The following is a 120,653-nucleotide window of genomic DNA, read 5'->3' as shown; positions in this document are numbered from 1 at the left end:
TTGGCAATAAGTAACAAAACAATTACTCTTGGATTCAGCTATGGCTCTTCTGGGAATTCATTCTGCAGATACAATTGCATAGGTATGCGATGACTTACCTATGATGTTATTCATTTCAGGTTTTTGTTTTTTGGCAATAGCAAAAAAATTGAAAACGACTGTCAGATTATGCTACAATGAAACACCATGTGGCAAATGGAGTAGTTCTCCATATATTTAGAAAGATCTCAAAAATATACTGAGAAATAAGAAGTGTGGAACTGTGTACCTGTTATGCTACATTTAGATAGGTGATAGGATTAGGGTTACTAGGAATACATCATTTTATTTTGCATAAAGAACTAAGGGGAGGGGCAGAGAACCAAGGGCAATAAAAAAGAAGGTAATAGAAGTAACAATCTAGGGAGGGTTACTTTAGAATCCATTAAATTTTCCCTAAAGACATTTTTTAAATATAGGAGGTGACTTCCTTTGTTTGGTGTAATTGATAGCGCCTGGGGTAAAGCTGGAGGGGAAGAAATAGAAAGGCTAAGAGTTAAATAGGCCCCAAGGGCTGTTTGCTGGGCTCAAGGATATTTAGAAGTACAGAATGTTTTTCTCACTTTTGTTTTCTTTTGTGGTGCTAGGGATCAAACTAGGGCTGTTAGCCACTGAGCTATATGCCCAGCCCAACCTTTTTTTTTTTTTTTTCCTGACACCTTCTTCCTGAAAAGACTTCATTGTATTTTATCACAGGAAAAAAAAAATGTTCTATGAAACACAATAATCACTCTTTCCTTATGAGGAAATTTTGGATCCAAATTGGTAGAAAAGACATCAAATAGAAGCTGTTCACCTACCCTCAAAGACATTAGTATCTATTTGTGCTGTACAGTCTCTGGCTTTTGTTTTTGTGGGGGTTGTTTGTTTTTGGTTCACTATAATTGTTCTGCCTTATATTTCACGTGAATCTGGGTTATTCCCAAACTTCATATCATCTGACAGTACTGTTAACTTGTAAATTAAAATTAAATTCAAGAAAAATCAATGAACATTTTGTAAGTATTTTTTCTACGAAAAGATATTGCTTTCAATCTTCAGACCAAAAAATATTTTAAAATGTGTTTTTGTGGGGCTGGGGATGTGCCTAAAGCGGTTGCGCGCTCGCCTGGCATGCCTGCGGCCCGGGTTCGATCCTCAGCACCACATACAAAGATGTTGTGTCCGCGGATAACTAAAACATAAATATTAAAAAAAAAAAAAGTGTTTTTGTGTCTATTACAGAATTGAAAAACAAGACCAATATGACTGGAAATAGCTGAGGCTGGCTTTGAACTCGTGATTCTCCTGTCTCAGCCTCCGAAGCCACTGGGATTAAAGGCGTGCACACATGCTTATGTATTTCTTATATTCACTTGTATTAGAAGTTTTGGGATTTTTTTGGTAGGGTACTGGGGATTGAACCTAAGAGCACTTAACCACTGAGTGACATCCCCAAGCCCTTTATACTTTTTGAGACAGGGTCTTGCCAAGTTGCTTGGGGTCTCACTAAGTTGCTGAAGCAGACCTTGAAATTGCAATGCTTCTGCCTCAGCTGCCAGTCACTTGGATTACAGATGTGCACCATTGCACCAGACAGAAAAGTTGTCTGTGCTTAGTGTGAAACATGCTGGGCCTAAAAATTATATTATAAATAGGCAAGTCATTGTTGTGCTGAATTTGTCATATATCTGGACAAAAGCTTGAGATAGGATGCTAAATTGATACTAATTTGTCTTACCCAACTGTAGTAGATAATGCAAGGAAGCCAACAATGGCTTCTGGAAATTCACCTGTGTCCTCTTGTCTCTTGGAAGCAATCACAATTACAGGTGCTGCCTATCCCACAGTACACATGCTTCTCTCATAGAAGCAAACAGGGAAAAGAAGACATCCTCTAATGGCCCTATAAAAAATTACCATCTTCAAAAAGCAAATATCCTTGGAAGAAAGGAAGTTAAAACATTTGGTCAAAATTTTGTGGATTGGGGCTGGGGATGTGGCTCAAGCGGTAGCGCGCTCGCCTGGTATGCGTGAAGCCCGGGTTCGATCCTCAGCACCACATACAAAGATGTTGTGTCCGCCAAGAACTAAAAAATAAGTATTAGAAAAAAATATATATTGTGGATTTCAATTGAAAATTGAAATATATTGTGGCACTACCACTATCACCAGCTCTTTTTGATGGTAGCTCCTTAAATTGCCCCGACTGGCTTGCCAGCTACCTCAGGCCCTGGAGTTACTGGGATTACAGGTGTGTGTCACCACACCAACTGATAAATATTCTATTACCTGCGCTTTACCTGGCCACTGATTCAGAATTGGCTAGTATAATAAAGTAATTGAATTTTTAAATACATAATTTATTGGAAAGTGCAAAGAATGGACAGCACAGCTTGAGTGTGATACTAGAAACGTTTCATCTTCATCCCATTCTTGGCAGTTCCTAAAACCTTTCCTGATAAAGGTTAAGTGATGTTAATTTACAGTAAGTCCCCTTTAACTATAACATGTTTATGCTAATTAGTGGCTTGGAGGGTTGGTTGCCAAATGAACCAAATGATTAATTACAGGGTTCAGCCTCACCTCCCCACCTCTGGGAAGGGATGGGGTCAGTTAATCACCCCATGGCTAATGATTCAATCACTAATTGGTAATAAAACCTCCATAAAACCCCTACCATATTCAGAGACTGGGGTTTGGGGTAAACATCCCTGTGCCAGGAAGGTGACACATCCCAAAGCACCAGGATGATCCCTTCTGGACTTCACTCCCTGAATCTCATCATTTGTATCCTTTCTAAGTCACCAAGTTTCTAGCCACACAACCCCACCCCAACACTCGGTGAACCTTTGTAGGTGAATAATCAAACCAAGATTAATGAACCGGAGAGGAACACTTGCAATTAGCACCCGAAGGGAGCAGGTAGTCTTGCAGGACTGAACCCCTCATTTACAAGGTCTATACTACCTTCATGTAGCATCAGAGTTGCATTTAAACCCAAAAATTAGAAAAATTTCCTGGCATGAGAAATCCACGTCAAAGTATTCCCTTTTTGAACACATCTTTTTTGCACAGCCTACACCATCTACTGTCACTCTTGGTGTTGTCTTCTCTCGTTATGCCTGTTCCTATGCTAAAAATTTAAGGGAAAACACCCCAAGACACAGTATGGTCCAAGGGAACAAATGTTTATAATTTTTTTCAATGACACCCAATTCTAAAAAGGATTTCTACTTTTTGCCTAGGTTCCAGCACAACATGCTTCCCTTACTTAAGCAGTTTGAACCTGGCATCTTAAACTCAATTTAAATGTTATGTCACTATTGCAAAGGTCACATAAAATCAGCTTGTCCAGAACAGCACATGACTACAATCCCATTAACTATGGAGGCTGAGGCAGACTCCCACAACTTGGACCTTCTCAAAATTGGGGGACAGATTGGGGGGGAAGGCATGTCACTCAGTAATGTGCCCTTGGGTTCAATCTATAGCACCAAAAAGGTGGGGGGAATTCCAAAATGACTTGGCCTCTTAAATGCACAAATAATGCCAACTGTGCTTCCAACAGATTTCACACCTTAGTGAGGCACTCCATTTCACCACTTCCTGGCTTAGTTTCCTGCCCTGAAACTCAATAGTATCTACACATTTCATAAAATTTATATCAACTTCTCAAACCTTAATGAATGTATTCACATGAATTGGGAATACTGTTAAAATTCAGAGGCTTTGAGGGAGACTTGAGGTTCCTTCTACTTTTCCTCAAACTCAACAAGAGGCCTATATGAACCCAATATGTTGTCAATTTATGGACTTGATGAGCAAGACTGATTTTAAAGATACCCCCCCTTTCCATTTAAGACTTGTTAAGGAATTAATACATAATAAAGACAAGACAATAAAAATAAGTAATTTATTAACAAATATACAAAAACACAAACACAGTTCAATCACTGTGTTTGTCTTACAAATTTCTGTATAACCAACTGATATTATACAATATTTACAGGTATTTACAAAGACTCCCACCTGTATGTAAACTCTGGTCCATTTGTGCTTTCATATCTTAAAGAGAAACACAAAACGTTAATGTTTTTAACTAGGAAGTATATGTATCTTTCATATTGATTTTTAATTAACAAATACCACTATTAATTTACTCAAAGGGTGGAGTAATGCTAAAAACAAACTTGGAATAAAGTGCAACTTAGGCAACCTTAGTCATTAGTTTTCTTCTTTTAGACAGGTACCCATAGTCCATACGGACTTTTTTTCTTATCTATTTTTGGTGATCCTGAAGAGGTCTCTTCAGCAGCAGTTTTAGCTATCTTCTGTACTGGCTTTGCTATAGAATTCTGTAAGACAATAAATTAAGTCAGTTTCTACCGACATTTTGTGGGTGTGGTGCTGGGGATCAAATCCAGAGCTTTATGCATGCAAGGTAAGTACCAACTGATCTATATATCCCCAGTCCAGCTTCCACATTTTTCACATTAAATAATTCTATTAGACAGTATTAACCAAATACATATCTTTATAAACTGTAAAGCCAAGAAACTATGGGGGTTGGGGAGACAGGACTACACAAGCATCAGTTTTTTTGAGATTTGCTTTTAAATTTTAAAGCCTTTAAAAAAATAAAATCAGGCTGGGGTTGTGGCTCAGTGGTAGAGTGCTTGCCCAGCATGTGAGGCACTGGGTTAGATTCTCAGCATCACATATAAGTTAATAAAGGTTCATCAACTTAATATTTTAAAAAATAAAATTATTTCAAAAATTAAGAGAAATATTCAAAAAGAAAAATACTGAAACCAAGTACATGTTAAGATATTGGTAGGTACCCATATAATGCTCACTTGTAAAGTGGTATAGATTCTGTTCACAAAGAGGCTTAAGCTTAGCAGGGCTTAAGTCAAAGATTAAAAGAAAAGATAAATGTCTACATATTTCAAATAATATCTTAAACCGAATTTTTGGATAGCTAATGCATTAATATACTTACATTAGAGCTAAAAGCTATGTTTTTCGGCTGGGAAGATTTTTCACTGGGATTTTTAGTTCCATCTTCTGTTAACCTTTCCGACAGCTAGACAGGTAAGAGAAAGACATTTCAAAAAAACCCATCCTTGGTTTTTTAAATAACTGTATAAAAAGCCTAGTTGTATATATTACAAATTTTGTTGTAGACACACAAATCAAGTTGAATCTAACACCATATAGTTAACAGCCTAAACAAGATAAAACTTTGCACTTAGCAAACTCGAATATTCAGCAGTAGATTAAAAGGCACATTTTGCCAACAATATTTTCTTTCCCTGCCACAAATCCAAGTAACTTTTAAATGTAAAGACGTACCAGAAACAACTAGTTTCAAGGAACTAATAAGACATTTGCCAGTTGGGTACCTAATCAATACATTACTCAACTAAGACCTTGTCTACTAACACTGAACAAAACCACACCTGGATCCCAATGATAGATTTATTTTATCAATTTCTACCTTATATCATTTATCAATTTTAAACTTTAGATTTTCACATTTAACTTAGAAGTACAGTGTAATTTGCCAACACACTTCCTGCATATTTCTGGAGAATTATAATAAACTTATCTGCAAGTGAAGCAGGACTCCTCTTCTGCAATCTCTCAAAACATCTGGAATATATTGCATATATTATGAACGGGACATCTATATCACAGATGCCCCACCATTATAAAGTGTACCTTTGCTTAACTTAAAAACTGTCTTTAATACCTTATGCAAATGGAACCTGTCCCAAATTCTAGCATGCACATGGAACTACCAGCACAAAACTAAGCTTTTAGTGTGTGAACATAAACTTTAGTTAAACCTCTGATGTTTTAGCCCATGTATCAATTACCAACAGATTTTCTTCATCATTGTCTGGAGACCACATTCATGATTTCTATAAGACAGAAATAAAGCAGATAAACTATACTGTATGTTGAGCACAGATATGCGGGAACATAATCCTGCAAATGAAAGCTACAGGAGAAAAATAAAGACACTCGTCTATAAAGACTGAGTAGGGAAAACTTGATACAGAAATCTCCGAAGTACCAGTAACAATATATTCAGAATAAAATTCATTATCTCCCAATTTCATGAGTGTTGATACTGTCTAGCATCATGGATCTATTTTGTAATTGGCAAATTTTACATAGCTAGACTTCCCAAGAAGTGTAGCCCAGAATAAATAAATAAAATGGCTTTTCAGATCTTTCTGGCAGTAAGTAGCTTTAGGAAGAAAGATCTTCTGGTACTTAGAATACTTACCTCAGACTTTACACCGTTACTTGGTACATCTGCTCCATGGCTTGTTTCTTTAGCTGAGAGAACAGTTCTCAGACTAGCTGGCAGGTCAAAGTTGGTTGTTCCTAAAGCTTTTGCTGCATTGGCTTTTGCTATTTCTAACAGCTCCATTCGATCTATTTTAAATAAATAAATAAATAACAAGACATTTGTTAATCCTGTAGCAGTCTCCCCCAAAAAACTAAGACCCACAAAACAAGCTTGTTTTCCTTGAGAAGCAAAATTCTTTACCTCATTTGGTATCAAAAGCATTCCTGAATTACCCAACAATTCATTTTTCCAGATCAAAAGCCATAATTTGTATTTTATTTCTGAACATTAGCAGTCTTTTACTATTTACCAATAATTGATGTTACAATGTCACAACAGTTCCAACTTAAGTATTTCTACCTAATTTTGTAGTTCTATCTAGGATACCAAGTCACTCATTAGGACACGCTCAATACTATTTTGTTCATCAATACAATTAACCATTAACAGCTACATTTTTATTCCCAACAGCTAATTTGGAACCTTAAGGTCAACAACTAAGTAGTTAACATTTAAAAAACCGTATAGACGCCAGGCCCACACTTGTAACATTGAAGAAATTCCAGTGGCTGGGGAGGCTGAGGTAGGATCCCGAGGTCAAAGCCAGCCTCAGCAACAGCAAGGCGCTAAACAACTCAGTGGGACCCAAAATAGGGCTGGGGGTGTGGCTCAGGGGTCCAGTGCCCCTGAACTCAATTCCTAGTACCAAAAGAAAAAGAACTATACTAAGATCAACCAACCACAAGGCAAAGGGTTTCCTCGCTTTGAACCATTAACGTCACAGTTCAAAGAAAAAAATTTAGTCAATTTAAATGCTAGATACCATTATAGTATAACTTCAACTACTAACCAGCTACAGTTTTCCCTCTAACAAAGAATTTAAACGACACATCGTTGGCTCCCTAGGGGCTGGGGACATTGCTCAGTTGATAGAGTGCTTGCCCATGGCCCTGGGGCCAATCTCCAACACCACCACCACACAAAAACACTTTTTGGCTGCCTCGCCTACTCAGTCTCCACCCATGCAAAAAAGAGGAAGTTCGCTGCGCTCTGAACCCAAATGCCCCACCTTTTTCAGTTAAACGAAACGGGGTCCTGCTGCGCGACCGGGTCCGGGATCTCTCCCGCCACCTGCTGTGCTCCTCGGGGTAAACGGTGCGGCCGAAGCCATAGTAGCGCCGCCCCCGCGTGAAGGAGTAGTACGACCTTCTGTAATACGACCTTCCCCGGGAACGCGACCTGCTCCGCGACCGGTAGGGCGAAGGCGAGCGGTGAGACCTCCGCGGCGGCCCGTAGCGCCTCTCCCGGTACCGGCGGCCGCGGGAGCGCGAGCGGCTCCGCGAGTAGGACCGGGAGTAGCGCCGGTACTTGCGCTGGTGGCGCCTCCGGGAGCGAGAGCGCGACCTGCTGCGCCTGCGGGGCCGGCTGCGGCTCCTGGAGGACGCGGGGCTGGAGCGGCGCGTGTCGGACCGGGAGCTCCCGGACGAGGAGCGGCTCCGCGACGGCGACGACAGGCGGCTGGAGCGGCCCGACCGCGAGGTCGCGGGGGAGTCCTTCTGCGGCGAGCCGGGCCACATGTCGTTCACGTAGTTGGACATGGCGCCTGCGGCCAGGGTTCCTTCAGTGCAGCGCGCGCCTCCGCAAGCTCACGGCCTCTGCGACACAGCGGGCGGAAAAACCAAAGGTCAGGTCCTCGGCGGCGAACACACTGCCCCAAAGGTACCCGGCCTTCCCGCCCCCGCCCGGCCGCCAGACCCGTCTGGTCCCCGCGCACCCGCGCCCAGAAGCGCAGCCTCCGCCCTGTCGGCAGGAAACTCACCGCTGGCCGTCAACACCTAGCAGGACGGAGAGAAAGGCCCAACGGACGCCTCCCTCTCCAAGCTCAGGACGCTGAGGGTGGTTTTCGTAAGTCTTTTGAAATTCCTAAGACTGCAACCTTCGCCTCCGACGTCCGGACGCCAACTGATCCGAGAAGTTCGCAGACGCAGCGAAAGTACTAGAAGCTGGCGCCCAGAGCATGCGCAAAAACGTTGCGCGATGGGCGTGGCTCTCCTGCGGCCCAACCGACACTCGGCCGCCTCGCTCCGCCCACCGCCTCGGGCTCTTGCCACCTGGATGCGCATGCGCGGGCGCCTACATCCGGGCATCCTGATGCGGCTTTGTTTTTTTCACTATGAGAGAACTCGGAGCCGGGAGCCGGGAGCCGGGAGCGGGGAGCCAGAAGCCGGGAGGGGGAGGGGGAGTGGTGCGGCGGCTGGCGGGACTCGGTCGCAGTGTAGGGAATCCGCCCATCTAAAAACGTGCCCGTTACCTGTGACGTGCCAACTAATGGCCCCTAAAGATACCCCGCTGTAATTTCCGGGAACCCGTGAATATGCCATCTGAACACGGCGAAAGGAATTTTGGAGACGGGAACCGGGTTGTGGATCGGGCGGTGAGACGACCCCGAAGCCCACGGCTAGGCCGTCTGGTCGCCTGTCGGCTCTCCCCGGACGTCACGGAGAAGTCTCCCTCCGGCTCGGGCCGGTGACCGGAGTCAAGCTGGAGACCGGCCTGGCGGCCTCAGCGCTGCCCTCCACGGCGAGGCGGCCTGGGACCTGTCCCAAGGGCGGCGCCCGGTGAACCGGCGACGGCCCTTTTATTTCCAGGGACTTACAAATAGGTGCACCCCAGCGTTTTGTGGGAATAGAGCACAACGGTTAGCTTGAAAAGCGAGGGTTGATTGCTTTTCCCGTACGGAGGCTTGACCCAGGAGCGCTCCAGCACCGGGTTACCCCCAAGACTTGTTCGTCTTTTTTTTTTTTTTTTTTTAATTTCGAGACAGGGTCTCACCAAGTCGCCCAGGTTGGCCTCCCATTTCAATCTCAGTTTACCGAGTAGCTGGGATTGCAGGCGTGCACCACCGCGCCCAGCATTAATTGATTTCTTTTAATTAAATGAACTAACCACTTAAGTAAGGAGCGTCCAGACATCTGTATTCCTTTGCAAGTGCATTGTTTAAGAACCACTTGTTTTGAAGGAACATATGAATGCTCTCAACTCTTGATCATCTTCACTCCACGTCCCCAAACAGGCACCCGAGTGGACGGGTAAACACCTGAACACCCACGGACGTCATCTGCCTTGCTTTTAGTGTGCAGAGTGTGATCCACATCTTTGAGGATTATCTAGATAAAAACAATTATTAAAAATTGTTTCTTTTTCTAAAATCCTTTCTCAAGTAAGATACAGTGCTTACTGTAACTTTCAGCAAACGTTCTCCTGAAGCCTTGTGAGTGAACAGAAAAATGACATAAATTTCACTATTCTAACTGTAGAAGGACTCAGTGCCTTTATTTATTTTTATGTGGTGTTGAGGATTGTGCCCAGTGCCTCACACGTGCTAATGAAGCCAGAATTAGACAGGCAGGGGTATAGATAGGTAAATGGAGTCAGCTCTGATATAGGAGGCCAATTACAGGGAGTCCGGAAGTTGGAGACTGTCCCTTGAGGGACTGGAATGCCCCCAATCAAGATAATCCGCTCCCTGTAACCTGTTGCTAAGGTAACCTGTCCCAGGAATTGCCCCTCCCTACAGGGAGCTATAAAGTTAATATGTGTCCAGGGCTGCTCCACCCACCCCTTCCCCCTTCAGCCCACCTGGCTCCCACCTTTTGGCCAACCTACCCAGGGAGCATTCCTGGGCCTAGTTACATACACAGGAAGGAGAAAGATAAGGGGAAGAGGCCAGAGAACAAAGGAAACCTAGGACAAACACCTCGATTCTGGGGATACCAGGATACCAGCTATGTCTATTGATACCACCAGTAATCGGTGACGAGTCCTGCTTCCTCACATGTTGAAGTTTGAACATTAGAGACGGGGCAAGCATATGAAGAAGGGTTTATGTAAAAAGGGGTAACAGACTTTATATGTCCTAGCCTTCCTTTGCTCTTCTGCGCTCCTTATCTTTCTCCTTCCAGCAAACATGACTAGAACCCAGGAATGCCCAGTGGGACTGCCAAAAGGTGGGAACCAGGTGGGCTGAAGGGGGAAGAGCAGAATGGTGCAGCCTGGGACACATTAATTAACAACTTGATAGCTCCTTGGGGGAGGGGGGCAATTCCAAGGACAGGTTACCTTCATCACAGGTTGGAGCTGGGGCAGGTTCTTGGTAAGGGTGGAGAAAGGGCTCTGAAGGAATTAACACTTCAATTCCTCAGGACTCAGTCTCCTACTTCCGGGGACTCACTCAGATTGGCTTGACTCATCTGACCTGACTCGATTTATCTATGTATATTGACTGCTGTTAGGTGCAGGACAGGCTGAACTAAGTTGTCTGCAGGGCAGGCTGAACAAACGTTAGCTGCAGGACAACCCATGCACTCAAACCCCCCTCTGTCTGGTCCTTTATCACCTGTTTGCATCAAGTCTGAACACTCCACCCCACCCGTCTAGGGCAATGGAAACCCACATCTAGCCCCTGCCCCGTCTGCCTGAAGGCAGAAGATGACCCTACTGTATGATCCAATCACTGTACACCAACAAGGCAGCTTGCAGACCCAGAGACCCCATTAGATTTGGGCTATAAAAACTCCCTCCTGCCGGGCCCCCCTCTCTTGCTCTCTCTCTGTCTCCTCCTCTTGCTTTAGTTCTCCCTTGCTCTCTCTTTCTTCTCTCTCTTTCTTCTCTCTCTTTCTTCTCTCTCTCTCTCTCTCTCTCTCTCTCTCTCTCTCTCTCTCCTCTTTTGCACTGCTCCAATAAAGTTCTCTTGGTCCCTCTGTTACCAATGTTGACCCGTGACGAGTCCTTGCTTCTCCAATGTTGAAGAATAACACCAGAGAAGCACGCCGAGGCAAGGGCAGAGTAGAAATTAGAAGTTTATTAAAGGACAACAGAAAAGACTTCTCCCGGGGGAAGAAGGGGACCCAAGAGGTGGAATCCGTGGAAGGGCTGTTGTCTCCCCTTTTTATAGTTCTTTCAGTGATGGAATGTAGGTTGGAAGGCCCAATGGGTGGGACACAGGTGGGCCAAAGAAGTAATCTGGGCAGGAAGGACTTCATTAACACTTCTTTGGGATGGGCTATCTTCAAATCTGCTGGGGCTGTTCATTAACCTTTCTTTGGGATGGATTTTGGGCCTAGGGCTTTTCTCCGGACTTCATTAACATTCCATGAGTTATCCTGCATTTCCCGGAATTCATTTTCAGCATGGCCTCCATTTTAAATTTCACTGGATATTAGACCCGATTTGCCTAACTGCACTGACTAGCTAATTTTAAATCTGGCTTCACCTCCAAGTGTTGTGGTCACTTTCCTTTCAACTGCCAGTCTAGTTCTGACTTCACTATGTTAACTCTTTTTAAAATAAACCCTGCTTTAGGGGCTGGGGCTGTGGCTCAGTGGTAGAGCACCCACCTCGCATGTGTGAGGCACTGGATTCAATCCTCAACACCACATAAAAATAAATAAAGATATTGTGTTCAACTACAACTAGAACAAATATTAAAAAAAAAAAAAAACTGCTTTATATGCTTGCCTCTGCATACTTCTCTAATGTTGGGACTTCAACGTGTGAGGGAGCAGGACTCATCACTGATAACCTGTGGTATCACTAGGCAAGCACTTTACCACCAAGTTACAACCATAGCCTCTAAATTTCACTTTTTTGTTTGTTTGTTTGTTTGTCGGGCACAATACCTTTATTTTATTTTTATGTGGTGCTGAGGATCGAACCCAGAATTTCACTTTTTTGTTTGTTTGTTAGTTCTTTATTTTTCTTTAATATTTATTTTTTAGTTTTACGTTGACACAGTATCTTTATTTTATATTTATATGGTGCTGAGGATCCAACCCAGTGCCTTATGCATATTAGGCGAGCTACCACTGAGCCACAAGCCTAGCCCCCTTTATTTCATTTTTATGTGGTGCTGAGGATGGAACCCAGAGCCCAGCACATGCTAGGCGCTCTACCGCTGAGCCAAAACCCCAGCCCTTTTTTTTTTTTTTTAATATTTATTTTTTTAAGGGGGTGGAAATATAACTCAGTTGGTAGAGTGCTTGCCTTGCATGCACAAGGCCCTGAGTTCAATCCTCAACCCGCGCCCACACACACACACACACACACACACACACACACACATTTATTTATTTATATATTTGTTAGTTATAGGTGGACACAATATCTTTATGTGGTGCTGAGGATCGAACCCAGCACCACATCCCCAGCCCCCTAAATTTCGCTTTTGATAAGTAAAAACAATGTGTTGGGGAAAGGAAGAGAAACTATACTGCAGTCTTGAACATTTGGCTTTGAATCAGGAAGTGGTGATAGGAATCTTTGAATAGTACATAATAATAAATGTGTGACTAAAAATGATGACCAGAAGCCAAACACGGAGGCACAGGCCTATAATTCCAGCTGCTTGGGAGGCTGAGGCAGGAGGATGACAAGTTCAAAGCCAGCCTCAGCAAGGGTGCTAAGCACCTCAGTGAGACCCTGTCTCTAAATAAAATACAAAATAGGGCTGGGGATATGGCTCTGTGGTCAAGTGCCCCTAAGATCATATGGGTACCAAAAAATAAATAAATAAATAATGACCATAAGAATCCTGGATGTTAATAGGCTATTGGAAGCACAATGTGAGATGTTACTTTGTCCTGGTGCCAAATGCAGGTGTATTTACCTCTTGTCAGCTACCTTTATTTTTGTCAATATAATTTCTGAACAACTATCTACTTACCTGATGGAAAAATTCAACTTCAGTTATCATTAGTACATCTAACTCTGAATGTGTGTGCCAATTTAGGCAGAAATTATATATTTAATTAGGAAAGCTTCTCATCTAAAAATAGGACATTTTTGTTTCATTTGGTTGTTTTTGGAGTGCTGGGGATGGAACCCAGAGCCTCACACATGCTAGGCAAGGGCTCTACCACTGAGCTGCACCCCCCTAGCCACCATTTTAGGGGGTTTTTTTTGTTTGTTTTTTATGTCCTTTACTATGATAGACAAGACTAATGGCACCTCAAAGATACAATTATTAATTTCTGGTAGAAGTAAATTCTGCCAACACCTGATTGAGTTGGGGCTTCTCCCTTTGAGCAGCCCTGCTGAACCACTACTTTGGCCCAATGAGACTAATCACCTACAGAACTGCAAGATAATAAATTTGGGTTGTTTTAAGCCACTGAGATCATGGTTGTTTGTTACCACAGCAATAGGAAACCAATACATTCAGTGAAATTTTGCATTTTTCATATATATATATATCTTGCCTATGTCTTCTTGGTATATTCTGACATATATGATGTACTGTGAATAGAATCCTTTCATTATATGTTGGCATTGTTTAAAGTGTTTCAACAAGTAAATAATACCTAGAATTAAATGAATCATATCTAATTTACTTAAATCCAAAATGAAGGGTTTCCCTCCCCCTGATATGTAAATTTCATCCTTTTACGTTTATTAGAGCAACTGTAATGTTGAAACATAAAGGTAGGCCCCTTATGTTCAATGCAATGTTGGCCTTATCGCTTCCATCAGTGCCTGTTATTTTTTATTGATTGATTGATTGATTGATTGATACTGGGGATTGAACTCAGGGGCACTCGACCATGGAACCACATCCCCAGCCCTATTTTGTATTTTACTAGAGACAGGGTCTCACTGAGTTGCTTAGTGCCTCACCATTGCTAAGGCTGGCTTTGAACCTGCGATTCTCCTCTCTCAGCCTCCCAAGCTGCTGGGATTACAGGTGTGTGCCACCCCACCTGGCTGGTGTCTATTATTATTATATTTTGTGTTTTTCACTTTTCCATTTTATTTTGCCTGAAAAAGAATCTCTTCTTTCTTCCCATTGTTCATTTAGAAGCTCTGCAACCCGTTGTCATGTCATTATATCAAGCCACTAATGGTTATCTTTCAATCTCTACCAAACATACTTAAGCTTGTTTTTCCTCCCCTCCTTTTGTTGTAGGGACAGATGAGGCAAGGCACTGAAGATCGCAGGAAACAGTTTTATTTGGCTGCAGCCAGGTTCAGAGGGCACAACTTTTGCTGTAATCAATTAATCCCTGAATCCCAAGTTCAGGTAGATTTAGAGTTTTATCCCCTGCATGTAAGGGGAGGGTCTACAGAAGTTCACATAAAAGCAGCTTTTTCTTTCACTGTTTTGCACAAGTTAACCCTTCAAGGACAACACATGAGAAGGGGAGAGCTGCTTCTCCCCTTTCTTTCCTTCCCCTGCCAGCTGTTACCATGGGCCCAGTTGGTAACTTCTCTTATCTTAGAAATGTAGACATCTCTGTGAAGCCCAGCCCAAGGCCAGAGGCCTTGTTTGCACATTTCTAAAAACTACTCTACTGAATATGTTTGTGAAAAACTAGTAAGGGGGTGTCCAGCACCTGGAGTGCTGGTATCTTCTCGGCCAGTAGTCAAGTAATAACAGGGCAATACGAAAATAAGTTTATCAACATTGAACTCTTTTGCAAAGACTCTTTTGCTGACAGTCCCAAAATCAGCCATGGTGAAGATTCCTGGAGAAGCCTAGTTAAGACTTTTTTGTGGAGAAAGGGGGTGCCACTACACTTTTACAAATATTTATAGACTGTTTATTGTATTGGATACTGTTGGATAGGTGAAGAAAATTTTATAGTCATCCCTTACCTAACCAAAATTAAGTTTTTTAAACTAAAAGTTTAATGAAAACAAAGTTTTGACAAGAAATTTTGTTTTGTTTTGTCTAGGGATTGAACCCAGAGGCATCTAATCACTAAGCCACATCCCCAGCCCTTTTTATTTTTTATTTTGACATGAGCTCATATTTTACAGCTTACTTTACTGTAATATAAGACAGTTATTCTAGAGAAGTTAGCATATACATCAAGTCCTTCCCTCACTATCAATATTTTAAGAAGAAAGAATCTTCTTCATAACCAAAGAATATAGCAGTTAAAATAAAAGAAAAGAATGAGTTTTTTATTGGCATAAGGCTTTCTGTAGAGTGGTTTTGAAATTCTAATAATCGTGTAGTGCCGAAGTCTGGCTGGGCACAAAATCACCGAGCCACCATACACCTTGTAGATTCAAACAGCAACTCTTTATTCTCGAACTGTCACCGGTACTCTACATGCACGTTCTGGGGAAATCCACACCTCTACCGGGCTCTGCATCCCAAATACTCTCTGAATCCCACGAGAACTCAACGGGAACTCCTATTTTTTATTTTGAGACAGGATCTCACTAAATTGCTTGGGGCCTCATTAAGTTACTGAGGCTGTCTTTGAACTTATGATCCTCCTGCCTCAGCCTCCCAAGCTGTTGGGATTACAAGTGTGCACCATCACACCCTGCCATCATTTTTTTTTTTTTCGGTTACCAGGGATTGAACTCAGGGCCACTCAACCACTGAGCCACATCCCCAGCCCTATTGTGTATTTTATTTAGAGACAGGGGGCTGGGGATGTGGCTCAAGTGGTAGCGCGCTCGCCTGGCATGCGTGCGGCCCAGGTTCGATCCTCAGCACCACATACAAACAAAGATGTTGTGTCCGCCGAGAACTAAAAAATAAAAAATAAAAAAAAATAAAAAAATTCTCTCTCTCGCTCTCTCCCTCTCTCTTTAAAAAAAAAAAAAAATTAAAATTTAGAGACAGGGTCTTATTGCGTTGCTTAGCACCCCACTTGCTGAGGCTGGCTTTGAACTCATGATCCTCCTGCCTCCGCCTCCCAAACTGCTGGGATTACAGGCATGCGCCACCGCCACTGTGTCCACCAATCCAAATATTTTTAATTGGTGCATTATAGTTGTATATAATTGTTGAGAGTCACAGCCTAAGCTGCCCCAGCAAACTTCCAGCTGATTGGCTCCTCTGTGGTGATGCTCATTGGGCTGTTTCCCCCGCCCTTTCGGACCACGGAGCTGCTCATTGGGGGACTCTTTTGGCTCCGCCCACACAACCCAGCCAATCGGCCTCAAGAGTGCTAGGAGTGGGGGTTGAGAGGCTCACCAGAAGCCAGTGGTGGCAGTTGGGCTCTGAGGGAATTCCTGAAGAGCTAGTGAGGTGCAGCGTGTGTTCTAAAAAAGTTCCTTTCTGTTTGACAAGTGGCTCATGAATTGTGCCCAGCCAGACTGCGGCATATAATGATAGGATTTGTTACATATTCATACATGGACACAACATAACAATATAATTTAGTCTCCATAGTTTTGAAGTGTCAGAAATTAGGCTTTTATTCCTAATTTTTTGATTTAAGGACTTGCACATGGCTCCAGTATTTTCACTTAAAAAAACTTGTCTCAGAAATATCCAAAGATGTCAGAGCAGTAGCAGAACTTCCTGGGGCTCCTGATCCACAAGGTCAGGGTCAACCTGAAGCAGCTGGTTGCGGTGAAGACCCAGCACTACCCCAAGAAGTGAACTCCAACAGTGGTGGGGGTAAGCACAGTTCCCTCAGAGAGACAGGGTTAGAGCAGCTTCCACCTATGGAGCACCCCAAAATGGTGAGAGCTGCCAAGCAGAAATGAGCCTTATTACCTTCCAAAATAGTTGTCACAGCAGTGCATGAGAACACCTTCATAATCCCCAGACAGGCCATTCCCTCATTTTAGGTCATCATACTTTCCTGTGCTTATTTTTAGCACTTATTACAATTGTAACTAAATACTTATCTATTCATTTTTTTTTAAAAAAAGAGAGAGTGGAGAGAGAGAGAGAGAGAATTTTTTAATTTTTTGGCAGGCACAACATCTTTGTTTGTATGTGGTGCTGAGGACCGAACCCGGGCCGCACACATGCCAGGCGAGCGCGCTACCGCTTGAGCCACATCCCCAGCCCCGATATCTATTCATTTTTTAAGTGTGTTGTTCCCACCAGAATATAAATTGCACAAGGACAGGAACTTATTCTTTACTCTAGCATTCTGGGCAGCGAATTGCATATGGTAGGAACTCTGAGTTTACTGAATGATGATATAGAATCTCCAACAGGTTTTGAAAGACATAGGGAAAGGAAGGGAATATTTTAGAACGAGGTCTTAGCAAACTTGGAAATAGAAATGCCTATTTCAGAATTTTGGGACAGAAAAGAAACCAGCTTGACTAGAGGAAAAGAGTTGGGAGTGGGGGTTGTAAGATAAAGGGGCAGATGGTGCCATGGGGGTGAGCATCTGCTTGTCAGACCAGCAGGGCCCTGTTTATCAGAAGCACTGAGTCTATCTTCCCAGTTCCCTGGACCTGCAGAGGTACCACACACTCTACCTGCCTGGGTGGGAGGAAAGGGAACATCTGGGGAAATAATGCTCAAAAGGCTTTTAACTCTCTTTTTAACTTTTTGAGGAAATATCCAGCTGTTTTACATTGCTGCCAGCAATGCATGAATGTTTCAGTTCCTGCACATCTTCACCAACACTTTATTCTTTTTAAATTATATTCATCTTAGAGTATGTGAATTTAGAGGAGTTTCATTGTAAAGAGAAGACAATAGTTGGACTGTTGGCCAGAGAATGTAGTCAGATCAAGATTTTATAGGCAGGAATATATGTGGCATGTTTATACACTGATGAAAATAGTTTGGTAGAAAGGAGAACGTTGATGATACAGGAGAGGCTGGACGGCTGGGGAGCCTCGCTCCTGAGTAGGAGAGAGGAAGCTTTCTCTGAACAAGTGGAGGGCATGGCCTTAAGAGAACACAGGCCGTTTACTGAGTTTAACAGGTGGAGGGGCAGTGCACAGACACACAGGTGAAGCTGGTGTGATAGCTTGGTGGTGAGTGCTTAGGTGGAGGGGCAGTGCACAGACACACAGGTGAGGCTGGTGTGATAGCTTGGTGGTGAGTGCTTAGGTGGAGGGCAGTGTACAGACACACAGGTGAGGCTGGTGTGATAGCTTGGTGGTGAGTGCTTACAGAAGTCCTCTTGTAATATTCCCCCCAGGTGAAATAAGTAGTTGAGATTGAGAAGGGTAGGAGATATTGAAAGTCTGAAGAGAGAGGGTCTAAGGAGGGTAGGAGATACTGAAGATCTAAAGAGGTCTAAATATGCCGCAGGCCGGTTGCAGCAGAATAACGGGGGTGACGAATAACTTGTGTACGTTGATGCAGCAGGAATGGAAGCCGTTTATTGTAGGATCTGAGTGATATTTATACATTTTACACAGCTTATCTAATTAGCATAAAATAGATACAGCAGTCAACCAATTAGGAATCTCCATACTTAATGGCTCGCTTTTGTTACTTCCCAAACCACTCCCTCTGGCATTTTGCCAGGCGCCATGCAGACTTGTTTACAGACTCTAACAATTCTCTGTCAATATACCAGGTGCCATCCTGACTTGTTTACAGACCTTAGCATAAATATAGTAATTTGGGATGAACTTGACCATAGTAGGACGACTGGGTATCACATAGACTCAACTGAAGTTAGCAACCATGAAGTTTTTTTTGTTTTTTTTCTTGAGTTCTTTTTGGATGGAACACAGGACTGACATATTGAACCTCCAGGCTACACCTCCAGCTCCAGTTTAAAATGAGACCAGTCTATATTTTTTCCTCTAGCATGTGATTTTATCATATTAGAGATTTTTGGTATTTGACTGAAGAAATGAGTTAATAATGAGTTTATATTGCACAGAGAGGTTTTTTTCCCCCTCTCTGCTACTCATATTAGTTAAAAATGCTTTAATCTTAATTACTTCTGCTAAATTTCTTTTGCTCTTAGATATTGTTAAAATGAAGAACCTAACAATGGGGGTGGGGTGGTGGCTCAGTGGTAGAGTGAGTGCCTAGTATGTGTGAGGGCCTGGGTTCAATTCAGCACCACATGAAAAAAATATAAAATAAAGGTACTGTGTTTATCTACAACTAAAAAATAAAAATAAAAATAAAAAAACTAAGAACAAGTTGAACATTTAATGTCACTTCTTCTGATCAACATAATTAGAATAAACAAGGATTGTATTTTAATGCCTTTCTCTTGAGGATTATGTTGTTGAATATATAAAGGAAAATGGAAAACGATCAAAAACATTTCAATCTGTCCAGTTATTGCTATTTTCAGAGAAGCGGGAAGCCAAAAGTAAATGGTAGTTTCCTTAAAGATCTGGCATTCATTTTCTTAACAGTTTCTTTCTAGAATTCTGAATATGCTTGATTATCCATTAATTTATTCATTTCTCAGTATTTCCTCTTTTATCAGTTATAGGAAAAACAAAACTTCATACCCTACCATGAAGTATGTCATAGGCATTTGGATGCTACACTGTTTTTAGAAAAGGCAGATATACTTTTTTTTTTTATTTTTTAAGATGTCTTTTTTTTTAATAGTTACTTTTTGGTTTAGGTCGACGCAATTTCCTTATTCTATTTTTAATGTGGTGCTGAGGATCGAACCCAGTGCATCAAGCATGCTAGGCAAGTGCTCCACCTCTGAGCCACAATCCCAGCCCCCATATATATTTTTATTTAAACCAGTTCTTTCAGAGAATTTGATCCTATGTAGCATCACATAAAATTAGTACTAGTAGCTGGTGGTGCACACCTGTAATCCCAGCTACTCAGAGGCTGAGACCTAAACCAAAAAGTAAATAGCCTTCTGAGCTACTGGGTTTACAGGCATGCACCATCACGCCTGGCTACCAGAAAAATTTTAGATTTAAAAATCTTATATTTTGAAAATAATAATGTATTGGTTGAATTTATCTGACAAATTTCATAACATTCTGTCCTTACCAGTGTTAATTTGGTGGGAGGCCACTGGGGTCTGAACTCAGGGACACTTTACTACTGAACCACGTCCCAGCCCTTCAAAATTTTTTTTTAGTTTGAGACAGGGTCTTGCTAAGTTGCCTAGGCTAGCCTCAAACTTATGATTCTTCTGTCTCGGCAGTCTGGCTGGGCACAAAATCACGAGCCACTCACAGCCTTGTAGATTCAAACAGCAATTCTTTATTCCCGAACTCTCACCGGCACTCCACAAGCACGTACTGGGAAAATCCACCTCTCCACCGGGCTCTGCATCCCAAATACTCTCTGAATCCCAAGAGAACTCAATGGGAACTCAAGGAGCAGGCGCCTGAGGCAGCAGGATACGCCCTATTCCCAGAGGATCCACCTTAAACCTGGAACCGCCCTATTCCCAGCAGGAGCAACACCCTAAGCCTGGTACCGCCTTAAACCCTGATACGCACTTGTCCTTGAGCAGGGTCACCTTTCTCAAACATTCATGCAATGTCACTGCAAATGACCTGGGTCCAAGGCAAGCCCATTTCCACAATGGAGAGTCCTCCCTCTAAGCAACATTGGGTAGGCTGACAAGGAAATTGCCATGCGTCATTCCTACTTGGCTATGGCTCTCAGCACCTTATGACCTCATTTTAATTATTGCTTACTCTTTCTTTCTTTTTTTCTTTTCTTTTCTTTTTTTTTTTTGCAGCTTTGAGGATTGAACCCAGGAGAGTTTTATCACTGAGCTATATCACCAGTCCATTTCTTATTTTTAATTTTGAGACAAGACCTTGCTAAATTGCTAAGGCTGGCTTTGAACTTGGGATCCACTTGCCTCAGTCTCCTGAGTCACTGGGATTATATGGATGTGCCACCATGCCTGGCTGTTTGTTAAATTTTGAGACAAGTTCTTGCTATGTTGCCTACTAGCCTCAAACTTGCAATCTTCCTGCCTCTGTCTCAAGAGCCACTGGGATTACAGGCATGTGCCACAGTGCTGGGCTCAGTTACTGCTTATTAAAGGCCCTGTTTCCCAGTACAATTATATTGAGAACTAGAGCTTCAACATATACATTTGGAGGGGACAGTTTTCAGTCCATAACAGTAGTCATTAACAAACAGCATGCAAATGAAGATAATTTTAATTTGTGATTATTGTCCCAATGTATAAACCTCAGTGTTCCATTGCCTCTGCTGTCATAAAGAATTTGCTTTGAGAAAATTTGGATCCTTATTTCCTTCACTGACAATTCCATTTCAATTAATTATAATAGATACATTTATTCAGCACTCAATGTATTCTAGGAATTATTCTAGATTCTGGGTATATACCCATGAATGTACTAAAGCTCCTTTTCTTAACTAACTCATAGTCTGTTTAGACTGTTAGAAAATCAGAAAATTGTTGCCTTCAAAGATATGTAGGAGCCAGGCATGGTAGTGCATGCCTGTTATCCCAGCAACTCAAGAAGGAAGTTGAAGCAGGAGGATTGCAAGTTTGAGGCCAGCAATTCAGTAAGACCCTGTCTCAAAATCAAAAAATAAAAAGTGCTGGAGAGGGGTCTGGAGTTGTGGTCAGTAGTAGAATACTTGCCTCACATGTGTGAGGCACTGGGTTCAATCCTCAGAATTGCTTATAAATAAATGAATCAAATAAAGGTCCATTAACTGTAAGGTCAGGCACTGGTGACCAAAAGGAGGAAGATTAAAAGCTGTTGACCAAGGCTTTATTGAGATTCCCTTGGGGGCAAGACCCTCCAGTCCAACAGAGTGGGTCTGGGGAGTTGCACCCAGGCTCAGCCAGATTAGAATTGGTGGGGGGGGGCTTAGGGCAGGAATGGAGGGCTTGGGACAGGAAAGGGAGGTTTTTAGAGTCCCTTGTCCTCCTGGGGTTGTCTGGGGATCTTGCTGAGTTCCGTGTCCTTCCAGGATTGGTCAGGAGACCCCGCTTATTGACAGGTGGTTATGCAGCACCTGATTGGTTGTTCTTTCCTGCATGCAGGTGGCCTGGTGCTTTGTTCCCTTAGCCACCTCCAACATCAACAGCTAAATATACCCAACTAAATTTACCCCAGGGTAAATGATGTCACTGAGAGACCGGATAGCAGCTGGTAAGGATTGAAAAGGGGGTCAAAAGCCCCAAAACTTAGTATAAATATATATATTTGTAAAAAGGTCTGGAGATGTTGTCTGTGGTAAAACACCTCTGGGTTCAAAAGAAAAAAGACGTGTAAGAGTTCAGGAATGATAGACTGTAAACCACTGTACCTAATAACCCAACTTGCTTATAAAAAAGAAAAATCCCATTCATTGGTTCACCTGTTTAACCAGTATTTATTGAGTGATAACTTTGAGGCTAAGACACAGTGGTAAGGAAATAGGCTGAAGTTCCTGCTCTCATGAAAGAGACAAAGAAATAAATAAATAAACAGACACAGAACGTAATGCCAGATAGTGGCAAATACCGGGAATTAGAACCAAGGTAAGGAGCAAGAGGACGACTTATACAGGAGGCTGCCTTGCACGATGGCATCAGGAGCTTGTCCCCAGAGGCAGCCCCTGGGCAGACTTGAATGAAGTGAAGGAGCAAGCCACATGCAGGTGTGGAGGGGAAAGTTCCAGGTGGAGAGGAGGAGCACAGGGCCTTGAGCAGGAGTGTGGTACCTTCAAGGTCAGCAAAGAAACCCTGTGACTGACAGAGCCCAGTGAAGCAGCAGGGGGGACAGATCCGCTCCCCTCAGGGCCAGCCCTCAGGAGCCAGGGCAACAAGGCTCTCATAGGATTTTATTTTACAAAAGCAGAAGCCACTGAAGCATTGTGAGGCCAGCCTTGGGCCTGAGCCTAGCAACTCCATTTTAAAACTCCAGTTTGAAACCTGCAGTCTCACCAGGCTCACCTAAGGGAACCTTCCAGAATGTTCCTCAGGCACAAACAAGTCCCTTCCCCCCACCCTGACAAACCCAGAGTGAAGCCTCTGCCAGGCTGTCCTCCCCCCAGATAAGGGGGAAAAGGCAAAAAGATCAGGGTGGGGCCACCAGACCACATGTTTTAACCCCAGGGTAAATGCTGTCACTGAGAGACCGGGTGGCAGTGTAATGCCAGATTCGTGGGACCCCAATAGACCTCCAGGATCACGCAAGAGTCTTTATTGCAAGCTCCAGCCTGGACTCACAACCGTTTCCAAAGCAGCGGTCCCAGGGAGTGAGTCCTGGTCCTTTGTTCAGTGGGATTTTATAGGGTTTTTTGCATCACAACATCACACAGCAAATAATTTCACACCGCGGGAAAATCAAACAACAACTCTTAACTTTGATTAGCACATTCATTGGTGGGAACAAGTTGGGTAGGGGTGATTGGTTAGTACAAGAGGGGGATTCCTTTGAACTGATTGGTTTAAGCCATGAGGGGTGTACGTGCTAAACTACATGGTTTCCCAACATGTTATCAACCACCATAAACTACTGGGGGGGGGGTCATCTGGCATCCCAGGTATTTTCCCTGTCTCATGCTGATTGATGGTTGCTAGGGGGTTGCTATGGGTCCTCACCTAGCCTGAGTCAGGGACACCTGGCGCAGCAGATCTCTCCTGTTATTTGTAGATAAACAACTCAGCTGGGTGGGTATGTGCCTAGGAGTGCTCTGTGGGTCTTTCCAAGGACAAGGGTCACGCCCCCTTCCTTGGACGGGCTTTGCTCTGAGGTAGAGGCTGGTTTCTCAAAAATGGAGTCACATCAGTTTCTCAGCAGCTGATAATGATTGAAAGGGGCGTCAAAAGCCCCAAAGGTTACTGTAAATATTAAAGCAAATGAACAGACACTCAGCCAGCCGACACTGATGCCCTCACGCTGAGAGCCTGGTGAGGACCTGGGCTGACATCCCAGCTCTTCTCATCGTTTGCTGATCCTCTGCATCTTCCTCACTGCTCTCAAACTCTCCAGCCACATCTGGACCCTGGCGAGAGCCACAAATCCCCCCTACAACCGACCCTCTCCTCAACCAGCCATCAGCTCCACCCCAGGAGAAGCCTGCCTTGGTTCCTGACCTGAACACGGGGTCTGAGTGAGTGTGCTTCTGTGGACTTGGAGCCTAAGGCTTGAGACTTTTGATCTGACACTTGAGCTTAGTGCGCAGAGGGAATGTCTGTCAAGAGCCTGTCATGATCAAGTGTGTTTGCACTGGGATGTGGCTCAAGTGGTAACGCGCTCGCCTGGCATGCTCGGGGTGCTGGGTTTGATCCTCAGCACCACATAAAATAAAAAAATAAAGATGTTGTGTCCACCAAAAACTGAAAAATAAATATTAAAAAATATTTTTTTAAAAAAAGTGTGTTTGCAGTGCTTTAAGTTAAATCTAGAATTGTTTGCTGTGAATGGATTATCCTATTGCAGTGCCTAGCATTAAGGATTGTCGTTTCCTTGATTAAGAACCTAGACAGTGAAATTGTATTGAGTGATTTGAGTGAATAAAGCATTGATTGGAAGGGGCAGAAGCACATGGACATTCTTTACTTCTCCCCCTGAACTGCATCTTTTGCCCATCGCGCAAGCATTCGCAGAAAAGAAATAGGATCTGTTTTGTATTTTTCAAGTCTCTGTGTGGCTGCTGTGTGGAGAAACAGGGGAGGGAGATGAAGTCAGAAACAACTGCAAAGGTTGAGTAGGAAACAATACCAAAGGCCCGGGAGAGAGAGAGAGAGAGAGAGAGTGTGTGTGTGTGTGTGTGTGTGTGTGTGTGTGTATAGGCAGGCCCAACAGTGTAATGATGAACCCAGCCTAATTCCATCTCAAGATTGGGAGCCATCTCATCTCAAAATCATGAAAAGTTAATTTCTGTTTTACTATAAATTACTGTGATTTCTAAACTTGTTTGAAATTCCTGCCCTTGTCTTGAGCTCATCCATGCCTGGCTCCCCTGACCAGATAACAACCCTCTCTGAAACCTCAGTGGTACCTCATAAATTTTGATGTTGGGATCTGAATTTACTCCCTACCTTGAAATATCATGCCATCAAGATCATTAACCTGCTACCTGCCTTTGTATTATGCTTGTCAAAATCCCATCAGCTGTAAGTTCTCAAGACACCCCCCTTTGCAACTTTTTGTGCTATAAAATCTTGTTCCTGGAAAGCTGGGGGGCTGGTCTCTAGCCCGTGTTAGGGGAGACAGCCGCTGATCAGCTCTCTTTGTGTACACAAATACAAGCTTGCTTTAATTTGATTTAAAATTGGAGTTGGTGGTCTTTTCTTTGTGTCAGGGTTCAACAGTAATCCTAATTGATTAGAAATTTTAATCATAAAATGTTACACACAAACAATAACCCATGCCTACAATTTTCCTGCTTGTACTCCTCTAATATGTCATGTCATCCAAAACAAGGAAAGCGTAAGAAACTGTTGCAGCCACGAGGAGACTAAGGAGATATGATGACAAAATGAAAAGTGGGGTTCTGAATGGGCCTCTGAAATGGGAAAAGGACAGTAGGTAAAAACCAAGAATCTTCAATATTAGTCCATCAATTGTGACAAATATTCCACATTAATGAAATATAATAAGGGAAAACTGAGAGGTGACATTAATATTTGTATTGTTTAATTTTTCCATAAGTTCATTTAAAAAGGTAAATCCGCCAAACAATGTGACTGATATCCATGTATAAATGGAGATGGTTACACAAAATATGAATAGACTTAACGCCACAGAACTATGTACATTAAAATGGTTAATTTTAGAATTACATTATATTTTGTAATTTTTTTTAAAGGTTCCCTTTTGCTTCAAACTTTTTTCTGTCCACAAGGTTTAGAATTGGGTGACTTGGGGCTGGGAATAGAGCTCAGTGGTGCAGTAATTGCCAAACATGCACAAGGCCCTAAATTCAATCCCTAGGATGGGCAGTGGGGGGGCACTAGGATTGGGTGACTTGTTGAAGTCAGGCAATCCAGTGGCAGAGCTGATATTTGGATGCAGGTTTGGCTGCCTCCAAAGTCCAAATTCTTTTTTCTGTATATATTTTTTAGTTGTTGATGGACCTTTATCTCATTTATTTATATCCAGTGCTGAGAATCAAACCCAGGGTCTCATAAGTGCTAGGCAAGCATATGGCTACCATTGAGCCACAACCCCAGCCCGCCAAAGTCCAAGTTCTTAACCACTCTGCTTTATTGTTATGAAATTCCTTAAGAGAGTCTTCCTGTCACTAATTGAATCCTCCTTCAACACATCCTAGCAACTAATGCCCAGGTGATCTCCAGGTCCCTCAGAACATCTCACTCCCCTGTGCAGGGGATGTGAAGGGAGATCCATTGCCTACCCATTCACATTAGGCATTTAGAAAGCCCTTTGTGGTCCAGGTGCCATGGGGCACACCAGTAGCTCAGGAGGCTGAAGCAGGAGGATCGCAAGTTCAAATCAGCCTCAGCAACTTAATGAGGCCCTAAACAACTTAGTAGACCCTTTCTCAAAATTAAAAAAAAAAAAGGCTTGGGGATGTGGCTTTGTAGTTAAGCGCCCCTGGGTTCAATCCCTGAGCCCCAAACACCCCCAAACGAAAACCCTTTATGAACTGATTGCAATTGACCTTTTAGATCAAATGAATCCCTTTTTTTTTTCTTTGACAAGTCAACACGCACCCAGTACTGGATCTTTTCCTAACACAACTGGTTCTCTCTCGAAAGTCTTTCCTTGGGTTTGTCTGTTCAGGCCCAGCTCAAACTGAAAGGTCTGCTTTATCCCATGAGCCAAAAGTAATTACTCAGAGCTTCTCTTCACGAAAGATAATTGGTCCTGAGGGGAACAGAGACCAAAATGTCATAGTTAAGAAGCTTAAAAGGCCTGATTGTAGGAAGACAAGCTATAGGATTAAGCCCAAACAAACCTACCATAATACCACGTGTAGAGCACTTATACACGTTTGTTATTCTTAATACCAAAACATGAAAGGTGTCTATTTAAAAAGCATACTGGCTATAATTATTTATCTTTCAGCTACATAAATGTGATTATTTAAACAAAAGAACCAGTTAAAAGAGAAAATAATAATTAACAGGAATAAGCAATGTCTAAGAAATACAGAGCAATTTTATATATTTCTATACTGATACAGCAATTAACTTTTAAAATTCATATTGAATATTTACTTCTGTATATTCTTTTTAAAAATATATTTAGTTGTAGTTGGACACAATATCTTTATTTTATTTATTCTTTTTTTTTTTTATGTAATACTGAGGATTGAACCCAGCACCTCGCATGTGCTAGGCAAGTGCTCTACCACTGAGCTGCATCCCCAGTCTTCTCAATATTCTTAAAATGCAAAAAGTAAGCTTTTGAAACTACAGTAGCCTGTTTGTCTCATGATTTCATGGGATTGTGTGTGTGTGTGTGTGTTACTAAGAAAGGAACCCAGGCTCCACACATTCTAGACAAGTGCTCCACCATTGAGCTACATCCCCAGCCCTTTTTATTCTTTTATTCTGAGACACAGTCTCACTAAGATATCCAGGTTGCCTCGGATTTATAATCCTCCTGCCTCCACATCCTGATTAGCTGGTGTCACCCACCTGTGCCACAACACCCAGTTTAATAGGATATTTTTAAACTAATTTTTTTCTTTGAGATGAGGTCTCACTATGTTGCCAGGGTGGCCCCAAATTCCTGGGCTCAGGCAATCCTCTTACCTCAGTCTCCCAAGCAGCTGGGACTACCACTGGGCACCAGATGCCTGGATGTGTAAAGTTTTACTCTTCTGCCTTCCTTTTCCAGCAGTACTTCTCTGAACCACCTGCAACCTGGAGGACACCATTCTTTTCTGCAGTGGTAAAACTGAACACAGTCAGATGTGAATTTCTCCTGGACTTGTAGCTTGCTCTTATCAAGTCCACATTACACAGACTCCTGGTGTCAGTCCAATGTGATGACATCATTCAGAATATTCTCTCAACAAAAACACTGGGCTTGGAATACTTAGGGTTTTGCTTACTGGCAACAGCAGATCTTCAGACTTGTAGGAATTTATTTTTAGCTCTCCAAAATATGTCCATCTATCTTTTATCTACAGACTTGTCTGGGTAGACCACCTGTTTGTCAGTCAGCTCTCTGCATCCTCTACATCATAAAGGCTATGCGTGTCTAAAATGCTCATTATTTCTAAACATTCTGAAGTACACTGAATGTTATTAAGTTAAACCTCTCCTCGGGGAAAATGATTTTAAATCACAGAGGTAATTTTTTGTTTGGAGGGTTTGGAGATTGAATCCAGAGACACTTTACCACTGAGCCACATCCCCAGCCTTTTTCTTTTTCTTTTTTTAAAATTTTTTTTAATATTTATTTTTTTAGTTCTCGGCGGACACAACATCTTTGTTTGTATGTGGTGCTGAGGATCGAACCCGGGCCGCACGCACACCAGCCAAGCGCACTACTGCTTGAGCCACATCCCCAGCCCGCCTTTTTCTTTTTCTTTCTTTCTTTCTTTTCTTTTTTTTTTGAGATAGATTCTTACCAAGTTGCTTAGGGCCTCCTTGCTAAGTTGCTGAGTGAGGCTGGCCTTGAATTTGCAATCCTTCCTCCTCAGCCTCCAGAGCTGCTGGGATTACAGGCATGTACTACATGCCCAGCCAAGCACCAGAGCAATCTGAACTTGAAAATTCGAAAGTGGATTTCAAAAAGGTTATTGTTCTTATAAAGCAATTGAGAAAGTCCGGTTAACTTGGTTGCCCTTTTTTTGGTGATGTTGTTTTGAATTCTAAAGCAACCTTCTTTCAAAAAAACAATGAGTCATTTTTTCACTGTTAGGAGTTTGTGTTGCAACTTATTCATAATATTAAATATTCAGGTGCAGTCAACCTGTCCTTTCTAGGCTCCTTATGGCTTCTTCAAAGGTCTGAATAGTTCTGGACAAAAAGCATATAAATTTCTGTTGTAGTGAAAGGGTAAAGTTTTTATTTTATTTTATTTAAACATAAGACACACAATTTACCTTTATTTATTTATTTTTTAAGTGAGAGTGAGAGAGAGAGAGAGAATTTTTAATATTTACTTTTTAGTTTTCGGCGGACACAACATCTTTGTCTGTATGTGGTGCTGAGGATCGAACCCGGGCCGCATGCATGCCAGGCGAGCGCGCTACCGCTTGAGCCACATCCCCAAGGGTAAAGTTTTTAAACTACAAAGCCTAAGTTAAAATGTAAAGGATAAGATTAAGATTTGTTTCAAGTTCTGTGAAGTTCTTAAAGTTCTGTTAAGTTGCAATTTCCTGAAGTGAAATTAAGTTCTGTTTTCCTGGAACCTGCAATTCATGTAGAAGCTAAAAACAACCCCCTCCCAGAAATCGTGCAGTCCAGCACGGACACACTTCAGGGCCCAGACCAATCAGTTTGAATGTGTACCCCGCTGTAGGAATGACCAATCACCCCCGCCCGACCTGTTCCCGCCAATGAATGTGCTAATCATGTCTCAGAGTTGTTGTTCAATTTTCCCGCGCCTCATGATGATTTGTTCTGATGTATGCAAAGCCCCTGCTCTCCTCAAAAAGTGTACTTAAGCACTGCTTAATCTCGGCTCTGGGCTCTGGGCTGCTCTCCCTACTTGAGTGAGCACAGAGCCCTAGCGTGCTGGATTGGATCCTCAATAAACCCCTTTTGCTATTGCATGAGTTGGTCATTTGGTGGTCTCTTCCTCTGACATTCGCCGGACCCTTACAGTAGTTTAACACTTTTCTTCATTCTCATCCTCAATTTCCAAATTAAAGATGGACATTCTCAGGATTTCTATTTATATATTTATTTATTTGTGATGCTAGAGATTGAACCCAGGGCCTTGTGCATGTAAAGCAAGCATTCTACCAACTGAGCTGTATCCTCAGCCTGACATTCTCCTTTTCTTGCATTTTGAGAATGGGATTTTTACAGCAGACCAACATTGTAACATCATTTCTGTGACTGGCAACAATGACAGCCACGGTACAGATCTAAATAGTCTTTCTCCTTCTGTTGCTACAAAGTAAAAAAATCTCATTAAGTGCTTTTGCATCTTTTGAGGAAACTGAGAAGTAATGAAAAACTTTTATTAAGAAGGCCTCAATATCATGGAAAAGTAAATCACACCCCTTTTTAGCAGTCTTGTGTACAAGCTGAATAGGACATTAAGCATGTAAGATCTTTTCATTTTCTTTGGTAAGAAGCTTACAGACAGAATGGAATTTGCCAAAATTTACATGTGTACTCTATGCTGAATACATAGATAGGCAAAATCTAGTCCACAAAATCTAGTATGTGGACAAGATGTCAGTAATTTTTTATGTTTTCTGTGGTTTCATCAAAATCTTCACAGATACCAAGAAGACCATTTGAAACCCAGTTTTTCAAATCAAAGTACCAAAAAGCTAGGGGGAACAGGTTTTTTTTTTTTTTTTTTTTTTGTGTGTGTGTGTGTGTGTGTATGTGTGGTGCTGGGGATTGAATCCAGTGCTTTGTGCATGTAAGGCAAGCACTCTACCAACTGAGCTAGATCCCCAGCCCTCGAACAGTTTTTTATTGCCATGATTCACCATTTGATGTATTGTAAAGAGCATGATCACAGATAAGATCTGACCAAATCAGCTCTGCACTGCATGGTGCTAACCCACCTGTTATCAAAATTTCCCCTTTTGTTTGCCCACAGGACATTTAATTTGCAACTTCTGAATCAGGAAATGCAACTCAAGTCTCATAAAGCAATCAAGGGGATGATATGATGATGAGTATTTATGTAGTATGCTCAAGCTAATTCAGTGGCTACTGTTTTCAACTGAACATTGGTGTCTTTGGGGTACACCCTTTGCACTGATTCAAAAGAACTTTCATGTCTCATCCTGGACTTGGGAGATTCAGTCTCCATATGTGCTTCTATATCCCCTTCTCCATCATGCCCTAACCCACATTTCTGGGGGGGAGGAGAGGTATTGGGGATTGAACTCAGAGTCACTCACCACTGAGCTACATCCCCAATACTTTTTATTTTTGAGACAGGGTCTCACTAAGTTGCCCAGACTAGTAACCTCCAAATTCTCCTGCCTCAGCCTCCTGAATTGCTGGGATACAGATAAGCATCACCACGCCCAGCTCCTCCCCAATTTCTTTTCTGTACCTCCTGCATAATCATGCTCTCTACAGCATATCAAGTGATGTGGTGAATCATGGCAATAAAAAACTGTTTGCCTTAGCTCTTTGGTACTTTGATTTGAAAAACAAAAAACAAAAACAAAACAACAACAACAACAACAAAAAAAAAACCAGAGTTTCAAATGGTCTTCTTGACCTGTTTGAATAATTTACCTCCTTAAGCCAATTATATGTGTCTTTCACCTGTCATTAAAATAAAGTAGCTGTTTACCTTCTGGTAGTGTCTGGGTCATGCTGGCCCTGGGGGTATACTCAGGGTACTATCACAAAGTTAAAATTAGATGATCAAAAGCACAACAGTTACCTGGAGGGATAGCACGGATTAGAACTTAAGCTGCACATGCTTCAGAATTTAAGTTGCTCTGAGGTAATCCATCAATGGAGGACCCATTACCATAAACCTAGGTATCGAATGCCAATTCAGCCTCCAGCAAAAGACAGACCACTGCCATATTCATTTACGGCTAAAAAAAGTATTTTTTACCATTTCAAGCTATTTTTTGGGCTACCATGTGGTTTTATATCACCCCTCCCAACTTTCCATGCTCTGCTGAAATCCACGACTTTTTGCATCCAAGAATGGTTTCCTGAAATGTGGAACTTTCAAGAACAATCCCAGGGGCTGGGGATGTGGCTCAAGCGGTAGCACGCTCACCTGACATGCGTGCTTCCGGGGTTCGATTCTCAGCACCACATACAAACAAAGATGTTGTATCCGACAAAAAAATAAATATAAAATAAATAAATAAAATATAAAAAGGATTGGGGATGTGGCTGTGTTAAAAAAAAAAAAAAAAAAAAAAAAAGAACAATCCCAGACAATTCAGAGTGGCTGCTCACTAAAAAAATTATCGCTTACTCTCCCATTTTTGTGGGTGACAGTCTGCTTGCTATTTTCAGGTTTGCTATCCCGACTTTAGCAAATTATATTTCATTAATCTTTATATTTATCTGAGATAAATCAAATAAAAATGGTGAATCACGTGTTTCTGGCAATAGTCCCTAAAGGCATTCAATAGAATGCTTTTTTTTTTTTTTTTTGGTGCTGGGGATTGAACCCAGGGCCTTGTGAATGCAAGGCAAGCACTACCAACTGAACTATATCCCCAGCTAGAATGCATCTTGGCATCACTACTTGGTACACCTGCTCCACAGCTTATTTCTTTAGCTCTGAGACTCCTTGGCAAGTCAAGGTTGGTTGTTTCTAAAGTTTTCCCTGCACTGTTTTCTGCTATTTCCAACAGCTCCATTCAGTCTCCAAAAGACAAACATAGACTCATTAATTCCATACATGTCCCCCAAAAGCTAAGAATGACAAAGCATCATTTTGTTATAACAGCAATATAAAATGCTTACTCATGTTTATAAATCACATGATAATGATGTAAAAGTAAAAAAAAAAAATAGAGACAGAATAAAAGAGAAAGGTAAGTCAATGCCTTTCCTCCTACAGTCACCAGGTAGCTTTAGTCAAGGTTTGAAAATGCTTCTAAGAGCAGGGCATGGTGGTACACACCTGTCATTGCAGCAACTCAGAGAAGGCTGAGGAGTATCACAAGTTCCAGGCTAGCCTCAGCAAATTAGCAAGACTCTAAGAAATTTAGGGGGAACCTGTCTCCAAATAGAATATAAAAAGGGCTAGGAATGTAGCTCAGTGGTAAAGCACCCCTGGGTTCAATCCTCAGTATCTTCTTAAAAAAAAAAAAATGCTATAAATCGTTAGGCAGGTAGCTCAGTGGTAGAGCACTTACGTGCTATGTACAAAGCTGTGGCCTGGATCCCCAGCACTGAAAAATAAATTAATAAATAAATAAACAGAAATGCAGTTAAGAGCTGGTAAACTAATGTTAGTCATTAATAGACATTAAAAAAGTTTCATTAAGTACCGCCTGCAGGGTCTGAGGGATAGCTCAGTAGTACAGCTCATGTTTAGCTGAGTTGGGTCCTCAGCACCACCATTAAAAAAAGAAAAAAGAAAGAAAGAAAGAAAAGAAAAGAAACAATATAACAATTTTAGCCTAACCACACACTGGGTCCCCGCCCCCCTACTCTGTTTCTCCTTTTCTTTGCCTTTTGTACCGGGGATGGAACCCAGAGGTTCTTAACCACTGAGTCACATCCCTAGTCCTTTATATGTTTTATTTCAGGGTCTGACTAAGTTGCTTAGGGTCCCGGAAAATTGCTGAGGCTGGCTTTGAACTTGCGATCCTCCTGCTTCAGCCTCCAAAGCCACCGCGATTACGTGTATGTGCCACCGCACAACCGCTGTGTGCCTCTTTTAATGACAAGAGTTGTTTTCCTGGATCTCTCCCTCGCTCTAGCGGGTTCCTCTCGGTATACCCTTAGGCCAAGGTCGCGCCGCGTAGGCTCTTTAATATTGTACGACCTTCTCCAGGAGCAGGACCTGCTCCGGGATCGGTGCCGCGGAGACGGGTGATCCCTCCGGGGCAGCAGCGGCGCCTCTCGGTACGGGCGCTGAGGGGTCACGTCGGGCTCTGCGGGTGAAACCTCCAGCAGCACCTAACTCCACCGGGGGCGCCTTCTCCATCAGTCGAGACCCTGACCCGCTTCTGTCCCCCGGCCGCCTCCCACTCCTGGATGCCGACTGGGACCCGGACTGAGAGCTTCTGCAAGAGGGGCTCCCGTGCCCGTCATTCACGTGGCTAAGACATCTGTGCTCCCGGCTTATCTTTCTTTCTTTGAAAACGGTTGCTTCCCGAAAATCCAGGATATCTCCTAAATAAATAGTGGTTCTCAACCTTTCCCCCCGGAGGGCGTATTGGGCAAAGCCTGGAGACACCTTTGGTTGTGACAACCGCTTGCAAACATTGGGTGGACGGCAGGTGAGCACAAGACAGCACAAACAGAATTATCCGACCCCAAACGTGAGTAGGATCGAGGCTGAGAAATCTTTCCCTGAAACAAATCGCCAAGGTCAAGTCCTGAAAGAGGGTCGCGGAGGCCGGGCTGGAGCTCAAGGAACCCACGGACAAGCCAAAGTGACAAGCGCCGCCTCCAGACTTGAGCCCGCCCCTCGCCGGGAGGTGGAGCTGCGGCGCTCCAAAAAAAGCAGACAGTGCTTTAAAGATCTGAACACGTAAGGCTGCGAGTCCGCAAGCCACCACGTTTTGCACCAGGAGACCCGAGTGTTCACCTGCCGTGCACACCTGAGTTAGCTGCGGGACCAGCCTCATCACTAGAAAATGCGCCGCGTCACTCAAGACGGACACTAAGGTCTAATGGACGCCTCCCTTTCTAGAGCTTAGGACACAGATTGACTTCTCACACTCAGCCTCGAAAGGCTTGCTCGGCTCTAGCAAGTCCCGCATTCAGCACCGAACGTGAACGTGGTACAGCCGACCACGTCTGGGCATGCGCAGACGCGTCGGCGCGGTGGGCGTGGCTCCCCTCGGGCCGCCCTGTCTCCTCTCGGCGTCCCGCCCTCCGCCCCGTCTCCGCTTGCGCATCGGGCCGGGGCGGAGCTGCTACATCCGGGCGTCTGGCGGCCTGTGGCTGTTTTGTTTTCTTGGTCGAAAGTCGGGGAAAGCGAGGCTGCCCGGCGCGACGCGACCCGGGGCTCCGGACCTACTGCACCCGCGGGGCTGGACGTAAGTGCCCAGGGGCAGTGAGGGCGCGGCCGCCGGCTGCCCAGGCCTTACAGCCTTGACTGACGCGGTCGGGTCGGGTTCCCCGCTCTGCGGGAGGCTTCGGGGTCGGGCTGTGCCCGGCTGGACCCTCCCTGGCCACTTCCTGCCGTCCTGCGCCCCGTCCTGCGCCCTGAGCCCTGCGTCCAGCGGCCAGACCCCCGGGCTCGGGGGAGCGGGGCGGTCAAGAGGGCACGGCGGGCCTACTCCTGGGTCCTGGGACCCCCCACCCCCACTTCAAGGCTGGAAGAGACCCCGAGAGGGAGTGTAGTCCGGCTGGGTTGCATGGCCAGGGGCGGCCGCGCCTCAGCCGGGATCCGCGTCACCTCCCCCCGGCGCGTCCACCCCCAGAGCTCCAGTCCCTCGGCCGCGCGGAGCGTGGGCTGCGGCGGGCTGCGGCGGTGCCTGCAGCGGATGCGGGGCGGGGCCGCTGGGCGAACCGAAAACCAAACTGGGTTCCTGTTCCTCCCAGGGAAGGAGAAAAGGGTGGATTTTCAGAATGGAACTCATCCCACAGGCGTAGTAGCCTTGGTTATCATCATCGGTTTTCCTAAGGAAGCTAAAAATTGAAGTGGTTGCACTTTTTAGGACATCCTGGGTTTTGGCCATCCGTAACTGCTGGCTGCAGAGCAGCTTAGTGCACGGGTTCTGATTTGCGGCAGGAGTTTGGGTGTTTCTGGAACGTTAGCAAGTTACATGTGATTCAGGCTCGGCGTGGAGGAGTGTTGTATGTAATTTGTTAAAGACAGTTTAGTTCTGCTGTAATGATTTAAATAGAAGTAGATTATTTATTTATGGTCTGAATTAATATTAACCTCAGTTACTTGCTTTTGAGGGAGGGGGTTCTGTTAGAACCAGAACTAGAGGTATTAAAATAAGATTTTTTTTTTTAATAGAAATGACACCAAAAGGTTTGGAAAAGGAAAAAAAAATGAGGTGAAATAAAGTGATGTGGGTAGAGGTAAAATGCAGTGGGGTGTTTTCTTTCTATTCTTTTTATATCTGGATATGAAGAAACATACTTTTTATGATAAAAATGTGTAAATTTCCACGTAAAATTTTTAAAAATTAGGCTCTATGTTCTTAATTCAGCCAGAGTTATTACTTTCCCACTGTCCCCAGGACTGTAAATATAAAAAACAAATAACTTAGTTTGGGATTAAAGCAATACAAAAGAATTCTTGTGAGTTAACCATAATTATTCTGTTATTTAACATTATTTAAATGATCATTTAGGGCTGGGGATATAGCTCAGTTGGTAGAGTGCTTGCCTTGCATGCACATGGCCCTGGGTTCAATCCCCAGCACCACACACACACACACACACACACACACACACACACCAAAAAAAAAAAAAAAAAAAATATATATATATATATATATATATATATATATATATATATATATATAAATGGTCATTTAATGTACTAAATAGGATGCGACAGCTTTCAGGAGTTAAATTCTTAATTTTTTCAATATTTGGATACCCATCTTTGTTCATATTACTTAAATGTACCAAAACTGTCTTTTTATTGTTGTTGTTTTGCAGTATTAGAGTAAACCGAGGGTCACTCTACCACAGAGCCATGTCCCAGCCCCTCTTAAGTTGTCCAGGCTGATCTTGAACTTGTGATCCTTCTGCTTCAGCCTCTCTAGTCCCTGGGACCAGATTTTGTTTTTCAAAGTTATGTGACAGTTCATCAGAAGCTAAATTGAATATTCTGAAGCAATATGTGGAGCCGAAATACTTGTATTAGTTTCTCTTTTGGGGGGCGGGTATATTGAGGATTGAACCCAGGGATGCTTTAGCACTGAGCTACATCCCCGTCCATTTTATTTTTTATTTTGAGACGGGATCTTTCTAAGTTGCTGAGGGTCTCACTAGGTTGCAGAGGTTGGCCTTCAACTGCCTCAGCCACTTGCCCAGCTAACTGTATTAAGTTATTCTTGGGCTAGTAACTATTTTCCACGAACACAAATCAGGTTCGAAGAGTAAATGAAAATGCTTTATTTAGTTGTGTTTTGTTTTCTTTTTAAGTGATCTGAAAAAATGTCTGGATTTCTAGAAGGTATGAGATGCTCAGAATGCATTGATTGGGGGGAAAAACGAAATACTATTGCCTCTGTTGCTGCCGGTGTTCTGGTAAGTGTCACTGATAATTTTGTCTATTATTGTGGTGTGTTTTGCTTATGTTTTGAATTCTTCATGATGTTTCAAAATATGGACTTTTTTTTTTAATTGTTGATGGACCTTTATTTTATTTATTTTTATGTGGTGCTGAGAATCGAACTCAGTGCCTCACGCATGCTAGGCAAGTGCACTACCACTGAGCCACAACCCCAACCCCTGGACTCTTTTTAAAATATATTTTTTTATATAGATGGACCCTTATTTTTTTCATTTATTTATATGTGATGCTGAGAATCGAACCCATTGCCTCACACGTTAGGTAAGCACTCTATCACTGAGCCACAACCCCAGCCCCTCAAAATATGTACTTTTTAAAAAACCTCTGACCAGGGGCTGGGGATGTGGCTCAAGAGGCAGTGGGCTTGCCTGGCATGCGTGCGGCCCGGGTTCGATCCTCAGCACCACATACAAAGATGTTGTGTCTGCTGAAAACTAAAAAAAAATAAATATTAAAAATTCTGTCTACTAACAATAAAAAAAAATCAAAAAAAATTATCTCTCTTACTCAAAAAAAAAAAACTCTGACCTATGAATTTATTTTAATAAATTTTGATGTTTTGTTTATGGGGAGGGTTTGTTAATGGTTTGAAATTTGATTCAGTAGTTTGGTTGGGTTATTTTAACTGCATGGTAAAAATGACATGATAAAACATTTTTTATGGGCTGGGGATATAGCTCAGTTGGTAGAGTGCTTGGCTTGCATGCACAAGGCCCTGGGTTTGATCCCCAGCACCAAAAAAAAAAAAAAAAGAAAAAAAAAGAAAAAAAATTTTTTTATTCAATAGAAAAGTATTATGCCTCATCTTAGTGAGTACTATAAGGTACAAGGCAGTATTGAAGAAACAATCTGGTTAAAACCAGTCAAAAGATATGATTGCATTTTTCCATAATCCAAAGTTGACTTTCTTCTCAATCTCATAAGAAAAATAAGAGTACATTCATAAAATATATTGCTTAGAAATAATTTGCAGAATAAAATTCTTATTTACATGCATTTTCCTCTAAGGTATGATATTTGTATGCTGGGGGGTTTTTTTTTGGTTTGTTTGTTTTTTGGTACTTGGGATTGAACTCAGGGGCACCCAAACACTGAGCCACATCCCTAGCCCCCTTTTTTAATATTTTATTTAGAGACAAGGCCTTGCCAAGTTGGGGGGGGGGGCTAGCTTTGAATTTATGATTCTTCTACCTCAGCCTCCCCAGTCACTGGAATTCTAGGCATGTGCCATCATGCTCAACCTACATCCTTTTTTTAATTTTAATTTTTGAGACAGGGTCCCACTAAATTGCACAGGTTGGCCTAAACTCACGATTCTCCTGCCTCAGCCTTCTGAGTTGCTGAGATTACAGGCAAATACCACCATACTGACTTTTTTTTTTTTTTTTTTTTTTAGAGAGAGAATGAAGGAGGGCCCAGTCATGAACCTCATCAACTTCATTTTTTCCTTTTTTTTAGAGAGAGAATTTTAATTTTTTTAGTTTTTGGCGGATACAACATCTTTGTTTGTATGTGGCGCTGAGGTTCGAACCCGGGCTGCACGCGTGCCAGGCAAGCACGCTACCGCTTGAGCCACATCCCTAGCCCCCATACTGACTTCTTATAAATGTCTTTTAAAGCTTTATTATTATTTTCCCATGAAGAAAATATTTTGAAGCCAGGCAGAGCAGTGCATGCCAGTAATCCCAGCTACTCAGGAGGCTGGATTACATGCCAGTAATCCCAGCTACTCAAGTTCCAGATCAGCCTGAGCAACTTAGCAAACCCTATCTCAAATTAAAAAAATTAAAATGGCTGGGTATGTAGCTCAGTGGTAGAGCATGCCTGGTTTTAGTCCCCATACCACAAAAAAGAAAAAGAAATTTGAATACATGAACTGAGGGTTAAAAAAATAGTGAGCCATATTCATGCTAGCCAATAAAAATGTCATTAATATTTTATGGATCTATTTATAACCTAATAAGAGTAACTTGATTAGCCTGAAATTGCTATTTTAAATAATTGCCAGAAGATGGCAATTTCTAGAGCTAACTGGGTCAGGGATGGGAACAGGGGTAGAACAGGTGGTTACTTTCAAAACGTTCAATCTTCTTGTCAGAATTTGGTTACTTTTATTATAAATTTCTGCTCAGATGATAAAAATATCTGTGTAGTTTTGTTTTATTATATACCTGCCCTTGATAATATCCAGAACCAAATTTCAGTTAGATAAATTATGATCTGGTATTCAGATTGTATTAAACTCATATCTGAAACCATCTAAGACTGCACTATAATTCATCAAGAGGAGAAGCAGTACTGCAGAGCTGTTATTCCACGACACTCAGAGGACAGCTAACTCTACATACAACAATTGTTCCCCGTTTTTAGTGTAAATACTTTTTTCTTCATTTTTAATCATGTCTTCCTACAGGCCTGTAATATATCAGTAACAGGGCAATTCTTGTGTCACTTGGAATCTGATCTAGTTTTTTATTTTTATTTTTATTTTTTTAGTTGTAGTTGGCCACAATACCTTTATTTTATTTATTTATTTTTATGTGATGCTGAGGATGGAACCCAGGGCTCTACCACTTATCCACAATCCCAGCCCCTGATCTAGTTCTCATTTTTTCCAAAACATATTGTAACTCGTTTGTAGTTCACAAAGTTAGATTGAATACTTTATTAACAATATAAAGTAATAATTGGAAGACTTTAGGGCATGTAATGCTTAACCAGCTATTAAGCTATGTGCAAATTATATGCAAGAAACAGAACATTTAAGAAATTTTTGAAACTCATTAGAAGGGATCTCTTCACTTAAATACCTTGTCTTCATTCCAGCCAGTCAGATAGTGCTGATATATATATGTAGTGTATGTGATAGGGTCTCTCATTGGTATCATCTGTTTTTGTTTCAGTTTTTTACAGGCTGGTGGATCATCATAGATGCAGCTGTTATTTATCCCACTATGGAAGAGTTCAACCACTCATACCATGCTTGTGGTGTGATAGCGACCATTGCCTTCCTCATGTAAGTGCCATTGTTATTGACAGCACCTGCATAGGTCACCACAAGGTCAAATTGTTTTATGTATAATTGCAAGATTTACAATTTTAAAATGTTATCAAGTTAACATGTTGGGCATGATTTCAAAATCAAATAGTAGAGAAGGATGTAAAGAAAAGTGACAATCTTCTTTTCCAGTCTTCCTTCTGTTCTCCTCTCCCATGTCTGTCTCCCCCTTTTCTCGGCTAGACTTTTATTTCTGCACTGCTAAAATTTAAAACCTCACATTTAAATCAAAAAATATATACTGCTGGGTGCGGTGGCTCATGCCTGTAATCGCAGTAACTAGGGAGGCTTAGACAGGAGGATCATGAGTTCAAAGCCAGCCTCAGCAAAAGCAAGGCACTAAGCAACTCAGCAAAACCCTGTGTCTAAATAAAATACGAAATAGGGCTGGGGATGTGGCTCAGTGGTCGAGTGCCCCTGAGTTCAATCCCTGTACCAAAAAAAAAAAAAAAAAATCCAAGTACTTCATCTAAGGGATTATTCATTCTTTCATCAAATATTTATTACTCTTTTGTATTGCAGGTTCCTGTTCTAGGTGCAGAAGATACACTCCTCTTGGAGGCTATTATCTTGTTAGTGATTAAAATAGGAAAAAATTCCGGCCCTTATGGAATTATACTCTAATGAGTGGGCAGTCAGCAGCTAAGGAGAAGTTAAATTCACAGCATGTTACATGATGCTGAGTGCAAGGAAGAAACGCAGAGAAGGAGCTGGGAGCTCTGAACTGGAGGGGTAAACATTTTACATAGGATCCAGGAAGCTCTCACAAGAAGGTGGTTTTAGTAAAGACTGGAAAGAAATGAAGGAGCTGACCATGGGGACAGACACAGAGGATCATCCAGGCAGATGATCAGCAGGTGCTCTACAAAGGCTCTATGGCAGGGAGACACATGTGACTGGAGAGTGTGATCCAGGGAGAGGGTGATGGGCAAGGTGGCAGAGCTTCTCTGTCATGTGGTATAGAGTAAAGCAATGTGAGGACTTTGCATCATTGTGAGTGTGATGGAAGCTGTTGGAGAGTTTTGAAAAGAATGATGTGACCTACTTAACAGGATCATTTCCTCCTCAAAGACAGTTGACAAGGCCAGATACAGTGGTGCACACCTGTAATTCCAGCCACATGGGAGGCCGAGAAAGAGAGGCACAAGTTGAAGGCCAGCCTCAGCAACTTAATGAGACCCCGTCTCAAAAAATAAAAAAGGACTGGCGATATGGCTGAGCACATCCCTGGGTTCAATCTCCAGGACCAAAAAGAAAAAAACAGTTAACACAATTCACTGCAAAGCTAGTGTGTTATGATAGCAGTTTGAATACTCTAACTCCTCACTTCTCAACAGATTTTCAAATGTGTTTTGACAGTATTCTTGCACTCTACTAGCTTCTCAAATCCCTGCTGTACGTTAATTTGTTTCATACTTGGGTGATGCCTTTCTTTTTTTTTTTTAGTTGTTGATGGACTTTATTTAGATATAGTGCTGAGAATTGAGCCCAGCACCTCACACGTGCCAGCCAAGCACTCTGCCACCGAGCCCCAGCCCTTCTTTCTTACTTAGTACTGTTTTCCTGGCATTTCTGGTTGTCTTGTTGACAAAAAGAATTACGTTTGCTGGAGGGCCCCTTTCATTCTGCTAAAAGCCATTCTGATCTTGATGGTTGCTTACTGTGTGGACTGAAATATCATGTTCAGCTTTATGTTTTTTTGTTTTTGTTTTTTTTTTTTTTAAAGAGAGAGTGACAGAGACAGAGAGAATTTTTTAATATTTATTTTTTAGTTTTCGGTGCACACAACATCTTTGTTTGTATGTGGTGCTGAGGCTCGAACCCGGGCCGCACGCATGCCAGGCGAGTGTGCTACTGCTTGAGCCACATCCCCAGCCCCAGCTTTATGTTTTTCCTGGAGTTTCTAGATGCTTTTTCTCTCTTTTCTTGCATATTCTGTCATCATTCCAAAGTCTCTGTGATGTTTGTTATTGTATCGTTATCCACTTTGGTCTAGAGCTCTCCATTACAAAAGACCCAGTCGTTTTCTGGGTAAATGATTATTTTATAAGCCACCTATAGAGCTGCACAGTGGAACTTCCCCTCCCTGTTGCCTCAGGATGGGTCCCACTGTTTTCCCTAGTTTTCAGTCTTCACCTTTCTTCATCTTTCTTACTCATTTTGCTGGACCCCATGCTCAAACAACTCTAAGAAATAATATGAGAAGGTAAGCTTTGTTTGTCTGAAAATGTTTCCATCTCCCCTCATGCTGTATTCATAGGTTGGTTAGATGTAGAATTCCAGGGTCATTTTACCTCAGAACCTGGAGTCCCTGCCCTGGGTCATTGATGGGCATCTGATCTCATCCTTCCTGTGCTTGCTGAGAAGACTCAGAGGACTCACGTGTTAACCTTGCTCCAGGAGATTGTCTTGGATTCTGTCTTTGAGAATGAAACTGTCACCTCTCTGGCACTCCTCTTGGAGGCTACTATCTTGTTAGCTTCTCCTGTGTCTCTTTTTGCTCCTCATTCTAGGAAATCACCTCAGTATCATCATCTCACCTGAGCCATATTTTCATTTTTTTTTTTTTTTTAATTTCTAAGAGTTTTCTTATTTGAAGTGCCTTTATGCTTCTTCTGTATTAGCCCTCAAGGTTGACTGTTTATCTGACATGCTGCAGGCCTCTGCTGCAGTGTCTGGTGGCTCTTGTTATCTACTACTTGGACTTTTTTTTTTTTTTTAGATCTTATAATAGGCGTTTAATACATATAGAGTCTTTCCCATTTTTTTAATATGTATTTTTTTTAGTTATAGTTCCACACAATACCTTTATTTCACTTATTTATTTTTATGTGGTGCTGAGGATTGAACCCATGGTCCTGCATGTGCAAGGCGAGCGCTCCACCGCTGAGCCACAATCCCAGCTCTCCCATTTTAAAATATATATCACTAAGCATGATAACAAGCACATTAAAACATTCAAAATATGGGCTGGGGATGTGGCTCAAGCGGTAGCACGCTCACCATGCATGCGTGAGGCCCGGGTTCGATCCTTAGCACCACATACAAAGATGTTGTGTCCGCCGAAATACTAAAAAATATATATTAAAATTCTCTTTCTGTCTCTCTTTCAAAAAAAAAAACATTCAAAATACTTTTACATGTAGTTTAAGAATTTTTAGATTCATATTCAGTCTGTACCACATTTTTATGAGAAAGGAGTTATGATTCCCCTTTAGCAGATAAGAAAACTGCCTTTCAGTTTTAAACTATTTGCCCAATAGTTACTTGATCCTGAGCCTATTTGATCACTTCAGCCCACTGAAATCAGGCTTTCTTTTTTCTTTTCTTTTTTTTTTTTTTAAAGAGAGAGAGAGAGAGAATTTTTTAATATTTATTTTTTAGTTTTCGGCGGACACAACATCTTTGTTTGTATGTGGTGCTGAGGATCGAACCCGGGCCGCACGCATGCCAGGCGGGCACGCTACTGCTTGAACCACATCCCCAACCCCTTTCTTTTTTTTTTTTTAATTGATCAATTTATTTTACAGTAGAATACATTTTGACATGTAGTACACAAATGGTGCACAACTTCTCATTCCTCTGGCTGTACATGGTTTGGAGTCACTCCAGTAATCGCACATGTATATAGGATATTAATATCCTGCTCTTCCTTCCGTCCTTCCCATTCACACAGCCCACCCCTCCCCCTACTCCCCTCCACACGAACCAAAGTTCCTTCCTTCTTCTCTATCCCCCTGCCCCACTATGGATCAGCATCTGTTTTATCAGAGAAAACATTTGGTTTTTGGTTTCTTGGGATTGGCTTATTTCACTTAGCATAATATTTTCTAGTTCCATCCATTTACCTGCAAATGCCATAATTTCCTTATTATTTTAGGCTGAGTAATATTCCACTGTGTATATACACACCACATTTTCTTTATCCATTCATCTGTTAAAGGGCACCTAGGTTGGTTCCATAGTTTAGCTATTGTGAATTGAGCTGCTATAAACATTGATGTGGCTTCAATGTTTATACTATGTTGATTTTAAGTCCTTTGGGTATAAACCGAGGAGTGGGATAGCTGGGTCAAATGGTGGTTTCATTTCCAGTTTTCTGAGGAATCTCCATACTGCTTTCCATAGTGGTTGCACCAATTTGCAGTCCCACCAGCAATGTATGATTGTGCCTTTTTCCCTACATCCTCGACAACACTTATTATTCTTGTATTCTTGATAATTGCCATTCTGACTGGAGTGAGATGAAATGTTAGAGTAGTTTTGATTTGCATTTCTCTAATTGTGAGAGAGGATGAAAATTTTTTCATATGTTTCTTGATTGATTGTATATCATCTTCTGAGAAGTGTCTGTTCAGATCCTTGGCCCATTTATTGGTTGGGTTATTTGGGTTTTTTTGGTGTTAAGTTTTTTATACAGATTAGTGCTCTGTCAGAGGTGCATGTAATGAAGATTTTTTCCCATTCTGTAGGCTCTCTCATTGCATTATTGATTGTTTCCTTTGCTGAGAAGAAGCTTTTTAGTTTGAATCCATCTGGTTTATTGATTCTTGGTTTTACTTCTTGCACTTTAGGAGTCTTGTTCAGGAAGTCAGGTCCTAAGCCAACATGATGAAGATTTGGGCCTACTCTTGTTTTTTTTTTTTTTTTTTTAATATTTTTTAGTTTTTGATGTACCTTTATTTTATTTATCTTTATATGTGGTGCTGAGGATTGAACCCAGTGCCTCAAACATGCTAGGCAAGTGCTCTGCCACTGAGCTACAACCCCAGCCCCGTACTTTTTCTTCTATCACAGGGTCTCTGGTCTAGTGTCTAAGTCTTTGATCCACTTTGAATTGATTTTTGTGCTGGGTGACAGATAGAGGTTCAATTTCATTCTGCTACATATGAATTTTCAGTTTTCCCAGCACCATTTGTTGAATAGGCTGTCTTTTCTCCAGTGTGTGTTTTTGGCGCCTTTGAAATAACCATATTTATGTGGATTTGTCTCTGAGTCTTCAATTCTGGACCATTGGTCTACATGTCTGTTTTGGTACCAATACCATGCCTTTTTTGTTACTATTGCTCTGTAATATGGTTTAAAGTCTGGTGTTGTGATGCCTCCTGCTTCATTCTTTTTGTAAAGGACTGCCTAGCTATTCTGGGTCTCTTATTTTTCCAAATGAATTTCATGATCGCTTTTTCTAGGTCTGTGAAGACTGTCATTGGGATTACTACTTGAATTTTCAATTATCCTGCTTCTGAGGGATACAGATTATAAGTGCAGGCTCCTCTTAATCTGTGTTGATTTATATTCCACAAATGTAAAGAAAACTTTATCTGCTGAGAACTACCTCATATTCTTTTTGTTTTTCTGGTATTGTATTTTTTTCTCCCTATACTTTCATTTTTAATAGGCTTTTGGGAGGGAGATGAAAAGGAGAGTCATTTTTCTGACCTTTTTAACCTGAATCTTTGTGGGGTTTTTTGTTGTTTGTTTTTGTTTTGGTGGGGGGAGGTAACCAGGGAATGAAACCAGAGGCACTTAACCACTGAGTTTTGTTATTGTTGTTGTTTGTTTGAGGTCAGGGTCTCGCTGAGTTTCTTAGGGCCTTGCAAAGTTGTGGAGGCTGGCTTTGAACTTGTGATCCTTATGCCTTAACCTCCTGAGCCTCTGCGATCACAGACATGTGCCACTGAGCCCCGCAAGTGGTGTTTTTTATCTTCCTCTATTATATTAAAAGATAGCATCAAATATATTCAGTGAGGAACCCGAAGTGCGCAGATCATATTACATCTTTGCTTATGTATGGACCTGTATAAGCACCACCCAGATCAAGACTGAAACGTTTTCTTGTTTCTTTAATTTTAATATTTATTTTTTAGTTTTCGGCAGACACAACATCTTTGTTTGTATGTGGTGCTGAGGATCGAACCCAGGCCGCACGCATGCCAGGCGAGTGTGCTACTGCTTGAGCCACATCCCCAGCCCCGAGACTGAAACATTTTCGTCACCGTGGAATGTTGTCTTGCTTTTTTGCCAGTCAGTACTCCACCACCACAGCATACACCCCTGTCCTGACCCCTGTCGCTGTCGAGGTTTCTGCATGGTTACCTTGAGTTTTGGAGTTATCTCTTCTAGGCTTTCACCTAATCCAATTGAAACTTCCCACGTTAATTTCAAGTTCTTCCCTACACTTCTGTAAGGGTAACGTGGCTCTGTTGGGGCCACACTTGGCAGCAGAACAGTTAACCATGCACAGGGAAAGGGTCTGACCTCAGGAGTCACCTGCTAAGCAAAGGACTGGAGTCTTTTTCTTTGAAGTTCAGCTGGTAAGCAGCTGTTTCTAGTTCCTTCCATTTTGGTGCAATTTATTTTATTGTAGCGATTTTGCTGTTAAAGTCCCTTGAGAGAGCTGGCACATTTATGTTTCAACCTTGTTCCCAACTAAAAAGTTTTATTTTTGTTATGTCGTTCGTTCATTTTGTCCTCGGATCTTTAAAAAAATCATTTTGTTCCTCTGTGGAGCGTTAGCAGCCCTGACTGGGGAACGTGCTGAGGAGGTGAGTAGACTGTGCCACGCAGTGTCCCTGCTGTGTTTCTGGCACTTAGCCAGCTGACTCAGGTTTTCATTAGATTTCGCCATCTGTTTGGCTTCAGTGTACGTCTTTTCAAGGTAGTGTCCAACCATGACCCAGCTGGCCTTTAAGCCAGAATTCTTAATTGTAATTCAAGTGCATAGGAGTCAAAGAGCAGCTACTTTTTTGTTAATTACTTGTTGATTGATTGATTGATTAATTTTGAAGTACTGAGGATTATACCCAGGGGCATTCTATCACTGAGCTACATCCCTAGCCCTTTTTATTTATTTTTTATTTGTAAGATAGTGTCTCATTAAATTGCCCAGGTTAGCCTTGAACTTTCAGTCCTCCTGCCTCAGCCTCCCAAGTAGCTGGGATTACTGGCGTGTGTTATATTCCACAAATGTAAAGAAAACTTCATCTGCTGAGAACTACCTCATACCTGGCTTTTTCTCTTACTTAAAAAGTTCTAGAGGCTGGGGTTATGGCTCAGGGGTAGAGTGCTCACCTAGCATGCATGAGACACTGGGTTCGATCCTCAGCACCACATAAATATAAAATAAAGATATCCTGTCCACCTGTAACTAAAAAGTAAATATTTTTTAAAAAAAGCTCTAGTGTGGCTTTTAAAATGTTAGTAAATGTTTTATGTATTACTCTTTTTAATTAAAAATGAAGAATATACCAGAAGCAGAAGAGAAGCAGAAGTTACCTATAATTCCACCAAATTATAACATTTTGCTATTTGTTCCACCTTTTTTTATACATGTATTTTTATTTACTTATTTTTTATTTTTTTATAGTTAGACAGAATGCCTTATATTTTGTTTGTATGTGGTACTAAGGATCAAATCCAGTGCTTCACACATGCTAGGCAAGCTCTCTGCCAACCCCAGCCCTATACATATATTTTTAAAGTAGTAGTCAACTTATTTCTCCTTTCCTATACTCTTTTTTTTTTTTTTTTTTTTTGGGTACTAGGGATTGAACTTGGGTGCTCAACCACTGACCCACATCTCTAACCCTATTTTGTAATTTAGAGACATGGTTTTACTGAGTTACTTAGTGCCTGGCTATTGCTGAGACTAACTTTGAACTTGAGATCCTCCTGTCTTAGCCTCCAGAGTTGCTGGGATTACAGGTGTATGCCACTGCGCCCAGTTCCCTTTTCTATACTCTTAAACTGAATGATTGATTGATTGGTACTGGGGATTGAACCCAGGGCTCCTTACCACTGAGCCACAACCCATTTGTTTTTATTTTTTTGTTTTGAGACAGAGTCTCACTAAGTTGCTTGGGGCCTTGCTAAGTTGCAGAGGCTGGCTTTGAACTTGTGATCCTGTCGCCCAGGCTACCAAATTGCTGTGATTACATGCATGTGCCACTGTGCTCAGCTTTTCCTCCATTCTTCCTGACAAAGTTTAGTTCAGATACCATTAGGTGGGGTCAGGGATGACAGACATCCTCAGCAGAGGGCCAGGTGCATGCCAGGGCTAAGGCAGGGTGGTAAATGTCTGCACAGGTGGACAGCCACCTCTGGCTCTTAGGTCTACACAGGATGAGTGTCAGGGCTGTAGGGAGGGCCATGAGAAGACAGCCCTAGAGAGATATGGGAGTCTTTCGTAGGGTGACAAGGCTGTCCATAATGGGGGTGAAGAACAGTCCGAGGACAGCTGTACCCCCAAAGCAAAGAGTGCACCTAACACCCAGAACTTAGATTATAAATACCATTCTGTACTGAAAGGGTTCCAGCTCTTTTTTTTTTGTTGTTGTTTTGTTTTGTTTGTTGTTGTTTCTTTCTTTTTAGTTGTAGATGGACACAATACCTTTTTATTTTATTTATTTGTTTTTATGTGGTGCTGAGGATCAGACCCAGTGCCTCACACATGCCGGACGTGGGTGCTACCCCTGAGCCCCAGGCCCAGCCCAGCTCCAGCTCTTTAAGCACATGACTGCTGCTAGAGTGCGGGCACACAACACGCGAGGAGAGTGGACCCTCCCATGCCCAAGAGCCGAGAAACGCTCACCGATGGGTGGGATGTGTCAAGAGAACCTCAAGGACATTTCGACATTCAAGGCACCCTTAGGAGCCACATGAGGGACAGATAAATAGTGGTAGGAATGTACTTTAACCCTTCAAATAAAATAGGAATCTGTGGCTCTATAATGATATGAATAAATACAAAAATAAAAAGAAAATTTGTTTATAGCAGGACACATGTAATACTTCCCCCCAGAATAAAGTCAGCGTCTTCATCAATAGGACAAAATCAAAGCCCTGTGCCACCCTCTGGATGCATTGTCAAGAACTCTGTTGCTTGTGAGTTCTTTCTGCCGCAGATGCATCTCCAAGATTAGTCGTGAGACATTAAGCTAACTCTAATGAGGGAGAGTCTACAAAATAACCGTCTTGAGCTCTTCAAAAGCATCAAGGTTATAAAAGTCATAAAAGGCTGAGGTTGAAATGTTCCACTGTGAGAACAAAATGTGTCCCGTGATTCTGGACAAGATCCTTTTGCTAGTGAGGACGTAAGTGGGGAAGCTTAAATAGGATCTGTAGACTAGATGACTAAGGGATCATGGTTTTGATTGTTATGGTTCTAAGAATAGTCGTATTTGTAGAAATATGTAGGAATTTCTGGCGTTATGAGGTATTGAGTTGAAAAATGTCAAATGCTGCAGGAAAAAAAATTATATTGTTCTGTAAATTCAAGAATAAATATGTCCCAATGCCAGACAAAAAGGTAGAAATCGTTCACTCCAAATGTACCTAGTAGTGGAGAGAGGGGCAAGGTATGTGACAGAGAGCCATGAAGTTTATTCATGTGGCTCAGCAAGGAAAAACAAGAACTAAAAATCACCAACCTGAACATTTGCATTTTTAATATGAAGATTATTTTAAAATAAATTTTATGTATAAAAGTTAGTATTGAGTTCATAAAAAATAATTGTAAATATTTTGAATCATTCTAAAACTTTGATTTGTATGAATAAGTTAAGACCTCATGTTATTGTGTAAAACAATTAGGAGATAAATGTACTTTTCAACACTTTTATTGAGCATCTACTTTATGCCAAGCCTTGGTCTGGCACTGAGAATAAAAATGGAAAGCAGGATAGACATGGCTCTGCCCTCATGAATCTTACATTTTAGTTACACACACACACCAAGTGGGTATACATAAGATGAATGCAATATTTTTTACTTGTTTTAAGTAGTTATATATGACAGTAGAATGCATTTATGCACTTTGATATATCATACATAGATGGCATATAATTTTATTTTTCTGAGTGTATATGTTGCAGAGTTATATTGATCGTGTAGTCACATATATACATACAGTATTAATGTCTGTTTCATTCTACTATCTTCCCTATCCCCACATCCCCTCCCCTCCCCTCCCCTCACTTCCTTCTACCTAATCTAAGGTAACGCTATTCTTCCCTAGTGCCTACCTGCTTATTGTGAATTACCATCCGCATGTTAGAGAAACATTTAGCCTTTGGTTTTGTGGGATTGGCTTATTTTGCTTAGCATGATATTCACCAACTCGAACCATTTATTGGCAAATGCCATAATTTTACTCTTCTTTAAAGCTGAGTAATATTTCATTGAAAAAATTATATATATATATATGTTCTTTATCCCTTCATTTATTGAGGGACATCTAGTTTGGTTCCATAGTCTAGCTATTGTGAATTGAGCTGCTATAAACATTGATGTGGTGATGTCACTATACTATGCTGAATTTAAGTCCTTTGTGTATAAACCAAAGAGTGAGATAGCTGGGTCAAATGGTGGTTCCATTCCCACTTTTCTGAGGAATCTCCATACTGCTTTCCATAGTAGTTGCACCAATTTGCAGTCCCACTAGCAATGTATGAGTGTACCTTTTTCTCCACATCCTCGCCAACATTTATTGTTGCTTGTATTCTTTTTTTTTAATATTTAATTTTTAGTTGTAGTTGAACATAATACCTTTATTTTATTTATTTTTACATGGTGCTGAGGATCGAACCCAGGGCCTTGCACATGCTAGATGAGCACTCTACCGCTGAGCCATGACCCCAGCCCCGTTGCCTGTATTTTTTTTTTTTTTTTTTAAGAGAGAAAGAAAGAGAGAGAGAGAAAGAGGGAGAGAGAATTTTTTTAATGTTTATTTTCCAGTTCTCGGCGGACACAACATCTTTGTTTCTTTGTTTGTATGTGGTGCTGAGGATCGAACCCGGGCCGCACGCACACCACACGAGCGCGCTACCGCTTGAGCCACATCCCCAGCCCCCGTTGCCTGTATTCTTGATGATTGCCATTCTGACAGGAGTGAGATGAAATCTTAGAGTAGTTTTTTTTTTTTTTTTTTTAAGAGAGAGAATTGTTAATATATATTTTTTAGTTATTGGCAGACACAACATCTTTGTTTGTATGTGGTGCTGAGGATCGAACCCGGGCCGCACGCATGCCAGGCGAGCGCGCTACCGCTTGAGCCACATCCCAGCCCCTTAGAGTAGTTTTGATTTGCATTTCTGTAATTGCCAGAGATGTTGAACACTTTTTCATATATTTGTTGATCAATTGTATTTCTTCTTCTGTGAAGTATTTATTCACAGAAGTTGGCCCATTTATTGATTGGGGTATTTATTTGTGTGTGTGTGTGTGTTTTGAGTTCTTTATATATCCTAGAGATTAATGCTGTGTATGAGGTGCATGAGGTAAAGATTTTCTCCCAATCTGTAGGCTCTCTCTTCATGTTATTGTTTCCTTTGCTGAGAAGAAACTTTTTAATTTGAATCCATTCCGTTTATTGATTCTTGACTTTACTTCCAGTGACCCACTTTGAGTTGATTTTTGTGCAGGGTGAGAGATAAAGGTTTAATTTCATTTTGCTACAAATGGATTTCCAGTTTTGAATAGGCTATCGTTTCTCCAGTGACTGTTTTTGGCACCCTTGTCTAGTATGAGATAACTGTATTTATGTGGGTTTGTCTCTGGGTCCTCTATTCTGTGCCATTGGTCTACAAGTCTGTTTTGGTGCCAGTACCATGCGGTTTTGTGAATATACCTCTCTAGTATAGTTTAAGGTCTGGTATTGGGATGCCTCCTGCTTCACTTTTCTTGCCAAGGATTGCTTTAACTATTCTGGGTCTCTTATTTTGCCAAATAAATTTCATGATTGCTTTTTCTATTTCTATGAAGAATGTCATTGGGATTTTAATAGGAATTGCATTAAATCTGTATAACACTTTTGGGTAATATGGCCATTTTGACAATATTTATTCTGCCTATCCAGAAGCATGGGAGATCTTTCCATCTTCTGAGGTTTTTCTTCAATTTTTTTCTTAGTTCTATAGTTTTCATTGTAGAGGTCTTTCACCTCTTTTGTTAGATTGATTCCCAGGTTGGTTGATTTGTTTTTGAGGCTATTGTAAATGAAGTACTTTTCTTAATTTCTATTTCAGTGGATTCATCGCTGATATATAGGAATGTGTTTGATTTATTGTTTTTTTATTTTATATCCTGCTACTTTGCTGAATTAATTTATTCTAGAAATTTTCTGGTGGATTTTTTTTGGGATCTTCTAGATATAGAATCATGTCATCAGTAATTAGTCATAGCTTGAGTTCTTCTTTACCTATTTGTATCCCTTTAATTTTTTTCTTTTGTCTAATCTGGCTAGAGTTTCAAGGATGATGTATGTCTAATATTTTGTAACTTCAACTTGATATATTGTGAACTTATACCCACGACATTTAAATTTTTCCAAAGCATCAATGTAGAGTGATACTTTATGAAACAGTAAAAGACGTTTTATGTTAGAATATGTATCAGGGATTGAAGAAAACAAGATTCTACCACCTGAATCTCTTTGATAATGGCATCAAAGCAAAAAGTTACTGTTTTATTTGAACTACAATTATGCTCCAAACGTTGAGCACTAATACAAAACTATTACAAAAAAATTAAGTAAATTTTGGATTGATAAGGGCCCATTTCCTTTCTACCACTGCCACACACAGTTCACTGTTGAGTGTGCCTGATGTGTACAAATGAAACCAGGAGAACTCTGCTGAACATTCTTTTACCTATTCTAATCTTAGCAAAAAATTTTGAGAATCTCATACTCAGAATCACTTGAAGATCAGAATCCAGGTTTCTGGGCTCCCCGCCTGAAGGTCCTGCTTTAGTAGGTTGGGGTGAAGTCAGAGAATTTTCAAGCAATTTGACAGGTAGTGCTGACCGTGCCGTCTGGGGCCACAGCCACAGCTTGGCAAGTGGCTGGCTGAGATGACTCAAGTAAAGTCACGTGAACGTGTTACCCAGGACTCATGAGGCCTGATGTTGAATTTGGGAGACTTTAGCTTATTTTATCTAATAATTTGACATCATAGGCAGTTTCTCCTCAGGGTCTGAGGTCCTGACTTCTTGGTTTTATTTATTCACACAGGATTAATGCAGTATCGAATGGACAAGTCCGTGGTGATAGCTACAGTGAAGGTTGTCTTGGTCAAACAGGTAAGTAAGTGCAACCAGCGTTTTACTATCTACGTTTTCATCCTCAAAATGAGAACTGCATCAAAGGGCTGAGGGAGGATGGTGTATAGAGCAGAAAGTTGAAGTCACCTTTGGTCAGAATTGGCTGACAGCGCAGAACACTGCCCAGGTTAAGTGAATGGCCCCCAGCAGTAGCAGGTAGCCATTGGTATCCGCTGGATCCGGTAGGGAATAGTTCATGGGAACACATGCAAAATAGAATATGTGGTATTTTAAACTATACCATATAAATTCTTTTTTTCTCTTTTTTTGCCAACCATATTTGGTTGAATTGGCATTTTGAAATAGAATCATAGAAATATTTTTTAAATTGTGATAAAATCCTATAAAATTCTCCATCTTAACCACTCTCACATGTACCATCCTGTATTATTAAGAATGTGTCAGGCTGGGTGCCGTGGCATAGGCAGTCACCACGGCTTGGGAGGCTGTGACGGGAGAATCATGAGTTCAAAGCCAGCCTCAGCAACTGCAAGGCGCTAAATAGCTTCAGTGAGACCCCGTCTCTAAATAAAATATTGAGAAGGGCCGGGGATGTGGCTCAGTGGTTGAGTGCCCCCGAGTTCAATCCTCGGAACCTAAAATAAAATAAAATAAAAGTACGTTTGTGTTATCATTTGAAAGTGCTCTTGGAGAACTTCAGACTTTGGAGCACAGTTTCTAGAAATATATAGAGAATGAGCCTCTGAATATAGTGAGAAACGTGAAATGTTTTGTAGGAAGATTAAGTAAAATGTTTTTTAGCAGAGGAAATTGGGAAAAGTAAATATAGAATATATCCACTTGGAATACACAGACCAATAGATTTTTATTAGACACACACATTCTGTAACCAAGAAAGAAAAAGGCCGACATCTCCACCAGTGAGGTTCCTAACACATCTTCTCCCACTGTTCCTGTTGTAGACATTAATGCACTTCCTGTTTGTTTTTGTTTTGTTTTTGGAAGTTAACTGAGCCGGCTGTGCCCTGTGCCAGGCAGCTCTGGTAACAGTCCCTCTTTACAGGTGCTCGCATTTGGCTGTTCCTGGGTTTCATGCTGGCCTTCGGCTCTCTGATCACATCTATGTGGATTCTCTTTGGAGGTTATGTTGCTAAAGGTAAGAAAGATGTCGGCTGCATTTTACTTTAACGGAACACTGAAATTTTGCATTGAAGTTGGTTATTTTATTTTATTTTATTTTTAAAGAGAGAGGGAGAGAGGGAGAGAGAGAGAGAGAATTTTTAATATTTATTTTTTAGTTCTCGGCGGACACAACATCTTTGTTTGTTTGTGGTGCTGAGGATCGAACCCGGGCCGCACGCATGTCAGGCGAGCGCGCTACCACTTGAGCCACATCCCCAGCCCCAAAGTTGGTTATTTTAGAATGAAGCTTTTTTTCATGTAGATGGGCCAGCTCCTAGCAATGCATTTATACCTGAGCACACCCCTCCTTCCTGTTAGTGTGTGGTTCTGTTTGTTTTATATGTTTGTTGTCTTCCTTTCTTCTGTATCTTTTCTTCCAGTCCAGAGTCTGGTAGGAATGGCAAATAGCTCAGAACTTTTCTGGCCTCCCAAAGTCTCAGAAGCAGAATGTGTATGTTCTCTAGCTATTAAGCAAGTTTTGACTTTCAGAATAGTGTCTGTGCAAACTCTAACCCCAAGACTTGAAATGTATTCAGTTACGTCTCCCTGGTAATATGATGATGTCTTTTCCTTTTATTTTATTTTATTTATTTATTTATTTTTTATTTGTTTTTATTAGTTATACATGAGAGTAGAATGTGTTTTGACATATTATACATATATGGAATACAACTTCCCATTCTGTTTATACATGATGTGGAATTACATGATCATTCACAAATGCATATAGGAATGTTCAATTCATTCTACTATCTCTTCTTTTTTTTTTTTTTTTTTTTTTTGGTCTTTCTGGTTTTATTTTATTTTATTTTTTTTAATTAACTTCAATTTTATTTTTTTATTGGTTATTCAAGACATTACAAAGATTGCAGAATCACATCGGTTACACATCCATATTTTTACATAATACCATAATAGTAACTGTTGTATTTTGCTACCTTTCCTATCTTCTACTATCCCCCCTCCCCTCCCCTCCCATCTTCTCTCTCTACCCCATCTACTATAATTCATTTCTCTCCTTATTTTTTCCCCATTCCCCTCACAAACTCTTATATGTAATTTTGTATAACAATGAGGGTCTCCTTCCATTTCCAAGCAATTTCCCTTTTCTCTCCCTTTCCCTCCCACTTCATGACTCTGCTTAATGTTAATCTTTTCCTCTTACTCTTCCTCCCTGCTCTGTTCTTAGTTGCTCTCATTATATCAAAGAAGACATTTGGCATTTGTTTTTTAGGGATTGGCTAGCTTCACTTAGCATAATCTGCTCTAGTGCCATCCATTTCCCTGCAAATTCCATGATTTTGTCATTTCTTAGTGCTGCGTAGTACTCCATTGTGTATAAATGCCACATTTTTTTTATCCATTCATCTATTGAGGGGCATCGGGGTTGGTTCCACAGTCTAGCTATTGTGAATTGTGCTGCTATGAACATCGATGTGGCAGTATCCCTGTAGTACGCTCTTTTGAGGTCTTCAGGGAATAGTCCGAGAAGGGCAATAGCTGGGTCAAATGGTGGTTCCATTCCCAGCTTTCCCAGGAATCTCCATACTGCTTTCCATATTGGCCTCACCATTTTGCAGTCCCACCAGCAATGTATAAGAGTACCCTTTTCCCCACATCCTCGCCAGCACTTGTTATTGTTCGACTTCATAATGGCTGCCAATCTTACTGGAGTGAGGTGGTATCTTAGGGTGGTTTTGATTTGCATTTCTCTGACTGCTAGAGATGGTGAGCATTTTTTCATGTACTTGTTGATTGATTGTATGTCCTCCTCTGAGAAGTGTCTGTTCAGGTCTTTGGCCCATTTGTTGATTGGGTTATTTGTTTTCTTATTGTTTAATTTTTGGGTTCTTTGTATACTCTGGATATTAGGGCTCTATCTGAAGTGTGAGGAGTAAAAATTTGTTCCCATGATGTAGGCTCCCTATTTACCTCTCTTATTGTTTCTCTTGCTGAGAAAAAACTTTTTAGTTTAAGTAAGTCCCATTTGTTGATTCTTGTTTTTAACTCTTGTGCTATGGGTGTCCTATTAAGGAATTTGGAGCCCGACCCCACAATATGTAGATCGGAGCCAACCTTTTCATCTATCAGACGCATAGTCTCTGATTTGATATCAAGGTCCTTGATCCATTTTGAGTTAACTTTTGTGCATGGCGAGAGGAGGGGATTCAGTTTCATTTTATTGCATATGGATTTCCAGTTTTCCCAGCACCACTTGTTGAAGATGCTATCCTTCCTCCATTGCATGCTTTTAGCCCCTTTATCGAATATAAGATAGTTGTAATTTTGTGGATTGGTTTCTGTGTCGTCTATTCTATACCATTGGTCCACCCGCCTGTTTTGGTACCAGTACCATGCTGTTTTTGTTACTATTGCTTTGTAGTACAGTTTGAAATCTGGTATCGCTACACCTCCTGATTCACACTTCCTGCTTAGAATTGCTTTTGCTATTCTGGGTCTTTTATTTTTCCATATGAATTTCATGATTGCTTTATCTATTTCTACAAGAAATGCCGTTGGGATTTTGATTGGCATTGCATTGAACCTATAGAGAACTTTTGGTAATATTGCCATTTTGATGATGTTAGTTCTGCCTATCCATGAACAGGGTATATTTTTCCATCTTCTGAGATCTTCTTCTATTTCTCTCTTTAGGGTTCTGTAGTTTTCATTGTATAAATCTTTCACCTCTTTTGTTAGGTTGATTCCCAAGTATTTTATTTTTTTTGAGGATATTGTGAATGGGGTAGATGTCCTCATTTCCAGTTCAGAAGATTTGTCGCTGATATACAGGAATGCCTTTGATTTATGCGTGTTGATTTTATATCCAGCCACTTTGCTGAATTCATTTATTAGCTCTAGTAGTTTCTTTGTAGACCCTTTTGTGTCTTCTAGGTATAGGATCATATCATCCGCAAATAGTGATAATTTAAGTTCTTCTTTTCCTATTTTTATGCCTTTAATTTCTTTCGTCTGTCTAATTGCTCTGGCCAGTGTTTCGAGAACTATATTGAATAGAAGTGGTGAGAGAGGGCATCCCTGTCTTGTTCCAGATTTTAGAGGGAATGCCTTCAGTTTTTTTCCATTTAGAATGATGCTAGCCTGAGGCTTAGCATATATAGCTTTTATAATTTTGAGGTAAGTTCCTGTTATCCCTAGTTTTTCTAATGTTTTGAACATAAAGGGATGCTGTACTTTGTCGAATGCTTTTTCTGCGTCCACCGAGATGATCATATGGTTCTTATCTTTAAGTCTATTGATGTGGTGAAAAACGTTTATTGATTTCCGTATATTGAACCAGCCTTGCATCCCAGGGATGAATCCTACTTGATCATGGTGCACAATCTTTTTGATATGTTTTTGTATACGATTTGCCAGAATTTTATTGAGGATTTTTGCATCTAAATTCATTAGGGATATTGGTCTGTAGTTTTCTTTCTTTGAGGTGTCCTTCTCTGGTTTGGGAATCAGGGTGATATTGGCCTCATAGAATGAATTTGGGAGTTCTCCCTCTTTTTCTATCTCCTGAAATAGATTATGGAGTATTGGTATTAGTTCCTCTTTAAATGTTTTGTAAAACTCTGCTGTATATCCATCCGGTCCTGGGCTTTTCTTGGTTGGTAGTCTTTTGATGGCTTCTTCAATTTCCTCCCTTGATATTGATCTGTTTAGGTTGTTTATATCTTCCTGATTCAATCTGGGTAGTTCATATGTCTCAAGGAATTTATCTATGCCTTCACTATCTTCTATTTTATTAGAGTATAGGGTTTCAAAATAATTTCTAATTATCGTCTGTATTTCTGAATTGTCTGTTGTGATGTTGCCTTTTTCATCCCGTAAGCTAGTAATTTGGGTTCTCTCTCTTCTTCTCTTTGTTAGTGTGGCTAGTGGTCTATCAATCTTATTTATTTTTTCAAAGAACCAACTTTTAGTTTTGTCAATTTTTTCGATTGTTTCTTTTGTTTCGATTTCATTGATTTCTGCTCTAATTTTAATTATTTCTTGCCTTCTACTGTATTTGCTGCTGATTTGTTCTTCTTTTTCTAAGGCTTTGAGGTGTAGTATGAGGTCATTTATTTGTTGGCTTTTCCTTCTTTTAAGGAATGAACTCCATGAAATGAATTTTCCTCTTAGTACTGCTTTCATAGTGTCCCAAAGATTTCGATATGTTGTTTCTGAGTTTTCGTTTACCTCTAAGAATTTTTTAATTTCCTCTTTGATGTCTTCTGTAACCCTTTGTTCATTCAGTAGCATATTGTTTAATCTCCATGTGATGTAGGGTTTTTCCTTTCTCATTTTATTATTGATTTTCAATTTCATTCCATTATGATCAGATAAAATGCATGGTAGTATCTCAACTCCTTTGTAATTGCTAAGCTTTGCCCTGTGACATAATATATGGTCTATTTTTGAGAAGGATCCATGTGCTGCTGAGAAGAAAGTGTATCCGCTTGATGTTGGGTGGTATATTCTGTATATATCAATTAAGTCTAAGTTATTTATTGTATTATTGAGCTCTATGGTTTCTTTATTCAATTTTTGTTTGGAAGATCTGTCCATTGGTGAGAGAGGTGTATTAAAATCTCCCATGATTATTGTGTTGTGGTCTATTAGACTCTTGAACTTGAGAAGAGTTTGTTTGATGAACGTGGCTGCACCATTGTTTGGGGCATATATATTAATGATCGTCAAGTCTTGTTGGTGTATGGTTCCCTTGAGCAGTATGTATTGTCCTTGTTTATCCCTTTTGATTAACTTTGGCTTGAAGTCTATTTTATTTGATACAAGTATGGACACCCCTGCTTGCTTCCGGGGTCCGTATGAGTGATATGATTTTTCCCAACCTTTCACCTTCAGTCTGTGTATGTCTTTTCCTATCAGATGAGTCTCCTGTAGGCAGCATATTGTTGGATCTTTTTTTTTAATCCATTCTACTAGCCTATGTCTTTTGATTGGTGCATTTAAGCCATTAACATTTAGGGTTACTATTGAGATATGGTTTGTATTTCCAGCCATATTTGGTTATGTATGATACTTAACATGATTAGTTTTTCCTCTATGCTTAGTTTTTCCTTTATTGTACTACCTCCCGTTGTTGGTTTTCATTGTTATTTTTCATTTCCTCTTCCTGTAATATTTTGCCAAGGATGTTTTGAAGAGCTGGTTTTCTAGCTGCAAATTCTTTTAACTTTTGCTTATCGTGGAAGATTTTTATTTCATCTTCAATCCTGAAGCTTAATTTCGCTGGATACATGATTCTTGGTTGGAACCCTTTTTCTTTCAGCGTTTGAAATATGTTGTTCCAGGATCTTCTAGCTTTCAGAGTCTGTGTTGAAAGATCAGCAGTTATCCTGATTGGTTTACCCTTAAATGTAATCTGCTTCCTCTCTCTTGTGGCTTTTAAGATTCTCTCCTTATTCTGTATGTTGGGCATCTTCATTATTATATGTCTTGGTGTGGATCTCTTATGATTTTGTATATTCGGTGTCCTGTAGGCTTCTAGTATTTGGATTTCTTTTTCATTCTTTAAGTCTGGGAAGTTTTCTAGTATTATTTCATTGAATAGATTACTCATTCCCTTGGTTTGGACCTCTGTACCCTCTTGTATCCCAATAACTCTTAGGTTTGGTTTCTTGATGTTATCCCATAATTCTTGGATGTTCTGCTCATGATTTCTTAACATTCTCGCTGAGCTGTCTATGTTCTTTTCAAGTTGAAAAACTTTGTCTTCGTTGTCTGAAGTTCTATCTTCCAAGTGTTCTACTCTGCTGGTAATACTCTCATTTGAGTTTTTAATTTGGTTTATTGTTTCCTGCATTTCCAGGATTTCTGTTTGTTTGTTTTTTATATCCTCTATCTCCCTATAGAGTTGATCTTTTGCTTCTTGGATTTGTTTATGTAATTCGTTGTCAAAGTGATTTTTCATTGTCTGAATTTGATGAATAATGTCTTCCTTGAGACTCCAGATCATCTGAAGCATGTATATCCTGAACTCTTTGTCTGACATTCCATCAGCTGCAGATATTACCTCATCTAATGTTGAATTGACCTGTATTGTTTGTGGTCCTTTCTTTCCTTGTCTTTTCATACTGCTCATGATTCTTTCTAGCTTTGTGAAACTGTTGAGCTAATGTTTTTCCCCTTATATATTTGTATTGTTCTTGAATAGCTCCAATATCCCTCTTTTTCGGAGAAAGACAATGTTAACAGATCCCAATATCAACAGTACATTATCTAAGGACAAGTTTTCATTATTAATACATTTATAGTTAGATTCTAAGACTATAGATATTGGATTTAATTATTACTTAAGAGTATATTCCTTAGTTTCATAAAAGGCGTACCATATCTGGTGGCATATAGAAAACTTAATTTCAGACGAAGGATGTTATACTTAAAGAGAAAGGAGTGAGGGAATGAGGTTAAACTAACTTAGCACCTTTGGAGAACTCTAACCACTCGACTGGTAATTTATGGCAGAATGTATAGACTCAACCTCCTATTTAGATAGTTACCCTATGTATAGATAGCAAAAGTTAGGAGATTGAAAGTGGTATAGAGAGAATATGAATTTTAAAAAAAAAGAAAAGAAAAGAAATAACAAGGAAGAAAAGAGAAATAAGAGAAGGGAAAGGGAAGTAAGATAGAAATACAGAAAAAAAAATGGGGGGGAGGTGGGGTATATGCAATTCCTCTATATTATATTACTTTGGTAATTCAGTTGTTCATGCTCAGTTCTTGGTTTCACATATGCTGAAGTTGTGGAAGAGAGAGAAGAAAAGAGAAAGAGAGGAAAAAAAAAATCTCTCAGAACACTGTTTTCCTTGCTTTCAGTAGGTGGCGTTGTCTATTCCTAGTTTGAGCCTCTGTATTCAGGGTGGTGGGTATAGCCAGTGTGAAGGGAAATGAGCTTCCACCTGTATCTTCCCTACTCTAGTCTCTGAGGTAGAAACCAGATGCCTCTACAGTTGTTGTTTTGTGTTGATAGCTACAATCCCCAAAAGCTTTTGGGAAATATTTTGAGTTATCGCAGCTAAGGGTGGGGGAGTTGGAAACCGGGTACCTGGATCAGCCGCAACTGTGCTGGTAGCCACACCTACTTTGATGGGTTTTAAGGGTTGATGGGCTTCCTGGAGACTAGCGCTCAGGGCGGGACCGGACTTCCTGCTCCGGTCTGGCTGGCAGCTGGCGCCTTCCTGCTCCGGTCTGGCTGGGCGGCTGTCGCGGCTTCCTGCTCCGGTCTGGCTGGGCGGCTGTCGCGGCTTCCTGCTCCGGTCTCGTCTTTTCCTTTTACATGGGAAAATTAACTAACATTTCATACATGTCTGCCATAGAAGGCCAGGGTAAGGAAAGCTCAGGAGAAGGCGTGCGTTAGATCCCTGGTTGAAGTTCACCTTGAAGGACCCAAGAAAAATATGAAACCCATTTAATGTTACAGATGAAATCATCTGTACTTATCATAGTAAAAGCATAACAAGAATGATATGCAAGAAGTGAACCAACCTAGATCTAATTTAGTTCTTTTTTAAGAATAACAATGTACTTTCTTTTATTTCTCCTTTTAGAGAATAGTTAAGATGTGTGGTGAGTGTGGTGGTGCACACCTGTAATCCCAGCAGTTTGGGAGGCTGAGGCAGGAGGATCACAAGTTCAAAGCCAGCCTCAGCAACTTAGTGAGGTCCTAAGCAACTCAGCAAGACCTTGTCTCATAAGAAAAACAAGGGGGCTGGGGTTGTGGCTCAGTGATAAAACACTCGCCTGGCATGCGAGAGGCATGTATATAAAATATCTTCGGATATAGCTCAACGTTAGAGCGCCCAAGTTAAATCCCTAGCAAGAAAACCCGGGTTAAATCCTTAGGTAGGAAAACCCCCATGCCTCAAAAATGTGCTGGCCCTTAGAGAATCACCAGTTCACAGGTCCAGAGGTCACATGGAAGCAGAATTTGGAAGGAAGCCTTGGAAGGAAGCCCTGGACGCACCCCTCAGCACCAGACCGACTCCCCTGCACACTCCTCCTCCCCCAGGTGCTGTTGGTCCTGGCCAGGCTGTCACATGCCACTGTCAACTCTCTGAATTGAGATAATTTAGCTCCTATTTTAACACCTTACTTCTAAGAATAAAATGGAACTTTTATATTAAAATCATGGGTTTCATAAATTTTTATTAAAATTATTTAAATCTTATAGACAGGAATGATAGGCATTTGTAAGATGTATGTATTTTTTCTTTTGTTTACCTGATTTATTATCAAAACTGTTACCAAAAATGTAGAAATGAAAAAAAGCAAAAGAAGCTGTAATAACCTTACCACTCTTAAATATTTGGGAATGTTTCCCTTCCATCCCTTTTGTTTGTTTGCCTGGTTTCCCGAGAGTGTCTCCACATCGGGTCCCGTCTCTCCCCTGCCCCCTTCATAATCTTGTTCAGCACAGTAGCCAGAGGGATCCTGTTAAAATGTGTCACCTCATGCCACATTTTGTCTCAACCCTCCAGTGGCTTCTCATCTCAAAATTAAAGTCAGGGTCCTTATGAGGCTGCAGGGCTCTGCAGGACGCGCGCCACCAGCCTGCCCCTTGCCTCTCTGATCTGTCCCATTTTCCCTGCTCTTCAAGGGGTCGTCCCTCTTTGTCCCTCTACGAGGCCATCATGTTCTCCCCTCAGAGCCTTTGCCCTTGCTCTCCCACTACAGAGTCCCTGCCCCCTCTTCCTCATGTCCTCACTCCAGTGTCAGCTTCTCATGAGGCCTTCCTGGCCACCTGTGTCGCATGTCATCATTTGCTGTATTTCCTATACCAGTCCGCTTTATTTTCTTTCTAGTTTATTCTGCTCCGTGAGGGCAAAAAAAAGTTTGTGAAGGGAAGGAAGGGAGCTGCTGTTTACTAAGCCAGCCCTGTGCTGTCGCGCGCATTACATTACTTAATGCATCGACCATAGTAACCAGAAAGATCAATTACCTAAGGCAAGAAAACTGACATTGGCTGGTACATCCAAAAATCAATGTTTTGAGGTCATAACTTCTAAATATTTCATTTGTTTTTTACAGAAAAACCCATAGTGTATCCTGGAATTGCTGTGTTTTTCCAGAATGCCTTCATCTTTTTTGGGTAAGTTGGTTTTGCGCTTTTCACCTCTTCGGCTTTTAATCCACTTCTTTTATGTTCTATGTTGTGTTTGCTTGTCCTGCCCTGCCCTGCCCTGCCACCCCCGCCACCCAGCCACTCCAGGCTGTGTCTCAGGAGTTCCTGCAGCAGGGCCACCAGGCCTTGCCATGTGCAAACAGTGTGGGGGGGAAGGTTCTGCTTGTTCCCGGGCAGAGTCTGTGGCTTTCTTCGAGTTTTTAAAGAAGGTCCTAATCCAGAAACGGTTGGGAAACTATAGAACTTTTTCTTCCCCACCCCTTCCCACCTCTTAAAAAAAAAAAAAAAGAAGAGCCTCTTATCCACTTGAACCATTAGGTACTACTGGTTGCCCTTAGTAAGAGCCAGCAGTTGGTATTCACAGTTAGTCTTTTCCACCACCAGGCATTTTTGCCATTTTATAAAGTCAGTTTGAAAATAAATATAAATTTAGATGTGGCAAGATACATGTCCTCTTGGTTAAACCTTGTGTCCTGAAACTGATGGAGAAACCTCAGAGGGTTTTGTTTTTAAGTAAAGCTATTGACTTTTTTTTGCAGAAAATAATAACTGAAGCTTATTGAGCAATTACTATGTGCTAGGCACCATTCTTAGTGCTTCATTTACATGTACATTCTGTTAATCCCCCTAGCCACTCTTAAGGTGTCACACCATTGCATGTGAGCAAACAGGCACAGAAGACATAGATAACCTGAGACCAGGTGGCTGAAATTCAGATTGAGGTTGTCTAACTGCAAAGCCTGGTGTGGTGAGATCTGAGGTGAATTCATCTGGCACTTTCTCTTTTGCTAAGTCTTCAACCAGTTACTTAGTTAGTTGTTTCCTTTTTCCCTTTACGATTGTAACACTTGGGCTGGGGATGTGGCTCAAGCGGTAGCGCGCTCGCCTGGCATGCGTGTGGCCCGGGTTCGATCCTCAGCACCACATGCAAACAAGATGTTGTGTCTGCCGAAAACTAAAAAATAAACATTAAAAAAATTCTCTCTCTCTCTCTCTCTCTCTCTCTCTCTCTCTCTCTCCTCTCTCTCACTCTCTCTTAAAAAAAAAAAAGATTATAACACTAAAAAAAAATAAAATGAGTAAATCTCTCCTCCCCCTTATGAAATAAAATCTGAGTGAGTCTGTTACTCCGCAGGGAGGTGTGGCTGTGTGTAGAGAGGGAGTCTGCCATGTTCAGGGTTCTCCTTCAAGTCACATGCTGAGGTTCCAACTTAAAGCAGAACCGTTATTCAGTTAAATAACGTTCCGTGACAGTACTAAAAGCAAATTGAAACTGAGTTCAGCTGATGGGCATTGCTGTGGGAACAGTTGTACAGATTGCCTGCGGTTCTGGTGTGCAGCAGAACAGTGCTTAGCGGAGGTGCCAATTACCATTCCAGCAATCAGAGGCAGCTGTCCGTACTAGAGGGGACCAGTCTCCTTCTAAAACAAAGCCCAGCTCTGAGGGGTCTAAGAGATCAAGTGGCCATCCAGCCCAACCCTGCCACAGCTGTTTTATTTGGCCAGTATAGAATTATTTTTGTTATTGAGCCACCATTTAAAAATCAAGAGAGTTGACATAAAAATCTGAATTTTGACTTTTTCATTAACAACCAACTGGAGCCACGTGGGTGTCCCTTTTCAATAGGAGCCGTTCTTCCAAGCAGTCCCACTGCCTGGCACTGAGGACCAGCTGCCCTCGGCTCGCAGGCTGGCCTCTGCCCTGTCCACTCCACATGGCACTGTGGGAGCTAGCCGCCTTATGGTTGGCTCCCCGAAGCCTGGCGGCCTCTGTGCCCTGTCCTCCTCCTCGTCTCTTCAGTAGTCACCTGGCCACGATGGACTCTTACTTGTCCTTCTACACTCCAGACAGCTTTTTATAAACATGGCTGCACTCTGGGCTTCTCCAGTGAGGGCCTGGAGGACAGCATAGACACACGTCACCTGAGCCCAAGGCCAGAGCACTGGGAGGGCATCTTCCTGACACACCCGTCACTGGGGCTTTTCGTGGGTTTTTTTGCTTTGTTTCTGGCTCTGCCATGCCCGGTGAGATTTGGGGGGTGGGGCAGTGGGGGGTGGAACCCAGGGCGCTCATGTGCTGGGCAAGCGCGAACTCCTCCCTGGCCCCTGCTTCTCTGAGGCCTCTTGCCTTTTGAGGTGCTGCTTGCTCTCCCTGAAGCACCTAGTCCATCCCTTGCAGGCTCTTGTTCCCACCAGACTCCAACTGAACTCCAGCTGAACTCCTGTTTGTCCCCAGAGCCACCCAGACATTGTCACCTACCAGCCCTTCCTGCCTTCCGGGTGGGCTGAACCCTGCATTTCTGTGCTCCCCCCATGCTAGCCACATTGTGGTAACATACGTGAGCAGTTTGAGGACAGGAACTCTCTCAGTTATCTATGGCCCTTGCATCTAGCACATTGGGACACCCAAAAAAGGTGCCTTGACGGCCAGATGAGCAGCTCAGTGAGGGGGCACTTGCCTGGCGAGCAGAAGCCCCAGGGTCCAGCCCCGCCCTGCAATAGGGTGTTGAGTGAATTTGACAAAATCAGATATGTGAGGGTCAAAGCGTCAGCTGACTTGGAAGCATCACATGCCCTTCCAGCACCTCTGGGTGAGGTCTGAGAAGGCGGTGTGGCCAGTAGCATGGCTGAGCAGGATGGGAGGGCACTGGGCCGCGGAGAGGCAGTCTGAGCAATCACTCTGGTGCTCATGTCCCGCCAGTCTCATACTGTCCCTTTCTACCACTCTGGGCAGTCACGTGGTGTTTCTGCTTTATCCACAGAGGACTGGTTTTTAAGTTTGGCCGCACAGAAGACTTGTGGCAGTGAAGGCACGGTTCATGCAGCTCGCAGCCCTGCGTGGGTGTCCCACCGCCCACCCCCAGTATTTTGTAAAGCCATTTTCTAAACTTATTTCCAGTGTAGTCTCCGCTTCGAGGTGCGCAGTGCTGAAGTCACGAGGGCAACCGCGGAAGGCCTGCGGCAGCCAGCCCAGTCGCCTGCGGTGTGCACTTGCAGCGCCGAGGGACACTGTATCACACGAGGACTCCTGTCGGGTTTTATCATGGTCTGATTTGTAAAATTAAAATAAGTCACAAAAGAAATTATGGATTTATGAATGTAAGAATTGATTGATTTGAGGTCCAAAACTACAGTGAAGTGCCCCAAGACTTAATGTGGTTATTTAATTGTAGCCTCTTTGTGTCAAATCTTAAATATAAACATTTTCTTGTTTTTCAAAACTATTCAGTGGCCAGCCTTCTTTCTCATTATACTTTGGTTTTGGTTTATGCAGTTTTACCAACAATTTCTGTCCACATTTCTGCATAAGTAGCACCTGAGGGGCTCCCATGGGGGAGTGAGCACATTGGAAGAGAGAGGCCTGTGACCCAGCTGCCGGGCACTCGTCCACTGCCACCGATTTGGGAGGAAGGAAGAAAGATGTAACGCAGCCAGGTCACAGTGTCCTGGACTCTGACGTTCAAGTTTACCTTTGAGGGAAAGAGGGAAAGGAGAAGGACTTGACACCTGCTCTCAGGTGACACCATTTCTTTGTTGTTCTGATAATAAATTGGATCCTGTGTTTCATTTTATATCTGAGCTGAACCACTCAGCTCAACAGACCAGCAAGGTCAATCATAATGACATATTAGCTACCAGGAGCCCTGAGTCTGTTCCTCTTGGAACTCCTGTGTCCCCCAGGCTTCCTATCTCTGCAAAATAGGGTACACGTTAGCCTGCGTGAAACACAAGCTCTATCTTAGATGAATTGGATGTATGGGACTCTTCCATGTCAGCCACTGTCTGCCTACTGCTAGTTTGAATATTTCCCTGTCATCAGGACACTGTTCAAAGAAAGGAAATATTGCTGCTGTCATCCCCCAAGAAACGACTCACAAGGTTTTTGGGTTTTTTTTCCCCCCCTTGGATCAGGGATTGAACCCAGGGGCGCTTACCCGCTGAGCCTCATCCCCAGCCGTTTTTTGTATTTTATTTAGACATAGGGGTCTCAGTGATTCGCTTAAGGCCTTGCTAAGTTGCTGAGGCTGGCTTTGAACTCACAATCCTCTTGCCTCAGCCTCCAAAATTGCTGGGATTACAGGCAGGTTCCACCATGCCCAGGGGCTTATGAGTTTTTTTGCATAGATGTATAGAATGTGGACATGGGAGGGCATCTCACGAGTTGAAATCCATCCACTCTTCTATACATGAAAGGACTCAGACCATGGACACTTATTCCCTCAAGGTCAGGTAACTAGTTCAATCCTGAGACAGTCCATCTCCATCCCACGGTTGACCCCAGCCTCTGTCCCCACAATGCAATTCAGGAGAAGCTCAGAGTGCTGGGCTAAAAGCATGTTTGCAGGGACTGAATGTGAGTGAGTTCTTCATTTTCCCAGTTCGTATCTCTGCTCTGCTGCTGCAGACAGTTACCTGGCTAGCACCCTTCTGTTAAGCATGAGAAAGAATCTAAGGATTGTTAATAGAATTGAACCAAAACCTTAATTATGTGTCTGCAACCAAATATATTGGTAGTATCATCTTTAATGAAATCATATTATTTGCAACTATCATTAAATTACTACTTAAGCAAGTTTTCAGTCTTTTATTTTTTAATGTCAAATCCATCTCTGACCTTGTGCCACTCAACATAAGAAGACCTTGCTGTAGTGATATCACATACAAAGATGGGCACCAGGGACAGGAAGCTGGCTGGTTTCCAAGATCAGTCTGTCGTGTTATTCTTGGATACTTTTGCTTAAAATCCAGCAGCCAAGTGAGGAAACTGTAAAAGCAAAGCAAACATGTATATTAGAGATGAACCCTGTTCCTCTTACATTTTATATTCATACTGATTCCAGTTTTAGCCCTCTTTTTTTTTTTTTTTCCTTGAGACAAGTTCTCATTAAGTTCCTGAAGCTGGCCTCAATCAGCAATCCTCCTGCCTCTGCCCCCAGTAGCTTGGATTATAGGTGTGCACCACCTCATGCAGCTGTGGCTTGAAATCTTGAAGCTTATATGAACCTAATTTTTTTATTGGTTTATTTTAGTTGTAGATGGACACAATACTTTTATTTTATGTATTTATTTATTTTTAAGTACTGGGGATTGAACTCGCAGGCACTCGACCACTGAGCCACATCCCCAACCCTATTTTGTATTTTATTTAGAGACAGGGTCTCTGAATTGCTTAGCACCTCGCTTTTGCTGAGACTGGTTTTGAACCCGTGATCCTCCTGCCTCAGCCTCCCAAACCACTGGGATTACAGGCATGTGCCACCACACCCAGCCCATTTTATTTATTTTTATGTGGTGCTGAGGATTGAACCCAGTGCCTCACATGTGCTAGGCAAGCACTCTACCACTGAGCCACAATCCCAGCCCCTGAACACTTTTTTAAAATTTTGTTGCCCAGGCTGGCTTTGAACTTGGGATATCCTCATGCCTCAGCCTCCTGAGTTGCTAGGATTATAGGTGTGCCTCAGATACCTGGCGATTTAGATTAATAGTCACTTGGCGTTTGTTTGAAAACCTCTAGTAATGGAAACTGGGCACTCAGTCTTTTTTTTTTTTTAAGAGAGAATTTTTTAATATTTATTTTTTAGTTTCCAGCGGACACAACATCTCTGTTTGTATGTGGTGCTGAGGATCGAACCCCGGCCGCACGCATGCCAGGCGAGCGCGCTACCGCTTGAGCCACATCCCCAGCCCTGGGCGCTCACTCTTGTCACATAGAGTAGCACACTCCATTTTGCAAACAGTTGAAATTGTCGGAAGTGTGTACTGCATCATCCCCTGGGCCTCATAGGGAGAAGTACTCTTCTCCGTACCAGTCCTTAGGAATCCTTCGGGTGTCCTCTTCTGCAGGCCGAGGACACCAAGTTCTTTAGTGCCGGGTCAGCCTGCCACGCTGCCGAGCAGCCGCACTGTGTGTTTTGTGACCTTGGGTCATAGTCCTTGGCTGGAGATGGGGTGCTGACCTTGGGGGCATTTCCTACAGATCATCAGGGCACAACTACCCGGTGAGAGAGTTGCTAGCACTACCTGCACTGCAGAGAGGGGAGGCCAGTGTTCTACAAGCTCACATGAGTGAACATAGGAGAGCCCAGGTCTGGCTGACTCGAGCATTTTGTTTTGTTTAATATTTATTTAGTTGTAGGTGAACACACAGTATCTTTACTTGTTTTTAATGTGGTGCTGAGGATTGAACCCAGTGCCTCACACATGCAGGGTAAGCACTTCACCACTGAGCTACAGCCTCAGCCCTCCAGAGTGTTCTTAGAATGTGGAGTTAGATCTCATTTTATTTTTATTTAAAAAAAAAATTTTTTTTTTTTTGGTGCTAGGAATTGAACCCAGGGCCTTGTGCGTGTGGGGCAAGCAAATGAGCTATATCCCCAACCCCGATCGCATTTTATACATTTAAAAAAAAAAAAAAAAAAATGGAGCCCAGCAATGTGAACTGCCCAGGCCTCCGCCTGCCCAGTGAGCAAGGACAGCATGCAGAACCCCTTCCAGAACAGAGCTCTTAAGCCTCTGAGACTAGAAAGGGCCACCGCAGGCTCCTGATCTATTTTCCTACTTTAAAAGCTGGCTTTTCTCCTTCCATTGACAACCATTTATTGGACCCTCCTGTGTGCTTAGAACATTTATTTAAAACCAGAAGGGGGTGATACCAGGGTGGCACGGCTAGGTTTTTTAAATTGCATAATTTAAAAAATTATGCAATAAATCATCTGCTTAAAACAGCAAGAGGAACTCAACACATTTTGCTGCATTTTTGGGTCCAGAGGGTAACGATATTTATATTTCTTGTATAAAATCATTTAAAAAGCGACCTCCAGGCACTGGAGGTGTAACTAGGTGGCAGAGCACACGCTGAAGACACCAAGGCCCTGGGCTCCACCCGCAGCACCAGGGGCCTCCTGGTGTGGTGCTGCAGATACTGCAGTCAGAAGCCCGCGGATGATCCGCAGCATACTGTCCACCCTGCACGCTGGTCCTGCCACCCTACTGAATGCAAAACTTTCTTTTCTTTTTTTTTCTGATACTGGGAATTGGAACCCAGGGCCTTGTGTATGTGATGCAAGCACTCTACCAACTGGGCTAGATCCCCAGCCCCTAAAACTTTCATTTTATGGCAAAATTGCCCCACTCCAGTTTGGGAGTTTCCAGTCACCAGGGCTCAAGCCACCTCACAGCCTTTCCACAGACTCCACCGATCCGGGCTGCTACACGCTCCATCTGTCCTCGCAAATGGTCTCTTTCCCTGGAGGCCCTTTCAGTTCCAGCTGCCTAGCCCAGTCCAGTGCAACTTCAAGTTCATTTTCCATGACATCCCCAACCCATGACCTCCCTCCTCTTATTTTTCCAGCAGCTACTGCCAGGGTGACAGTCCTTACTGGGTAGATCTGTGCACATGCGAAGATTCCCCCCAGCTAAGTGCTTAAGCCCCACTTCCTGAGTCCACCTCACCGTGCTCAGAACAGGAGCTTGCCCTCTGGAGAGTCACAAAAAAGCTCCTCATCCGACTTCAGAGAGGTTGATTGTGGAGTTAATTTTAAACAGTAGATGTCAGGGAATCTGTGTGCTTTGCAAAGCATGAAATAAAGTCCATGGTTTATTAATTGAAATAAAGAACTGAAGGAGCTGAGAGATGGTTCATTCTCTTAGCAAAAACAAGACCCATGAAAAAATATGTTCTGAACTGAATTTTATAAATCAGTATCCATTGAGAATCACCATGACTACAGGGAAACAAAAGATTAGCACATCTGTGTCCTTGAGACCCAGAACTGTTTTCCTTAAGTTGGTCTCCCAGAACTTAAATGTCTGTCACAGATTAGCAGTTCACGTAGGGGAATAAGCTAGTGCATGAACGCGTACGTGTTCGCAAACCAGACAAGGACGAGGTGGACGCCCCCTCTCCAAGGACGAGGTGGACGCCCCCTCTCAGACAGCACCAAAGTGTGGGCCCCTAGGGAAGGAACAGCTGAGCTAGCTTCATTTATTATTATTATCATCATTATTATTACGCACTGGGGATCCAACCCAGGGCCTCAGAGAAGCAAAGCACATGCTCTACCACTGAGCCCCACTCCCAGCCCCGGAGCTAGCTTTAATGGTCCTTTCAATTTCAACTGGTTCAATGAAGTACAATAAGGGTATCCAATAATGTTTAAAATGTCTTGGACAGTTAAACAAACAAACAAAAAAAAACTCCCCTGGATTTATCAGCTCTGCAAATTTGAATCCTTGCCTCTTTAATGGATATTTGGCTTTCAAATGCAAGCTGAAAATGGTATTATTCTGAATAAATGGTTCCACTGAGCTGCAAGAAAATAAATCAGCAGACTGCCCAAGTGGTGGTGGGCAGAAGAGCTGTTCTCCGCTGGCTGCCCACAGCATGTGCATATGTGGTGTCTCTGGAGCCAAAGAGACATCTGTTCTGATTCCTCTCGTTCCATCTACTAGCTGTCATTTTGGACAAGTTACTTAAAGTCCTTCAGCCCCAATCTCCTTATCTTTAAAATTGGGATACTCGCCCTCATGCAAGCTTATTGTGAGGATAAAATCTGATGAAGCTGAAAAGCATCTAGCACAAAATCAGAAACAGCAGGCTTGCTCTGTGAGAGCTACTGTGTTCACACAACCCTCCCTGGGTGGCTAAACCCCTAGTGATAAACTTCCACATTCACTTAATGGTTTGTATTTTCCAGGATGTTGTTACAAATATTATTGCTTCATTTGATCTTCATACAGCCTAGTGAGATAGGAAAAAGATAATTATTCAGCTGGGCACTGGGGTGCATGCCTATAATCCCAGCGACACAGGAGGCTGAGGCAGAAGGATTGCAAGTTTGAGGTCAGTCTCAGCAACTTAGTAAGACCCTCAGCAAGTTAGTGAGACCCTGTCTCAAACTTTTAAAAAATGCAAAAAGGGATGGGGATGTAGATTAGTGATAAAGAACCCCTGGTTCAAGTCCCAGTACCAAAAAAAAAAAAAAAAAAGAAAAAAGAAAAAGAAAACTATACTTAAGAAAGTAGTTGAGCAAGTGCCAGGGAATGGAACAAGGAGGGATAAAGAGTGAGCAATTTCAAAGAGGCAAATGTTTGGGGGTGATGAACGTGTTCCTTGTCTTGACTGCATGATGGGGTCATAGCCATGTGGAATGTATCCAATTGTGAGTACACTTTAAGTAAATGTAATCCATGGCACGTCGGTAGTATCTAAATCAAGCTGTTGGAAGGGAAGGAGGAAGGAGAGGCCATTCTCTCTCTAGGTCCCCTCTGCTTGTTCCCTGACAGCACGCTTGCCCAGGCCCACAGCAAGGCTGCTTCTGTGTCTCCTTCGTGGTCAGCGTGTTGGAGGTTGGTGAAGGAAGGACTGGTTTGGGAGAAGAGCTGGTGCCTCTTCTCACAGGGCACGAGGCTGGGCCTTCACCTGACCTCTCTTGGCTAGCCTCCCTTGGCCACACTGACCCTGCTTGCCCAGCCTGCCCATGGCACTGGTTGGAGGATTGGTTTCCCAAGGACACACATCAGAGTGCTGTGTGTGCTGGGGGTGTGAATCTAAGGGAGGAGGGCAGTGGGGCGACAGGCATGGTCCTGACCTCCTTTCTAGAGCAGTCACAACCGTGAAAGCTACGCTGTAAGAGTCCGCCACAGCCCTTGAGTCCTATAAGTGCTGGATCCTTTGGCTAAGAGACCCCAGATTCCTATTCTACACGTTTCCCTGCGTCCACTCTAGTTTATCCAGAATTGGGTTCTAGATTCAGGGCTGTCACTCACTGTGAGGGCTTGCACCCGCCACGCCTCCACTCTGAGCATCTGTTAAAGGGTGGCAGGGAGCCGGCCGCATGGGCCCCTGGGGTTTCTTGGGCTCCTACATTGCAGGTTCCATCACCCTCTTGTCCTACTATCTCTGCCTGCTTAGTCATCCAGATGGGGAGGGCAAGTGTGGCCAGTGGCTCTTCTCTCCACCCTGACCTTCAGAGACATCGAGGCCTTGGGGTGATGATAACCTTTACCAGCTGCACCATCACCATCACACACACACACACACACACACACACACACACACCCCTCTCATGCGCATGCACCATGGTTTTGCTCCTCCCAGATGCTGTTCACCTCATTTTTTTGTCTGATAAACACCACATTAACATGTGCACCCAGATATCTTTTTAATCTTATCCACTCAAAAGCTATCATGTGAGTTGGTAAAAAAAAAAAAAAAAAATCTTACCTCCCAGAAAGTTTGATCTTCAAAATATTTAGCCTCATGAGGTGCTTTCCAGATTTTGAGTCTTAGAAGCAAACCTTAAACAAATGATAATTCGGTGTTAAAACATTCGGCGCGCAGCCTTTGTGATCTCAAGATGAATCAAGACACTGTGCATAGACTTTGGGGTCTCAACAGAAACCCGTGGGGCCCACCTTTGGGGTCAGGCAAGTGGAAGCACTGTCCTTCCTGGACCTGTTTCACTAATTCCGTGGACTTTTTCTAAAAGGAATGGGCAAGAGCAGCATTTGCCAAAGGGTTGAGACGATGCTGAGCAGGTTCAGCGGCCCCGGCTCTGACACCCTTCCCGAGTCGGGGCAGAGAGTCCCTGGCAGCCGGTGCCTCCCTCAAAAACTGACCCGTTCAAAACACAAGAGCCACCATGGACGGAGACTCCCCAGATACCCTGGCCGGTCAGTCTGCACGGGCCCCAACACCTCCCAGACCTCAACTCAAGACTCCACCTGTGGGGGCTGGGCTGTGGCTCAGTGGTGGAGCGCTGCCTGGCATGGGTGAGGCCCTGGTGCACTCCTCAGCGCCACTTATAAACAAACAAAATAAAGGCTGCTGACAACTAAAAATAATTTTTAAAACAGACTCCACTTATGTAGAGAGGATAGTTATAATCACTTGCTTTTATTCCTATTCTTTTTCCTGTCCAGTCTCTGCCCAGAGAGCTTGACCCTCAGTGTCCCTTGGCTCTGCAGTCAGATGAACTTCCAGAACATGTCGTGAGTGACACTTCATGAGTGAGTGCTGACCTTTTATTTGCAGCCAGAAAATGCTCCTCTTGGGTTTATCCCTATACATATGTGGGGAGGTTTTTAAAAGACAAGGGTCTAGCTAGGTGTGGTGGCGCATGCCTGTAATCCCAGCAGCTCGGGAGGCTAAGGCAGGAGGATCATGAGTTCAAAGCCAGCCTCAGCAACTTACTGAGGCCCTAAGCAACTCAGTGAGACACTGTTCCTAAACAAAACACAAAATAGGGATGTGGCTCAGTGGTTGGGTTCAATCCCTGATACCAAAGAAAAAGACAAGTATCTGACTGTATTACCAAGATTGGCCTCTAATTCCTGGGTTCAAACAATCCTCTTGCCTGAGCCTCCTGAGGAGCTGGGACTAGAGGTACACACCACTGCACCCAGCTATCTTGGCATTTTAAATTATGATTGGTTCCAGTGTATTGAATAAGATTAACAAGAGAAGGCATGTGCTTTGTGAATTGATATTTTTCTTTGTGAATTGATACCTCTAATTGGTATTGGCATTCAGGGTGTAAACAGCACTCATCATATAGCTAAAATTATTCACAAATCCTCTCTAGTGCCTATGTGAATTTTCCAGATAACTAAGGCTTCCCCTTATCACTGATGAACAGCTCTCTAAAATGTTTGTGTGTGTGTGTGTTTGTGGAGTGGGGAGGACAGAGGATTAAAACCAGGGACACCTAACCACCGATCCACATCCCCAGTCTTTTTATTTTTTATTTGAGACAGGGTTTTGCTAAGTTGCTTAGGGCCTCGCTAAGTTGCTGAGGCTGGACTTGAACCTGTAATCTCTTGCCTCAGCCTCCCAAGCACTGGGATTACAAGCGTGCACCACCACTCCTGGCTTAAAATATATTTTCTTGTCTTAAGAGACGATACTGGACAGATTTAGAGACTTTAAAAAAAAAAAAAAAAAAAACAGAGCCATCGTTAGGAACATCCATCCATGAAACGCGCCATGTGCCTCGAGGCCTGTGTCCAGCCAGCCTGTTGGTCTGCGCCTGGCTGCCCAAGCGTTTCTTGTTCTGGGCTCTTGACAATTGCTTGTCCTCTCCTGGGCTCTGTGTTTCCACCTCCAACTTCTGCCCCTGTCTGTCACCCCTGGAAACCTATCCTCCTCTCATCTGCTGCTTGGAATCTACTGGTACTGGGAAGCCCGCCCAGCTGGACAGCATTGGAGACAGGCCCCAAGGCTCAGTGGGGCCTCCCTTAGCCAGCCCCAGGACTGGCTTCAGCAGTTCAGCGGGTGCTTTCTGGTTGTTTTGAGGCTTTTGGCCCCTCCCACTGTCCAGGTTTTTTCAGAGTTTGTGTGTGGTGTGGGGGGCCCCCCCAGGGCCTGGAGCCCACCAGGCAGGGACACTAACTACCATGGAGCCACCTGCCAGCCCTACCCAGGTTGTTTTAGGCACCAGCTTCCTAAAGAGTTGGCCTCTGCTCTCCCGGGAGTGCACAGGTGTCCTTCCCACTGTTCTGTTTTTGGCTCCCAGGCGCCCCCCAGACAGTGTGCAAGTCGGTGTCACCCTGTAAATACCAGCGAGGACGGCAGCTGGAGTCTGAGAGTCCCCACGTAGAGTTGCCAGGTAGAATATAGGGTGCTGATTTAATTCCGAATTTGAAAAGTGGGTGCCTTGAGTTTCCATTCGCTAAAGGCAGTAGTAGCCCAGCCTGGGCTTGGCTGGCGGGGCTTGGCTGGGCGGCCACCAGGAGCAGAGCGTCGGCTCACGGAGCCAGCGCTCCTCTGTGTCCACTCAGTCATCTCAGATTTTATTGACAGCTAAGGCCAGGCATTGAGCCAATCTCATGCCCTAAAATGACCCAGGTCCCTTCAAGAATCATCTTCACATACTTTCCCCGTGGGCAGGAAGCCCAGTGGTTATCACTGCAATCCCTTCATTTGCAGAGAAGCTAACCGGGCCCAGACAGAGCGAGGAAAGGCCAGTGTCACGCAGCCCATCGTGTCTTCTGTGCCACTGGGCCTCTGTTTGGCTTCCACCCCTCCTAGGGCACGCCCCACGGGGGCCTGACCAACAGGAGGCTTTGCTTGTGAAGTGCAGCCGGCAGCCCTGGGCAGGAGTGGTGGCCTCTCCCAGCTCATCTCTGAAATCATTCTATGATTTCTTTTTTTTTAAATCAGGGTCTGAGCCCTTTGCCTCGTTGAGCTGGAGCTGAGGGGTCCGTGGGGGGGGGGAGGGGAGGGTGCCCCCGGAGCCTGGGCCTGCGTCATACCGACCTGTCAGGAGACCCGAGGCCAGGCTCATCAACACGGCGAAGCTGAAAGCCCCCGTCATCGTGAGCATCTGGTTGCCAGTCCTAGAGATGGCAAAGCGGAGGGTCACTCAGGCACCACTGCAGAGGTCGTCAGGGACGAAAGGACAGTTGGCATCAGCCACTGCCAGGATGGGCCACACGAGGAGACCACGGTCCCCACCCAGCTGGTCCCTATCATCACCCCATATTCCTGGAATATACTTCCGGGCTATATTCCCGGGTCCCCTCTCTTCCCAAGGCCACCCCAGGGCATCACTTGCTGAGAATCCAACCCAGTGCCTCGCACAGGCCCCTGAGCCACCCCCCCAGACCCCAGAGCATCACTTTCAAAATTAAATAAGTACAGGGTCCTGGGAGCTGGGAGTGACTTCCCAGGTTCACTGAGCCTCATCCCCCTCCTCCACTGCAGCCACAGACCGTCCTGCAAAACACGCAGTTTTTAAGTCTTTTCTGTTTCTGGTCTCACAGCTCCTCAGGTGGTGGGCAGGTCCCCCTTTGAAAAGAGGAACCCACCGCACTTCTGTGTCATCTTGGCCAGTCAATAAACCTGGCTTTCCTGGCCGCTTATTGTGCAGTGGGGGAAGGGTGACAGTACCCACCTGGTGGCATGGGGGGGAAGGTCACGCTGACCCTCCTGCAGGACAGGTGTGGAGGATTAGCAGCCAAGGCCCCTCATTTTTTGAGACAGGGTCTCACTACATTGCTGAGACTGGCCTCACATTTGTGATCCTCCTACCTCAGCCTCCCGAGGAGCGGGATTATAGGCATGCACCACCATGCCCAGCTAAGTGCTCCTTTTAACTAATCCTTGAGGAAATTAAAATGAAACATTATGTTGATAGCTAAATGGCTAATTAAAAAGAAAGAAAACACTAAGCGTTAGTGAACACAAACAGGGGAACTCTTCCATACTACTGGTGATTAGATATGCGTGCACTGTCATGGAAAACCGGTGATAGTGACCAAGACTTGGCATTTGGACACCAAATGATACAACAGTTCCACTTCTAGGCCTAAACTCAACAGAAGTGCATTCGCATTCTCAAAACAAATGTGCTAGAACACTCACAGGGGCAACTCCACAATATTCATACTCCCTCCAAACTACCCACGTGCTCATCAATAGCGGACAATAAATCACATCGTCTTCACATGATGGGACACTTGTCCTCCCGCGACTCACCGGCCATAGGGCCAAACTCCTGGCCAGAGTTGTTTACCTCATTCTCCTTCAGCTTGGCTCTCTGCAGACAAGGAAGCTCATGAACTCCAACACATGTGTCCTCACTTCCAGCCCAACAGGGGACATCCCCACCCAGTTACACCCCTGCTGCTATTGTCATAAAGACATTGGGCCAGTTACCGTCCCATGCTGTCTGCCACCTGGCTCCTGCCTGTGATATGGGTTTGTGTGGCCCCCACCTAGGGTGCTGGGCCTCTCCTTGCAGCGGAACTATGAGAAACATTAAGTTCTCCTTCTAATGATATTGGCCCCCTTTGCATTGCCACTCAGTCACCTGTATGAATTAAGACCAAGCATGATGGAACATTACACTTCAGTGAAAAAAGGAACAGTCTGCAACAGTGCTCAACACATGGATGAATCGCCACAGTGCCGCAAAGCACAGGCCGCCTCTGCGGCTGCACCTACATAAAGCATAAAGCAGGCAAAACTGTCGGAGGCTGCAAGAAGCCAGGTTAGTGGTGACCCTGGATGAGGCATGGAGAGGTGTTGGGTGCTGTTTACAGAAAAACTCATCAGATGATACCTTGATATTTTTCCTTTTCTGGATGTAGATTATACTCTAATTAAAATATTTTTTAAAAATAACAAGTGGCAGAATAGAAGTTAAGCCTGTATCTTCTGACCCATAATGCACATTTTTATTTGTTTATTTATAGGTTTTTTTTGTTGTTGTTGTTGTTTTGGTACCAGGGATTGAACCCAGGGGCACTTAACCACTGAGCCACATCCCCAGCCCTTTTTTGCACTTTATTTAGAGACAGGTCTTGCTGAATTGCTTAGGGCCTTCCTAAGTTGCCGAGGCTGGCTTTGAACTCGTGATCCTCCTGCCTCAGCCTCCTGACTTGCTGGGAGTACAGGCGTGTGCCACTGCGTCTGGCCCATAACCCACAGTTTGGACTGTCCTGAGGCCATGGGAAAGCAGAAATGGATGAAGGAGAATTCATCACTGCATTAATAGTTCCCGGGAGTGGTGTGTCCCCACCCCCATGCCAGGCCTGGCTCTGCCTGCAGATTTCACACAATCCTGTCTGCAGTCTTCTGAGCCAGACTTTACATGGGTGCTTCCCAGAGCAGAAGTCCAGGTGAGGAAAGTGAACAAGCACCCAGCTCTGCAGCTTGGAACCAGGGGCTCTTGGGATTGCAGCCAGGCAGGCCTGACTGTGGCCGCCAAGCGGAGCCAACTTTTCCAAATTTCAGCATTGGAGGTTCATCTTCACATACTTAACCATAGATGCTATTTAAAAAAAAAAAAAAAAAAAAAAGGTGGGCTGGGGTTGTGGCTCAGCGGTAGAGCACTGGCCTAGCACGTGCAAGGCCCCGGGTTCAATCTTCAGCACCACATAAAAATAAAGATATTAAAAAAAAAAAAAAAAGATTAAAAAACAGACTTTTTTCTCTTTATATAAATGAATTCAAAAGGCAACTTTGTATCACTAACTTAAAGGAAAGGAGGACATGGGAGATGGCTGTAAAAAGAAATACAACAGAACAAAAATGTTGCTAAAATCTTCCCCACAGGTGGAGGGAGGGAGGCCTGCCAGAGTTCTAAGGGTACGGAGATCTCAGTTCAAGGAGGGAGACTGCTGCCCCCCACCCCCATCCCCCCTTACCCCACCCCTACCCCCAGCCCCATCCATCAATCAAAGGCTTGAGTGAAAATTGGAAATGGAAAAAGAACATCCGCATGCGCAATTCGGCATTATTTCTGTGACTCTTCTCATCACTTGAAAATCCAGCCCATCCCGACCACAGCACAACATCTACACACAGACTCGGTCACGCAGACTTATCTGAACAGGAAACTGGCCAAATTGTTCATAGAATTGATGAAAAGTCAACTGACTCGCCCGGTATCACCAAGCTAATCAAGTCACTGACCTACATCTTTACATTAAGTGTTCTGACTGCAGCTCCCTCCACCCTCTGTCCTTCCATTAGATAGAGTTGCCTGTTGCAAGAAAGAACATCAATAAACATCCTAAAAACAGGGGCCATAGCTGGGTGCAGTGGAGCACACCTAATTCCAGTGGCTCAGGAGGCTGAGGCAGGAGGATTGTGAGTTCAAAGCCAGCCTCAGCAACTTAGAAAGGCCCTAAGCAACTCAGTGAGACCCTGTCTCTAATAAAATATAAAAAAGGGCTGGGGATGTGGCTCAGTGGTTCAGTGCCCCTGAGTTCAATCCCTGGTACCCAAAAAATAAAAGTGGGGGGGCCATGCGTTGGTATTTACTCCATAACAGACACTTTCCTGAACCCTTTAATGATCAAATTTCACAGGATTCCCATGACACAGATCTTATATCATTGAGCAGATATAAAACAGAGGCTGAGGACTGGGGACACAGCTCAGGGCACAGCACCGGCCTAACATGATCCATCCCTCACCTGGCAAAACAAAAACAAAAACAGAAACTTGCAGAGCTGGGATCCTGCCTGCAGTCACAGGATAGTGAAATACCGCCCTAGTCTGACTGCCTCTAACGGCTGGGCTTTTGCTTCTAGCAGACCAAAGGTCTCACCAAAAGAGGTCATGGCTGTCCCTCTGCCCTTCACTTTGCCCGGTTTCTGCAGAGTTGAGAGGACACTTCTGCTTGGTCCTCGCTGAGTTGCCCTGTTGACCCCACAGGCTCCCAGGACTGATGGATCCCGTCTCGGCCCAGCTCTGTTCCGTGATGCGGCTTGAAAGGAGGATTGACACCACAGCGATCAGCAAGCGCTAGTGAAGGCTCCGTCCTCCTGAAGAACAGGAGCCAGCGCACTACTGCTGAGTTTTTCCCCCCTCTAGGCCAGTGAGTCTCAAACTCAGGCTTGCATGGGAGTCGCCTAGAGGGCTTGTTAAAACAGCGCTGGGGCTGGGGGTGCAGCTCGGGTGTACAGTGCTTGCCTAGCATGTGCAAAGCCCCGGTTCCATCCCCAGTCCAGAAAAGAAAAAAAAAAAGATTGTTAAACTGGGCCCAGTGGTACACACCTGTAATCCCTGGAGGCTGAGGCAGGAGGATCGCAAGTTCAAAGCCAGCCTCAGCAATTTAGTGAGGCCCTAAGCAACTCAGCAAGACCCTGTCTCAAAATAAACACAAAAAAGGGCTGGGGATGTGGCTCAGTATTTAAGGGCCCTGGGTTCAATCTCCAGTATAAAAAAAAAAAAAAAAGAAATTGTTAGGTCCTATCCCCAGTAGGCTTGGGTGGGGCCACAGGATTTGCATTTCTAGTAAGTTCCCTGGTGATGCTGAAGAGAATCCCCACCCTGGAGAATCACAGAACCACAAAGAACCGGGGACTTGGAGGTGGATGGTCCACAGGTTAAAGGTCTGCAACTCCCCACAGAATTCGGTCCACCCAATGTTACTCATGATTTTGAGTCTTTTCACCAGTGTTTGGGGAGCACGTGCCGAGCTGTGGATCCTGGCTTCTCTTGAAAACACTGGACCTGTGACACTGAGCCCGGGCCCCTGCACAGTAATGGTTGCCTAGACTTAAAGAGTAACCACCAGCCTCCCTGGGTAGGCCTCATTGTGTATGTGATCTGCCTGGCTCCTTCGGGCTTCTGAGTTTGGGACCCTGCTTTCACAGAAGGGAGTTCTGAGGCCCAGAGAGAGGAAGCAATTTACCGAGAGTAACACAGCTCTCAGAACAGTGGCCGACACATCACTGGTACCCGTTGCCCAGGTGCCTTTCCACACAGACCACCCTCCCCATTCCCGGGCCGGGGGTCCTCCTCACTCAGTACTCCTGCATGGACGGCTCCCCACCCCAGAAGCTTCCTACAATTTGGGGCTATGGTCACCTCAACTGTTGGAGCTCCCCAGGATCCAAGAGGTAGAAGAGAACTCCACCCCTCCACAGTTTCTCAGAGATGCTTCCAATCACAAGCTCAAACCCCACTTCAGCCACCCTTAGACTCAGGTTCCAGCCAAGCGACCTTGGGCAGATCACTGGTTGTAAACAGTTTTTTTTTTGTTTTTTTTTTTAGTACAATGAGTAGCACTTAGAAAGCAAGCAGCAAACGATGATATGAGTGATCACATCAACACTGTATCAGTTCATCTGTAAAAATGTTAGTCTCAATTATAGGAGCCACATCCAGCAAAAGCTCACACAAGCTGGGCACGGTGGCGCACGCCTGTAATTCCAGCAGCTCAGGAGGCTGAGGAAGGAGGATCATGAGTTCAGAGCCAGCCTCAGCAAACTCAGTGAGACCCTGTCTCTAAATAAAATACAAAATAGGTCTGGGGATGTGGCTCAGTGGTCGGGCCCCTGAGTTCAATCCTGATAAGTTGAGGGCTTATTGCTATCCATTTTCTGGGGGACACATAACCTGCCTCTTGTCCAGAAGCCCGTGATCCCCCCTCACAGTGAGAAGGCCACCAGGTCCCTTCGCTCTCTGTGCCTTGGGGCTGGCTTAGGACTTTCCTACCTCAACTTCTTAAATCTTAACCTTACATCATGGGCACCCCGTAGCCTCCCAACAACCCATGAGCAGAGACAGCCTCACTGTCCCCAGTCACACCTGGACAACCAAGGAGGGAGAGTTTCTGTGGCATCCCAGCAGGACACTGGAGGGACTGACTTCAAGACCAGCCCCTGCGGGCTCTTGACCTCAACCTGAACTCTGTGGCATCCAGTGACAACCGTCACATAGGAAGAAGTTATCGACCAACTTATTTCCTGAGGCCTACTAAGTGCCTGGGCCCGAATGCACCCGCCTCCCAGGGCTCTGGGGACACTTCCTGGTGCACTGCGACAGGGCTGGGAAGTGAGCCGAGGTACCCACATCTTGGATGAAGAGGTCCAGAGCAGCAGCACGACGTAGGTGGCCACCCCGAGCAGGCCCGGCAGGCCGAAGGTGTAGTGCACACCGCTGAAGTCCTGGGTCACCTGCACGTAGTTAAAACTCGCCTGGGGACAAATGGCATTGTAAGTATATCTGCAAGTGACACTCCCCTGTTCCCTCCCCATCCTTTTTTACAGATCCTAGGTATCCAGGCCACCAAGGGTGATGGACGTGATGCTGGCCTAAAGAAGCCTTTCTCACAAAAAAAACAAATAACCCAATCAATAACTGTGCCAAGGACCTAACAGACACTTCTGGGAAGAGGATATGCAATCAATCAACAAACCTGAAAAAATGTTCAACATCTCTAGCTATTAGAGAACTGCAAATCGAAACTAAGATTTCATCTCACTCCAGTCGGAATGGCAGTTATCAAGAATACAAGCAACAATAAGTGTTGGCGAGGATGTGGGGAAAAGGCACACTCATGCATTGCTGCAAATTAGTGTAGCCAATCTGGAAAGCAGTATGGAGATTCCTTGGAAAACTTGAAATGGAACCATCATTTGACCCAGCTGTGACTCGCCTTGGTCTATACCCAAAGAACTTAAAAACAGCATACTACAGGGACACAGCCACATCAATATTTAAAGCTGCACAACTCATACTAGCTAACTTATGGAACCAACCTAGATGCCCTTCAGTAGATGAATGGATAGGGAAACTTTGGTGTATACACACAATGGACATTACTCAGCATTAGGAGAGAATAAAATCATGGCATTTCCAGGTAAATGGATGAAGTTGGAGAATATAATGCTAAGTGAAGCAAGCCAATCCCCCAAAACCAAAGGTAGAATATTTTTTTTGATATGAGGAGGCTGACTCATAATGGTGATGGAGGAGAGCATTGGAGGAATGGAGGAACCTTAGAGGAAAGGGAGGGAGGCGGAGGGAGTGGGCAAGGGGATAGAAATGACGTGGAACGAGTTAGACATCACTACCCTAAGTTCATGTATAAGACACAAATGGTGTGAAAATACTTGGTGTATAATCAGTGACTTGAAAAACTGTGCTCTATATGTGTAATATGCAATGAGTTGCATTCGGCCATCATGTATAACAAATTAGAATAAATTTTAAACAAATAGAAGAAGCAGCCCTTCTCAGACTTGAACGTGCACTTACATCCCCTGAGACACTTGTTCAAATGCAGAGAGCAATCAGTGGCTCTGAGTGGGGCCCGAGATTTGTCGTTTCTGCTATTATTTTACTTACTTAGTTTTACATGGTGCTGAGGATGGATCCCAGGGCCTCACCTGCCCTGGGCAAGTGCTCTGCTGCTGAGCCACGGCCCCAGCCAAGACTTGGAGTTTCTGACAAGCTCCCCGTGGTGCCAATGCTGCAGCTCTGCGGCCTGCACTCTGAGTAGCCAGGGACTCGTGTGGTCATTACTCACATTTGAGGTTGATAATTCCGTGCTGGGAGCAGGGAGAGGCCGCCTGTCCTTGTAGGATGTTTAGCAGCAACCTGGCTTCTACATTCTTTTTTTTTGGTACCAGAGCTTGAACTCAGGGGCACTCGACCACTGAGCCACACCCCCAGCCCTGTTTTATGTTTTATTTAGAGACAGGGTCTCACTGAGTTGCTTAGCACCTTGCTTTTGCTGAGGCTGGCTTTGAACTCACGATCCTCCTGCCTCAGCCTCCCAAGCCGCTGGAATTACAGGTGTGCGCCCAGCTTGGCTTCTACATTCTACATGCGGGTAGCACCCCGTCTAGTTGCACCAAGGTGTTCTCAGATATCCCCTGTGGCGGGGTGGGGTGAACCTTGGCCTAGACAAGTTGAAGGTGAAGTCCGAAGGAAGGCCCTGACCACGCCACCGACTCCCATCCACTGCTCCCTCCTCCGTCAGCCCAGGTGCAAGCTGCTTCAGGCTGTCCCTCCGGGAACCTCCATTGTCTTCAGAATAAGAATTTAGGTCAGTCCTTCAGCTCGGGCGATGTGACCTTCCACCTCTGTGGTTCCACCAGCTCCAGGGGACCCCGTGCTCTGGCCACGAGAACGTCTCTCTGTCTCTTGGTTGGCCGCGTGCTCTCCTCGCTGCGGAGCTGTTGTTCACGCAGCTCCTTCTGCCTCAAATACATTTCTCGCTTCTTCAATGACTTACCTGTCACCAGTCTCCTCAGATATCTTCTGCTCCAGGACACATTTCCTGACCCGACCCAGGCCAGCTTAGACCTCTAAACTCCAGTAGCACCTGGCTGACCTTGCTGAGTTGCTGAGGCTGGCCTTGAACTCTTAATCCTCCTGCCTCAGCCTCCCAAGCTGCTGGGATTACAGGCATGCGCCTCCACGCCGGTCCCTTTTTATTCTTATTTTGAGAAAGGGCCTTGCTAAATTGCTGAGGCATCCTCCTGCCTCAGCCTCCCAAGTCGCTGAGATTACCAGAGGGCGCCACGTGCCCAGCCTTGTTATGCACCTTTGTTGTTCATATCCTCCTTTCATCTCAGGGTTTCAAAGCCAGAGGACATGAAAAGACATCTGTTCACATGCAGAGATGAAAAGCAGACGGCCTTATCTTTGGTCAAATCAAGCTTTGGTGGATTCTTTATTTTGAGTTGGAAATGACTCCTGGAATATCCATCCTTTATCCAAATTCAGTCTTCAAAAGTCCTTTTTCTCTGTGTCAGTCTTCAAACTCTTTAGGATTTATTGTCCCTAGACATTTCTCTTAGAAATACGATTGGCTAGTGTGCAGGATTCTGGTGTAATCATTACCTACTGAGCACTGAAGGAAGAAAAATCCATCCCTGTGAAGAATTAAACTATCCAAAGTGGACAGGACCTGGATTATCAAACGGGCTTTCCCTCTCTGGGTGCTGCTCCTCCCACCCACACAGTTTGTTAGCAGCAACCTATGCATAAGCCCCTCCACCCCAGCCTAAGTGACACAGTCCAAGTTGAACCAAGGAGCCCCTTTTCCAGAAAATTTGGAATTGGGACCAAGAGATTCTACTTGGCTGATTTTTTTTTGCTGGGGATTAAACCCGGGGCCCTGTACATGCACTCTACCAACAGAGCTATATCCCCAGCCCTACCTGGCTGCTTCCTTAAAGCAAAAGACCACATTCTACTGTGTGGAGCAGAAGAGGAGGCAGGTCCACAGAGTGAGAATAGAGCAGATATTCAGGAAAAGCAAAGAAAGAAGCAGAGCAGAAACTTCTTGGCATCTTTTCAAATGCAGTCATTCCAGGGTTTCCAGAAACATCCCTGTCCTTGGGTTCTAGAAACCCTGGCATCCTTAAAACAGATCCTTCTTCTGCCTGAGCAAATTTGAATGAGCCAAGTACTTGTTCCCCAGCACCCATGCACCAGCCAGCCAGGGTGGGTCCCTCTCCCGGGCTTTGAAGTCAACCTAAGAAGGACCAGCACACGCCTAACCCAGCCCATGGCCCCCCATAGTGCCCACCAGGGACTCAGGAGTCTGCTGATCAAGCCCAAGCAGAGGGTATTCCTTGTCCAATTCCTTACCAGGCACTTGGCTCCCCCAATGGAGATCAAGCCAGCCAGCAGGCCCAGCACCATGGCAATCCACGGGGAGGAAATCAGGTAGGCTGGCGCACTCGAAGCCACGCCTCCAGCCAGCACAGCGTTGTGCACGTGAACCTGCAAAGAAACAGCCGGGGTGAAGGAGGGGGTGAAGGAGGCGAGGCCGGAGGACCCGCCTTGCCCGGGGCTGGAAAGCGGCTGCAGAGCAACCCCGTGATGTCCCTCCTGCTCTGTTGTCCCTCGGTGGGGACGACATGGCCTTCATCCATGGGCCTGCCCCAGTCCCACCCCTCAGGCTGGGAGCCAGCAGTCCTTCTGATCCGGAAGCACACAGGGAATCAGTGGGCAGGGGACGTTGCCCAGCACCCTGGCCACCCTTATTTGTGATGTGTTCTTGGGCACTTCGAAGAGCAGGGTTTCGCCACTCCTTGGGACGGGATCCAGTTCCATAAGCCAGGCCTTGTTCCTGGGTCCCACCTCTGGGTGTCCTTCACTCCTGCAGAGCTGGAGTCTGGTCTTGCTCACATCTGGCCCCAGAGCCCTGGGCCCCGGCACAGGTTCTGAGCTTTCCTGACCCGATGCCAAGTCCTGCCTCCACAGACGACCCCACCTGTGGGCTCCTAGACTGTCACCATGGAGTGCGCACGTGGCAACGTCAACCTCCCCTCAGCTCTAGAACTAGGCTATGAATTGTCATCGGTGGCCACATTCCCTCCCTCCACTCCACGCCCTCCATCCGCCATTTTCTCCCCAACACCTCCGGCTGGTGGATCTCTGCCTGATCATCATGGGAACTGGCTTTGCCTCTGGATTTCTCTTGTGACCCATCTGTCCTCCCCAAACTTGTACACAGGCCCCCCTCTACGTCAATGACTGCAGCTAATGCCGCCTAGCACCCACTCCACATTAAGCACTGTATATGCATCTCTCTTCATTCCCACTTTACAGATGGGGAAACTGAGGCTCAAAGAGCTGCAGTGGCGGCTTGACCAAGGTCATGTGACTATTGGAACGTTTTTTCCTTTTTTTTTTTTTTTACTTCTGATGATGCTAATTCCATCTGGAGATTTCTTGGGAAAAGAGGAGAGGCTGACTAACCCTGATCTAGTCTGTTCGGCTGACCGGGGTTTATGGTGGGTAGCTGGTTTCAGTAACTGGCAGAAATGGGGCTCAAATGGGGGCCTGTGTGTATAAACACTGGTGATTCGACTACTCCCTGCAGAGAGCCTGTGACCTTTGACAGCCTCTAAGTCCCAGGGCCGTGGTGGCCACCTGGCCTCCTTCCTGTTTTGCCACAGGAAGGCTTTGTCAGCCATGATCTTTCCATGTGGCTGGCTCTGGGGTGGGAGCAGGCACAGAAGCACCCAAATGCTGCCCCGGGGCGGCCCCTCCTCACCAAGTTGATCCTCCCGTGGGGGTGAGCCAAAGCTGACACTGAGGTGGCGGTCACCGCGCTGACTGCCAGGGCGAAGTAGGTGTTGAGAAGAGCCGTCCTCTTGTCATCCAGAAGGTTCAGCGGAGCAGAGTTGAAACTTGGCCAGAATATCCACAAGAAGAGAGTACCTGGGGGGGACCAGAGAAGGTCACTGGCCAGAGCTACACTCGGGCTCCAAAGTCCTGAGCCTCCGGGACTTCCGAGGAGGACCCTAGAGCTGGTGAGCCTCAGCTTGGTCCCTGTCCAGCTGCACCACCTCGGGGACGTCCTGGCTCCCCTGGACCCACGAGTTGACAGGAGCCAGCTAGCATGCTTCACAGGCAGGGAAACCAAGGTCCAGGAGTTGAAATCTGTAACCCCAGCCTCCCGAGCCTGTCCGTGTTAACCCAGGGCTTAGTTTCCTTTAGTTTTGCAGCACTGGAGACAGAACCCAGAGCCTCACACATGCTCACAAGCGCTCCACCACTGAGCTACAACCCCAGTCCCCACAGCCCTTCTTTAATATTTTATTTGGAGACAGGGTCTCATTGAGTTGCTTAGGGCCTTGCAAAACTGCTGAGGCTGGCTTTGAACTCATGATCCTCCTGTCTCAGCCTCCCAAGCGGCTGATTTTGCAGGCGTGCTGTGCAGTAGCGCACGGCTTCTGCCTGATTTCTTCCAAGCCCCTCCCAGGCACCTAAGCTGGTCACTCCCCCCGCAGCTTTTCTGAATACATTACTCCCTGTTCCTTCCCACCCTGTTCCTACTCACGGCCCCAGTTTTTCACTTGTCCGATTCCCTCCTTTCAGCTGAGGACCAAAGGACTGGATGAACCCAGACTCCACTGGAGTGAGCCTCCCTGTCCATCGGGTACTAGTGAGGAGGGGCCCTTGGAAGGAAATGCTTCTTTCAAAGGTAGGAACTCAACAAATACTGCCGGAGGCCATGGGTCCCCGGGAAGGGCCTGAGGCCCTCCAGCGAGCTGGGAGAGGGCCATTTTCACCACAGCCCTTGCTACGACCTCCAGGAGGACCCTGAGCCATCTGCTGTCACCCTAACCTCGCACACCTCACCTCCGCACCCTCGAGGCTCAGCCCAGGCAGGGGTCGCCAGGCCACCTGCCCTTACCCAGCATGCCAAACAAACTGGGGCACGTGGCCATCTGGGTCTTCTTCTCCGCTCCCTTGGGAAGAGGCTTTGCGAGGCACCTGGCCACAATCACCCCAAAATAGGCCGCGAAGATGGGGAAGAACATGCTGTCCATGTGGTGGTCCAACTGCAAGGAAAGCCCAGGGGGTCGTGAGTGTCCCCATCCTCCGAGCCTCCTGGAGGAGGCACGACTTGAAGTCACCAGGTGCACTCCGAGCTTCTCCCGCCTCTGCCAGCCGCCTCCCCCTCAGAGGTGCCCAGGGGCAGTGGGGTGAATTCCAAGGTCCATTTAGGTGAGTCAAAGGGCCACATGGACGTCACCCGCTTCTTCCCGCTTTTCTGCTGCATTTCAACTCTGCCTGGAGGGACGAGGCATAGAAATTTTGCAACAGGCAGCAGCCAGACTTCGTCGGATGCCACACTACAGCGCTGAGCGCCTGCTGGACACAGGCTGGTCTCACCTCTCGGGTGTTAAGTTAGTGAGGCTTCATAGCTCACTTAGGGGGCTGCTGGGAACGGCTGCAGCTGTGCCTTCCCCAAATGTCCAGAATTGGCGGAATTTTTGCTGTCTCTCCCCGTGGACCCCACCTTGCTTTGAGCCACTCTGTCGCCCCAAATTCCTGCAATAACTTCCCACAGGTCCCTGTTCCCATCCTACCCCACTGACTGTTCTCCAGGCAGCAGAAGTTGATCTGCTCTGCCCAGAGGCCTGCAGGGGGTCCTGCCTCACTCAAGGCTCACCCTTGCTGGGCCTCAGGACAACCCCTGCCATCTGCTCTGGCCCTGCCCCGGCACTCGGCACCTCCTCCGTACCCCTTTCCACCTGCTCCTTCCTCACCCCCCAGCAGGCCCCGGCTCTAGGCCAATCAGGTGCCTGGACACTCCTTCCAGCAGGGGCAGAAGAAGGGCAGGTGGAAGCCGTGGTCTGTCCTGGGTGCAAGCAATAAGGTGCGTTGTCCCCAGAGAATTTCACACCACACCAGTGCCAAACAAGGCTCTGTCCGTTTCTTATTGTCACCCTGTGTGACCTTCTGAACTCCTCTGGGCAGACACAATCTACAACCCTGCCTTGCGGGGGTCTTGTGCCACTGTCCTCAGACACCCCTGTGCTGACTGCCCTCAGTTGCTTGGGGAAGGCTTCCCTGTCCGCCCTCCCTGACACTTTGTCCCCGACCCCCAGCTCTTCGCATTTCCTTTCTTCATTTTATTTTTTCCCGTAGTATTCTTTACCACTGAACACACCACATCTTTTGGCTATGTTCTGTTCATTGCGACCTGCCTTCTGAATGAAGTTCCAGCAGAGTTGAATGGTTTCACTGCCACAAGAGTTCCTGGTACATAATAGGTACTAAATAAATGCTCCTGAAATGGATGAAAGACAGTAAGAATCCCTCTGTTGTACATAAATAGGCAAGTCTATGCAACTCCCTTATGAGAACTACAAAGAGCCAAGCACACACCTCTAATCCCAGTGACTTGGGAGGCTGAGGCAGGAGAATCGCAAGTTCAAGGCCAGCCTCTGCAACTTAGTGAGACCCTCAGCAACTTAGAGAGAACCTGTCTCAAAATAAAAAGGGCTGAGGATGTAGCTTAGTGGTAGAGCATCCCGGGGTTCCATCCCTGGTACCACAAAAACCTGAAAAGAGAGCACATAATACATATATTTTGGGGGGTAACCAGGGATTGAACTCAGGGGCACTTGTCCACTGAGCCACATCCCCAGCCCTATTTTGTATTTTATTAGAGACAGGGTCTCACTGAGTTGCTTAGGGCCTAGCTGTTGCTGAGGCTGGCTTTGAACTTGCGATCCTCCTGTGGGTCCAGTCCCTTCCTGAGTCTAGCTGCATTTTCCACCCTTGGAGGTTGGAGGGTTTCTCTTTGTGGTGTGTGTGTGTGTGTGTGTGTGTGTGTGTGTGTGTGAACTGACTATTAAACCCGGGAGTGCTCTGTGACTGAGCTACAACCCAGTTCTTTTTATTCATTTATTTATTTTGAGACAGGGTCTTCCTAAGTTACTGAGGACCTTACTAAATTGCTATTGAATTTGCAATCTTCTTACCTCAGCCTCCAGAGTAGGTAGGATTACAGACGTGTGCCACCCCACACAGTTTTGAAATCTTTATTCTAAATTCCTTTCATTCTGCCTAAGAAAGCACCAATGATATTCTCTCCCTTGGAACCAAGGAGTTGTAATCTATTATAATATGAAACAGAAGAAGCAGGAAATGAGAGTGTGCCTATGTGAGTCCATGAGCCCATAGTGATATAAATAGATGGATGAATAAATAATAGATGGAGAAGGGAACATGGAGTTAGAAAACAGAGATTGGTAATTGTCAGAGTATTGATTGACTCAGGCCAGAATCAATGCTAATCCAGCTGGTGGAAGCCGAATGAGAAACAGGATATTCACAGGAAGCATTTCCCAACATAGGTTTATTAATTACAAAAGGGAAAATAGTAACTTCACCGAGGAAGATCCTGGCAGCCACCACCTTAACCAAGTGATCAAAGCTAACATGTCCAGTTAATAGGACCCATCAACAGCATGTCTCCTGAAAGGATGTGCTACAAAGGAAACATTGCTGTTGTAGGATTTCTGCCAAAAGTTGCATGCACTCAATCTTACCAGGGGGAAATGGAAGACAAGCCCACATTTTGTCGAGATGACTGGCTTGTGACTTCAAAACACATCAAAATCATGAAAGATAAAAGGATAAAAGGATTAAGGGATTAAGGAGAGATAAGCTTTTAAAAAGACACACTCAATGGAAGGGGTGATTCTGGACCAGAAAAAATATTTTTTTCTTTTGTTATAACAGGATATTATTAGGACAATTGGTGACACCTGAATAAGGTAATAATATTACCTCAATGTCAGTTTCTCAATTGTCATCACTGAACAATGGCTATGTAGGAGAACATGTTTAGGAAACACACTTGGTCTGCAGGGTTATAAGAAAGTCCAACGCGCGCTCCCTCTGCTTCCTGGCTGCCATGATCTCTGTGGCTTTCCTCAGCCAAACCCTCCACCATGACCCTCTGCCTCCTCTGGGGCCCAGAGCCAAGGAGTCCGCTGACCACCGAACCTCTGAGACCATGAGCCTAAAACAAACTTTCCCTCCTCTAAAAAACAAAGAAAAAGAGAAAATTCTGGTGAAGAGAGCTAAAGTGAAGGAACAGTCAGAACTTCCTGCGGCTCCCTGCAGACCACTGCCCTGCCCCCTCCCACTCCTCCAGCTACCTGGAGAACCTGCCCGCGCCTGCCCCTCCCAGCCACAGTGACACGCTGCCTCCTCCCGAAGATGTTGGCACCTGCCCTTCCGCCTCTGCCCCCATCACTCTGCCAAGGACACCTTGGTCCCCGCTCCTCCCCTCTCTTCCTTCACCCTCTCTGCTCTGAAACCTTTCCCTACATTTTACTTCTGCCGCCCACACCCACTGTCACACCGCAGGCCTTGCCACTCCTGGTCACTCCTGACCAGTAACGGCCACCTCCAAAATCTCAAATTGAGCCCCAGCCCCTGTGGCCCCGCCCCCTTCCTTATCCCCACCTCAACAATGCCCGTCAATCAAGCCTGAGGATGATGGTGATGAGGAGGAAAACAGCGTTGCCATGGCAACGCCCCCCACACACACCAGGCACCGCCCCCATCACTTGTGGACTCTTCCCAGCAGCCCCAGGTGTGGGGATTGATGTCACCCCAATCTACAGATAGGGAAACCGAGGCACGGGGGTGGGGTGTTAACTGCTCTGGTGATGATAAGCTGAGATTTGAACCTGGGTCCAATGGCTGCAGGATTAGTGGCAGAGCTGGGAGACAAACCCCAGTCTTGGACCCCGAGTCCAGTGCTCTCTCTCCTAAACCAAGCTAGAGCTCGGGTTCTCACGTGGGCTCTGCCACTGTCTTGCTGTGGGACTGTGGGCAGTCCCTTCCCCCCTCTGGGCGGCATCTTTCTCATCTGTCAGCTAGGAAGTTCAGCCAGGTCTTCACTCAGGGTCCTGGGTATGGCAGAGGAGCTGAGAGGGGCATCTAGACGGGCATCACCTTCACCAATTGCTCCAAACCTACATTTTTTATTTTTCTTTTCAATACTAGGAATTGGACCCAGGGGTGCTTTTGCCCCTAAGCCACATCCCCAGCCCTTTTTTAGTTTTTATTTTGAGGCGGGGTCTCACTGAGTTGCTGAGGCTGACCTTGACTTTACGATTCTCCTACGCAGCCTCCTGAATGGCTGGGATGACAGGAGAGCATCACCACACCCGACTCAAACCTGGACTTCGAATGAATGTCTCTCCCAGCGAGATCACAGAGGACACTATGGACACACTGGCTGATTTAAAAGAAGACACTGGCCATACAACCTGCTGGACCCTCCACAGGTAGGGCCCGGGAATCCACTCTCTTTTTAAATATCCTGTAATTATCTTGTGAATATCCAGTCCGACAGGTTCCTATTGTGGAAATAGAGGCCATACTCTGCGGTGTTCAAACACTGAGCACAGACCACCCTTCTTCGACCCCAGTTGGCCCTGTCTTTATATTTTTAAAGGCCCTCCCCACCCCCACCCGCCTTCTCGCCCCTCTTTCCAAGCCCCTCTTTCCAAGCCCCCCTCGCACCGGGAGTCACCTGGAAGAATGTCGAGCCGACTGTCCTCATGATGCCAATGGCTGTCACTTCCAGTAGCGTCATCACTGTCAGCTGCACCAGGTTGGCCTTCCCCAGGACCATCCCCGCGGAGATGAGCACGGTGACGGCGCTCATGGAGGCCGGGTAGATACTGGAGGACACAGGGAGGGCCAGCGTGACCACGTGGGAAGGCCGCCTCTCTGCCTGGCCCTGCTCTAGGCACTGAGGACTCAGGGTGGGGACAAGGAGAGGAGGCTTCACCCACAAGAGGGCTGTCGCTGCGGTGCGGTACCTTTTGCCCTGTCCCCCGCAGGGCGAAGGTGGCTCTGCGCGACCATCCTACCCACGGTGCTTGGTGCTCGGAGGCTCTCACAGTCAAGAAGGCGGCCCGGGCCTGACCACTGGGGTTCTGCCCGGGGACTTCTTTTCCGCCGTCACCACGCACAGACACTCGATAGAGGGCGCCCTTGGGCTGTCGGCCCACCTGCCATGGGTCCCTGCCACCCTGTCTCTGCGTTCCTTCTGCTGGCAATGGAGAGGTTGGCTGTGGATGCAGGACACGCTTGGCTCCCATCCCAGCCTCGCACCCTGAGTAGCTATTTGATCTCACTGAGCCTGATTCCCCGTCTGCAAAATAAGAATGATGATCACTCTTACTCCTGGTGGTGCCCTGGGGATGGGAAGGAACGGTGCACCCAGCACCCCCACGGGCAGGAGACCTGGCCCATGGCCAGAGGCTGGCATCGGCCGCTGTGCCAACCCCTTCCTCCTCTTAGCAAATGAACCTGCTCCGTGTGGGGTGCAGGAGGAAAGCCACTGTTGTCCTCAAGGTGCTTAGGACCCAGCTGGGGAGCAGGCTTTCTCCCCCAGCCTGTGGGCTATCGAGAGGCCAGAGGGGTCTTGGGGAGGAGAGGGTGGCGCCAGCTGGACTCGTCAGGGGGCTTCCCGGAGGAGGCAGCACTGAGCCTCACAGCCCACTTTCCCCTGAGCATCTTGCTCTGGGGACCCTCTACCCTGGGAGTCCTTGCTGTTGTTGTGACACCCACCACAACAATGATCACAATGCTACACAACAGGCTCGTGACAACGTCACCACCAAAAGCTAATCCTCAGGGTGACCTCTGCAAGACCGTGATGAGTGACCACTCAGGACCCCATCGTGTAGAAGACACTGGACAAGAAGAACTGACTCCTGGCAATGGTTGCACTCCAGGTGGTGACAGATGTGACATTCAAACCAGCTGCCTGGATCCAAAGCCCGAGCTCTAAAGTCTGGACACAACTCCTCAGTGTCCACTGCTGACATAATGTCCTGCTCCAGGCTCAAGGACTTTAGAGGGGCACAGGGAATGGGGAAGGGACCAGGAGCGACCTAGCTCAAGGGGTGACTGCATGTCCATCATGCCTGGACAGGCTGGGCCTTTTGAGGACTTTCACCGACAAGAGCTTTGTGGTTTTTTGGTTTGTTTTGTTTCTTGTTCTGGGGGTTGAACTCAGGGTTGCTTTATCTCTGAGCCATATCCCTAGCTCTTTTCATTTTTTATTTTGAGACAAGAAGAGTGGTCATGGCTATTATCACCCAGGGACAGTCCTCCGGAACTTTAAAAATACAGCCTTGGGCTGGAGATGTGGCTCAAGCGGTAGCGCACTTGCCTGGCATGCGTGCGGCCCGGGTTCGATCCTCAGCACCACATACAAACAAAGATGTTGTGTCTGCCAAATACTAAAAAATAAATATTAAAATTCTCTCTCTCTCCCTCTTTCTCACTCTCTCTCACTCTTTCTTTAAAAAAAAAAAAAAAAAATACAGCCTTAAAAATATCACTCAGAGGGCCGGGGGTTGTAGCTCAGTGGTGGAGCGCTCGCCTAGCACGTGTGAGCCCCGGACTCAATCCTCAACATCACATAAAGATAAATAAATAAAACAAAGGTATTGTATCCATCTGCAACTATAATAATAATAATAATAATACTTTTAAAAATTAAAAAAAAAAATCAGAGCCGGGCATTGTGGCGCACACCTATAATCCCAGCAGCTCAGGACCCTGAGGCAGGAGATTGCAAGTTCAAAGATAGACTCAGCAATAGCAAGGCACTAAGCAACTCAATGAGACCCTGTCTCTAAATAAAATACAAAATAGGGCTGAGGATGTGGCTGGAGAGGCTGAGGCAGGAGAATCTCAAGTTCAAGGCCAGCCTCCCCAACTTACAGGGACTTGCAGAAACTTAGTAAGACACTGTCTCACAATTAATTAAAAAAATAAATAAAAAAGAAGAAGAAGAAGGAAAAGGAGGGGGAGGGGGAGGACGGCTGGGAGGTGGCTCAGTGGTTAAAGCACACCTGGTTCAGTCCCTGGTATCAAAACACAAAACAAAACAAAAACCGGGGATGGTGTTGGGGTGTCACTTGGTGCTAGAGCACTTGCCTGGCACACATTGAGCCCCAATACCACCCGCAAAAATCACTCCTATGGTTGCTTTGATTTTCATTTTCTGTCCCGATAATCATCCTCTACCCAGCTTTTACTATGTGAGGGAAACAAAGGACGCAGCTTGCCACGTGGCCCCACCCTGCCAGACTCAGGGCAGAGCCCATTCAGTGCCAAGCCAGGTGGCATGATTTCAAGTGAGGCCCAGGAAGACAGGCAGAGGACCCTGTTCCTAGGATGCCCAGGTGTCCCATCAAACCAGCCCTGGTGACTGGCAGGAGGGAGCCCATTGTCCCAATGCAGTCCAGTGAGGGTCACAGCCGGGAGAATCCAGGTGATCTGGGGCAAGGTGGCACAGGTCCCCAATGGCCCCGTCTTGTCTCTAGGATTGAGTCAGGGACCAGGAAGTCCCAGGGGACATCAGAAGGGAGCAGCCCTGAGACACCTCCCACTCTGACCTGCTCAAGTGCAGAAGTCTGAGGGCTTGAGTGCCCGGGGACAGGCCATCAGCAGTCCCTCAGGGGACCCTTGTTACTCCCAGGTGGATACCAGGGTTGATCCAGGTCCCTTGGGAATCAGCGCCACAACTCTAAAATGAAAACTGTGGAGACCCCCCAACCCACCCAGGGCCACTGGGAACTGGCTAGGTTGTGCTTCACGTCACGACCCCTCTGGAGTACGGGAGGAAGCCTACAGATAGTTACATAAGCTGAAGCCATCGCCACCACTTAGCCGTGTGACCTTTCCCTCTCTGAGCCGCCATTGCCTTATATATAAAGGTTGGACCTCGACCTCTAAGGGCTAAACAAAATACCTGGGAAGGCTCATGGACAGCTGTCCAACAGCAGTGCCCAGAAGGTCTAGGTGGGCCTGAGGTGGCCTCAAGAGAGCTTCAGATGGCCCAGGTGCCTAAGACGGTATAACCATTATATGGACACGGCAGAGTTGGAAAAAAATAATAATATTCTTTTTTTTTTTTTAATTTGTTTTCGTTGGGGGTGTTGGGGATTGAGCCCAAGGAATGCTGAGCATCCACCAATGAGCTACGGCATTCAGAGAATCTTTTTTTTTTTTTTCTCAAATTTTTTTTTGTAGTTGTAGATGGACAGAATACCTTTATTTTGCTTGTTCATTATTTATGTGGTGCTGAGAATTGAACCCAGTGCCTCACACAGGCTAGGCAAGCACTCTGCCGCTGAGCTACAGCCCCAGCACCCCCAAAACAACAAAATTCTTAAGGTAACAATGTCACTTAGTTCTTCCTATCAAGTGCTGAGCACCCAGATCAACCCCCTGAACCCCGAGAACGTGCGCGCCCCGGGTTATTCTGCTCTCCTCCCTGATCAGTACCACTTGTTGTCCACTCTTCGGACTTCTAGCGCCACGCTTTAGCTCAGCTGGCTCCCGGTGTCTAATACAAACGTATCTAAATGCAGCAAAGTCAGCTCAAGGTCAGCATACTCTTGGTTGTTTCTTGGCCCCGTCTCTGAAGATGCATCTTTTCAGGAGGCTGTCTCTCCGGGGGGGGACATGACTGTTTCTTGCTGTCTACTCTCTTTTTCTTAATTTTTTCCATGAGCCTTTGTTGATTGAGTGACTTCATAAAATCATAATCAATCATAAAGAAAGCAAGGACCCCGGGAGGGCTGCAGATCTGAGGGCCCGTGATACCACCGACCAGGGCTATCATATAAAATGCAGATGCCCAGCTAACGGTGCATCTGGGATAAGCAATGAAGAATATTCCAGAATACGTATGTCCTCAGCATGGCATGGCCTCAGAGCTAGAAAGAGAAAGAGACATTCCTACTCTTCTAGAACCTTCCCTCTCAGACCCTATTTCCTCAATGAGCCAAAGGTCACCTGGTCAGTCTGTTGGGCACCTTCCCACTGAGGAGCCACTCGGTGAAGCTGTCTGTCAGGACGGCCCACTGGACGGCCAGGACCAGCATGAAGAGGCTGAAGGCCACGCTGCTCCAGCCCTGTTTCTGCAAAGACGCGTTGAGGAAGCCCAAGCCCAGGACGGCCATGATGATAAACTCCTGGAAGACTGCTCAGAGAAGAAGGGTGGGGAAGGAAGAGGAAGAAAACACAAAGAGAAGTGAGCGTGAAATGGGTTTTACTGAAGGCTGCTGAAGGGCCCCTGGGTGTTTGGTCAAATCACTTTGCCCGCTGGCCTCAGTTTTCTCATCTGAACGACGGGGATATCGCCCATTTCTGCACAGGGCTGAGGTGAGACAGAGGAGCTAATGCTGGTTAAGAATCTCGGGCAGGGCCTGGCCCACTGTGAGCACTCAGGAAATGTAGCAATTATTTTTATTAATGAGCATAATGACACGGACAAGGGCAGAACATTGGGATCTGTGCTTGGCTCATAGGTGACACTTAGTAAAGGTGACTGCTGCGATTACTAGGGATCAGGGGCCACCCCTGGTCATGCACGTGAGAAAATGAGGCCACAGCGGTGACTCGACCCAGGTCACGCAGGAAGGAGGAGGCAGAGGCAGGCCAAGAGCTCCTTTGGATATGAACCAAATTACCTTCCCGAAAACAGTTCTCTCCTTTGCCACCAGCCGCGAGGGTCCTAGTGGGTCAGCAGAAAACATCCAGTGTCCCTCGCCTTTCCTGGCCTCAGAGCCTGAGTGGGGGTTGCTGAGGCAGGGGAGTGGAAAAGTCCCACCTGATGGCAGGGAGAGCCCCCACAGAAGGAAGAGCGAGCACTTTGATTTGATTCCAGTTTTGAAAAATGGTTAGCAGCTTTACAGTAGCACTAGGCAAACTTGGGTTCAAATGAGCACTTTCCAGCTGTGTGGTCTTGAGCCAGTTACTCAGCCTCTCTGTGCCTACGTAAATGAAGTGTATATGATGTGCTGACAGTGTTTGAACACTTTACATATTCCATCTCCCTTGGTCCTCAGAACAGCCTTTGAGGAGGTTACCATCACCTTCCTACAGATGTGAAAACCAGGGTGCAGAGGCTGTAAGTACCCGCCCCTGGTGGTAGAGCCAAGATCTCCCCCTACAGTTGGCCCTAGCCCCTGCCTTTGACATCTCCGCTCTCCGCTCTCTCCTCTTCCCATTCACATTTATTGAATGACACAAATAATCCTCCGTCACCGGTTGCCAGAATCACATGGTAGAACACACACAGGGACTCAGAAGGGCACAGGCCACTGTGCCAATAAGCACTGTATTAATGCCTGGAGAGAGATCCTGAAGGGTTTTTCTGTTTTTCCTCCTATGGATATTGTCTCTGGGTTTGGGAGACTTTTACTTTCTTTTATTTTCCATGTTTAAAGTTTCTGCACCAGCATGGAGGCAGAACACACAGGGGGAAGGAGGAGGAGGAGGAGGAGGAGGAGGAGAAGGGGGAGGAGGAGGAGGGGGGGGAGGAGGAGGAGGGGGAGAGAAAAAAGCATGATCTCCAAGTTCAGAGGTTCTGTTTGATCCTGACTCCATCATCTCCTATCAGGTTAAACCTTATTAAACTGCCAACGGGTGGCCAGTTTTGACCTATTAAAACGTTGGTTGACATGTCCACCTTGTGGCCTTAAATGCTGTTTACATTCCTTCAGCTTAAAGGGGGCGATTCTTCCCTCCTGGGAGGGGGCTGGCAGCTCTGGAGGAATTAACACTCTGTTCAAGTGTTTGGTGTGGCCAGATAAAGGGTAGCTGTTCATTACCATCATTATGACAATCAGTAGGATAAGAACTCGCTGCCTCTGCTCTCCAGGCCTGGCCCTGATAACGCTGAGGAAGTTCTCACCACTGAGCCCTCCCAGACCTGGAGAGCCCTGGACTTGGAGGCCAGCTATCTATCTATTTATTTATTTAAAAGCTCAAGCCGAGATTGATTTAGGAAACCAAGGATCATCTACTTGTAGGGAAAGAGAGCACCCGCTATCTTGAGAGTGAGAAAAACCTACAGAATCCTTTCAAGTCCACTTCCATAGAAGAGGGCACACACCGGGGTCCTCCACATCTGGGTACCTTTGGTGGCTGTTGACATTTCCAGATCAACCAGACAACCCCAGGATGCAGAAGGCCCCCAAGGAACCACAACCACCCCAGGATCTGGGGGCTTGGACAGTGGGTGGGGACAAGGTTAGGAGGATCCGACTCTGTACCTTCCCCCAGACGCGGTGCAGGAAATGTGTCCATCTCCAGCTTGTGTCCTCCTGGCAGTAGAGCAGGTGGGCAAGATCCCTTCAGGAGCCCGTGGGCACAGGGGGGTGCAACGGCCAGTGGAAGGCACCACTGGGAATGGGGAGGCCTGCGGCCGGGTGGGCACAGCACACCCCACTTGAGATATTTAACTTCAACCTTTTGTCAGACACTGTTGTTAAACAAAGCTCAGCGCCATTTTGCTGCAATGTTGTATGCACAGGGCCCAGGCCTACTGAAGATCCAGGGATAAGGGACAGTCCTCTATTTTCCTCAAAGGGACCAAAGAGAATGTGTGACTTTCCCAACGCCACCCAGCACACCCCAGTGGACCCCAGCTCTGAACTCCTGGTGCACGGTCCCTCCTCCAGGCCTCGGTTTCCCTATCTGTAACACGTGGAAGCTGGGGTTCACAGTCCTACAGGCCCTACAGGTCCTGGCAGCTCTAGAATATTCTGAAGAGCCATGTAGGGGAGGGAGGAGAGTGAAGACTCCCCAGGATGAGGGCAGAGGTGGGGCCCTGGGGCTAGAAAGTCAAAGAAGACTGCCGGCCGGGGAGGGGAGATTTCATGGCCTAGATGTCAACTTGATCCCAGGTGTCAAAGTTCATGGCCTTCCTCCCCAAGTCCCTGCCCTGTCCTGGAGCGGGGAATCGTGCCCTGCCAAGAAGAGGAAATTAGGGCAGCAGTTTCCAGGAGCTGTTGACAGGACCCACGCACCCACCGCAGCTGGTGGGTAATGTTGGTTCAGGCTCCTCCTCCCCGGGTCCCGGTACCCTCTCACTTCCTCCCTGGCCCAGACCCCCTCAACTCCTGACTCACTCCCTGGGGCCCCACTCAGGGCACCCCCATTGGTGTCAACCGCCCGCATCAGCCATGGGGCTGATAAGCTAATGGACACAAGGTGTTCGGCGTGATAAGAAGTGGGTGTGCTGCGGGGCCCCCAAGGACTGGGCCCAGAGAAGGATTTGAAGTCAGGCCTTCTGGAGAGGCTGATGAAAGCCCCATGACTTGGAGAAAGAAGGCCCAACCAGGCAGCAGGCCAGCCTCCCTGTGAACAGCAGGGACATGGAGGATGCCCACCCCCAGGGCAAGAGCTTCCCCGCCCGGCCCTCCGCAGCCCAGGACCCCCTTTTGCATCTGGATCAAGGGAGACACAGTGCTGTTTACCTGGCCGGTCCACACAGCCAGTGCCGGGGCAGGGTGTGAGTTCCCACGGCCCTGCCTCTCCACGTGGACTGTACAGTGGCGAAACGTGGGGGCATCTGTGGCAGGTGCCAGGGTTCAGGGCCCAGCTCCGCCTGTGTCCCAGTAGAATGGTGAGGAAACAATGGCAGGAGCCACCCTCAGAGGATCCTTGTGGGCACTGAGCTCCCTGGCCCTGCAAATCGCTTCGCCCAGCCTCAGGGGCCCACTCCCTGCACCTGCCAGTCACCAGCTGTGTGACTTTGGACAAGACTGTTCCCTCCCCAGGCCTGGTCATTCACTTGCAAAGAATGAACTGTGGATAATGCAGTTCGCCTCTCAGAGTCCATCTCATGGCCAGCGGCCTCCTGCGGGGGTGCCCCTGTGATTCTGGACGTGCCCTCGCCCATCGGCCCCTCCCTCTGGCCCATGGAAAAGTGAGCACTAATATCCCTGAAGCCTGGGCCTGTTTCTGTGTCCAGGCCCTGGGATGGACCCCCACTCTTTGCTCCCCTCTGTTGATTGGGACGACCTCCACAGCCTGCCTGCCTCCCTCCTCCACGGCCTCTACACCCACTCAGCTCCCACCAGCAGCAGCTCAGGAAGAGGAAAGGCGATTTCCCAGAGGGACAGTCTAAGACTGAGCTCTGCAAGGTGCCAGGGTTTGGGGTATTTCCATGTCACTGGAAAAGTCCTCCTGTCTTCCTATAGCCCTTCTCTGTGCCTCTGAGAAGTACAGGGCACCAGGTGGTGTCGACAGCACAGGATTGGGATGGTCTCCCAGTGAGGCAGCCCCCAGTGAAACATGGCTTTGGCCAGTGGGACATTGGTAGACTCGTACAGGCAGAGGCTAGCCAAGCACCCCACACCAGGGCTTACCCTCTCTTACTGTGGGGCGGCTTCTAGTGCCAGATGAGGGTCTGAGAGAACCCGCCGCCACAGTCAAGGTCCTAGCTGCCACCGGTTCTTACTGCTGACAGGCAGATGAGGTCATGAGAGATGATCCCGCCCTAGTCAAACCTCCCCAGTACAGATGCAAGAGTGACCCTCAGCGAAACCACCAGGAAATTTGTCCACCTGATGAGCCCCACTCAATTGCTGAGTCACAGAATCCTGGTCATAAGCAAATTAAATGGTTGCTATTTTAAGTCACTAAGTTTGGAGATGGTTGTTGTGGTGCCATCGATAATCAGTAGCCTTTGCTTCTCCTAAGTATCACACAGGCACCTCCGTTCAAGACGACAAGGAAGACATCATTGTGCATTTGCCCCACATCTGTTCCCTGTCCTTGTACTTCTCATCTCAGGAACTGGCACAGCCATCCACCAATCACACGCATGGACACATGGTTGACTCCTCCCTCTTTCACCAAGTACAGCTGATCTTATCTCCCAAACATCTCTTCCATCTACTCTGATGCTCATCTGACCTCATCTGACCTCATCTACAGTCAGAGGTCAGTAGAACAAGGATGTCCTAGACATCCACAGGGCTGAAGCAAGAAACCATTAACATTTCTAGTTTCATTTTCACCTAAAAAGATATTAAAGCTGATAAAAATATAACAATATAATAGTAGTAAAAGCTGATACTGTTTATCAATCTATGTAATTATTCTTTGGCATCCTTCTGATAACTTAATGCAATAAATATTGTCATCATGTGACAGAGGTTGCAAAGAGGCAGAGAGAGGTTGAATCATTTGCCTAAAATCTCATAGTTAATAAGCTGCAGAGGCAAAATTTGAGCTGGTCTAGCTTCTGTAGTCTCCAGCTTTCATGTGCATTAGAATCTCCTAGAAGGTTCTTAAAAACACAGATGGCTGGGCCCCGTCCCCAAAATTTCTGTTTAGTATGCCTGAGAATCTGCATTGCTTATGGATACCGAGACAGCTTATTTGGGGACTACACCCTGAGAACCAGAGGTCTAGGTTATTCTTCAGAAAAGTACTTAGTCGGTTTGCAACTTTGCAACGACTTAATATTCAGGTCAACCCGGGACCCCCTCAATGTGCTTGGCCTGTCAGTCTCCACGCTCCTGGGCTCCAAAGCTGTCCTGAGGGAATGCTGGGCTACTGGGAAGGCCGACAAGTGCTTCTCCATCGTGGTCACGTTGCGAGGAGCGGCGGAGATTTTAAATGTTACAGAAAACGGTAAGCATACAGAGAGAGAGAGACCGGGGGGTGGGGGGGGGGGGAGAATATAACATGGTGATCCCACTTACCTATTACTAAATTTCGATGGCACATGAAATTACTCCTCTCGATCTTTTATTTATTTATTTATCTGTCTGTCATTTTATTTATTTATTTTTGCATAAGGCAAACCCTAGACACCACACCACTTCAATATGCTTATCACCAGATAGGATCTTAAAACAAAACAAAACAAAAAACATACGCTTTTACCACATCTAACAAAATTAGCAATCTTTCTTGTATGTCATACAATATTCATGTTATATCCAAATTTCCTGATTGACTCAAAATGTCTTTTTCGATTTGGCAGGTTTAAATATTTACTATAGTTTACACGGCCGAGATTAGATTAAGTGGACAGACAGATCAAGCTACCTCGGCTTAACTCAACTAACCTACACAAAATGGACTCATGACTTAACTGACACCCACAAAGACACACAGATGGCCGGCCAAACGCTAAGGCCAGCCAGGAGGACAGAAAGAGAAGGAAAGAACAAGATGCCTCCTGCACAACCCTCCAGTCACTCGGAGGCTAAAAAAAGTCCATCAAAAGTCAGATCTGGCCAGGTGCGATGGCACACACCTGTAATCCCAGCAGCTCAGGAGGCTGAGACAGGAGGATCACAAGTTCAAAGCCAGCCTCAGCAAAGGCGAGGCTCTAAGCAACTCAGTGAGAACCTGTCTCTAAACAAAATACAAAATAGGGCTGGGGATGTGGCTCAGTGGTTGAGTGCCCCTGAGTTCAACCCCCAGTACCAAAAAAAAAAAAAAAAAATAAAAAAGTCAGATCTGACAGGAACTTAATCAAGACAACTTGAGGACTGGGGCTGTGGCTCAGCGGTAAAGCACTTGCCCAGCATATGCAAGGTCCTGGGTTTGATCCTCAGCACCATGTAACAATAAATAAGTAAAATAAAGGTTTTGTGTCCAACTACAACTAAAAAAATAAATATTTAAAAAAAGACAACTTGAAATTATTAAGAAGGTACTGAATATCCTGTGTTTCATTTTGATCTCTTTAAACATTTTGAATGTGTGCATAGTTATATATATATATATATATATACATGCTTTTTTTCAGGCAGAGTCTTGCTGTGCTCACAGTCTGGCCCCGGATCTCTTAGCCTGGGCCTCCCAAGTAGCCTCCCAAGTAGCTGGGTCTACAGATGCTCAAAAACGCCTGCCTACAGTTGGGGTGCGGTCAGTGGGCAGCACTTGCCTAGCAGGTGGGAGGCCCTGGTTCCATCCCCAGCATCATGGGAAGAAGAAAAAGGAAGGTGAGCACCGTGAGACGTCTGAAGCCCTCTGCAGGTGGACAGTTGGGACGACCGCCTCACTGGTCTCAGGCCCCGGGTCCCCATGGTCCAAACCCAAGCCAACTCCCTACTCAACCGCTGGGGCCCCCACTCCCCGCTTCCCCTTTCTGCTCCAGCAACACCACAGTGTGGAACCCTGGCCTGGTCCCCAGCTCCGGGGGCTGCCCTCCCTGCCCTCGTGGTTAATTCCTATGGAGCCCAGAGACCTGGCTGGGCAGTCCACCTCCCTTCAGGAGCCCTCCCCGTCGCCCTGTCTTCCCTGCCCCGGCCCCGGGTCCTCTCCTGTGCTTCCATAGGAAGCGAGTTTCTGACGACACTTTAAACTCAAGTTAGCAGCACAGAGTGGGTGGAGAATGCAGTCCCAGGTGCCAGCCTGTGGGTTCAGATGAGTGGCTCCTACACGTCCTGGTTAGGTGACAAATGAGTGACCGTCCTGTACAGAACACAATGGTTCAATGTGTGGAAACTAAAACCAGGATGCCTAAATTTAGATCTGCTATGCTATCACTAGCCGGGCAACCTTGGGCAAATTACTTAACATCCACGTGGGTAGTTTCCTCTCGAAAAACTGAGACCATAATAGGACCTACGTCATAGTCTTGCCGTGAGGCTTAATGTAAAGCACATGGTGCGTTGCCTGGTACCAACAAAGTAGGTGCTCAGTAAACACCAGCTCTAACCCAAGCTGGATGTGCATGATTGAATAGAGAAACAAACAGAGGATGCATTGAATTGGAATAAAGATCGATCGTACTGGATTAAAAAAATAAATAAATTGAAGGGTGGGGTTGTGGCTCAGTGGTAGAGTGCTTGTCTAGCATGTGTGAGGCACTGGGCTCAATTCTTAGCACCATGTATCAATAAATAGAATAAAGGTCCATTGACAACTAAATTTTTTTTAAAATGAACTAAAATTATGCCTAGGTCTTGCTCCTGTGGCACTGAGAGCCAGGCTTCAGTGGGTGGGCGGTCCCTTCCCTGAATTGCTTCTGTTCTCTTTGCCTCTGCCGGGGACCCCTGGTACCTCCCCTTCACATCCAGTTCACTCTTCCGTTGACATCACTTAGGAAATGCACACATCTGGACTCGGGCTGCATCGCTACCTTGAGGACATCTTGCAAGGAGACCATCTACTGCTATTAACAATCTATCAGCTCAACCAGAGACTTGAAATATGTCTCAGATAAAAAAAAAAAAAAAAAAAAAAAAAACCCAAGTCACACCGCGGTGGACATCTGTCCTGTTTATAGTTGTTCTCATCACAGTCTCGGGATATTTTTAGCTGCACATAAAATAACCACCATCCTACACGCTCCTTCAGTCATGCCTTCTGGCTCTGGTTTTGCAGGCAGAATGCAGACTTTCCAGCCACTAAGAGAGAAGAAGGCAGGGGAGGGCGGCAGAGAGAGTACCGGAAGGAACAGGAGGGACCCCCAAAAGGAAGGAAACTCCCCAGATCAACAGCCACCACGCGAAATTCCTTGCTGCCAAGGGAGCAAAGAAGCTGAGAATCACAAAGACCCCTCGGTCCAGGGAATTCGGGGAACACCCAAAAGGAGGCCCCAAGCTCTGTGCCCACAAACCCAGGAGGGCTTCGTGGAGGAGGTGATGCCCGCTGCTCACATCGCCAGCTGGTGCACTCCATGGAGGAAGAGGAAACCTCCTCTCCTTGGGACTTTGGTGGAAAGGAACACCGCTGTCCTGTCCTTGGGGAGCCTCAGACCTCCCGGCCCCGGGACCCTGTTCACCTCTGTGAGCACGTCCCCAGCGGGGAGGTGTGGCCTCTCACCTTGATAGGCCTCCATGAACGTTTTCTGGTCCATTAAGGGAACCTCATAGGCGGTGAAGAAGACGAGGAGGAGGAGAGCCGTCTCCAGCAGCAGGGCCCACAGGGGCAGGCAGCTCCGGATCGACCGCGGGTACCTGGAGCCCATCCTGCCACGTCTCTGTGCGCTGGGCAGGGGTTCCACCCGCGCAGCCCTCACTGGGTCCCCCACACCCACTTGAGGGAGTGGTAGGGGAGACACCCGCCAAAGCCCTTATCTCAGGACGCAAGGCGGATCCCACTGGCCTGTGTACAGAGCTGAGGCAGAGCAGAGGGACCCGATGGGGATGGAGCCCCAGGAGCCCCGGAAGAGAGGGGGATCCCAACTCTGGACCAGCGGGGCTCCCGGCCTGGCCTGTGTGATGGAGCCAGACAGAGGCGTCAACAGAGGTTGGTTTAGGAAGCAGACAGACCTTCAAGGGAGAATGCGGGTGGTCTCAGAGCCAGAAGCAGCCCTGACTTGGACAGGGCTTCCAATATTTATAAAAGGGCTGCATCTGGGGCGGGGCTGGAGGTGGGTCGGGGAGGAGCTGCACAATTTTCTACCAATTTTCCTGCACTTGTGTATTTCCCTCATTTTACAAGGGCCCAGGCCAAGGGCGTGGGTCCAGATTTGGACAGAGGCAGAGGTTTCCTGCGTCTGGTGGCTGGATTCTGCATTTCAATGGTTTGAGGGTGTGTCCCTCTAGATCGAAGGTCTCTCTCCTTACCTAGATCCCTATCTCAGCCCTGACTCTATTAATCCATCCAAGTTTCCCTGTCATTCCTGCGGCAAGTTCCTGCTGCGGTCATTTTAAAGTGGAGCCCTCTATTCACCAGACCCCAAGCAAAACAATCCCCTTTACTCCCGTTCACGTGGCCTGCATCCCTGTGAGGCAGCTGGGGGGATGCGCTGGGGTGGAGCTCAGGGTACAGCACCTGCCTGGCATGTATGAGGTCCCAGGGGCCCAGGCCCCAGAAATGCAAAGATTAAAAATAAATAAAATCATCCCCTAACAAAGAGGGCACCCCGTGGGTCCTTGTCTAGAACATAATGAATGGAAACAAACCCCAAACTAAGTCCTGGGGAGGGTTCAGGCAGGTCCTGGCTGCTTAGTCACCACTACTTGAATTTGTATTTGAATCTACCCATTTCTAAGCATTATAAGATTAGGTTGTTGTAGGGACAAATGAGGCAAGGCACCAAAGATAGTGTTGCCGCTGTTGACCGGTGGGAGTCCTTGCTTCCCCCATGTTGAAGAATAACACCAGAGAAGCCTGCCCAGGCAAGGTCAGAGTGGAAAATTAGAAGTTTATTAAAGGACAGCAGAAAAGACTTCTCCCGGAGGAAGAAGGGGACCCAAGAGGTGGAATCCGTTGAAGGCGAATGTGTTCCCCTTTTTATAGTTTTTGGTGATGGGATGTAGGTGGGAAGGTCTGGAGGGTTGGGACACAGGCTGGCCAAAGAAGTAATCTGGGCACTTCCAGTCAAGTTTGCTGTTCATTAACATTTCTTTGGGATGGGCTATCTTCAAATCTGTTGGGGGCTGTTTCCTGGGCTTCATTAACGTTCCAAGAGTTGCTCAACTTTTCCGGAAATTCATTCTCAACATGGCCTCCATTTTAGATTTCACTCGATTTTAGACCCGATTTACCTAACTACACTGACTACCTGATTTTAAATCTGGCTTCAATAGCAGGAAGCATTTTATTTGGCTGCAGCCAGGTTCAGAGGGTACAGCCTTTGCTGTAATCAATCAATCCCCTGAACCCCGAGTTCAGGGAGTTTCAGAGTTTTATACCCAGCATGTAAGGGGAGGGGCTCAGAAAGTTCACAGTCTGCAGAAGTTCACATAAAAGCAGCTTTTTCTTTCACTGTTCTGGGCAAGTTAACTCTTCAAGGACAACACCTGAGAAGGGGAGAGCTTCTTCTCCCCTTTCTTTCCTCCCCCTGCCAGCTATTACCATGGGCCCAGTTGTAACTTATCTTAAAAATGTAGACATCTCTGTGAAGCCCAGCTCAAGGCCAGAGGCCTTGTTTGCACATTTCTACAAAGTACTACACTGGATATGTTTGAAAAACTAGTAAGGGGGTGTCCAGCACCTGGAGCGCTGGTATCTTCTCAGCCAGTGGCCAAGTAAACAGGGTGACACGAAAATAGGAAGTTTATCTACAATGGACTCTTTTGCAGAGACTCTTTCCTGACAGTCCTAAAATCAGCCATGGTGAAGAGGGCTTTTCTGTGGAGAAGGGGGGGGTGCCACTTCAAGGTGAGGGAGAAGAAATGAGGCTTGGGTTTGGCTCTTGTGAAATAAAGGGGGTCCAGCCCTAGGCTGGAGTTGCCCCACCTCCGGTCACCTTGTCACAGAGCCCAGGACTCCGGGCCTGTAAACATGACACTGCCTTTGAAGAAGGCCGCACTGATGCCCATCTTGAGCATCAGGACTGGGTCCTTATTTCCCACTGTTGAAGATTAAACACCTGAAGCCAAGTGCAGCGGCACACGCCTGTAATCCCAGAGACTCAGGAGGCTGAGGCAGGAGGATGGAGAGTTCAAAGCCAGCGTTAGCAAGAGCAAGACGCTAAGCAACTGAGTGAGCCCCTGTCTCTAAATAAAATAAATAAATAAATAAAAATAAACACCAGAGAAACGTGGAGGCAAGCTAGAAAGCAAATTCTATTTAAGAGACAGAAGAAGGCGGGGGACTCCTCTTCCTCTGGAGAGGAGGGGACCTGGAAGAGCTCTTGCCCAGGGTCCAGGTGTCTCCCCTTTACGGATTTTAGGTTTCCTCTCTTCTCAGCCCCCCTCCTCCTCTTTTCTTGCTTATGAAAAGGCAAGAAAGGAACCTCCTAGGGTGCTCATTAGCAGCTCCTGGGGCTGGGAAGAGCAGCTCCCTGGAGGCTTCAGTCACCTTAGTGGGGGCAGGGAGTGCTCGGGAGTATTAGCATTTCATTTCCTTTTCTTTGAGTTAGCCCCCTCTTTCCCGCTGATCATTCGCAATCTGCCCTCTCTGTCCTTTGCCCTTGTCTACTTCAGTATCCCCATCCCTAGAGGACAGTTCCCTGGCTGGGGTTTAGGAGGCCAGATCTAGCCCTGACCCTGCAGCTGACTTCCCCATGGCCCACACCTTGTGCTGTGCAGAAAGCCTGTGCAGGGTCAGCATGGCGGGGGGAGGATTGGGTTTTCCTTACTTCTACACTGTCCCCAGCCACTAGCCACTGAGTATAGAGGATATGTAGATCCCAGAGAGTAGAGCTAGGCTAGGAGCTGACAGATGATGGCCCAACCCAAGTGGATTCTTTATTCACCATTATTGTTCTCCAGTGAAAAGGACTGCTGTGTGGTCACAAGCACCTGTCACTAAAGAATAAGTTGAGGGTTACTTTCAGAGACCTCTTGGAACACCCAGGAGGAACCTGTTGTTATGCTTGAATTCAGGACCCCCAAAAGACCACCAGAGACTGAGATCAATGTTAGCAGCAAAGAGGTGTTTACTGCAAGCTAGCTAGGTCCTCTGTGTGCACAGCAACTGGTGACGCTGAGAGGCCCCGAGTCCAGGGTTTGCAGCAGTTTTATACACTCTCTGGGGAAGGCAGGGACCCCCATATACATCACAGCATCTCTTAGCAAATCATCAAACACTGCGGGAAAATCATAAAACAACTCTAAAACATGATTAGCACATTCACTGATGGGAACAACATGTTATCAACCACCATAAACTACTGGGAGGATCATCTGGCATCCCAGGTATTTTCCCTATCTCATGCTGATTGGTGGTTGCTAGGGGGTTGCTATGGGTCCTCACCCAGCCTGAGTCAGGGACACCTGGCGCAGCAGATCTCTCCTGTTATTTGTGTATAAACAACTCCTCTGCAGGGTGGGTATGTGCCTAGGAGTACTCTGTGGGTCTTTCTAAGGACAAGGGTCACGCCCCTTTCCTTGGACAGGCTTTGCTCTGAGGTAGAGGCTGGTTTTTCACCTGTCTTTTTTTTTTTTTTTTGGTGTGTGTGTGTTGGGGGTGGGTACCTGGGAGGGGATTGAACTCTGGAGCACTGAGCCACATCCCCAGTCCTATTTTTTTTTTGTAATTTATTTAGAAACAGGGTCTCACTGAGTTGCTAAGTGCCTCACTGTTGCTGAGGTTCACTTTGAACTCGGGATCCTCCTGCCTCAGCCTCTGGAGCTACTGATATTACAGGTGTGCGCCATCGCACCCAGCTGTTATTTTCCTTTTACAGTGAAAGACCCCAGCCCAGCAACCTTAGGCTTAGTTACAAAATTATTAGGGCACGTCACAAACCTGCAGACAATGTGTTTTTCAGATAATCAGTTAAGTGTGACCGATAGAAAAAGGAAAAACAGATGGTTGGGAAAGAGCAGAAAAACAGATTCCAGGGCATGCCTGAATAAACAGGGGCTAATAAGCAGGAACAGAAAAATCAGAGTGCTCATATGTAACTGTCATATGGTGTAATTCCAGGAACATAAAATAAAAAATAACTTTACCCTTTAGGTAACCTGTATGCTGGGTTCAAAATAACCAATAAGAAACCTGTTGCTTACCGTGCGCGTGAAACCTGCCCCTTGACCCTATAAAAAAACCTGTACCCCAAAGCCCGGTGTGCCAGCTCACCGAAGCTCCGGCTGAGGTTTCGCTGAGCACCCGCAGGCGTCTGTGTCTGAATAAACCTCATGCGTTTGCAGCCAGTGCCTCGTGCGTCTTTCTTGGACAGGGAATCGGTGGGTCTTTCAACAGGAAGAAACTAAGACCCACAGAGGTCATAGCCAAGATCACATAGTCAACTGGCACTGGCCACTTCTTGGTCAGTGCAACTTTTGTAAGGGTAAAGTTTCTAAGCTGTTTCTAAACTGCAAAGCCCGAGTTAAAGTGTAAAAGACCGGGCATTGTAAAGCTTCGAGACCTGGGTTAAAGAGTAAAAGACCAAGTATTGTTAAATTCCTCTGCTACCCCCAAAACTTGAAATCCCTGTAGCTGTTAGGACAATACCCGAACTGCCCAGTAAATATTTCCATTGACTCCCGGGTTGTCTAATAACTTGGGACTCTGTGAAGCCTGGCACGTAGGCATTGCAGGACCTAAACCAATCAGTTTGAATGTGTACCCCGCTTAGGAGTGACCAATCACCCCTGCCCAATCTATTCCCGCCAATGAATGTACTAATCATGTCTCAGAGTTGTTGTTCAATTTTCCTGTGCCTCATGATGATTTGTTCTGATGTATGCAAAGCCCCCACCCTCCCCAAAAAGTGTACTTAAGCTCTGCCTGACCTCTGCTCAGGGCTCTGGGCTGCTCTCCCTTTTTGAGTGAGCCTGCCTGGAGCCTCAGCGCGCTGAATCAGATCCTCAATAAACTCCCTCTTGCTTATTGCATAAAGTCAGTCTCTTGGTGGTCTCTTCCTCCGACGCTTCGCCGGACCCTTACACTTTATTTAGAGAAGGAAAACATGGGAATAACCTAAATGCCCAGTGGAAGGAGACTGGTTAGGTGAACTGTAGGGCATGCAACTCGTCTTCAATATGACGATTCTGAACACACGCAGCAAAAGATTTAAGTTTATCAAAAGTGCTACACAGGATATACTCTTAGGTAAAAAGCAAGTTACTGAACAGTATGTATAGTACATTCTCAATTTTATAAGATAATAATAAGCAGTGCTAGCACATGCATGGTTTTAGTCAGCTTTTTCATTGCTATAACCAAAAGACTGACAAGAACAATTTTAGAGGAGAAAAAGGTATTTGGGGCTTATAGTATAACCTGGATTCACTTGATGCTTTGATTATGGCTTTGTGGCTTTGAATTACATGTTTTTTTTCTTTTCCCCAAACTTCTTTTCCCTGATCTTCTCCTTCCTGATCTCTCCTCCCTAATCTCATTTTCTCTGAATCACCTCTATAAAAGCCCCCTCTTCTTGCTGAAGGGCAGAATCACAATCTTTGGGACAGGAGTCCCCTGTGTTTCTCCTTTGCTAGCCAAGCAATAAACTGTCTTTTTCCTTTTTCTCAAGACTGTGTCCTCGTTATTGGACGGGAATCTGGGATAAGGAGAGTTCTGGGCAACAATAGTTTCAGAGGTCTCAGTCCATAGACGGCCATTACCTCTGTGCCAGGGATGAGGCAGAATATCACGGCTGGGGGTGGGGGGGAATGGCTCAGGATATGGCTCCAGGAAGCAGAGAGAGACTCCACTACCCAAGGACAATTTGTGTTCCCCAGAGGCACAAGGGCAATGACCCACCTCCTCCCACCATACCTTACCTCCCACCATACCTCCCACCATGCCTTCAGTTCCTGCCCAGTTAATCCCTATGAGGGAATTAATTTGGTGGGAGAACTCTGGCTTATTTATTATCTGCCTGCAGCAGACCTGGGCAAGCTAGTGCTCCGAAGTTCTGGGCCCCAAGCTGAGTCACAAGGGTTGGCACTCAACTTAACCATCACAACATTGGTGGGTTTGAATGCTTGGCCTCCATGACCAAAGACCATGTGCAGAAATTTTATGGTAAGTAGTTCACAGGTGCAGAACAAAGACCGTAAAACACCATGATCATGAGTGGCCTTTTGCACAGGCGGCAGTATCTCAAGATGACTTGAGTTTATCTTCGTAAGAGCTATATTTTTACGAACTACAAAGTTATAGTTTAGGCAGCAGTTAATTGGCCTAGCAATTAAGTGATGTAGCTACCTTCCTAGAGTTCAAGTAAGAAGGAGGGCTGGGGCTAGGACTGGGGCTCAGGGGTAGGGCACTTGCCTAGCACACTTGAGGCCCTGGGTTCCATCCTCAGCTCCACATAAAAATAAATTAATAAAATAAAGATATTGTGTCCATCTACAACAACAACAACAACAACAACAAAAAAAAAAAAAAACAGGAAAAAAAGACCCTTTTCATGGGCACCTGTTGAATTCAGGCCTGCAGAGCCTGCCCAGGGGTGTTTACATATCAACAGGGCATCCTCAGGCTCCTGGAGACAGATACTTACAATCCAATAGGTAGGGACCAAAGTTAATCAGGTTCCCCACAGAAAGGCTGCCCAGGGGGCGGAACTTTAACCCTCCCCCCCACCTTTTTTTTTGTGGTGCAGGGGTTTGAACCCAGGGCCTTGTACATGCAAAGCAAGGACTTCACCAGCTGAGCTATATCCCCCAGCCCCCACCATTGGTTTTCTCTTCATGTTCTTAAAATTTCATTTTATAATCAGGTCTGGATTCTCTCTCACAGATTCACCGGGTGAAGGCTCCGATGACCCAATCATTTCACCTCTCAATCTTCTTGTCTTGTCTTACACATGAGCTTTTAGGGGTCACTCGTATCTAAACCACGATGTGGCTGCAAACCACTGAACCAAGGCTGTTCCTGTCCTAGGTGTTTCCAGAGCTAACATGTAGGAAGCCGCGTGGCAAGGCACTGTTTTGAACACCTTTCAAGGTTTGGCCCTTGTGAGGTGGTGCTCTTGGTCTCACTTTACAAAGGAGGAAACTCAGGCAGAGCCAGGTTAGGTGACCTGCCGGAGGCCACAGGGCCCTTCAGCTGCAGAGCTGAGATGAACCTAGGCAGTCCTGACACCCTGAGGCTGAACCTCCTAACTCCAGTCCAGGTGACTCCTAGGTCTCTCCAGTTCTAGAATTCTAGGAACATAGAATCCCAAGCCCTCTGCCACTTCAACAGCTAATGAGGGAGCGGGGCTCTGGTTCCAGGGCTCAGGGGTCTCCACTTCCCACAGGTGACCCTGGTTGTGATTCCCAGCCTTCCTCTGAGCACTGCTGCAAACTGGATTTTCCCAAGGAGGAAACCCTCTGGGCAGGAGATAAAAGAATGTGACCCCCAAGGGCCTGGGCCCAGGATAAGTGGCTCTGTGAACCAGGCGAGCCAGGACCCACCTGCCAAGGGCACCGAATGTCAGCTAGATGAACGCCCTGCAGCCCCTGTGCCCAGAGCCCTGACGGTGCACTGACCAGCTGGCAGACTGAGCTCTGTGGCCCCTTAAGTCCTGAGCCTGCAGAGGGCCAGGCAGCATCCAGAACAGAAGGTCTTCACTTCTTGAGGAGGGACCTTGTCACAGGTGGAATTTTTGCTCTTCCCTCCCCTCTGACCCTTGAAGAAGGTCCCTGTCTTATGATGACAATTCCAGATGTTCAGACGTTTGGGGTTGTTTTTGGTGTGTGTGTGGGGAGTGGTGCTGAGGATGGAACCCAGGGCCTTGTGCATGCGACATGAGCACTCTACATCGTGGCAGCCTTTCGTTTCTCACTGTAAAATTCTTCCAGTCTTTGTTTGTCCCCCCCTGGGGGCGGAGGATGATATGTTTAACATTTTTCATAATAAAATGCTGGAATGAAACACTCCTGGCAGCTTGGTTCCTTCTGCCCCAAGTGCCTCCTGGCAGATACCTGCATGCTCACTCCCCTTGCAGGCAAGGTCCTCCGGTCCTCGGGTCCTGGTCCCTCATCCCTGCACTCCCCGCCCCCTCTCAGGAGGGTTCCCCCAATGCCCAAGTGCAGCACAGCCAGCACAAGGTGGCATATGCCTGTGGTACCAGCTGCTGCAGAAGCAGGTGAGACTGGAGGATCCCTGGAGCCCAGAAGTCCAAGGCCAGCCTGGACAACATGGTGAGACCCTACCTCAAAAATTTAAAAATCAAATCAAATCAAAGGGCAGCACTTACTCCACCCCTTATGTTCCTGGTGCTCTCCTCACTTTCTCCACAGCCCGTGCGGCCATCTGACCCAGTGTGGACTTTCACTTGTGCATTTACCTGTTGATCGCCTTCCCCTATGAGAATCTGCACAAGTGAGAAAGGGGACTTTGGAATGCAGTGGCATCCTTAGCACCAGCAGGCTAGCTTCATACCAGAGGCTCCAAGCACAGAAGTTAACTAGTGAGATCAAAATAAACACACAAACTCAATTTACCCTTTTCTTTGACCAGGTCTGAGAACGGGCGCCCCCTCTGGCTCCTGCCTCAAGCCACCCAGTGGGGCAGCGAGGCTTACTCAGGACTAGCAGGAGAGAGAGAGCGCACGCCAGGGAGTGGCCTTTTATTGGGGAACAAGAATTTCAGGGGAAAATTCCATCCAATGAAGGTCGAGGGGGACAGCATTCCAAGGTCAGGGTCAGTGATTGGTCTCAGGGTCAATGGTCAGTCACACCCCCACATGGATGGGCTCTGGCACCTAGAGAGGGTGGGGATTAGTTCCCACACAGTTTAGCCAGAATGCTTCACACCCAATCAGGGAGGTGCCCAATCACATGCGAGAATGGCTTCCTACACTCCTCACCTGAGCCAAGCACAGCCTGGGCAAGATCCAGAAAGTGGGCAGGTCCTCCACTCCCCACAGGAGGGTTGTCTGCATCAGGCATGACCTCACTCCCAGCATGCCTGGCTAGTGTGGCTAAGGCATCACCATTCATTCACTCTAAAACCATGAGCTCTGGAGTCAGGCCACCTGGTTCAAGTTCTTGCTTTTCTAATTTATTAGCTGTGTGACCTTGGGCAATGTGGTCAGTCTCTTTGTTTCCTCATCTGTAAAGTAGAAAAAAATCTGTTATGATGATTGAACAGAATCTTGCATAGTGAGGTGTGTAGAAAATGGTCCATAAGTGTTAGTAATTATTATTATCATGCAAACTTGGCATATTTACTGTAGACAACTGAAAATATAAAGACACATAAAACACCTATGACTTCAATATCTCTAAAAACTGGCACTACATTTTGGGTATATATCCACTCAGATGTTTTCTTTCCTTTTTTTGGGGGGGGGCAGGGCGGATTGAACTCAGAGTTATTCTACCACTAAGCCACATTCCCAGACTTTTTTATTTTTTATCTTGAGACAGGGTGGGGCCTAAATTGCTGAGGCTGGCCTCTAACTTATGATCCTCCTGCCTCAGCCTCCCTAGTCACTGGGATTATATGCATGTACCACTTCACCTGACTCAGAGCTTTTCTATGCATGTAGATTTGTGCCTTTTTATTCCCCCTACAAAAATGGTGTTATATAGTACACACTGTTTGTTAATTCGCTTTTTTCATGAACAGTATATGATGAGCAGTTTCCAAGTCAGAAAAAAATCCTACAACACTATAGTCTGGTGGCTAAGAGCCCAGATTCTGGCAACAGACTGCCTGGGTTTGAATCTCAACTCTGTCACTTACCTTAGGCAAGTGGATTAACCCCTTTGTGCCATGATTTCCTCATCTGTAATGTGGCCAATAATAATCTCTATTTCATAGAGTGTTTGTGAGGATTAAAACAAAATGTGTGCGGTATTTGGAGCAGCGACTGTGCTACGTATAACCTTTCTATACACTACACCGACTTCCATGATAGGAATGTGCGATAATCTGTTTGACCAGCCCTCTTTATGGAATATCTGGGTTGTTTCCAAAATGTCCCGATTGAACTCAGGGATGCTTTACCATTGAGCTACAGCCCTAGCACCCCACCTTTTTTCTTTCTTTAGAAACAGGGGTCTCAGTTGCTGAGGCTGGCCTCAAATTTGTGATCAATTCCCCTGCCTCAGCCTCCCAAATTGCTGGGATAATAGGCATGCAGCAACGCAGCTAGCTCCCAACTGTCCCTGTTCAAAACACTGCAGTGAACATCCTCCATATGGACACATGTATGAGAGTTTGTCATCCACTGTTGGACTCTGCTATGACTTCCACAGACCAGGAACAGAGCTCTAGGCAAGTGGGTCTGAAGGAATTCTAGCTGCTAAAGGAAGCAGGGAGGTCTTTTCCTTATCTGTGAAACATGACCTCTCTCCAGGGCTGTCCTGAACTTAGCTCTAAGTGCAAGACCCAATCCCTTGCTCCTCAAAAAGTCCCAGGAAGGCTGGGGTTGTGGCTCAGTGATAAAGCGCTTGCCTAGCATGTGTGAGGCACTGGGTTCAATTCTCAGCACCACATATAAACAAACAAATAAATAAAATCCGTGGACAACTAAGGAAAAAAAAAAAGTCCCAGGAAGAGACACTGGCCCTAATTCCTACCCGGTTCTTGGGTCAAGTGAATGAGAGCAAACTATTTCCCCTTTTCACTCGTCTATAAAATGGCCACTGAGGTTCTCCTTTGCTCCCCGGTCAGTGAGTTGTGGGGGCTGGAGGCGCACTAGCATTCTCTGTGCCCTTAGAATTCCAGAGGCCCATCTCAGGGTTCAGAGTACACCTGGCTAGAGCCAAAGGGGCTTCAGGGAGGGTAGGCCAGGAAGAAAGAGCTGGTGGAGAGGAGTGAAGAATATGGAAAAGACAGTTTTACTCTGGCCTGTCCTTGTACTCTTGGCAAGAGGGCTATTCCCGCCTTCCCACCAGATAGATCATCACCTCTAAGCATCAACAGCCAGATACAGCTCCAGGGTCTGTGCCTATAGTGTCAAGGCTTACCCGAGCTCGGCTTATTCTTGAGCTAAACTGCTCTATTATGTTAATGATGTGACCTTGTTTTCTATGAGCCTCAGTTTTCTTTTCTGTAAAACGGAGCTATCATGACCTGCTTTTAAACATAGGCTAGAAGCATTTCCAGAGGGGACCCTAGCACAGGGTGGGCAGGTGACTCAGCCAAGGATACCAGTGATTTGAGACTGTAACCCAGGCCTCTCTAGACCTTTGTACTGCTTCTTCTTAGCCAACCACCCCGAGATTCTCTTTCTCTGCTTCTGTGTAGCCCCCAGCCACACCTGCCCATTGCTCTCAGCCACTGTGCACTTCTGTCACAGCCCAGGATGCCCTTGCCAAGAATCTATATGGTGGCAGGCTAGACACTGAGCTCCAGAGAACGGGCACCTGTCCCCAGTGCCTGTGTCATCCTTCCTCTGGGTTACTTACCAATCCATTCCAAGCCATGGCACTGCCTTATCAGGGACATGGCTGCAAGTGGAAAGGATGACAGATATGGCCTTTCACCTCAAGGAGTTGACTGTCTTAGTCTCTGGCCCAGGTTATATGGAATTCTGTCATCATTGCAAAGAGGGATATTAAGATCTGGCTCCCCATGGAGTCTGGAGACAGGTCCTAACAAGGTACCTGTCTCCCTCGATCCATTCAAGCCTCCAATCCTATTGATTCAGATCCCTCCTGTTCTTTCCTCTGTGAACCCTCTGTCCTGGCAGCTGAAGCCTTGTTCTGCTGCTCCAGAGAGAATTATGTTCATGTCCTTTCTAAGCACCAGGCAGGCTTGGTGGAACTGAGCTCACAATTTCTTATTCTTGGTCACTCAGTGACATTTTATCAACACGTTGGAGTAGAGGCAGGGATGAAAAACAAGTGTACTGTTAAGAGCAGTTACTTGCTTTACCTGTTGCTTGCCTGGCTCTGAGCTCATTATCCTCCCAGTCTGAGTACAAACCAGAATGTAATCAGAGGCTCTGAGAGATTCAGTAACTTGCCCAAGCTAGTAAGTGGCCAAGCTGGAATTTCAACCCTTGTTTGAAAAAGCAGATACCCTTGCTATTTTCTAAACTTTTGCCTCCACAGGGTATAGATCTGATGCCCAAGGAGATTTTTGTTTAGGTGGATGGATAAAAAATGAAACCACACACCAGAGGCAGTAGAGATGGAAATGCTCTGTGTGGAAGCAAAGATGGAAGGAAAGGATATAAAGGCACATGGGTTGAAGAACAGTAGAGATATCTTGCTGGCCTGGGAGACATGGAAGAGAGTATCTCCCCATGGAGACCAGCCCCGGATGTCACACTAAAGAAATTGGATTTTCTGTTCCAGGCACTGGGAATCTTTGAAGGTTTGTGAGCAGGAGGAAGTGAACAGAGAGCAGCAATGGAGGAGAAAACATTGGTGGGTGCTGATCAACGGGTGATCATAGGGCAGGGAGAAGTCTGCTGTGTCCCAGGACAAAACAACAGGGCACCTTCTTTCTGGAAGTTTTAAAAATGTGCTCGAAGGCCAACTGCTCCGATATTGTTGAGAAGTTAAGATAGTGAAAACACTTGGTAGGATGTTCTGCAACCACCAGAAACATTTATAAAGGATGCATAATAATGTGTAAAATGCTTATGTTAAAAAAGACACAATTAAATTTCTAATATGAGCACTATTCTATTTAATAATAGATTAAAAATGTCAACTATGGAAGAAAATTGGGAGAAAAAATAAAAATAAAATACGATGCCAACAGCGGTGGTTTCCCCTCTTCCAGCCATTTTTCTTCGTTTTCCCCAGTTTTGCCAAATGACTTACATTCTGCTTTTTCTTTTTTCCACTTAAAAAGAAATCTTAGTTGTCCTTCCTAGTTGTTGTTTGGCATACATACTACGTGGCAGAGGAGTTAAGAGGAGTAAATGAGCCAACAGATGCACCTTGCCCAGCACCTTGCCCGGCACCATGCCCGGCACCACATCCGCGCTCCCGGAGCGTGTGCAGGGTCGCTAGCTAGGCGTCCCCAATTCGGAGGCACCGGGCCTGAGCCCGAACCCGCCACGCACCTCCCGCCCCCGGCAGACACGCCCCCGGGGCCGACGCTCGGCGGCCGCGCCTTCGCGTGTCGGACCGACTCCGCGCCAGCGAAGCGCAGCGCCCCGCCGGGTCTGCGGACGTGGAGCCCCGGCCGCGCCGCCCCACACGCCCCGGCAGCCTTGCGCGACGTCGCGCGCCCCACGGCCCCGCCCCCGTGATGCAAACCCGGGGGCGGGACCGCGCAGGCCCCTCCCATCGCGGCCTCCGATTGGCTGCCGCGCTGTCACCACGTCGCGGGAAGCTGGCAGGGTGTGTGTGTGTGTGTGTGTGTGTGTATATGTGTGGGGCTTGCTTTGTCATTCGTACCCCCGTCGCGCGCTGACGCGGCCGGCTTGACTGAGCGCTTCAGCGACTGCAGAAGGGACCCCGGCGCTGCTCCCGGTACGCTTCCTTACATAATGACGCGCTGACTGAAGCACATGTCCACGCAGAAACCCCACATGCGGAAAACCCGGGCCTCCCGATTCATACATTGCTAG

At 45.5% G+C, this 120,653-nt stretch overlaps 3 protein-coding genes across 4 annotated transcripts; 1 reads left to right on the top strand and 2 right to left on the bottom strand.

The window, feature by feature from the left end:
* Nucleotides 1-3,920: 3,920 nt before the first annotated feature.
* Nucleotides 3,921-8,383, bottom strand: Rsrp1 (arginine and serine rich protein 1). 2 transcript variants are annotated; one of them, XM_076861016.2, is made up of 5 exons: nt 8,205-8,380; nt 7,455-8,040; nt 6,320-6,471; nt 5,024-5,107; nt 3,921-4,376 (listed from the first exon to the last, which is right to left on the bottom strand). In XM_076861016.2, exons 2-5 carry the CDS (start codon nt 7,981-7,983, stop codon nt 4,260-4,262), a joined length of 882 nt encoding a protein of 293 aa, XP_076717131.2. In that variant the 5' UTR covers nt 7,984-8,040; nt 8,205-8,380; the 3' UTR covers nt 3,921-4,259. The 2 variants fall into 2 exon arrangements, 1 of the variants encoding a protein (XP_076717131.2); XR_013091847.1 differs by lacking the exon at nt 3,921-4,376 and having other exon boundaries at nt 5,024-5,676; nt 5,904-6,471; nt 8,205-8,383.
* Nucleotides 8,384-34,660: 26,277 nt separating this feature from the next.
* On the top strand, nt 34,661-66,740 carry Tmem50a (transmembrane protein 50A). Its single transcript, XM_076861015.2, has 7 exons — nt 34,661-34,853; nt 36,928-37,032; nt 39,982-40,094; nt 53,146-53,213; nt 54,259-54,351; nt 63,423-63,483; nt 66,279-66,740. Exons 2-7 carry the CDS (start codon nt 36,940-36,942, stop codon nt 66,322-66,324), a joined length of 474 nt encoding a protein of 157 aa, XP_076717130.1. The 5' UTR covers nt 34,661-34,853; nt 36,928-36,939; the 3' UTR covers nt 66,325-66,740.
* Nucleotides 66,741-68,254: 1,514 nt separating this feature from the next.
* Nucleotides 68,255-106,805, bottom strand: LOC143404527 (RH-like protein). The gene is made up of 12 exons (XM_077110084.1): nt 106,661-106,805; nt 97,871-98,057; nt 93,579-93,729; nt 88,926-89,073; nt 87,780-87,946; nt 86,366-86,500; nt 82,828-82,956; nt 77,999-78,059; nt 77,411-77,414; nt 76,778-76,857; nt 73,745-73,818; nt 68,255-68,281 (listed from the first exon to the last, which is right to left on the bottom strand). The coding sequence occupies exons 1-12, from the start codon at nt 106,803-106,805 to the stop codon at nt 68,255-68,257; spliced, it is 1,308 nt and encodes a 435-aa protein (XP_076966199.1).
* Nucleotides 106,806-120,653: the final 13,848 nt, after the last annotated feature.

This window comes from Callospermophilus lateralis, chromosome 7 (assembly GCF_048772815.1).
Source record: "Callospermophilus lateralis isolate mCalLat2 chromosome 7, mCalLat2.hap1, whole genome shotgun sequence".
Classification (NCBI taxonomy): Eukaryota; Metazoa; Chordata; class Mammalia; order Rodentia; family Sciuridae; genus Callospermophilus; species Callospermophilus lateralis.
This window is presented reverse-complemented; position numbering and strand designations above follow the sequence as displayed.

Excerpts from the sequence above, each read along its gene's own strand:
- Rsrp1 (XM_076861016.2), bottom strand. The coding sequence starts at position 7,983 with ATGTCCAACTACGTGAACGACATGTGGCCCGGCTCGCCGCAGAAGGAC. Across the intron at positions 6,472-7,454 it reads GTTTCGTTTAACTGAAAAAG|ATCGAATGGAGCTGTTAGAA; the intron begins GTGGGGCATTTG and ends TATTTAAAATAG. Across the intron at positions 4,377-5,023 it reads ACATAGCTTTTAGCTCTAAT|AATTCTATAGCAAAGCCAGT; the intron begins GTAAGTATATTA and ends ATTGTCTTACAG.
- Tmem50a (XM_076861015.2), top strand. The coding sequence starts at position 36,940 with ATGTCTGGATTTCTAGAAGGTATGAGATGCTCAGAATGCATTGATTGG. Across the intron at positions 54,352-63,422 it reads TGGAGGTTATGTTGCTAAAG|AAAAACCCATAGTGTATCCT; the intron begins GTAAGAAAGATG and ends TGTTTTTTACAG. Across the intron at positions 63,484-66,278 it reads AATGCCTTCATCTTTTTTGG|AGGACTGGTTTTTAAGTTTG; the intron begins GTAAGTTGGTTT and ends CTTTATCCACAG.
- LOC143404527 (XM_077110084.1), bottom strand. The coding sequence starts at position 106,805 with ATGGGCTCCAGGTACCCGCGGTCGATCCGGAGCTGCCTGCCCCTGTGG. Across the intron at positions 82,957-86,365 it reads TTGGGGGAGCCAAGTGCCTG|GCGAGTTTTAACTACGTGCA; the intron begins GTAAGGAATTGG and ends ATTTGTCCCCAG. Across the intron at positions 73,819-76,777 it reads GGCCTCGGGTCTCCTGACAG|GTTTGCTTCTAAGACTCAAA; the intron begins GTCGGTATGACG and ends CATTTGTTTAAG.